At 47.3% G+C, this 144,179-nt stretch overlaps 2 protein-coding genes, 1 long non-coding RNA gene and 1 pseudogene across 3 annotated transcripts in view; 3 read left to right on the plus strand and 1 right to left on the minus strand.

Moving 5' to 3' along the window:
- Positions 1-43,577: 43,577 nt before the first annotated feature.
- LOC144139815 (uncharacterized) lies at positions 43,578-61,346 on the plus strand. Its single transcript, XM_077672067.1, has 8 exons — positions 43,578-43,698; positions 51,785-51,886; positions 54,862-55,002; positions 56,152-56,286; positions 56,482-56,549; positions 57,036-57,155; positions 59,076-59,204; positions 61,139-61,346. Exons 2-8 carry the CDS (start codon positions 51,803-51,805, stop codon positions 61,344-61,346), a joined length of 885 nt encoding a protein of 294 aa, XP_077528193.1. The 5' UTR covers positions 43,578-43,698; positions 51,785-51,802.
- On the plus strand, positions 45,143-47,191 carry LOC144138951 (uncharacterized; annotated as a pseudogene).
- Positions 61,347-61,995: 649 nt separating the features above from the next.
- LOC144139323 (multidrug resistance protein mrp-7-like) lies at positions 61,996-108,452 on the plus strand. Its single transcript, XM_077671706.1, has 18 exons — positions 61,996-62,240; positions 63,469-63,672; positions 64,214-64,360; positions 64,981-65,074; positions 66,431-66,648; positions 71,172-71,348; positions 73,620-73,787; positions 79,020-79,204; positions 80,614-80,689; positions 92,791-93,001; positions 99,302-99,612; positions 100,396-100,722; positions 100,833-100,934; positions 103,996-104,190; positions 105,578-105,736; positions 105,993-106,159; positions 107,642-107,836; positions 108,299-108,452. Exons 1-18 carry the CDS (start codon positions 62,133-62,135, stop codon positions 108,447-108,449), a joined length of 3,195 nt encoding a protein of 1,064 aa, XP_077527832.1. The 5' UTR covers positions 61,996-62,132; the 3' UTR covers positions 108,450-108,452.
- A 24,446-nt stretch (positions 108,453-132,898) lies between these two features.
- Positions 132,899-144,179, minus strand: part of LOC144139324 (uncharacterized) — a 13,594-nt gene continuing 2,313 nt past the window's right edge. Inside the window, exons 2-3 of the long non-coding RNA XR_013316151.1 lie at positions 136,830-136,949; positions 132,899-134,887 (exon numbers count right to left, since the gene is read on the minus strand). This is a non-coding gene — a long non-coding RNA (uncharacterized LOC144139324). The remainder of the gene's footprint in view (positions 134,888-136,829; positions 136,950-144,179) is intronic.

The following is a 144,179-nucleotide window of genomic DNA, read 5'->3' on the forward strand; positions in this document are numbered from 1 at the left end:
TATCAACAGCCTACCAACTTTTTGTCAACCATTGGCCACCGTGTTTGAACTGAAACGTTTCTGTAAACTTTCTACAGAAAGTTTTATGTAGACTTTATGCTCAATCTCCGTTGCTAACCGAAGCGTTTTTAACAGGATATTCGAAATGTGATGCACTGGGCAAAGCCGACTATTCGTAGACCGTGCTGTCAATACAGCTTAATTGAAGGTCGTCATTATTCCTCTCTAAAAGATCGTGTAGTGGCAGCAAAAATGAAAAAAAAAGTAAACAACAACAGCTTAGGTTAAAATGGGCTTTTCAAGGGATAGGCGTTCACATTTTTCGGAGACATACATTCACACGCGCACATTCTGAAATGCAACATAACAACACAACCCTACCACAGAAACATACTACAGCCGATAAACCACAAACGCCAACAAGCGCGACATCGTCACCGCACATTCGCTAAGAGTGAACTTCATGTATATATACCCGTCATCCGCGGGATGCCGATGCCGCGGTGAGGCGTGCCTCTCATTGCATGTTTACAAAACGGGGTGTTAATATTTCCAAAATAGAATACCGGAAAACACTCGGACGTAAACGATTGCACATATCTTCTTGTTTACTTTATAGTTGCAAGCTCTCACCAAACAAAACGGAAAACTGTAATGGGTTGGAAGAAAGCGTGGCGCCGGCACGCGACCCGCGTTTGGCTGCCTCGGGTGATTGACGCGTTTCTCCCGGAGGTACGCAAAGAGGGAGGGGCGCCGGTGGCGGTTGGTCGAGAGCGGCCAAAGCATCTGCGCCGGCCGGATTAGGTTAGCATAGCGGGCGATTTTCGATTGTCGCCGTTGTTAGAGACACGTCCTGCAGTCTGTCGCGAAATATTTATGCACATAATTCGTTCCTTTCAACCTTTCAACCATGTAGCACTTTGCTTGCGTAAATCAGAACATAGTGACGAGCGGCTGCGAGTAGTTGATGCCGCTGGCTGGCGCTTGTTCGGAACCGCTGATAAGCCATGTTTATCACCGTGAAGAGTGAAAGCGAGCGGGTCGGAAAGGACAATGGAGGGGAAGGACCAACCCGTGCGGCTGAGGGACGAACTGGTTGTTCAACTGCGCGCCTTGCGGCACGAACAGTGAAAGTTTCCCCTTAGCTATTTTTTTAGTGCACAAGTGTGAAGATACATGCCGAGAGAGAGGGAGAAAGAAAGATACGTGTGTGTGTGTGTGCGTGTGCTTGTGTGTGTCTGTGTGTCTGTCTGCATACGGCCGAGCGCGCGCGCGCGTGTGTGTGTGTGTGTGTTTAAAACCTGATTCAAACAAAGTAACGTAAGTAAGTATATAGTTTGTCCTGAAATATTGTGAACCTGTCCAGGTATTTAGAAAAAACCAATACGAATTAAAATTGAAGGAATCAGATGTTTGCGTCAAATTCAACTTGCGACAAAGCGCCTCAAAACACTTTCAATGGCCATACTACTCGTCAATAGACAAATGTCAACATAAATTAGATAGACTTTCTATATACAACCGTCAACAGACAAATGTCAACGTAACTTAAGTAGACTTTCTATATACAACAGACAAGTGTCAACATACATCAATAGACTTTTTACAGACAACTGTCAATAGAATGTAAGAGTATGTAGGATAGCAATAAAGTTGGTAGGATGTCAACAGAACGTCTACAGAATGTAAAGAAGCATTTTTGTAAGGGTAGCTAGCTAGCTACGTACGACTTGTCGCAGGACAGAGGGACGTTGTACACAACACCTTTCCTGCATCCCGTGTAGGCATTTGTATGCCTAACCTCACAGCGACCAAAACTTTTGTCACCGCTGTTCACCTTTCTGCAGAGCCGGGAAAGCTTGTTGGGGGCCGAGAACACCACTCTTACGTCATACTTTCTTCCCGTTTTCATCAGTTTGTGGGAAACACCATGCAGGTATGGAATGATGGCCGATCCTCCCTTTTCTCTAACGGGACTCGCCAGTTGTGTAAAAAACAGCAAGGCATTGACCCTCACGCCATTTTTCAGGGAAAAACGCACAAGATATAGTGCCCTTTCAGTGCCATAGTCACTGAGCGTGGAGCCTGGAAGCGGTGCTTGGGTGCGCACTTACAACGGTCCTTGTTGGTGCTCAAGGTTGATGATCCTTTTCTCTTTCGGAGCCCTGTTGAGGTGTGCGAGTACCTGAAAACGTTCGAGCCGGTAGGTGTGAGCGCGTTCTCAATTGACATTAAGGATTTATTGTACTCCCTGCCACATCCGGAAATACTCCAGGCCGTAGGCACCAGCATTGACCACTACGGATCTGTGAGGTTCCATAACCATTGCAGCAGAAGTGTTGGCCGATTGATGGAGCTACTTGCCTTCTACATTGACTCCTCACTTGTGAAATTTCAAGACAATTTGTGTGTGCAGAAGTCCGGCGTTTGCATTGGATCCTGCCTGGCTCCGTTGCTGATTGACCTCCTCCTGGCCCATTTTGACAGGAAGCTGAATGACGAGTTGTGCGCCACCCCAGTCACAAAGGTTTTTAGGTACGTCGGCGATTTCTTGGCCATGTACGAGTGTCCGGAAGGTGTGACGTCTGAGCCAAAGGGTGACCATATTTGCGGCATCTTCGAGTCGGCCTTGAGTGGGCTGGTATTAACGAGAGAACTTCCCGTCAACTCAGAGTTTCGTTTTTTGGACTTCAAGCTCCGCCTTAACGCACAACACGACTGTTGGCAGTACTCCCCCCATTCGCAGAAAAGCTTACTGCCGTTTTCGTCAGCACATTCAAAGGTGGTCAAGCGCAGAATTGCTCAAAGTGCCTTGCGGAATGCTCTCCAGAGAAGTTGCCACGGCCTTGTCCCAGAGAGCTTCAAAGAGCGAGAAACGCGACTGAAGACGGCGGGCTTCCCATACTGCCTACTCAAGAGCCTTTCGGGAATTTTTCTAAAGGAAATCCGCGAGGGTAGGCCGGAGGAAAACCCGAACACAGAAAAGGAAGGAATGGCCATCATTCCATACCTGCATGGTGTTTCCCACAAACTGATGAAAACGGGAAGAAAGTGTGGTGTAAGAGTGGTGTTCTCGGCCCCCAACAAGCTTTCCCGGCTCTGCAGAAAGGTGAACAGCGGTGACCCAAGTTTTGGTCGCTGTGAGGTTAGACATACAAATGCCTACACGGCATGCAGGAAAGGTGTTGTGTACAACGTCCCTCTGTTCTGCGACAAGTCGTACGTAGGGCAGACGTGGCGTTGTATTATTGACTGCCTGCGCGAGCATGCAAACTTGCTCAAGAAGTTTCAGGGCAGCAATCTGGCAATCCATTGCGGGAAGCATAAATACTGACTGAAGCTCTACCACACCTCCATAGTGAGCAGATACCCGGACCAGCGCTCACGTGCAATTTCGGAGGCGTTTACTATCAACAAAATGGGGGACTCTTGCGTCAGCATGCCATCACTCGCTCTGCATTGTAAAGAGATTAACTATTAAGGTGGTATTGGCGTGGGTGACACTACGAAACAGCAATCTTAGTTTTTCTTGTTTTCCACATGCATTGCATTTCCCTTTATATGTCTCTGTTTCTTTCATTAAACTTCAGTCGTCAGTCAGCGCCCGTCCCTGTCTGTTTTCACTCGTGTCCCCTCCTTTGCGCTGTTTTTATTAATGAATTATTACCGACTCGCCCAGCTTCGCACTCTCATTCAGGATGATCTTGCATTATTTCTTTTGTTTAGTTTTGTGAAAGGGGGACTCAGTAAAGCTTTGCCAATTTGACATTAACAAAGCGAAGTACTTACGTAATATTTGAGCTCTTCGAAGTTTTAAAAAGTCTTTCACTTACATTTTCCTTCTGCTTTTATTTTTTGCAGCTGTCTTTACCGACTTACCGGATACCAACATGGTGCCCTTTATTGGCCTGATGATTATAATTATGATAATAATGTTTAGGCTGCTGTTGCACCTTAATGGTAGTAGTAACGCAGTTAAACATTGAACTCGCCCTCAAAAACAAAAAATAAGAATAAAAAAGAAACTCTTTCTTTTTCTGTTGAATTTCAGTCCAACTTAGTATGCGCAGATTTCTTCCTCAGTAATCACATTTCGGATGCTTAACGCACCGAAAATAACCTGGGCTATAAGGCACGCCGTAATGAAGGTCTCCTAGATAAATTTGGCCGCCTAGGGATCTTTACCGCTCGCTGAAATTTCGTCACACGGGCGTTTCGCTTTTCGCCTGGATCAGAAATGCAGCGACCGCGATCAAACCCACGCGCTAGATCTCAGCCGCGCAGCGCCTTAGCTACTGCGCCACCGCGGCGGATCCTTTATAGCTTCCTTTCTTTTAGCCTTCTCCCAACTTTCTAACCTTGTTTTAATAACGTTTAGTGAATTGAAATTCACGTTTCTGCTAAAGCTTCAGCCCAGGGCTTCAGGGAGCTGGATGCCACCCTCACTGAGGACTGGTCGAATACCCTTGGACTCCGTTGCAATATGAGGCGTTTTTTTTTCAAAATTAGCCAGATCCAGAAACCGAAACTAACTCAGGTAAAACTGCACTGACAAGAAAAACTCTGCAACTATCCCCTGAAAAAGGAGGGGCAAAAATTAAGTGAAATAACGACCTGCAAACGTGTACAGAAGTTGAAGTTGGTATCGAAAATGACCCAGATCCTGCTGCTTCACGTAGCAAAGTGAGTGAAATCCATTTTCCCAATGGGAGTTTGCTTTGGGCTTGATTGTTCAGACTGTTTCGTGGGTGTTTCCAGAAGTGTTTTTAGATGCGAAGCAGCTGATGGTCGAGCCTGTTCCCTCCACCGTTGTGTGGGCGCCGTAGTGCGGCGTCCACACCCCCACTGCGCATGCCTGACCAGGCACCGCTGATGATGATTGTGGTAGGATGCCCCTAGGGATTGGCCAACCAAAGAATCCATCACGAGATAGCTTCGCGTTCAACCACCATCGTCATCTTCCCGTAGGGGAACCCTGAGTACCACACCCCCACTGCGCATGCCTGGCCAGGCACCGGTGATAATGATTGTGGCGGGATGCCCCTAGGGATCAGCCAACCACAGAATCCATAACGAGATAGCATCGCGTTCAACCCCCGCCGTCATCGCCATCTTCCCGTAGGGGAACCCTGAGTAGTATGCGAGGCATTCCTCCTCTCCTCTCCGACACTCCTCTCCTCTCCGGCATTCCTCCTCTCCTCTCCGAAGCTCCTCTCCTCTACGGGATTGCGCAGCGAATGGCAACACCTGCGCCTCCGCGCGCGATAATGCGAACCAGCTTAGGGTTAGAGACGCGACTGTAGCCGCTGCATACTCTGCTGGGGGCGCTACTGTAGCTCCGTGGTAGGAATAACGCACGTGCGCGCTCCGCTCCCCTCATTCTCCTTCCGCAACACCGCGATCGAATCGAAAACTATTGGGAACTTGAGTCGACCCCATGGCTGCTTCGCATACTACTCAGGGTTCCCCTACGGGAAGATGGTGAATTTTTTTTCTTTTCGGGGCTGGCTTATAATGAATTCAGACGGCAATCAGGAGATCGGCGAAATATTTTTCCCTGTATGTCAACGATGAAGTGAACGAAATGAAACTGAGAGACGTGAAACAATGAATTCATGTCGCCTCTTCCGTCCCTACGGAGTAACTCTGGTTATATTTATTTCTTTACAACGAGATTTACCATTTTAGTACTTAACTAAATAGTGCCACTTACACGCCCTTGCAAATCACCCCCCCTCCCCCCTCTGAGAGTACGAACCCCTTCATTGAGGTGAATAAGAATATATGAGCAGCCTTCCTGGGAACTGTTTTTGAAATTCATGGCGAGGCAATGAAGACCTTGCTTACTTTGTGAGGGCCTTCAGCCGTGCCTAGGAAAATTATCGTAGGGAAGAATTCAAAAAGAGCTGCTGATGGTGCCAAGATATTTCACCTGCTCTCGATGTATAGTTGTACTGTTTTTGAAGTCGTTTTGCGTAAGTTTAATGCCTTTTCCGTCAAAACTCAGTCGCACGATTTTTAAAATTCAATTTAAGCGAACCTTTCATACGAATGGCGTTATCAAATTGAGTACGTTTCAATTCAATATGAGCCAAATGCAAACTTATCACCCCGATATTGCTGATATTCACCGCATAATTTTTACTTTGTTGTGGCCATAAACTTCCCCTAGCTTACATGTAAAATATATCATATATTCGCTCTGATATCGTTGCATTTGGGTCCGGTAACAAACTGCCGCTTGTTTCTCAAATTTGCGTTAGGTGGGTCTGGCTCATTTCGGAGAAAAAACGCCTGATATGTGGTATGGCTTCCGGTCCTTTACCGCAACCTGCACACAAATCTTGTTCCTGCGCATGCTCGCAGATGAGTGTTTAAACGTGTTCGCTAGCAACCCGCCTAGGCGTGAAAAAAATCAAAGTCCCTTTCATTTAACGCTGAGAAGGATGGTTGAAAGCCGAAGATTTCTCTATGCCAAATTAAGTAAGTGGCCGTTCACGGTTGATTTGTCGGAATTACATTTATTTAGAAGTTTGAGTTTATTTATTCATTCGTTCAGTATTGATTTATTTAAAAATTCTACGCAACATGAGTTCAATGTCAGTTCAAAATTCAACCTGCCTCGACCGTGTCGGACAGGCGCAATCAGGGAGACGTCGGCTCCATAACGCAATGATCCAATGTTCGATTCCGACCACGGGAGGTGTTATTACTTTCTGAGGTGCCTGATGTGCCTTTGTGGAAGCCCATCGCCATATGTGCCCTCTCATTGTGTAGAGTTGGCATTGCTGCAGTGCGTTTTCGCGTACGGTCGCCATCAGTGAGGCAAAAAAATCTTCGCTATAAAACAGCCCCCTCCTGCTAGTATTATCAGTTAGCTGTTTGGTTGGGATCTTCCGCTTCCCTACGACATACCATGGCTTAACCTGGGGGTGACGTCACAGGTAGGGCCCCGGGTTATTTCGTCTGCCAGCTCATGGAGTTTCCTGCCCTTGTGCAACAACGTGTTCAGTGTTCTAGCCTTCACGAATGCTGAACACGTAACTTTTATGCACATGACACAAGAGAGCAGCCTAGTAATCTCGTAATACTATCTACTTCAGGAAAAAACAGTGGACCTCTTCCCACGGGGACACAGCGGAGTCGAAGTTGCTACAGTATGACCGCGACTTGAGCTGTGAACTCCGCTGTAGGCGATGACTGTGCTTTCGGGGAAGGCCAGCTGTTTATTCAGTACTCAGTTCTTTCGGAGCATGTGTGACAATGCGCGCGCAACTAATATCGGGAGGGGGGGGGGGGGGCTTTTTAAGCAAAAATGGAAGTGTGCTTCAGAAATGTGACCTTATCACGCCTTTTGCACACATGCAGTATGGGTAGGACTTAACACATGTGAGTGGTATCGAGCGGCCTGTGAAGCACACGTGCAGAGAATGGCTGGTAGAAAGTGAGATGTGCCCAGAACCGTTCAAATTCTGTTTTCCTTCCAATCACAGAGTAGTAAGCCATTAGTGTTGTTTTGCTCACTCATGAAGTTACCTGTACTTTTAGCCTCAGATCTAACTCGTCTTATGAGCACAGTAACTTTCATTGCCCTTGGATACTACAGAGACCATATGTTTTGGGGCAGCTAAGCCATGCGATATTAGATCTGGAAAGTGGGCTTTTTTCACATTTGCCGGTTTGCGAATAATTTGCATTTCTAGCGTTATCTAAGCGAAACAATAGTTAAAATTTGAGTACTTTCTTTTTCCACTCGTCGATGTGGGAGCTTATGGGCTTGCTTGTCCCGTTCCATTGTTGTACCCAATGATTTACGAAAAGTGCTTATTCCCTAACAGGCACACGCCAGCCGAGAGAACACTACCGGAAATAGTACAAAAGAGTGAAACGCAGCAAGGCAGATATAGCGCGCACAGGCCCTTTTATACACACCTTTAGCTACCAGTAATTTTATGCAACCTTTTCCCGGCCAGCACCCCCCCCCCCCAATCGTCTGTAATGCTTGAAACCGAATTTCGGAAGTTTATGTCAACTTGGGCTTCTCCAGCATCAACCAATCTATTCACAAGATATTACAAGACTTCACTGCTGAATCTGTGTAGGAAATGATACTCGTGTTTTGTGCAGCTAGGGGCAATGAAAGGGTAGCGAGGTCACTCTGGGTCATCATCATCATCATCATCAGGAGGAGGAGGAGGAGGAGCATATCTACGTCCACTGCAGGGCAAAGGCGTCTCCCAACAATCTCCAATTATCCAGGTCCTGTGCTAACTGCGACCAATTTATCCCCGCAAACTTCTTGATCTCATCTCCATATATAATTTTCTCCCGCCCCGTTCCACTCTTGCCTTCTCTTGGGATCCGCTCTGTTACCTTTAATGACCAATGGTTATCTTGCCTTCGCATTACATGCCCTGCCCATACGCATTTCCTCTTATTGATTTCTAATAATATGTCCTTAACACGCGTTTGTGCCCTGACACAATCCACTCTCTTCTTGCCTCTTAATGTTACACCTATCATTTTCAGTTCCATTGCTCGCTGAGTCGTCCTCAATTTAAGTTGAACCCTCGTAGTGAGCCTCCAAGTTTCTGCCCCACAGGTGAGTACCGGTAAGATGATGCTGTCATTCACTTTCTTCTTCACGGACAATGGTAGGCTGCATGGGCCACTTCTGGTATATTTATGCTAACTTCGGGTATCAAGAATCAAAGAAAAAATATTTCATGGCTGTGCCTACATTCTTTGGCGGCTTGAATAATAGTGGTGTACAATTGTGTTCCCTCTTGTGATCTATTAAATGCTCAATAAAGTAAATTAGTCTTACAGGGTCTGATTTGCGCATTTTCCATAGGTTTTTATATATTGTAAGGGGTACTCTGCATGAAATTAGATAAAACTGAGATGGCCGGCTCACGCTTCACACCACGAGAATGAACAGAAGAGTTCCAAGTGAAAGCACGGTCACAGCCGACTGTAGCCTTACCGTCGCCAACTTTAGCATGTCAACCCACCTATGATGTCAAAAAGATTGTAGCTATGTGAAAAGTATGGAAGGTATTACGTGGGTAAAGATTTGGTAGCATTAGTGATAGTCTCTAACCATGGAATGTCACAACAGTTCGGCTCTGAGGGGCTTCACTGTTTTTGTCCCCAAACAGACACTAATACTAAACAGACAGACTAAACTAAACAGACTAAAAAAACTAAACTAAACTAAACTAAACAGACTAAACACTAAACAGACACTAACAAACAGAACATTAATATGTTCTGGTTGGCGTGATCAGGACATTTCCAGCGCCAGTGCTGTGCTTGTGCAGCGTGACCCAGTTGCAAACTTTCGATCTTTCTGGCGCAACTGGCTGCGTGAACTTCCCAGGTGTAAAACTTTCCACTGTGAAATAGCGTAGACATTTTTTACCCCCTTCATACCCGGAGCACCTGCCTTGCTTGAATGAATCAATAGATGGTCCCTATTACGGGTGTGTGACGTTGGCGTCTCAAAAGAAGAGAAGGTAATCAAACGCGTGATATACTAGATTTTAAGTTCCAACAACAAGAAAAAGAAATTGGCGCAGCTTGGACTAGTGGTGCAACGCTTGAGCAACACCAGCGCTGGCGGTTGATCTAGCTTCTCCCCACACTGGCAACGGATCCCAGGCGAGAGGGCGCAGAAAGAGCAAGTCAATGCACGTTCCTCCTACGGCGAGCGGCAACCCACAACTATCACCCTCGACACTAACGGCCGTCAAGACGTCGTCGCCGTCGATCGAGTCAAGCCCGCTTACGTCGCCTCTCTCCGACCCACCCCGTCTCAACGACTCCACCCCGTCAATTCCCAAGCTCAAGTGACCGAAAACGTCACGTGGGCAGCACAACAGCCTCCGGCTCTACGGTGGCGCAGCCCTGTAGCGAAGGATGCACCACGGATCAACTAGGTCAAAGACGGACGAGGAGGACGAAGGCGGGAGCTCCGCATGTGGCGCAACTCCACGCGCAAGCCTGTACAACGCCGGGTGCTCCTCACGAGGCGCACTCTCACGTGTACTCGGTATTTCTATGGCCAAATCCCCTGCACGAAGGTGGTTTGGGGCACCACGCACAGGGGGAGTTTTAGATGCGAAGCATCTCATGCTCGGGGCTGTGTCCCTCCCTCCCTTGTCCTGCGCATGCACGTCTCTTCAGCACCGTCAGCGTTTGGGCTGACGTCAGCGCAGTGCACTATAAAAGAAATAGTTACGCTGCACCCGGTTTCGATCCCACGACCCTCTGGCCGCCACGTGAGGTACGTGGCGCTCTTCCCAATGCGCTACAAACCGAGACGGAAGCATGTGCTACGAACGCGCCTTATGTCCTTCACTCATTCAAACTACGTCAAGAAGATACTGATACATTGCAACGAAGGCACGCGAAGCAGAGCGTCAACGGAAACGACGAACTGAAAACTAATGGGAACTTCAGTCGACCCCACGGCTGCTTCGCATACTACTCAGGGTTCCCCTACGAGAAGATGGTGTAATTTTTTTCTGGGTAGTTTTTGCTGAATAATGATAGGAGTAACAATTAGGGACAGGAAACGAGCTTCCTGGAAAAGGGAACCAACTCGAGTAGACGATATCGGAGCTCAAGTAAAGAAAAGAAATTGACGTTGGCTCACCATGTAGTGAGAAGAACGGACAACCGGTGGACAATTAGGCTAACGGAGTGGATAGGAAGAAGTGGGTCTAGAAGAAGGGAAAGACCACTAACATGATGGAGGGATGAAATACGTGAATTCGGTGGCCAACACTCTGCTCGAGCAGCACAGGACAGGAGGGGTTGGAAGTCATTGGCAGAGGCCTTTGCCCTGCGGTGTACCTAAGTAGGCGGTTATTGTTGATGATGATGGTAATAATTTCGCTATCGCCAATACACCAAGCTCACCCTAAACAGCTCTGCTGTGAAAACACCAAGTAATACAAAACGGTTTGTTTTACAAAATAGTGAAACAGCCTTTATAAGTGCGTTCATTAGGTTAAAACAAAAGAAATATGACTCCAAGAGATATCCATGAAAGCATGGATCATAATCGTAGTCATTGACAGGGCCGCGAAGCGCATGACCTCGACATGGTACCCATAGTTATTAGAAGATGCGCGTCAAACTCTTCATTTATAGATGAAATTCAAACCACACAAGAGGGGTCGGTACAAGAGAGATGCGTCAGATCGTGCAAGCCCTAAAAGTATTTCGCATCGCATACAAAGTGACCTTCCAGTATGTCAGTCGAGGGAACAACGCTTCAATCCCCAGTCCGCTACACAAAGCACGACGAATTTCCGGGGTGTACTTCCTTGCTAAATTCGACTTAAAGCGCTCAAGAGCTCTATCCTCGCTAACGACTTGTCCGAAATTAGATACACTCATCGTGACAGCAAAGAAGTCCGAGTTCGCACAAGTGCGGTCGGCTATGACGCCTTTCATCGCCTATGCTAAACACTAGCTGTCTACCATTACTCCCGCGACGCACACCTCCATGGCAGCACAGTGCCATTAGGGACGATCAGCCACATTTCCGTTTCAATGGGACCATTCTTCAGCCTTAGCCACGGCGTGAGGGAAATGGGTCGTTTTTTGACGCAATGTCCTTCCCTTGCCTAGAAATGAAGGTGGTCATTCATTGCTTCTATTGGGTGGTTTTGCTGGTATTCCACTCTTCATTGGCTGTTATGAGGAGAACGCAGAATCGTTACCTGAGAGATGTCGGACTTGCTTCCCATGAGTGATAAGAAACCTGCCGCCTATTGCACTGAGCACCACGAGCGCTTTTCCAGGTCGGTGAGTGTGAATTATGGCACATGTTCTCGTGTGCTCGATTTCGATTTATTCCTATTTTTGCGGGGTAGGCAGGTGTAGCTGTGCACATGTCGATAAAGGGCGCCGTGGGCTTAAAACGTCATCTTCGGCCTTCGCAGCACGTGCAGCGGGTGTGCTTCGTTCGTTCTCTGCTCCGACTTTTTTTACCCTACAGGCTTTCATTACGAATCCCGACTTCACTTTTCGTGTGCTGTTTTGGCTGCAATTCAAGTGTGGCTCTTTGCGATCAAGTGTGGCTCTTTGCGCTGCGCAGTGTGGTGTGTCTTCTTTCTGCTCGTCATGCCCTTTTTAGCGCAATTTTTTTTCTATTACGTCAGACGAACTAGCCCATGAGATTGCTTTGATGGCTCTTTGAAGTTTAAGTGGTGCAAAGGGGATGCATGTGCGTTTCTGAGCTGTTCATATTCGTTGCCACAAAAATAGGAGTTTAATTGCGGGTGGTTTGTGTGTGTAATGTCAGGTGGTTCATTACCTGTGCTGTTGCGCTTTTGTTAGTTACCATGCAGAGTGATTTCTTGATGAGCGTGAATAGTACGTTGGGGGGGAAACAACAAAAATTGAAGCAGTTACACTCAACCTGAAAGCTGTGAAGTGCGGCGCAGTGAATCGCCAGAGGGGCTGTGGCACCGTTATTCGCTCATTGATACCATTCCTCACGTTCTTCTCCTCAATGTCTCGCTCCTCTCCTGATGAATTGAACAGAGGTTTGCCCAATGAAATTCTATTCTACTACCTTCGCAGTGCTCACGTGCCTGCGGCCTGGAACATCACGAGCGGTAGTTCTGTTCGTTTAAGTGCAGAGCACTTTAGGGGCACGGCTTGTCGTAGCTCGTCCAATGTCACGCTACCTAGCCACCGCAGTCACGTGGCGTCACGCACCCAAACACAGTCCCTAGACGTTACGCACCCAAACAGAGTGCCGAGGCGTCACGTACTCAAACAGAGGCTTCGAAAAGATACCCGTGTGTCCCTTGATTTACCCCTCTGGCCAAAAGGTAACAGCATACTTGAACGAGAGGTTGTATAAGCAGAAGCGTTGGAGACTACTGAAACCGCTGCCACTTGTCCAGGCCCGTAGTCAAAGGGGGTCCCCCCCCTCACCCCCTAAATTTTGGTGCGCGGGTGGGATTTTCCTGCTCAACTCCCCCTCGCCACTATTTTCCTGGCAGCGTACATAAGCGAGATCTAATGCTCGCTTCTGCAAAGTGTTCCTTGTGCTTTAACTTCCTCTCTCGAGTCAATTACGAAAAGCAGAGGATGCAGCTTTGGGTGACAAGCCGTTCTCGAAGTAGCGTCGTAGAGCTGGCATGCAGTGCACAATGGAAACACACAGTGCGAATTATAAGCAAGCCAGTCTCACGTGATAATTCCCGTAAAATGCTGAAACTACTGCGCTTTGCTCAAAAGTTAGTCAGCGACATTCTCTGGTTTAATAGCGCACTGAAACGAAGTTCACTCAGGTCTTCTCCAAGGGGTCGGCAGAAGTGCGTTGCAGTAGGCAGAAGTTGAGGAGTCGGTAGAAGTGCACTGATTGCAAGGGACACGACTGAGGTGGCTGGAAGAGTGGCGTAACTTTCTTGTGTTCTGTCTTATGCATCATGTAGCAGAAAAAATATTCTCCTTGACCATAAACTTCTGATCACGAAAAGTGGCGGGCTCCGTAGAAATTGGTGCGACGTCGCTGGACTCTCGTTATATGTCTAAACTTCCCAGCCCCAACTGCGCCGAAACTGCAGTTTAAACCTCATTTCATGGCTATATTCACCGGTTGCTTGAGTATTCGGAATATTTGACAAGGGTTCAAATACTTTGCGCTGTTTGCCCATGACTCCGCCGATACAGCTGACCATCGATGCTTGGGCTCCCTGATGGGAGACTTCGCAACTAACAAGAAAGTCAAGATACCTTGAAAGGTCATGCTATTCGCAGCCATATCTTTAAAATAATGCTTACAGTTGGAGAGTTATCTTATTTAATATAAGGCTTTTGATAAGCACATAGAATCAAACTACGGTCTCTTTAAAATCGACATACAACCAATAAAGCGTTTTTTTTAGATTAAAACTGATAGGGGCTCGATGTCCGTTTTTTGTTCAAATAACATCTAAAGTGGTTAAAACAGCTTTCTAGACCGCCACCGCAACCCGGCTATACGGAATATGCAGCTTCGGTGCACACTGCCCCAGGTTTAGAAATAGCAAAATGCCGTGAACTCCACAGTGTTCGGTTTAGATCGCGTGTCCTTATTATCCCAGCGGGACTCGTGTGGCGTAATGAAAGTATTGCCTACAGTCCTACGCCAAGCACCAGGGGAAGCCCTTGTGTGTGCCGCAATTAAACTAGTTTTTGTATTCTTGCTTTTTCGATTGTTAGCTCTTTTTACTTTTTTAACTACGTTTTACTTTGATTCATTACGCTGAGAACATCGTTCGCACAGAATATATGCTATTACTTAAATAATATATAAAACTGACATATATTAAGTTCACCAATTTTAACCAGAAGTATTGTCTGACATTAGGAGCCCTATTCAAATAGCTTGGTTTTCAGCAAGTGCCTCTCCTCCAAACCGAAAAATATTCCCGGCTACGGATCTGCACTTGTCATACATGTCCTGATTATTTAGAGCTGAGAAAACCCCAGGCACATCGCAGGCAAAATATGCGTACTAAACCGGCAGTGCCCGCGTCCATTTAGTTAGGAACGCTTATTGGGTTGGTTTTTACGATACTAAGCGAAAGAAATGGCCGACGAGGAGTAAACGATGCGGTTAGAATGACGCAGGAAGGCTCCAGCACGTGAGAGATGAAAGCAAACACACACACATAAAAACAGAAGTCCCACTCGTGTGCTTCCAGACACCACAAGAAACAACGAAAACAATATTGGCCGCGTATCTGCTCCTTTCATTGCAAATGTCGTCGAAAGACGATGGTCTTTGTCGACATTTGCCAAGAAGATGCCTCCCTTCGCCTTCCCGCTCACTTCTCATGCTGTTCCGCTTCCATCGCGCTCCTCCCAAGGTAAACACGCTAAGGGTTTGCTCAAGTCAATTTAAATTTTCCGCGTTCTCATGCTCCAGGCCGAGTGTCTCGATGCCAGCACTGCCGTACGGCGGAGACGCACGTAAACCGAAGCGCCCTACTGCATCGTTTACAGAAACACGTTGGTTGCCCTACTCAACGTGCGTTCCAAGCAGAACGTGGAACCTTTCTAGTGGAACCTTTTGTTGCCATTGCCATTGCCATTTTATTTCTTAAAATGCCGCCAGAAGCTACAGTGGTGCGGGCGACAGCAGGTGACGGAGCGAAGTGTTTTTTTACATTGGCTGCATTATTGCATTTCGCAAAAACCAAGCATCTGTGAATTTTTGATTAAAGGAACAGCGCAAATATCGCTCATGTATTAATTTTATCCCTTATATTGGCGTAATGTCTTGTTCCTGTTCAACAATGTTGACAAGTATGAACACTAAAACTGGACTTAGACCTTTAGATTTGGCTATGAATATATAAGACTACTGTGAAAATTACTTTCACTTTGGCCGGGCGGATGGCTCGAGTCACCGACAGACAGACAGACAGACCAAGCATTCTGGGTTTAAGTAGCCCAAGAAAGACTATCGTCTTTAAAAGGATGCGAGCTGTACCAGGAGAAGGCGCGAGCACCACGAAGGCTGAAAAAATAGAATTGTATTGAACGAACCTCTGTTCACTTCATCAAGAGAAGAGTGATACAGAAGGTAAGAGTGTGAAGGATGGTAGCGAATAGCGGCAAAGGGGGCACAGCCCCTCTGGTGAACCACTGCTCAGCAGTTTCGACAGCCTTCACGTTGATTAGAAATATTCTTAATTTTTTTGTGCTCGCTTTCAGCTAGCACTTGTTGGAGGCTCACTGCGCAATTTTGGGCGCGTAGATTATTTCATCCGCGCAGTTTTTTCCGCGTACTATCGTAAAAACTTACCCAACTATCCTTCCTAACTAGATCAGCGCGGGCACTGCCTTTAAAGTAGGCATTTCTTGCCTCGAATGTACCTGCAGTTTTGTTTGCGCTAGATAATTGGGACATCAATGACCAGTGCCATCGGTTCCAAGAGTTTTGAACACTTGTGCTTATAAAAACATTTTGTTTAAGTATTATCCTAACTTTTGGCCGGAAGACTGAATGGAGGGACAAGCGGGTATTCTTTCGAAGCTTCTGTTTGCGTGCGTAACGCCGCGTAAGGTTATGTTCTTACTACCGACGCAAAAGCCATATCGTGATCTATGGACGTAAATAAACGGCGTGTTACGCAGTTCGGTTGGCTGAGGCGTGAAATGACTTCATTATTTAAAGTTATTACGACAGTTGCGCAACAGTCTGAACACGGCGTAACACCGTGACCATGGACAAGCTACGGCGACAAGCCGGGCCCCGAAAGTGCTGCGCACTTAGAAAAACACTATTACAACTGAGCCTGAGCGTCAAGCCCAAAATAAACAAAAGGGCCCAAAAGATGGCGCGCTAACAGCGCAAACCACGGAATAACTGAAATGAGCAGACGTCTATTGGATATATCGTGGGAGGAGCGAGGCGAGGGGAAAAGCGTGAGTGGTTTGGAAGGCAGAGGGAAGGGGGTCTTACGCAATGAAGCCGATGTCTCGCCTTTCGACGACGCTTGCAGCGAAGCAAGCAGGTACGCGGCCAATATTTTTTGCATCAAACGTACTTTTCTTTGGGAAGTAGCATTTGGAATGTAAATGAAGGCTGCATGTTTGCTTTTGGGGGGATTTATGTCTAAGGTGAGATGTGTGGTAGCCTTTAAAAGTATGTCCCAGAATGTATCTGGCGAAATCAGTGGGGTTAAGTAGTCAGTATGCGGGTGTGTTTTTATATTCGGCCAGTTTGAGGCTTAAGTACAGTTTCTTTCGGCAATAGAAAATATAGAGTGCACCAATGGAGGCGAAGGGTTTGTTGAAGTGACCTCTGTTACTGATGGCGCAATACATGGGGCACATCGACGAAAATTCCCGTGTCGCTATGTCAAGAGAGCCGCGTCCCTGCGTAATTCGAGGGGGAGTCGCAGAATTAAGATGGAGAGAATATATGACCGGTAAAAAGCGCAAAGGCTCATGGGTACAATGTTTTCTCCCCCAGAGTGCCGCCACTTCCGGTTCGGGAGCTCTCCTGGCCTCCCATACGCTTTCGGCTTTCCCGCGGGTGTGCTTGTTGTTTATCGGTTTTTACCGGGTGAAAAACGCTCATGCATCGGGAATTCTATAATGAACTACGATTAACCCTACTAGGGGCTTATCTCACAGGTAAGCACCCTGTGACAAATAAACAATACACACGCGCTCACCTGAAAGCCACCGGCGTACGGGAGGGCAGGAGAAATGTCGAACCGGAAGTTTCGGGAGCAGACGACGTACCCGTGAGCCTTTGCGGTTTTTACCGGTCACCTATGCCCGGAGATAGCTACGTTCGACAGTGACAAGGGCGTCGTCGCCAAACAGGCGGGTTTCCTCCTTCTCTTTTTTGCCTTTCCCCATTCGGTAGCCTTCCCGCTGCTTACGGCTTGACCCCTTTCCGTGGGCGTGCCCCTACCGAAGGTAAGCCGTCGAATTAAGTGTCCTTGTAACCTCCACCTGTCACCATTGATTGCATACGACGAAATGGAGAACATGGCTACTGCAGGGCCTGGCAGTCGTCAGAAGAATGCTGAATGTGTTCGGCGGCGACGGCATGTCGAGGCAGCTGAAAAAGGGAAGGGGCGAGATGTTCAAGCATTGGTAGCAATCTACTACAGAATATTCCCCTCATGGTTCTGATGTCGCAATCCATGTGCTTTGCGGCGATATTAGTGTTGAGAAATTCGTACATCAAACTTACAGTTTCTGCAACTGTGTTTTGTAGGAGTAATGCAATAACCAATTTGCAGTCTCTGTCTGTAGATAGTCGCCTAAATAGCGTTTGAGCAGGTCCTCAGTGGTCCGTTGCAAGCTCACCAGCAGACTAATTTTTGTGGATTGAAGGTAAGGCATCCATGAGTACAGCATTTGCTGCAGACGGTAGTGCCGCGGTAGTAGCAGGTGATGGGTGTACAATAACAATTGTCAGATTTTTTTTTCAATGGAATTTGGTGGCTTCGGTCAGGTTTAATTGCCTACATGGTTGCTTAGCAAGATTGTCTCTGCGGGAATGGGTTGCGTTTTGGAGTATTTAATGGTATAAAAAAGATGTGTACCATGGTTCGGAAGGGCAGGTTGAGATGGAGGGTTGTGTGCATCTGAATACGGCAAGGCTGTTTAACTCTCTCGGGGAAATTTGCCTGCGAACAACTTTTGGGGTCGCGGTAGCTCCCGGAACGGAACCTTATCGAGCGCCTGCGGAAATGGCTTTGTAGGGGCCTGGTGGCAGCGCGTCCCTTCGTTGAGTGCTCTGGAACGGCGGCTGACTTCGCTGCTCGTCTTGCGTAATGACGCTGGGGTCGTCGCAGTTAGATTGTCCTTTAAAAGGTATTTCGGCTTGCCGCTTTGTTGGATGGCTTTGGTAGTTATTTTTATTCTTATTTTAACAACAGGGCTGCTGCAGCTGGCCGTAATGTGCTGCGCGTACCGCGTTAAAATACCCAAAAAAATGCCGAGCGCTGGTGAGCACCTGCCTCGCGGAGACCGCCGCGCGTCCGCGGCTCGCGCAGTGGCTTTAGCAAAAAAAAAGAAAAACAAACTGGCGAAAACCTCCACGAGTGCCTTGCGTTACCTATCAACAAAGAACCCCACAGCTGGCGCAACACCTTCTCCACGGAATCTCGATGCGCCTCCTGGACCGCCTCGCATGTGTCGTGCACGTACGCGCCGCCGCTGCACCCCAGCTGCCGCCTAGCGCTTGGCATGTGTTACACCACTTGATAATTAGGTAAAGGTTTTCTGTCGGACAGGGTGATCATTAACCTTTTTTAATAGGTTAATAGGTTGGTATATTGTGTCGTCACTGCCAAGTATTCGTATGTGGGACAATATCGATGCATATGACAATGACTACTACTATCACTGTGCAAGGCGACGACGAAACATGCAAACAAACAATTTCAAACTTGTACAAATGAGTGGGGGTGTGTCCTTTAGTGCTCACGTAGAAAGAAATCCTGCGGCTTTGCTATGGTTAAAGCCTTGCACGACCTAGTGCAAGCTTCGGGGGTTTTTATTTGAGAGTACCTTACTGGCCGTTGTGTGGGTATTGAGTAAGGGGAACAGACAAAAAAAGTGCTACTTTTACCGCAAGTTACACAAGTAAGGCGTAAGGGTGCGTATAAAATACTAACGATAAGAAAGAGCCCAGTACGACGTGATACATAACTCGGCATATTGCATCAAGGCCGAGAAAAATGCATATACTGCACGGAGCAATTAACAAATGGTACAGGATGTGTAACAAAAGTTGGCAAAAACTTTGAACAATATATTGAATATATCGTGAACAGGGATACTATAAAATATGGCATGTAGACAATACAACACAACTTTGAACAATATATTGAATATATCGTGAACAGAGATACTATAAAAAATGGCACGTAGACAATACAACACAAAAGCTAAATATAAAGAAAAACCCGAGTGCAAAATGGTTTTAAGACGTTCACGGCCTAATGCATTAATTGATTGATTGAGCGCCAAGCAAACGGAGACCGGAAGTAGCGGCACACGAAAGCCCATTTGAGGCCAAGCTTTAGGAAACCGATAGAAGCAATAAAAGCGGTTATTGGCCAAGCAAATGCCCAGTGCCTGGCGTGTGCAAACATGACGGTTAGCGTGGTGAACAGGCCATAATGCAGCAAAATGTAGTTACTTAAACAGCCACAGCCCCAGGTCATGGAACAGGGCCTACACAAACTAGAGCGTAGCTTCTTAAAAATCACGTGCACGTAGTGTTAAAAGTTTTCTAGGAATTGGTCATTTGTGTGTTTGTGAGGGAGCGAAAACCTTCTCGCAGGTTTTTTCTCCACGTATTCAGAGGCGACTGGGCCTGACAGTGGCGACTGGGCCTTGCCACAGTGTCAATAATTAGACGAGGACGTATGGAGAAGGAACAAAGAAACATATATTCTTAAGAAAGTACACGACACGTCAAACCACAAAAAAAAACACATCGGAACGCAAATCACACCTCCAAGTTAACACATACGTACGTAACCTTACGGCAAACGAAACCTAAAGAAAACATCCGATGAAAATTCTCACCCAACGTTCTGGACGATGAGGCGTTGTCCGCTGGGCGTCATGGCGCTGGTGACGATGCGAGGCAAGGCGTCGCGGGGCTACGATGACTAATGTCCCTAAAACTACTAAGGTAGCGCCCAACTGTTCCCTCCTTCTCCGCTGCCCTCCTCTTTTTTATTTCCCCTCACCCGCGGCGCCGCGGTCCCTTTAACTCCGTCGTGGTGCCGCCATTTTTGTTGGCTGCTTCAGAGCAGACGCCCTCGCAATGCTTCGGGTCGCTCGCTGCAGTTTTTCGTGCAGTTTGCTCTTGTTTTCGCGCCGCAAGCGCTCTTTGGTAGCATTTATAGGATTTCTAGTGCCCCGTTTTAGCAACACGCACTGAGTGAGGGTGTTTTGTTTTATATTTTTGTCTACAAGGGGATATTTGTGGGGCGGATGCCGCTGGCGCATATGCACAGCGCGGTTTTTGTTTACGTGTGCGGCATTCTGTAAAATCTCAGGATAGCTCGTGAATGCGAAAGGATCGAGCGTGGGCATTTCAAACTGCTCTGTTACGGTAGTTCCCTTCTTATATTCGCGAGACTGTGGTCGTGCAATCACTGCACAGAGGTCTTGCGCACGGTTCGCGGTGCTTCATTCGCAAATGCCATCGTTCGAGCGCTGCGCTGGCGTCTTTGCACTCGCCTTTCTTGCGATGGTTGTGAATCCTCAGCGGCGTTCACTCTGCGCCCGCTTTTACTAACGACCTACATCCTACCTTAATTCCGCGCAGTTTAGAGTGTTTTGCCGTTTTGTAGAAATGTTTCCTTCACCTTCACGTCGTTATAGGCTGCCGTGAATAGATTAAAAACATCCACATGCTGTTGTGCGTGTGTGCACGTACAGCGACGTGAAAAGTCCCTGCTTTTCCGACTTCGCAGCCGGATACACTAAACTGCACTCGCGGCCGCACGTTCATGTGCGAACCGAGTGAAAAACGCAGGCTTGTAATTCTGAGAATACCCACCAGAGAAGACTGCGATCAATCGATCGGGTAAACTTTAATTAGATTTGTGGCCTTTTATTTCTCATACGAACCAGAGATCGAGTCCCTCTAGGTACAAATTATGTAACTAGTTACTGCAGTTAGTTAATCATGCAATACGTTTTTTTACCGGGCCTGGTCGTTTACAGCCGTTATTAATGGAGGCGCCTGGACAGAATTGTTCTGTGCTGGGATATATTCTGGCAGATTTGAACAATGCACTAACACAGGAATACACCCGAAAGAAATTCGAAAGAGAACCAATGCCACGATGGTTATCAAGAGAAAACAATAAATCACAAAAATGAACTGGTTCCACCAAATAGATATTTTATTGGAACAAACGTCCGTAATGGCGTCGTGCCGGTGGCTTGTGCTGCTGACGTGGCTTCCTGTGAGAAAAAAATGTTGGGAGTGGCATTTGGGTTTAGTTTTTTTTTAACGCCAAGCTTCTCCAATATCCGTTGCTCAAATTGCTCCGTGAAATAATCCTATTGAGAAGGGAAAAATATGTCGCCACCGAGTTTGAGATGCGCCACAAACACTCCGCAAATATAGGCAATAATGCATTGCAGAAGAGAGTTAGTGACCGTTCTATCATAGCATGGTCAAATTCGTGTTCGCACATCTGCTCAGTGCCGCGTCCGCTCAACTCGCTTACACTAAACCCGTTTAGCAAGCGCTATGCTGGACAAAAATATGTCTGCTGAAAATAATATCGTCGCCCAGTGTGTTTTGCTTCAAATCGCAATGACTGGATACGCTGCGCCGTTGACTATTAGGATGAAGTAAGCGCGCACACTACAAATGTAAGGCATCACGTGTAATGGAAACGTAAGATGTAATCAACGTTCCTCTGTGCGTACACGGAAGAAAGGGCGTACAGCCGTTACGTTGCGAATATGCCTTTGAAGTGCCCATTCAAACGTGCGCGCATTTAACGAAGCGATAACAGAAATTGCGAATCAAACGTACGTCAACGGCGCGGTCACTATATTAGCTGGCCTTAAATTGTTTTATCTAGCCGCAATTTTTTTTTCTCGCAACAGCCTCAATTTGCGCCGCACCGACCAAGCCCATATTACGCCGCAAATCATTCCAATGTCATAATAACAGGATTATAATACCACCCGGGTCGCTAACACACAAAACATGACTTCACGCCAAAAAGAGCGTACACGCACTCGGAACGCACACGCTACATGGTCAGACGCAAGCTGCCGTCGGCCAAAACAAGCACAAATTCAGGTGAACAATTCTCGCGTCACGAAAACCTTACGACAACCGACAGACATGCTTCGCCGCTGATAACGATGCTGGAAGTTAAGCGCGCATGAAAAATACACGGCCTCTGATCCAAAGCAAAGCTTACTACGGGACGAACTTGGCGCTGCACGCAATGCCTACTCGGAACAAAGGGTGGACGACGGTCGCGGAGGGAAAACGCATTTCTTCGTTAGTGACCGCTCAAGCTCGCGCAGAATATAACAGAGCGAGAACAAGCATTCAGAAACTTACCTCGGAAAAGAGTGATGGCAGCGTCGGCCTGCAGTATGCCCGTTCAAATATATGCAACCAAACTTTTCTCCTTTCTTCGTCGCGTTTCCCGGACGGAATAACGAAGTCTTTTGCCCTCCCTGACGATATTCGCGCTGCCTGAGGCACAACACATCGGCACCGAGAAGCAACATAGACACCGGTGCGACATTTGTTCGGAACGAGCAGCTAATTCTTACTTTGCTAGTAGCTGGCGCCTACGATAAAGCCGGTACTGTAGCTCCGTGCCTCGGCAGCCAGCAATGGCGTCGCAGCGGCGGTGTTGCGCAATGTCCTAGCCGGCGAGGCATCGGCGAGGCGACCCGGCGACAGAGCAAAAAAATAAAAAAAACCACGTGACTTTTCTGTTGGCCAATGGCGCGCGGCGTTCGCCGGCGAAAAAGAAAATGGCAACAAACGAAGGAGGAAAGGAGCGCGGACAAGGGCGAAAGGCGGCGAGATCTAAAGATGGCGCTACCTTAGTAATTTTAGGGACCTTAAAGGAGCCATGAAGAGAAAATGCAAGTTGGTTTTATTCGAAAGATTTCGTGTTTTATAGTGCCCCCAGCGCTTGTCCGGATACAAACGGTGCTTTATTCACTGAGAAATTAAACAATTTAGGTTAAAATTTTGATTTTCCCGCTCAATCGTGCGTTTTCGTGGTCCCAAGTGACATCACGGGAACCGACCGCTCTGCAGCCTAGAGTACCTTCATTCACGCATCCGCCGTACAGGGTAGAAACACGTAACGCTGGCGCCGCCGTGTTCGGTTGCTCGCTCGCCGCCGAAGCAAGTCATTGTGTCAAAACCGCGCTAAAATTATCGCCGCAACGCGGTTTACTGAAGAAGTTTGAATCATATTTTCTGTTTCGCGTTGCTAGGTCTCGTGGGAAACGAAAAAAATAACGCGTTGAGCCCGTTGGCCCAATTGCGGCGGCATGGGACCGTTCAAAGGTTGCCTCCACCCTGTACAGCGGTGTTGGTTTGTTCCCGCGTTTCTTTACGTTCCGTAACCTAGATGGCGCCACCATACCGTGGCAAGCGTTTGGTTTGTTTTTGCCCGCATTTAAACCTGGCTTGTTTTTGTTCTGGGAGAAAATATTCGTTCCCTGAAACAGTGCTCGCTCGACAAATGGGGTCACGTAAGACGCTGTTGCTTGCGTCAATCGGCCAGTGTCGTCTGAGACAACCCCAAGCCCCGTAGTGCTGTGCAGCTAAACCAAAGCATGCTGTGCGCAGTACGAACAGCAGAACGCATCAGTACTTCTATGTTTACATGTGCTTTCGTAACTTTCACTGTTTGTCAGATCATTCTTATTGCTTTGTAAAGAATGTGCCCTAAATTTAAGCGCAAATCGCTCGTTCGTCTAGTTTGGAAGCTCTACCTAATTTGCGTCTGCTTCTGCCAGCCTCCGCCAATCGCAGAGCTTAGCCCATGTGACATCACAGGTTCTGTTGCGGGAAATGAGCTGGTGGGTCGCATGACCATTCCCGTTTTTCCTAATTATGTAGGTTATTTGAGCGAAGTTTACGTTAAAAGTGGTGTCAGTATGATTCTAACAACACAATCTTTTGAATGAACCAAACTTGTGTTTTCTCTTCATGGCTCCTTTAACGGTGACAGCGTTCCGCACGTCGAAACGTCGACGAGGTACACGCACCGTTGTTCCCGTAGACAGCGCTCTGCTCGGGACCCGCTTAAGGTCCCTAGGAGGCAACCGGCCACAGCTGGTCAACGACGGGCAGCATGCAGCGGGTCGTCCAAGAATGGAGCACGCCAACGTTGCGCGGCTTCACGAGTCAGGAGTTGCGACTCGGTCCCAGGATGCCGAGGCGCCAGGCAGACCCCTCTCGAGCTCGGGTCCCGAAAACCCGACGAGCTTCGAGTCTTCCACCCGAACGTAGCGTTCCTCGAACCGGCTCCGTCCACTCTTCCCGGCATTCTCCTCTGCTCCAGCCTGGCCTCCCCAGCTCCTCGGTTGTAGCCACCTCTCGTTGGTCCACGTGCTTCCCGCGTGTGGCTTGCCACTTCTTTCTTCTTTGGCGGAACCACCCTGAGGGTTATCCCCGCGGCCCGCATTCGCGCCACAAGCACTGCGAGGGCATGTTTCGGCCACGCTGTCTTTGTCTTCGTCGTCACACCGAGCTTTCCACTTCCCATACGCCCCCCTCCCCCACCCGCTCCCCCTTGAGAAAAGGTTTTTACGAAAAACTGCACACGGAGTTGAAAAAAAAACACTCGTGGACGATCATACTGCTGTATCTAGTTCCGAGCACCACCACACACGTGGAGCGCCATCTGGCACACTCACGGAACACAACAGATAGTCGCGAACCAGACGTCTTTCTTGAGTACCCCAAAAGAAAACACTGCGCGATTCGCGGTGCCATTGTATAGCCACTCAACACACAAACTTAATCATTAAATTAGAAAAGAAAAAGACGAGGATTCACGGTCCAGAAATCAACCAAAGGCCAGCCGGTTGGTAGTTTGTCCATTTTCCGACAATGGCTGCGGTGCAACCCTCTGCACCCTTTGTAAACACGTCTTTCGGAATAGGGACTAGATTTCCCGTTCACATTACAAGCGATGCGAACTGATGGGAACGCACTGGAACTCTGTCGGCACCGTGCGCGAGAGTTTACACTTCGCTGGGTAAAACCTTTCTGGGAACACCCAGTGGGCTTTAGCTTCCCACTCTTCGCCGTCCTCCCAATATTCTCCCTTCCATTCGATGCACCACTGTGTCGAACCTTTCGTCATCTGGAGACGCGCCTCGGTAGCTCCAGCAGCGGCATCTTACTCCTAGACAGCATCTGGGTTGAATTCTGGGGTCGCATAACCTCCCCGTCTCTGATAGGACTGTTTTTTGTAACAGAATGGCACTCCGGGGGCGGTATGTCCTCCAGACCCGTTTCAACGGCAACCTCAAGCTCAATGGAAGCGCGACCAGTGAAGTTGGATGTCGCCGCTGACGCTTTCCAAAAGCTTTGTCTCGGTCCGAATAAAGCAACGTCTGACGTTTCTCGGTTACGTCCGGTTCACCCAGCGGATTCGGGTCTCGTGCCTTTTAAAAAGGCTGCTGAATCTAGTCTTCGCTAGTGATCAGTGACGAGAAAGATAAGGCTTTATCATGGCTTTTTATATCACCCTCTAACTCCCGTGCCTTCCTTTGCGTCGCCACATGTTTCGCTAGCACCCACTCTGATAGCTCTTCTCCGCTTAATTCTAGGCATTTTCCAAGTTCTGTCAACTTGAGTCTGCAATTCTTCTTTTCCTTTTCTTCTAGCTGGAGTAGCACTTGTGAAGCCTCGCCCTCTGCAACTCTCTCTTCTTGCAACCATAGCGGGTACGAAGGCAGAGATGGGATCTAAAAACTTCTCCACTACGTCTCCGATTTAACATTCATCGAGGTTGTTGGCTTCACCACTTCGCTGCAAAGCTCCCCGACGGGCCTAAATGTGAACACGTTTGAAATGTCCGTATAGGATGTCTGCGTTGCGTCGCTATCATGTTGGGTGCATGTCATGGTTAGCAAGCGCAGCACAGCGCACGCCTGCCAGGTTTCCAACGAAATAAAGCACTCTGTATTTCGGGACCTCGAAGTTACTGTGCCGCCCTATAACAGGCCACCGTTCATCGCTCATCATTATTCAACATCGTTCAACATCATTCACTTCCCCATAAGCATTCACACAGCCGTGCCAGGAGTGACGCGAAGAGCAAATGTTCCCGCTCCAGCTCTTAAGTTTTACACTCTGCAACTTCTAGACAGCAAATACATCGGCCATAAACATATATACACTGATGGCTCAGTGACAGAAGGATCTTCCACGATTGGTGTTTGGATACCTGCGTCGGGCACTACGATAACCAAAAAACTCAGTCGCAGGACGTCATCAACAGTAACTGAGCTCGCCGCCATCCGTGCTGCTATTGAATATATCACCACGCAGTCACCCAGCCAATGGGCTATCTTTACGGATTCCCGCGCGGCCCTTCAATGCCTCCAATCTTTCCCTTCTGACCAGCTAGTCGGGGACATTCGGTTTTTACATCACCAAGCCGTGAATGCTTGCCATTTCGTCGAACTACAGTGGATACCGGCACATTGCGGGGTATCGGGTAATTCAACAGCAGACGCTGCAGCTTCCCAAGCTCACAACTGCCAAGTGCCTACTGCGGCAATACCGTTCTCTAGGAAGGATGCGGCCGCACTTGCGTGTCGTGTTGCGCGGCAGGTACAGCTTTCAATATGGGTGGATCCTTCACGTCGCTATACCCCGCTTTATTCTGTCGACCCAGAATGTACTTTCAAGTTACCCTCTAATCTCACGAAACACGACGCAGCCGTATTACATCGCATACGCCTGAACGTCGCCTATACTCGCCTTTTTCGTTTCAAGCTTCAGCAGAACAGCTCACCCTTCTGTCCGGACTGTAACTGTACCGAAGATATTTACCATGTCGTATGTGTGTGTAAACGATATGACGAACCAAGACGCTCCTTGACAGTGACTTTGGGCAGGCTACCCACATCGTGTCTTACGTTGAATGATGTGCTTGGCCCCTGGTCATGCGCAAAGATGGCTTCACGTGCGACGAGGGCCTTCCTAAGCTTCCTTCGCAGTTCAGGCCTAGTTCACAGACTTTAACAGTGCCGAGCATTGACTCGACATGTGCTACATAACCGTGACCGTCACCTTTGCGCTCTCAAGCTCTTAGTGGTGTCCCAGTGAACATTTCGGGGCTGTGATCACCGTGACTACTAGGTTGGCGGTCAAAGTGTTATGATTGCTCGTGGTCGCTCCGCAGTTTTCTGAACTGTGCTTAAATTCAAAGTGAACCTGCAGCCATTGCGTGTTTACCCCGTCTTTTATTTTTAACCTGACCTAGTGATCTCATGACCCCGTGTTGTCGCTCCGCGGTTGCCTGAACTCTGCTAAATTTGAAAGCGAACATTTCCCCAGTGCGCTAGAACAATTCTCTAGTGTATTTTAACACTTCTTTTACTTTTACTTCGTACTACTGAACTCTGTATACAGACCGCTTGTCGTTTTTTCTTTCTTTCTTTTTTTTTTTCATTTGTGTCATTATTCACCTGACGTAGCATGTTAGGCTATCTGCTGGACAGACCTCGTCAGTACCATTAAACTGCGTTCTCTCTCTCTCTCTCTTCTTGCACCTTTGCGGGAGCATTGCCAACTCACGTCCGGAAATCTGCATCGCGAAACGCGAGACGCTGCCCTGGGGCGATTAAATCCTGCACGTCCATTGTGAACTCACGCAAGGGAGCTACCGCGCCGTAACGTTCCGATAATCAAAGGCCGTCGTCCTGCAGTGGACGCCAATTAGTGAGGGAGGAAAAACCTCCTCGGAGGTTCTTCTTCCAAGTACTCAGTGGCGACTGGGCCTTGCCACAGTGCCAGTAATTAGACGAGGGCGTTCAGAGAAGGAACAAAGAAACATATATTCGTAAGAGAACAGTCCCTATAAAACCTTAAAGGAGCACACCCTGAAGCAAATCACACCTCAAAGTTAGAAGATACATAAATAACCCTACGGCAAACCACACCTAAAGATAATATCCAAAAAAAGTCCCCACCGAACGTTCTAGGTGATGAGGCGTTGTCCGCAGGGCGTCGTGGGTGTTGGTGACGATGCGAGGTAGGCTACGATGACGGGGTCACGCACGTCAGAACGTCGACGAGGAACACGCAGATGGCGGGCGCTCTGCTCGCGGCACCCGCTCACGATCGGGCGCCCTGTAGCAGCGGTAGGAGGGAACCGGCCACGGCCGGTCGATGACGGGCAGCAGGCAGGGGGTCGTCTAAGAGCGGAGTACGCCAACGTTGCGCGCCTCCACGATTCAGGAATCATGCCTCGGCCCCAGGATGCCAGGGCGCCAGGTAGACCCCTCTCGAGCTCGGGTCCCGAAAACACGACAAGCTGCGAGTCCTCCACTTGGACATCACGCTGCTCGAACCAGTTCCATACACTCCTCCCGGCGTTCTGCTCTGCTCCAGCCTGGCCACCCCAGCTCCTTGCATGTGACCACTTCCCATTGGTCCACGTCCGCCCCTCTTGTAGCTTGCCGCTTCTTTTAAATGCAGAGCATTTCAGTAACTCACGATGTCACCCGCGTTGGCTTCCGTGGTCCGCGTCCGCATCGCTCCCCCTACACTATATAAATACTTGCCGGCGCCAGGTTTCGATCCTACGACTCTGCGGGCGGAACGCAAGGTGCACGGTGCTCAACCAACTGAGCCACAAAGCCGACACAGAACGGAAGGTTACGAACGTGCCTTATATCCTTGACTCATTCAACCGTCGGCCAGAGGTGCGCCTTCTCCCCTGCGTCCTCCTCGCCTTCTCTCCGCTCGCAACGCCCTCTCTCGCCGCGTTCGGTTCGGGCGCACAACAGGTGGGGACGTGCGCAACACCCTCTCTCGCCGCGTTAGGTTCGCGCGCAAGAACAGGTGGGGCGCTCGCATCGCGCTCTCTCGCCGCGGTCGGTTCGCGCTTAAACCACATATGTCGTTCCCGCGCGCTGCGGTCGCTAACATCTGTGGCGTGATCGTGACGTCAGCATCACGCGTTCGCGTGGTGGCGATTTCGGCGCTATAACACTCTCTCGCGAGGGGCATTGGATTGGATTCGATTGGATTGGCTTAGATTGGCTTGGATTGGATTGGATTAAAGTGGATTGTGTTGGATTGTGTTGCGTCATAGCCGCGCCACGTTGCGTCATAGCCGCTCCACGTTGCGTCATAGCCGCGGCAGGGGGTTCACGGCACGTTTCACCATCGACTTCATCGACAATGTCTACGCTGGAAGACAGCAATTACAACAATAACAACCAATACGTAATCCATACGACTTGCAGGCGCGCCCCCCCGCAGAAATGCTCTGCATTTGATCGTGCCCCTCGCGAGGGGGATGTTTGAGAGGCCCTGACGTCACACCCAGCGCAGCCGGAAACGCCATTTCTGTAAGTCGAATGGCGGACTCTTTTTTCTTCGGCGCAACCACACTGAGAGCAATCCCCACAGCCCGCATTCGGCCACAAGCACGGTGGGGGCATGTTTTGGCCACGCTGTCTTCGTCGTCGTCGTCGTCACAACGAGCTTTCCACCTTTCCACCCCCCAGTGTCCAAACGCAACTGTGTCCGACGGACTACGTGCTGTTGTGCCCTGCGCGTTGCCTGTTCTCCGTGGTTGAGGAGGGGAACGGCGCGTCGCTGCGACGGCTCCGTGTCTTTTGTGACATTAAAACCGCCGTAGTACTCCTCTAGGTGTCTGTGAGGTGTGTTTTAGGGGCGGTTGCTGTGTTTGAACTTTACGTGACTGGAGGAATAACGCCCTTGGCCTTTTGCGGCTGGCCGCTGAAAACGTGAGTCACCATTTTATTTTTTAGTGCGCGGTACCTGAGTACTCGCGCTCGTTGCAGCCTAAAAATGAGCTGCCGTTAACAACCGTTGGCGCGATTGAGTTATACTTGATGTTGTTGGTACTTGCGAAGAATTATCCGAACACATATATGTGCTTCCATTTATTTGACGCCAGTTCTAGCTATGCTCTTTACCGCTTAGTGTTTTCCGAAGACGCCGCCGCGCTCCCACTGCAGGTTCACGGTCCGGCATGTGGTGAAATAAGACTCGTGCGCAGTGTGAGAGTTATGGATGTATTAAGCTGGCGTCATTAAACACTACCTAAAATGAAGCTTTCGTTTCATTATTTATGTGAGCTACGTAGAGATATTGCCGAGAGCCAACGTAATTACACTGTTGCTGGTTCCATGCGCTTCTGAAGCGTCTGATGAGGCAGAAGCGAGCCACAGCGACAGCAACACCAATCAGTTAGGTTCGCGCGTCGCTCGGAATTTTCGCTTTATTTGGTCAACCCTTAAAAATATAACGCATACAAATGTCCCGGGGCAAGAAAAATCTATGTCTAAGCTGGCAAAGATGTCTTTTGAAAAACGTGAAAGTTCGTGGGTTTCCAATCCATTGTGTAAAGCATTGCCCTCTGATCCCGAGTTATTTGAAAACAAAACTTACGCTAATAAAACGTTGACAGAACGTCATTTCTGTCTGTTGCGATTGTTTGTGTGACTACAGTAGGAATAACAAAATTTCACTACACCGCTGGTGTGTTGCTTTAGCTTAGACTTTCGGAAGCTGTTTTCAGGAAAATTCCGGTCTGTGTTCTTAAAACTGAGCCAATAACTGCTGTCGTAAAGCATACTATTGAAAAATAAATTGCAGTAAGTGCAGTGCGTTTTATGTTTGATAGCGAGTGTTGTCAAGCGAAAAGTTCAGTCTTAATATTTTCACTGGTGCATGCGTTAAGGAAGGTGCTAAGTACGGTATACTGTATTTAGCAATCAGCGTGCATCTATCATTGTAGTGAAGGATGTTTTTACGTATTTCAGGTGCTACAACGTAAAGATTTTCCCCATGGACAAATTGCGGATGCAGCCGAGAGAACAAGTCTTCCAAGCTGGACTATTCTCCAATAGTGATGTTGCACTACATATTGTGATCTTGACAGATCGGCGAATTACCGAGGAAGAGGGTCTTGTTTTCATTTACCTGAATACTTCTGTTTTGTAGGCATCTCCGTAAGCTAAACGAAGCAGGGATTGGTTCGCGCTTCATGAGCTTTTTCATGTTTTGTTTACTATTGTGTTTGTGCTTTGCTTGCGGGTTTAAGTTTTCAACAAACTTATTTAGCATTATTGCCACTGTTAAGTCGGGTTTGCCGTTGTAAGTGTGATGTGCATAATATAAAAGTAAGCAAAGAGGCTTGGTGTGTTATGTTGCTCAGGTGTCTTTGGAAAGTCACGTAATTGTGTCCCGAAGTTGATGCAGTTTGTTTATTGTGCCTTGCGGCTCACTATGCACACTCAATGGGCGGGGAACTACGGCATGATTAGTAATTATCTTCAAATTTTCATTATTCCTCTAAAGGCCCTACTGCAAAAGTTGTGCGCTCAGTTTAAGGCACACTTCGGTAGTATTTTATGTAGTGGTGTGCGAATATCAAATTTTTTGAATACGAATCAAATACGAATATCTAGCTGCAAATATCGAATCGAATATCGAATAATTAAGGCGGCGACGTGACTTTCCATATTAACTTTTTTATTTCTTTTAGAATTTTGATGAACATTATTTAGCACAGCAAATGGAAATGCTTGTGTGATAGCCCCATAAAATTTTCATCATACTATTTCCAAAAAAAATTTTATATAAAATTTTCTTTCTTTTCACCTTGTACCGAGATTGAGCGGCCTATAAAACATGATTGTTCAAAGTGCTTTGCATTTCCAAATGAATGAGCGAGGTCATGACAGTCCTAGAAACATATCTTTTTTTTTTAGTTTTCAGTTTTTAGAGGGGAATGATTAACGGGCATATAGACCATGAATGCCTATTTGTATACAAAATTCACAAAAAGTAAACCTGAAAATCCACGAGTGTCACGACCTGAACTGTTCATCAAAAAATGTAACCCAAAGAACGGAACCAAAAATAGACCCATCGGTCACAAAGAAATCACTGGAACAAGCGGCGTAGGTGGCAAAAAAAATATTTTGAGGAAACAGCTTCAAAGTGGCAACAGATTTCATTCATTAAAAGTCGCTAGGGTTGTAGCCTTTCCTGTCCTTTTGAACACTGGACTTCTGGAATGCCTTTCCGTGAAATTGGAGTGCCTTTTGCAGCCTTTTTGTTTCCATAAAACATCATTTTCAGCTCCTCTGTGAAGGGTACATAGCCCAGTTTGCGGTCCAAACGGGGCGGGGGGGGGGGGGGGGAGAGGGGAGAGAGATGGCTTTATTCATGAAGAAAGAAAAATATTAGGAGGGAGCATGACATCAGGCGGCCCAGCTTTGGCAAGCCAACCTCCCCTGACGCCGCATTCTCCTCTCCTCGGGCTCCTCCCGCGCAATGCATTATGGAAGTTGCACCCCTCTCAGGCCCGCGGTAGCATTTAGTGGCTCCGTCTGGCTGCCGGTGAAGAAGGAGGCGAGTGGCGTTGCCGAAGGCGCCGTACGAGATTTTTCGCCAGCGTTGCGCTCCCACCCTCGTATCGTGGAAGTACTGTCGCTGTTCAAAGCGACACGATACGTAGATCCCATGCTCAGGGAGCACCTTCACGAGCTGCGAGCCGAATTTGACGCTTACCGCTGGAACCACGACCGGATTTGCTCGAACGCGCCGCTGTAAACATTCACAAGCACGGAGCGGCCTACGGGCACGTGGTGCTTGGAAGGTGTGCTTTGACGATTGCGTTTCGAATTTTGCTGGGAGTTATCGCCCCACCTTCCCTTTACATCATAGCGCTGTAACGAGTGTCCCATCAGCTTAGAGCGTACATTCGCCTTATCGGTGCTCCGGCATGGTGGCACGTTGTACGTGCCACAATTGTCGTGACGGCGTCTGTTTTGCGTTGCTGTCTCCTTCAGTGCATTAGAAAAGAAAAGGTGCAGAACCACTGACGTTGGGTGCGGGCGCGGGAAGAACAAATCATTTTCCGCCTCGCGTCGCAGCCAGAACGCGGGCTGGTTGTCCGAGTACTGCTCAATCCTTGCGATAGGTATATGGGTAACGAACGCTAAATTACGCCTGGGAGGTGAAAAGATAAAATGACCAGAACCAAGGAAGTGAGGTGTGTTTTGTGAAATAAAATGTGAGGCAGGGATGTCGTACTCTGACATCTCCACTTTTGCACTGCGGCGGAACACGACACTTCGACTGCGGCGCACTTCGACGGATCCCAGAGCTCAATAAATAAAGATGTTTTCTGTCTCTCCCGTCCGAACAATTTGCCTGCACGATCAGCCCGCTGCGCGTTTAGGGTTGCAAGCAGCGCTGCGCGCAACGCCCGGACGGGGACTCGTCGCCGAAGCCCGAGTACCCGGACGGCCCGGTAAAAGTATTTTTTATGCCACTTTGCGACGGTTTTCGGCGGAAAAACGTCGCAAAAGCACAGGATAGAAAACATTGAAGCCGAATATGTGGCTTTCAAAAAAACGATGTTTTAGTCATTTTTTAAAAGTCGAAAGCCGCTTCCACCCCTTAAACTAATGAATACAAATGTTTGTTAATAGAAGATTATTCAAACCCTTTCGAATATTCGAAACATTTCCAATACATACTTTTAGAAGCGAATACAAATATACATTTAATATTCGAGTAATATTCGAAATTTTCGAATATTCGCACACCCCTAATTTTAAATTTTCTGAAGAGCGTGCAATACCCCGGTTTTTCTGCGGTCACACTTGCCCCACCCCCCGCTAGCTGATATCCCTGCTCATATACGACGAAAACACCAGTACTTCGCATCACACCTAAACCTTCACAAAACTGGAAACTTTCTTACGGCGGCAACAGACCAACTCCTTTCCCTACGACACCCGTCTTCGGGCTATCTACCCTGCCCTGTACTTTCTCTACTGCACACAGCGTCCATCCCCATGCAGTTCATACTACATGGCATAGAAGTGCCACCACACCCCAACGCTACACCCCTTACCAAACCTTAAAGGGGCCATGAAGACAAAACGCAAGTTTGGTTCATTCAAAAGATTGCCTCATTAGAATCATTATGACACCACTTTTAACGCAATCTTCACTTAAAGGAGACATATAATTAGAAAAAAGAGAATAGCCATGCGACCGATTAGCTGATTTCTCGCAACAGAACCTATGATGTCATACCAGCCAGCTCTGCGATTGGCGGAGGCCAGAAAAAGCAAACGCAAATTGGGCAGAACTTATAAGCTTGCCGAACGACCTATTTGCGCTTCAATATAGGACCCATTGTTTTTATATCAGTAAGAATGTTGGGACAGACAGTGAAAGTTACGAAAGCACACGCAAACATAGAAGTACCGATGCGTACTGCTGTTGGTACTGAGCGCACTATGCTTCGTTTTGATGCACAAAACTGCGGGGATTTGTGGTTATATCAGATGACCCTGGCCGATTTACTCAATCGACGGCGTTTTACGTGACCATATTTGTCGAGCGAGCACCATATTTCACGTAACGATTATTTTCTCCATTAACAAAAACAAGCCAGGTTTAAACACGGTCGCAAACAAACCAAAGGCAGAAAATGGCTTACAGCAGTGTGGTGGCGCCATCTAGGTTGACTAACAGTAAGAAAGTCTCCGCTCCACACCAAGTTTATCTGAAAGATCCGTTCTTATGACATCATTGCAAACGTCGTTCAAACGCACGTTTTGGCGCCAGAATCAAAACTTTAGCTCAAATTTAATTATTTCGCAGTGAATAAAGCATCATTTGCTTTCAGACAATCGCTCGGGGAACTATAGAACACGAAATCTTTCGAATAAAACAAACTTGTATTTTGCCTTTATGTCCTCATTAAGAACTGGGAAGGCCATATATCAAACGGTAATCTGCGTGATGAGCGCGAGCTGCGAGCATGGCGCAATTGCCGAACATTCCCAAAGCCTCCTGGAATGAGGATGTCCTCCGCAAGAGAAGAAGGGCGATATTGTCACCATCTCGTAACAAGTGTCACCTTCCGACATGGCGTTGGCTTCACCGACTGCGGGTAACAACTTTGAGGTTGGATGCCGTGGTGTAGCCTGGGGCCCGTCGCATCGTCCACTCCTTTGGTCAATGTTATTACGTGGTCAGCACGGGGACTTCTTGCATCATGTGCACCAACAGCTGGTGGGGATCTTGATGAAGGCATAAATAACGAGTGAGGTCACGTTACTCCACGATGGTCGTGTGCTGGCAAAAGGCACAACGAGGCATCCAGACGGGGGCGTAACTTACAAGTGGCGCCCCGGTATGTTTAGCAGGGCACAATAGTTTAGCAGGGCAGAGTTGTGATGAGTGGGTAAATGGCCCGTGTAGTAAATAACCGTTAAATAAGATGGAACATGAGCGGAAATCTGAAATTAAAAAAAAATATTTGTTTAGTCCTCAGTTATTCAGTTTCATTGAGCTCTTTTTTCATTGAGCCAATATGGAGAGTTGAAGCAGGCATTGTGGCCAGTTTCAAATTTAGCACGTTTTATACTCGGTTGTATATCCATAAAAACTATCCCATTGAAAAATATGCACAACGTTTGACAATAAATTACACAAAACCAAATCTGAGTCATTGAACCTTTTTTTTCGAGGATTCTCATCGAAGTCGACAAGTTGCTGCATCGGGGATATCACTTTCCTGCAGTGTTTTTTTAGGTTCCTGAGTGGTGGCAATTTTGGCCGAAAAAGCGGCGATAAACAAATGGAAACCAGAGAAAGCCAGTTTGTTTAGGGGCACGTTATTCGGTTGGTATAGCTGTTTCGGGCGTTTGCTGGGGCGTCCTTGTTTGCCAATCATGACCAATGTTCCTTTCGAAAGTGCTTCTAAGGGGAACACTTTTTCGCCATTTTCTTTTGTGACATATTTCGATGACCGAAGGCAACATCGCAGCAAGTCATGAGCGAGTGATGTTTCTATTCACAAACGTATAAAGTGGCAGCTGTTGAATCTTCGTGTCATAAAACAACTCGCGGGGGTCGATATCCTTTGCTCATTTCAGACCTCGCCTTCCCTTGGGCAGGGTACACTATACCAATTAAAGCGGAAAAGACACTAACACAACTATATGTTAGCGTCGACCAGTCGCGTGCTTCTGCTCTTCTTTCAGGCGCACAGCTTATTTTTGTCAACTGTTTTGCCGCCGGTAGAAACGCTTGCTCAGCCATCCCCAATCCAGGTGTATTCTGTACCGCTCAGTCCCTGTTTTTGAGAGGTTTTTGTTCTCTTTTGATTCTGCTTGGCTGCATTTTGAGATATCCGTTGTGCCATCACTTCGTGCTTCTAGCGGCGGAGCACAAGGGCGCTTTGTTACAAACAAGTCATGGATTACCCACTAGAGGTGAGAGGTATCCGGTGTCTTAACACGTTGTAACGTGACTTCAATTTTTACGAACTGAATACTGACACTTCTTAAAGCAGTGTTTTGTGAAACAGTGTCATTATATGAGGAAAGCTAGCTGCTAGTTCCGGCGGTATTTTTGAAATGGAGGTTGCACGAATTTATTGCTCTTGAAGGCTGCAAAAACGGGCCTACAAAATGCATTTCTTTTCAACTAAGCGAAAAAAAAAACGATGATACTTAAACTTCACTATGTGCCTGTCAATGCTGGACTACAACACGCTTCTTTATGCAAGTCTTCAGCGAATATTATTATGGTGAACTGAAGTCTCTGCTAAACCATGTGCTTCACGCAGCACACTTCGGACAACGAGACGATGGGTGCTACTTCGTCAACAACAGATTTCAGACTTGTTCCTTGAAAAACGTTCACATCGGATAGCTTCTTCTTTGGATGCGGCTGGAGACGCCATGCTGGTGACGGACGCCCGAATGTGAGCACGATGAATGAAATCTGAAACGACTGACGCGGGCACCGACAGACCCAAGGACCGCGCATACGTGTCTGCCCTGTCCTTCCGGCCAGTGCCTTCCACTCAGCCGTCCCGGCAAGAAATTTTCTCTCTGTTCCTCCATTCCGCTTTTGGCCCTAAAATGCTTGAACGCCGTAATGGTTTATACAAGTAAAACTTTTACAAACCACAAAATCTAAAACATACTTCGTACTTGTCAACATTGTTCATTCAAAGGAACACATTGGACATGTCTGAGGAAATGCGTAAGTACACAAGTACTATTCACCGTGTTCTTTTATGTAACATCTATTGCTGCTTGACTTTTGCCACAGGAGTTAAAAATACGTTTTGAAAACAATGCTTTGACCCAAAAATACAAAAAGCGCTCGCGTGATCCTGGACCTTGTGGCAGTGTTCGAAGATCAAGAGTAACAAATTGTTACAGCAGATGGCGCGAGCGGCCGGACGCGGGAAAATTGAATTTGCTTTACCAAACCTCCTCTTTGTCTGTCGAGGGAACACCGAAAGGGGGGGGGGGTAAGAGCATCAGAGGTGGGTGGGGTAGAGAAAGAAGAGAGGCATTTAGGTATCAGAGGCGGCAGAAAACTACAGTCTTTCGACGACACTTGCAGCAAAACGAGACAATACAGGGCCGAGTTTTTTAAAGGAGTCATGAAGAGACAACACAAGTTTGGTTCATTCAAAAGACTGCCTCGTTAGAATCATACTGACACCACTGTGAACGTAAAATTCGCTCAAATAAGCTACATAATTAGGAACCAAAATTCACCATCTTCCCGTAGGGGAACCCTGAGTAGTATGCGAAGCAGCCATGGGGTCGACTCAAGTCCCATTAGTTTTCAGTTCGATCGTGGCGTTGCGGGAGGAGAATGAGGCGAGCGGAGCGCGCACGTGCGTCATTGATACCACGGAGCTACAGTGGCGCCCCCAGCGGAGTATGCAGCGGCTACCGTTGCGTCTCTAACCCTAAGCTGGTTCGCATTATCGCGCGCGGAGCCGCAGGTGTTGCCATTCGCTGCGCAATCCCGTAGAGGAGAGGAGCTTCTTAGAGGAGAGGAGGAATGCCGGAGAAGAGAGGAGCGTCGGAGAGGAGAGGAAGAATGCCTCGCATACGACTCAGAGTTCCCCTACGAAAGATGACGACGGTGGTTGAACGCGAAGCTATCTCGTGATGGATTCTTTGGTTGGCCAATCCCTAGGGGCATCCTGCTATAACCATCATCAGCGGTGCCTATCAAGGCATGTGCAGTGGGGGTGTGGATGCCGCACAACGGCACCCACACAACGCTGGAGGGAACAGGCTCGACTAAAAGTTGCTTCGCGTCTAACAGGGAATGGCCATGCGACCCACTAGCTAATTTCCCGCAACAGAACCTATGACATCATACCAGACAGCTCTGCGATTGGCGGAGGGCGGCGAAAGCAAACGCTAATTCGGCGGAGCTCATAAGCTCGCCGAACGAGCTATTTACGCTTAAATTTAGAGCAAATTATTTTTATGTCCATAAGAATGGTGGGACAAACAGTGGAAGTTACGAAAGCACCCGTAAACATAGAAGTACCGATGCGTAATGCTGCAGGTACTGCGCGCACTATGCTTTGTTTAGCTGTACAGGACTGCGGGGCTTTGGGGTTGTCTCCGACTATACTGGCCGATTTACACAACCGACGGTGTCTTACGTTACCATATTTGTCGAGCGAGCACTATGTTTCGCGAAACAAAACCAGGCAGGTACAAGTACTTTCACAAACCAAAGGCACAAAACGGCTTTCCGCGGTGTGGTGGCGCCATCTAGGTTCACGAAAGGTAAGCAAGGCAATGTGATGCCATTGTAGACGACGAAAACGCATGATTTAGCGGGAAAATCAAAATTTTAACTTAAAGTGATTAATTTCACAGTGAATAAAGCATCGTTTGCATTCGGACAAACGCTGGTGGCACTATAAAGCACTAAATCTTCCGAATAACACAAACTTGTGTTTTGTCTTCATGGCTCCTTTAAAGTTTTACATTCAGCTAAAATCTATAAAACTAATCGCACCTTTTCTCAGTTCCAAGACAGCTAGACGCAGTTATTTACAGTAGTCGCCGTCGTTTAAGCTGGAGCTATGCTGATGTCCTCGCACCACTCCCCGGCATTCACATTTTCTCGATCTTGCACCTTTTACTTTCCCTACAACTCTCATGGATATTCTGAGCCAATGATAATCCACGGCCTCCCTTTTCCTCGATTTTATTCTCAAACATATCAACTTCCGTTACTCCATTTCTGGTCGACAGGATCAAAAAACCCGAGCAAAAAGTGCTTAAAAATATTTAAATGTAAATTTTAATTTGGAGAAAAATTACTGCATGACGTACGGAATAGAACGAAAAATGACAAGTTTTGCACAAGAATGTAAAATAAAATTCCATGATAAAATCGCAATTAACACACATTATTTTCACTCAGTTTAGAAGGATTTGGTGGTGGGTGAGTTTGGGTACCTTTAACTTAAATTAAAAACTGCGGGACTTAAGACGACCACCAAAAACATACTACACAAGGACGGACGCAATCTACGCCCGATTTCATGTACCTTCCTTTTTGTGGTCGTCGCACTTCCCGGAGTTTTAATTTACGGGAAATAAATTGCCCACCCGCTGAAATTTTTACGTACTTGGGTTAGAAACAAACCATGTTAAACTTCCCACGTCGAAACATGCTGGGTTGTAAATTGTCATGTGGCTGTATGAATGTTGTCACCGTGTTTTTGTACAGTTCAAAACATATGGAAGATACTTTATTTTAACCCATACCTTTATTCTTCGTTGCTGTGGCGTACTACTTCACTAAACGTGATTGGGAAGTGATCGGGGTTCATAATGGGGGTCAGAATGTGCGTCCAACTTCCCGTACCTGCGCTAGCTTTTTCTATCTGATAGGTGCTAGCTGCTCCAAAAGTGAACCTCTCTCACAGGTTGCAGCACTTTTACGCGTGATGGGGGACGTTCATGTCGCGGGTCAGCGTTTTTTCTGTTTACGGATGTTCAGAATGACAGCTGTCTGGCAGGATAGGAAAGACAGACGTCGGGAGCTAGCCATTAATGCGGTTTTTTGGTTTTGAGTTCTGCGGAGCAGATAATCACATACCTGATAAACCAGCGGAACAAAAAAACATAGTACCCGACCCCATGCCGGCATCGCACATGGCAGGCGCTGTTACGTCTCCCCCATGCATGCCGCACATTTTTGTGCAGCGTGGATAGCAGACGGCGTTAGAAATAGTTCAGCAAGTACAACTCGAGGATTATTGTATAACCGTTCGTTTAGGCTTTTTTTTTTGCGATGACCCACTTCTAAATTGTGCTTAGACGCACATGAGAAACGCGTTGCGTTATCCGATCTTCGCTTTCGTGCTTTTTACAAGCGATGCCAGGAATATTTTGCCACAAACAAATCATGGAAACCAACTTAAAGGTGAGAATGATTCGTGGCCCGACACACTGGGACACGCTTTTATTTCTTAGAAAAGATTCCTTATACCCTCGGTGAAGTACTTAACTGAACGAGGGGCATAAAAAGTGTGAGGCTGACTGCCCACTGTGGTGACTGCGGTGCAGAGGTGTCGCACACGTCTAGCGCTAATCATCGTGTTTAACTCTCTGTTTTGATTATGTATTGCAGCCTTCGAAATTAATGCTTCCTTTGGCAACAGCACCGCTCTGGGTGTATTAAATAAGTACCTGCTGTTGTAATTGCATAAGAAGTATTGAAAGCAGCAGGTGTTTGTCCAAAAGAATGCGTCAGAATTTACCAACACAAGTGCCGACTCCTAGTGCTACGTTTTGAGTAGAATCCAAGGTTTGTTATTGATAGTTGGTTGTTGAGTTGCTGTTTTAATGAAATGTAAAAAACCAAGTATCTGGCTTCGTCATTTCCGCAGTTACAAGGATACAGGCTGCACAAGTGTTTCTGTCGGCTAAATTCCCTCTGCACTAGGTGCGGAACCTGCACAGCCATGACAAAGTCACATCTCCGCGGGAAGAGCCGTGTCGTATGGGATTTCAGTTTGCCTTTCTGCGCCGTTGTTACGTGTGTGTCGGAGCACAACAACAATGCTGCCTGTTTCACATGCCGCAATTAACGAATTGTAAAATGCGGTGGCAGGAAGGCGCACTAACTACAAGCTAGCACCCACTAGATTTCATTTGTGGTTTCAACGTCCAGAAATCGTCTAGTGTTTTTGCCTCCGCTTTAAGACCACTTTGGGAGATTAGAAAGTGATATTATTATGTAGGGGAGTTGTGCATTAAAATCTAGAAATACAGGGGGGGGGAGACACAATAGTTCGAGATGTCTTTAGCAAAATCTGTACAATTTTGTACATGACTGAGTCCGTGTTTCAACACCTGCGAAAGCGATTTTCGTGCCTTTGTATCCGTTACCGGGACCAACCGGTGCGGCAGGCCACATTGCGATTGTGGTGGTAGTTCTATTAGGCATAGTTTGGGTTTTTGAAAAAATAAAGGTGGGTGGTACGCAGGTTTTTTTATTCGGCAATGCGTTGTATTTGTTTTGAAGACATTGTCTCATTCAGTTTCGAGCAGTTTGACAGTCGTTGTCGTGCTCCTGGAACGGGTACATGCTGGATGCTCTTGGCTTTTTTTAAACGTTTGATATTACTCGTATATCTTAGAGGATCAGTGAAAACATGACGCTAACGTAGATCCAATAAGGTTTACATTGAGATGTATTCTGGAAAACTGAGTTTGAAGAACTAGTTACCGTGACTTGTCCACCAAACATCTTAATCCGTAAAACAAACACTTCGCCATCCAATATGGGAGGGGTAGCTCCGAACACAATAAATTGGAGTTTATACAGCGCCCATTACAACCTAAGAAGAATGCAGTTTCTGTTGACGTGCTAAGCCACTCTTGTGAGCCTCGGCATGTTCTTGCCTCAATTTCTTCCTGTTTCTTTCGGCTTCAGTTTTTTTGTAGGAAAGTTTACCTGACAGGGATTTTACTATTACAAAAAAGTGGTTTGACCACAGGCTCTCGTAGAATAAGATGAATATATAGGTAAACGACTTACCATACCAAGGTTCCTTCGGAACCCCAAGATCGGAACGCGACAGCAGGAACTGTAAAAACGGTATTTGTGCAAAGGAAAATGACCGCCGCGGTTTCCAATTACAGTATACCGCACGCTCACTCCCGAAATCGTCTGAAATGAAAACCAGGACGTAGATCTAGACCTACGTATGCTATCAGAAGGTGAGAAGAATCAAGTGAACAGTCCTCGGGCCTTTAAGTCCGCTAGCGTGGTTTGAAAGCGAATGCCTAGGAATTATTGAAGTCTAATTTACTGCTGTGTCCTGTATTGGCCGTTGTCCTCACTTATTCGTATTTTGGAGCGACTTACTTCGACAGGCCGACAGGATGTGCATCATGCCACAGCTCCCTCAGAATCACCGCTCTCTGTGTCTGGCTGGCACCTGTTTTACGCACGTACCGCCACGCTCAACCGTCACATGGCATGCACCAGGCTAGCTCTTGGTTTCCCTCCACCAGAGTGACGATCGAGTTAGCGCACCAGCAACGGTCCCGCCTGAGGCTGTGTAGTTCCGCGTACCCATCACGCACGCACCCAAGAGTGACGACGACGGTCACTCTCCTCACTTGATCAGACGCATCCGGCTTTCGCCGTAAAACAGGAGAAGCAGAATGCCGTGTGCCTTGCGATGCCGGCCCAAGTGCTCGCACGCCATCTACTGGGACAGATAATTACGCTCTGAGGGGTTTCAGTGGGCGCCGCATGGTGGCGCCACGGAATTGCTTCTAACGATCAACGCCGCCGCTGACGCTGGCTTTTGTGGTGGCGGCATGCAATATTTTTGACTTACACCTTGACGCCACTCCCTTGGTCATGTCGATCCCGGCGCTACCACCGGTGACTGTGTTCAGCCGTTCGGGGCGTTTTTATGCCCGGTAAAGTGCATTCTGTTTGTCGCTAACCGCGGAAAACTAAAGAAGAAATTCTGAAAGTCAAGGTGGCATTCCAGCAGCCTTTTGCAATTGACAGCCACTCCCAAAGAGTGCACACTTTGCAAAGGATTCGGTCGCCTATCCCGCTTCAAAGTTTTCTCCTTAACGAGCGCGTTTTCATTCGCGTGGCCAAACGATATTCTGACGACAGTTAACTCTCGTGGAAAGAAACTCATATTTCTGAAGTTATCCTGACTTACTTTATCAAACAATCCAAAACACTAATCGCAGTGAGTAAATTTATTCATTTGAGTAAACATGCAATGTGCATCCCGTTTGCATCAGTAGGAAAGATCTCTTGCACCTTCATTTTTGCCAAATGCTAATGACACTGCTCAGGTTATTAGGCCCTTCCTAGTGATGTTGAATGTTTCGGCCAACAGGTTTAAGAGTGATCCCGCTCTCTAATTTCCCCGCCAAATGTCAACGCAGGGGTCTTCAGAACTCGAAGCCGAGGCATCTTCTCTGCTGAAATGGACATTCATCGGAGCGTCACTGCTGTCAGCTATCGAACTCACTCAAAAAGCTCAAAGGCAGAGCTCCGTCCGACCTGTCTGCATCACATTGTGTGACATTGTCTATCTGGTAAGTAGACCAAAAGTTACGGCTTCTCCTAGTATTCGGGTATTGCTGGTAGTTAACTACCCAAGTGATGAAAATATAGTGGTTTAAACGCGGTGGCATAGGCATGCTGACGGGCACGATAAATGTCACCACTCCTTAATTCACGTGGCGTATGCGGGTTAAGGAGTACATAAAAGTTACTTAATTTTTTGGTAGGGGGATGGGATGGTGTCTACACCTTGGATGCTGAGAAATATAGGCCAGATGTAGCATAAACAACTTTGCAGATTTCTGAAGCGTCCTTGTGAGGTCAAGAATGTGGCATATATTCGCCGTTTTACCGGTGTCTAGCACAGTGCTACACCTGCCATAGAAAAGGAGGGGGGGGGGAATCAAGTACAAAAAGTGCAAACAATTAGCTGACACTGAAATACTGCGCCTTCAAGCACGCAGCGCAACTGAGAAACATCGCCGTGCCTCGAAAACAATGTGACCTAATTATTTAAACCAGCAGAAGATACAGTTTGTTAATCCTTGAAGGCCTGAAGAAAAAAAAATGGCTCCAATCCACGCTGTGAAGGCGGTTGCAAAACAAAGCCTAAAACGACACCCACAACAATTGCCCGAGTGAAGTCCCTTGAATTCACACACGTGGCTCTACAGAGAGCGAAACCAAAGATTCGGCCAGCCGTTACCTGGAATTCGCGGTGGCGGAATCCCGAACGCAGTAGCAGCGTCGGCCACGGCCGGGCTACACGGGCGGACGCCGGTGGGGCGCTGCGAGCGCACGACGTGAGCAAACGTGTGGTGTATCGGCTCCGCCGATTTTCGGCTGGAGCCGCGGCCCAAATCATCCTATCCAGGCAAAACTGGCATCGAACGATCCGGAACATCGCGCGGAACAACTGGATACCAAAGTCGTCCAGGTGGGCCCATTTTCTACGAATTTACAGCCGTTTTAAGAGCGAATGCTCTTTATAAGCGACCCCAAACCATCCACCGCCGGCGGCGGCGTCCGCAGTGCTCCTCTATATTTAAGAAAGAAACAGCATCCGGCGCCAGGTTTCGATCCGAGGACTTTGCGGGCCGCAGCCTGACGCTCTACCGAATAAGCTACGGACGCGACGCTGATATCGATGTCAGAACGCGCCTTATATCTTTAACGCACTCAAACTACGTCGTCAGCGGCGTGCGTTGGCGACTCAGCGGCGTTATAGCGGCTTGATAACTGCGTGGTGTACACGTGATACTACAAACCCGATGGAAGAGATGGAAGAGAAGGCGGCGAGGTGGTGGGCTGCGGGGGCCGAGCGCAAGCGCCGCAAGCGGGCCGACAACCGTGCATTCGCACTTTCACATTCTCCCCCTCGGGGAAATGCGGGGGAATTTTTTTCGACCGACCACGTGGGAGCCGCCGCGGCGACGCCGACGCCCGGCCGGGCGAAATCGGCCTTCCTAGGACAAAATGGCAACTTCCGCGCTCCAAACACGCGGTTACGACTCTGAGACGATGGCGTGGACCTCGGTCTCCGCCACCGGTGACCAAAATTCGATGGGTTTTCCGAAAATTCGGAGTCAAGCTTTACTGCAAGCGGCTGAACGCCGCTTCCAGGACAAAGGCAAGATGACGGCGTCCGACGTCGCCCCGTCCATCGGCTCGTCGGTCGGAAAAGTGAACGCTCCCGCGACGCGCGCCACGGGAAGCAAGGGAAAGCTGTCCACGAAGTGGAAGCCGCGCCCAATGCCGAAACCCGCTCCCGAAGACTACGTTATAGTCATCAAGCCCAGGCAGCATGTTTCTCTTCACGAGGCGTTCACGGAAACCGGCTACGGCATCGCCTTCTCGGCGTACCTCGGGCCGGAACGGGCCCGCGCCATCTCCGTTCTGCCATCACGAGACCAAAACATCATAATCGTGCATACCCCGGACATCGAGGCGGCCGACCGGCTCATCGGGGACTTTGCTGTAAATACCGAGAAGGGATCGGTCCCGCTTTATGGTTACCTTAGGTAAGACGGCGGCAACACGTGCTGCGGAGTGATCGTGGTCCGTAACACGGATACTACGGAAACTCTTCAACATCGAGTGTGCTGGCGTGCCGACACCATCGTGGAAATCCGAAAATTCGGAACATCAAACAAGGCACGCATCACCTTCGCGGGTAAGGAGAAGCCCCGTTACGTGCATTATGACAACATGGTCGTCTCTGTGCAAACCTATTACAAAACTATCCCGGCCTGCATCCAGTGTGGGGTCGTCGGGCATCGAGTGGATGCATGTCCAAACCTGCAGCCGAACACGTGTGGACTCTGCGGACTCCAAGCTCCGCTAGTGGAGGGGGTGCGGGCCCCTCACAACTGTGTTCCCCGTTGTTGTGTGTGCGGTGGCGCCCATGTCACCAACTCTCGCGACTGTGTGGCAAAATTCCGCAAACCCAAGATAGCCGCCCAAACGGGCGGAAAAAAGAAAATGACGCCCAAGAAAAAAAGCCGCCATCTTGGGTCACCCCACGACCAGCCTCGCCGGGAAACCTCTAACATCAAAAAACCACCTACTGGAGGTGATGGAAAACGACTGTCGACGGTGTCACCACGACACGGCGGTCTGGAGAAACGAACGGCGGAGACGCATGGCGAGACCAGGCCCTGGGTCAACGCCGTCAAAAACGGACGCCAGGTGAGCGGTTCGGGTGGTGCTGCTTCCTCCTCCTCCCTTCTCACTCCCCTCCCAAGGGCGCGGAGCGCCGAGCAAGATCAAATAGCAGCACTCAGGGCCCAAAACGAGAGAGAGAGAGAGAGAGAGAGAGACAAAACTTTATTAAACTGAGCTTGTCTTTAGCGTGAGAAGTTGGTGGTCGTTGTTATCAGCCCAACGACGACCGAGGCGGCCCTTGCGATCAGGGAGGTCTGCACCTCCCTGTCGTGGGATGCCAGTGCTTCTCTCCACTGCTCAGCTGTGGTGATTCGGGGATAGGGGTTTTGGGGGCAGGCCCACAGAATGTGGGGTAGGGTGGCTGGGGCCCAAAACGAGATGCTGCTAAAGAAAATTAATGAATTAGAATCCAAAATCAACCAGTCTCCTTCTCTCACCTCCCCTCCCGCGGCTGAGGTGATGGAAAGTGAGCTCGTGGCGCCGAAAGCGGCAACAAGCGCGGAGGTTGCATTCGAGGCCCGTTTTGACGCCCAATTCCGGGACATAGACGCTCGATTCGCCGCCATGGCAAACCAAATCTCACTGATGGTCAACACCATCTCGAAATTGCAAGAGACAATCCCCGCGATGATTGCCCAACAAATTACGCATTCCTTGCGCCCCTCGCGCAGGACTGGCGGTCCCTATAAGGACGTATCCGGCCGCCCTGTCAAAGGTTCTAGACGCCTCACAGAGGCAGATGATGACGAAAGCTGCTCGCTCTCCGGTATAGAGGACACCCCCCTCACCGCGAGTGCTGGCTCCGGAACAGCGTCGCTACAATCCTGCCTCAACCTAACTGACCATGGCGAGCAACCCTAAGATCAGGCACTCCCGAAGAATCAATTCGACCACCCCTGTTTAAATTGTCCAGTGGAACTGTCGAGGCTTCCGCTCCCGCGCAAAGCGGGCGAATCTGCGACTTTTCCTTTCAACTTTCGACTCGCTTCCGGCGGTGGTTGCCCTCCAGGAGCCAGGGAGCGGCGCCACCCTTACAGACTACATAACCTTCCAACAGGACCCCTCTTCCTGCGTATGTGTGTATAAAAATTATGCAGCTAATTTAGTCGACTTGGAACTTCAAACTGAATATTCGTATGTGATGGTGACACTTCTTCCGTTTAAGAAACAAGATTTACCACTTCACATACTCAACGTCTACTGTCCCCCCCGACTAAAAAATGTAACGTTCGCAGGACGTTTTAGCCGCGCTCTAAAGGCTGCGGGGAGGGAGCCCCTGGTGATTGTGGGCGATTTCAACGCCCACAGCACTGTCCGGGGGTACGTGCGTGAGGAGAAGCGGGGACGCAAGCTAGCGGAACTTGCGTCCACGCTGGGCCTGACTCTCCACACCGACCCTGCATATCCAACGCGGGTGGGTAACTCCGTGACCCGGGATACGTGTCCGGATCTTACCTTTACCAAAAATATTACACACGCAGAATGGGCCAACACCGAGGAAACCCTCGTTAGTGACCACTGCCTTATCAATACCACCATAAGGACTAAACCATTGTCACGGCCCCACGCACAAGCTCGGCTCCCCGACTGGAATAAGTTCCGGCAAAGTTACATCAATTCGGCCTCTATTCACGAACAAGGGTACCACACATGGGCACAAGGATTGGTTACACACCTTCGTTCGGTGGAAACTAAAATACAGCTCTCAGAGGCAACGCCGGAGGTGGACACCCACCTTCTGCATATCTGGGAGGCGCGGCACAGCCTCTCCCGCAGATGGCGCCGCCAAAAACACAACAGAAAGCTTAAAATTCGTGCCGCAGAGCTCACCCAGCGAGCGGCAGAGTACGCGGCCCAACTCGCCGACTCGAAATAGCTGGACCGCTGTAACACGGCGGCCAGACAAATGTCTAGCCGGAGCACGTGGCGCCTCTTCCGCGCCCTAATTGACCCGGCTCAAACCCGCGCTGAGAAACAAAAACATCTCCTACGAGCTATTCATAGCTTCGATGGAGATACCTCAAAATTAGCGTGCAAGCTACGCGACCAGTATCTTTGCACTCAGCAGGACCCCCGAGGGCCCGCGTACTCGTATGCAGGTTCCGAGAACGCGGAGCTGGATCAGCCGTTCCAGCTGCATGACCTGAAGGCGTCCCTAGCTAAAATGAAACGAGGAACGGCACCGGGCCGGGACAAGATAACTGTGAAACTGCTTGCCAATCTTCCCGACCCCGCCTATGAGACCCTCCTCGCTTTCATCAACTCGATCTGGCTTGGTGAGGCACCCCTCCCAATCGAATGGAAGACCGCCCTGGTAACTTTCATTCCGAAAGCCGGCAAAGCCATAAACACAGACAACCTCCGCCCCATCTCCCTCACGTCTTGTGCGGGAAAGCTGATGCAGACCATGGCGCGGGACAGGCTGTCTCTGTTTCTGGAAAACCAAAATGCATTCGCAGACACCATGTTCGGTTTCCGCCCGCACCGGTCCGCGCAGGATGTTCTGCTTCAACTCGACCGAGAAATTCTCAACCCTGTCGAATACCCCCTCAACGATAAGGCAATACTCGCCCTAGACTTGAAGGGGGCTTTCGAAAACGTCACACACGAAATTATCCTGCAACATCTCTCCCAGACCGACTGTGGACATAACACCTTTCGGTATATCACGCAATTTCTCTCGGATCGTCAATCTTTCATCCGAATACAAGACGAAGAACACGGCCCCTATCAACTGGGAACGAGAGGAACCCCACAGGGCGCGGTCCTCTCGCCGTTACTTTTCAATCTGGCTATGATGAAACCTCCGGCTCAGCTGGCGAAGGTCGAAGGCGTCCAGCATGCGCTGTACGCCGACGACATTACCATCTGGGCCAAACACGGATCGGTTGGAGACATTGAGGCCAACCTGCAGCAAGCGGCGGAAATTGTGGACGCCTACGCCCGCCGCTGCGGCCTTCAATGCTCCCCGTCCAAATCCGCATTTGTGTACATTCGCCCGTCGCCTAAGTGCACCACCACAATGAAACTCTCCCTGGCCAGCGGCCCGATACCCGAACACGATGAGATTAGAGTACTTGGCCTCTTTATCCACAAACATCGACGGGTAGATACAACAATAGCCAAACTGCGTAAGGTGGGGGACCAGGTGGGCCGGATGGTCCGCCGGGTTTCTAACCAACGCGGGGGATTACGGTGCAAAGATGCCTTGCGGCTGGCGCATGCATTCGTGATCAGTCGAGTCATCTACTCGACTCCTTACCTCCACCTGCGCAAGTTTGACGAGAACGCCCTCGAAGTGATTCTCAGAAAGATGTACAAGCGTGCCCTCGACCTCCCGATAAACACGTCAAACCAGCGCCTCATGGACCTGGGGATGGTAAACACTTTCGCGGAGCTCCGGGAGGCACACTTGACTAATCAATATACAAGACTTTCAAAGACGCCGTCGGGACGCCGCCTATTAGCCCGGCTACACATCCACCCCACAACACTAACGGAAGAGTGCGTACGCATCCCCGAAGTCTGGAGATACGCCCTGCACGTGCGCCCTCTTCCGGCCAACATGACACGTGACGACCACAGTGGCAGGCGCCTGGCGCGGGCCGAGGCACTGGCCCGCCACTATGGGAACAAGCACGGAATCTTTTACGTGGACGCCTCCGGCCCTCACCATGGGGGGTGGTACACGGCCACAGTCGTCCACCAAAACGTCGCGGTAAATGGCCTAACATTCAGAGCTCAACACAAACACATGCGGAGGAAGTCGCCATCGCGCTAGCAGCCGCAGACCAGGAGTCGCGAGTCATCATCACCGATTCGAGAGGGTCCTGCAGAAACATTGAACAGGGGTACATTCCTCACTTCGCGTATCGTATCCTTCAAAATAGCGACTATCTCGGGGCCCCCGCGTCTCGAACGATCGTATCGGCTCCTGCTCACATGGGCCTCGAAGGCAACGAAACGGCAGACGCCGCAGCCCGCGCGCTCACTCTCCGGGCAATGTCTTCAGACCCTTCCGAAATGGATCCCGAACCCAAACCGGCCCTCACTTTTCGAGAAATTACTGAATGATACCTATTCGGCCACGCAATTTATCCTAAGCCCTGTAAGGGCCTTACAAAGGCAGAGGAACGCACCCTCCTCCGTCTTTACACCAAAACACTGCTGTGCCCGGCAGTTTTAAAACACTTTGATCCTGCCTATACAGGACAATGCCCGTACTGTGCGGAGAAGTCTTCGGACATCTTCCACATGGTGTGGGCATGCCAATCAACTCCGAACCTCGCCCCAAAACCCAACCCCACCCGGGAGGACTGGGAGGCAGCCCTGCTCGGCTGCTCCGACTTAGTGAGCGAGAAGGCCCTGGTCGACCGAGCCCGAGCCGCGGCGATCGCCAATGGGCTTCTGTAATGAGGAGCCCACCTAGTGATTGTGAGAGGTGGCGCCCTCCGGGCCACCTCAAACATCTTCCCTGTATATACCAGCATTAAAGTTTTTCAGACAGACAGACAGGGCGGACGCCGCCGCTGTAGGAGAGAGGAAACGGAGAGAAGCGTCATTCGAAGGGTTAGACAGCGGAACCTAGCCGCCCTGATGTGCTAGCTTGCGGCTACACCATCGCGCTCCATAAGCGCAGACACCGAAACAATTCGGCATGTGAGCCTAATGATTCCCATTTATGCCGATTTAATCTAGTTAGATTAGTAAGTTTGAGAATTGCGAGAAAGGTGAGGGAACTATTTTAATCGCTATTTGTCAGAACCAGTTGCTACTTTCATCCTTTGTAATACCTCTTTAAACACAACCGAACTGGTATTCACCAATTTAGAAAACGTAGTCCCATTTGTGGCAAGCAGTGTTCAAAAGGAAGCGTTTCTCTAGCGGCCAGATGTCTGCATGTGGTTTGTACATTTTGTTTTCCCACCCTGCAAACCAATCATTAACGTATGTGTGCGGTACGACCACTTAATTCCGTCGGGTGCGGGGTTACGCTGGAGGTGCTGTCGAACAAGTTATTCAAGCCATGCGAAGTCAGCGCGCCATGGACGCGAAGCGCCAAAACAGGGCCAAAACAACAATCTCTAAAGCAGACGACAAAGCCGCACCGCCGACGCCACCGGCGGCGAGCAGGCACTTCCACGCGGGGAGCGCTAGGTTAATTCGCCGCTCCATAAACAGTGTGCTCCATGAATTTGAACCCTCCGCCGCCCTCTCCCCCCGCCGCCACCTCTGCCGCGTTGGGAGCTTGTTGTCCCGCACGCCACGAATGAACCGTTGGCTGGTAGAGCTTGAAAGCTTTGCTTTAAAAAGTGTGTCTGCGCCCGTACATTCGCACATCACGGCATGCTCGACATAATCGCTAAACATCCTAAAAGTGGGATAGCGGTCCCTGGAAAAGCTTATGTGCCCTACACATTGCCTTTCCTAATTTCTTTTTATCTTTTTTGCCAGGTTTGCAACTTGCTCACAATGGCGCTCTATATATGTGCAACCTCTGCGTCATTCATACCCGGCGGGATAACGACGACAGACGTGGTCTCCGCTGTGGCGGTAGTGAGTATATAATCCCTCGACAACACATCTTCGCTTAAAGGATATTTCATCGTAGCTTCCCCTCACGCCAGCCTAGCGTTAGCTTTAGCTATTTTTGCGGAGCCTAAAGGCCTGTTTGCAGAAAAGCCGGCGTCATCGCCGGAGTTGGCGCGGAGCAAAATAACTGCATAGCGCCCCTTTGCGACACCCACTGACACCGCTGAGATCATGAGGCGCGGCTCCAAAAAACGACGCGTGAGAAACAGCGCATACTTCACACCGCTCGCAACCGTTGCAATTAGTGCGACGATGAGAGCGATAGGGCAGAATGCACCGCAGGCAGCGCACGCTGAAGAGGGTACGATGGATGCGCTGTCATATATCTGTTCCGGGCGCACTGCATAGTCTTTCTCATTTTAGAGCACGATGACAAGGACAAGATAACAACGTTAGTAATTTCAAAAGAAGTAGCCTTTGGAAACTCACTCATTCTCGTTTCATTCATGGAACACGCGTTTTTAAGCGATAAAAGGAAAGCAATATTGAAAACCTTTAAACCTTAGCGCTTTACTGCCGTGATATTGGAAGCGTAATATGGTCAGCACTAAGAACATAATTATCAGACTATTACCTGCACGTCAGTACTCAAGTGATAAGCTCAAATTGAACTCGAGGCCCTACTACAATCGTTCGTTTTTTGACGGTGCCTTTCGTCGGCGGCCGTCGATCGCAAAAACAAGATTCTGCGTGGACATGAAGAAACTGCCAGAAATCGGCTTTGTGCCAGAAATTTGCGCCGGAAATCCATACATCGCGCAGGTTTTGTGGGCGCCGAATTGGTTTCCACCTTTTGTAGTATGCACATAATGTTGTAAATCCTTTACATTTTGTTCATGTCTTGGACATGAGTCGGTGTTTCTGTATAAACGTGTCGCATGAACCCACTATGCTAGACGACTTGCTAAGGGCCCAGGTGTTTGTGACACCAATGTTTTCTCGGCTCAAATACGTGAAAAAATAATTGCGTAATTGAATTATCAAGAAAATCCGCATCTGGTTTTCTTTCTATATAGCATATTTTTTCGACGTTCGTGATAAAAGTTGTACCATTATTATCGAGGCAAAACAGTCGTCTTTTCGAACAAACTTTATATTTTGCCTTCATTGCCACTGCAAAGGTGAGGATGCAATGACCTCGAATTTTCGTGCGCGCTCCTCATGCGCCATCGTTTATCACAGCGGATAGCTGTCACAAGATTTGTGCAGCGCCAGTTTTTATAAAGTGCCAATAAAGATGAGCGAGTCGAGGGAACACACATGTTATGTATGATAGTTTCCAACTCAAACCCTTACACCTCATGTGTATATGCCCCATCGGCTGCAAATACGCGTGGCTCAGCCACTGCACATCCATGCTGAACTCCGCAGCAATTGTTGACGATCGTAAAGGGAGTGATGTACAACCGGTTATCTCTAACCAGTGTTCATGTGTCCTGACAGCCGAGGAATGCCTGCTTGGCTATCCAAATTTCGGACTAGTATTGATCTGAAGAATACCGCTAAATAGGTCGCAAAGGTCGCAAAGAAATTTCTGGTGTCATTTTTTTTTGGTGAGGAGAAATAGTTTGTATATTTAAAAATGTCCTTTGGTGAATAATAAATAATTAAATAAATTTTCTTTCCATAGGTACATTTCATTAAATAGTACATTTGTACCAGTTTCCACATGCGCTGCATCGTATGAATGATTATATGTATCCTCCACAAGTCGTATCTAACAAATAATTACGGCGTAATTAAACTTACAAGGTACCATCTCTCATTTGGCTCAGCCGTTATGTATCGGCTGGACAACGCTATGGCTCCGACCAAAAGCTTTACTTTGATAAAAGTGACAATTCGAATATGCTTGTTCGTGTGTGTGTGTGTGTGTGTGTGTGTGTGTGTGTGTGTGTGTGTGTGTGTGTGTGTGTGTGTGTGTGTGTGTGTGTGTGTGTGTGTGTGTGTATGCGTGTGTCTGCGCCTGCGTGCGTGCGTGCGCGTGCGTGTGTGTGCGTGTGTGTTTTACGCAGTTAGACAAGATAACTAAGGAGGCACGCACTCTTTGCACCCCCAGGTGAGAAACGCCTTGCTTTTTTTCGCGAACTTCTGAGAGGACACAAACCTTCGTGACTGATGGTTATTTGCAGCGAATAGTTAAATTAAAATGTGCCAATCGGGCGGAGCAATTGCACGCACGCCTCGAAAAGCTGCGTCTTCCCGTTCTAAACTAACTAACTAACTCACTCACTCACTCACTCACTCACTCACTCACTCACTCACTCACTCACTCACTCACTCACTCACTCACTCACTCACTCACTCACTCACTCACTCACTCACTCACTCACTCACTCACTCACTCACTCACTCACTCACTCACTCACTCACTCACTCACTCACTCACTCACTCACTCACTCACTCACTCACTCACTCACTCACTCACTCACTCACTCACTCACTCACTCACTCACTCACTCACTCACTCACTCACTCACTCACTCACTCACTCACTCACTCACTCACTCACTCACTCACTCACTCACTCACTCACTCACTCACTCACTCACTCACTCACTCACTCACTCACTCACTCACTCACTCACTCACTCACTCACTCACTCACTCACTCACTCACTCACTCACTCACTCACTCACTCACTCACTCACTCACTCACTCACTCACTCACTCACTCACTCACTCACTCACTCACTCACTCACTCACTCACTCACTCACTCACTCACTCACTCAGTACAGATGGAAATGTTGGCTGCACATCAACAGAGGGAGTAAAGACACAATGTTCAATGGAAGGTTTGGACCCAGGGAAATTCAATCCGGCGATGAGAGACCGCATTGATCTAGAAAACTTCCGCTGCAGTCAGGTGTTACCGGATAGTATATAATTTTCTTATTTTAGCAAACCTCGGTACAAACCCCCAATGTTCCACCAGGGCTGGATCACAATAAGCGTGGTATGGCAGCGCTTGCGAGGCTTCTGCGCATCAAACTTGCCGCCCTTGATTCATGCCTGTTGCTTCGTTGCTGCTTTCACCGATCTCCTGCTGCAGAAGGAACAGCTAGTATCAAACCCGGTAAGAACTTTATATTTCCTTAACTGTAATCCACTAACTATGACTGCTGACGCGACATGCCTTACCCATAATTTTGTCTTTTGTGGTTGTTACTAGAGGTATTCCTAAGGAACCCATTATGGATTTCTTGTCCGCGTCATTGTCTGGCTCTTTTATAGCATACACGTGTTATCTTTCTAACATTCCTGGCTGGATTTGCACTTCCTGGATTCTTCTACCCGCGAACGCCATTGGGCTATATGTAGGAGTAATCGCTGCAAGGAAGGGCCTTTATCGTGCAGAACGGCCCCCAGCTGATCCCTTGATAAGTTTGTGATTACATCTATAGTTGTGTACCGGTACGCCCATATTGAGTGCTGCTCCTTTGCCCTCTTCTGGCGGTGCGGTTAAGTGGAAAAGTATAGCCGGGCGTACCAGGGTATATTTCGGAGATTAACAGCGCGAAAGAACGGTACAACAGAGGAGTAGACTACCACAGCGCTGCCGCTAAATCAGTCCAGTTTTTTCGCGCTGTTATTCTCAGAAATATGTACCAACTGGCCCGCCTACAATCCGTGTACCAGGGTATAATTCCGCTAGTGTGGAAACTGTGTCTGCCTGTAGCCTCTTCAAACTGTATTCTCATTTAGTGAGGCTTTTGTCCGGATGTGGATGTGTTCTTAGCCAGAGCATCAATATGATTAAATTTTGGGCAAACATTACGGTAGCCATGTACCTGGAAGAAGGGTGGCACAGGGTTACCGGGATTAAAATATCTAGGTTTTGGCAGTAATGCACTAGGTCCCCGGTGTCCTTGTGCTTCATAGGCGTCCATATGACGAGTGGATTCTTTGGTTCGTCTGTAAAATGTATTTGGCGATGCGTTTATTGACGGAATCTTCCATATTTTGTTTAGAGTATTGTAGCAACTTTGGTAAATAAATTTTCCGGGCTTGGGAAGCGATGGATTGGTACTCGCAAATAGAATGGCATTGGGACACTCATACTTCCATAGGCTTGAAATATATCATTCTGCCACAGAGGTTTTCAATTATATGTATTTTTTTGTTCACTTATCAGAGTAGACATGGAAATGCGCATAAGCCGACAAAATCAAGCTGCATTGAAACCACTTCACAACGCGATTTCATCGGCGTTTGTTTTTTGCAGATGGGTCATTGCAAACCCGATAATCAAGGTAATGTGAAGACTATCTTGCTGTCATTGGTGACATTTGCAGCCCTCGGAAGCTTTTTGTGCGCCTGCTTTCGAAGCAGCCCCGTGCTCGAAAGAGCCACGTCTAAGGTGAGAAATTTTCCGTGTGCAAAGACGATGAATTATGTATGCGGGAAAGCGTCGGAATTATCAAATTATTACATCCCCGCCGACGTTTCGTGTAATGCGGACTGCATTAAATTGGTCGTGGACGTGGAACCGCATCGCTTTCTGTTGGAAGTGTTTTAAAGTGTGCCTTTAAATGAATCGTTTTTTTTTCTAAAGGTAAACGAGGCTACAGACGAAGAAGCGTTTAGTCCATGTGGTAGACTGGTGGGAATGACTGCGATTAGGTAAGTGCCGTTCTACCTTGGTCCTGTTTGCGGTTATTCTTGATATGTTCCGGTTTCTACAGTAAGGGGATAAAAATTGAACACATGCGCATATGAGGATGAAAATACACAAATTATGTTCGATAAGAAGAATTGGAAATAGTCCGTTTAGTGTAATATTAGTAGTTCACTTCATCGTCTGAGCTGTTCGAATTACGAATTCCACGACATTCGTCTTGCTATCTACGTTGTTTCGTAAAAACAATACGCATCTGCAGGAATTTTCAACGCGTTGACGACATTTAAGGCAGTTTGTAAAAAATACTATCACCTATGATGCACAGAGCAGTGTGCGTTTGCCCTTTAGAGGGTGTTATACTGGAGATTGCAGAAGCTTCAACATTTGTGTTTACGGACGCTATATTTATTGGCTCACGCTAATTGGTTAAATCGCACTTACCGCATTTTTTTTGTTGTAATGTACCATTGTTGTTTATTTTTCTCAAGTCACATTATCAAGGCAGCGCGTCGATCAAATATCATCGAAGATGATATTCGTCCCACCATAAGGCGGCTGAAGTGCCGCTACCTCGTCAATCGCCTGTATACGTATCTTCAACCGAAATGGTAAGACCGACGAGTTCATTTGTTCTTGCTAAGATAACATGTCTGCGGTTGTCGAAGTGTTCTTTATGGCCTGCACACACAACAGAAGTAGATTTGGGAGACTTTTACGGAAACCAAAGCCCTTCTTGGTTTTTAAAAAACACTTACTATAAAGAATAGGGAAAATAGCATTCGGCAATACCAACGATGGGCACGAGCAAAATTGGCACTACATTTGGTAAAGTAGACATTATCAAAAAGGAGAGGAGTGAGAGAGTGTGGAAGGAGTTCTTATAGATATTTGGTTCGAGGTGGGTCGAGAGCTCTGGGCCGCAACGAAGAACGGGATGGTAACTTAGGCTTTGGAGAACGATAAAAGTTGCAGGTAGTGTAGCAACAGGTGTCACAGTAGCGCCAACTAATAGTTCCGGGAAGGGGTAATTGTACGGGTATGCCATACGCAAAACGTTTATTGAGACAAAATGAACAAAAAAAGAGAAAAAAAAATGTGGTTGATGTCTTCTTCATAGGAATCGGTAAAACATGAAAGTGAGATGTGCCTTCACAGAATCAGTTGACTGTTTATTCTGCATCGATATGAACTTGCACATCGCTATTTATATTTTGTCGAATTGCCACCGTCACACTTATTAACATTAAACACTGGATTGCACGCGCCGGAGTTATGAGTAAACTCGAATGAAATCACAGCCGCTCGCAAACAATGCGAACGAAACCGAACGGGTTGCCAGCGAATCGTTTTGTGAACTCATAGAGTTTCTTGGTAAGAGAGAGAGAGAATGGTTTAATGATACTGACGAGGTTTGTCCAGCAAAGAGCCTGATGTGCTACGTCACGTGAGAAACGAAATGAGTGAGAAAAGAAAGAAAAACAAGAAAAGAAAGATAAAAGCAAGAAGGAAGATAGAAAGAAGGAAAATAAGAAAAAGAAAAAGTATGGTGAGAATTGGAGTTGCAAGCAAGTTCAGTAGTTCGGTATAAAAGGAAATGTTGAAGCACACTCGCGGAAATGTTCGCTTCAAGTTGAACAGAGTTCTGAGACCACGGAGTAGCCTAACGGGAGCGCGGCCCATTCAGCGTTACCATAGCAGCCATGCTGAACACACACATGTGCGGCTAGTAAGTGTATATAGTAAGAAACTGTATGGGTAAACTCACGGTCCGCTGCAGCGAAAGAGCATGATTTGCGGGGCTGTCTTGTGGGTGTGCATGGCGAGTGGCAACCTGCTGGCGCGTCGCTTTCGCAAATGTACGTGCGACTACTGCGTCCCTGATCCGTGAAGTGTACGGCAGACGGATGCGTTACGAGGAGCTCAGCTAGCGCCAACTGTCGGCTCTCATTAGCATCTTGATGCACTTCTTCGCTTCCCTTCTATTAGACGGCAGCACCATCAAACTAGAGGAGGCTGTAAGAAAGGTACATGGCGCGTTCATGCGACGGTCTGCGCTTCAGCTCGTAGCGGAGTCGGTTATGCGCCTGGCACCTCCCGTTGCGGCGGTGGAGCAGCCGGCTTGAAACCTGGCGCGACCACATTTTTCTGGTGGTGTCAATTCCGTGACGTATATGATGTCAGTCGGATCTTGATGGATCCCGTCTTAAAACATTTTTCTGTTAAATTGGCTGCGTGTCCTCTTGCTTCTGTGCAATTGCTGTCGGAGACCAGAGTCGGCGCAAGTGCCACCGCTCTTGCCTCTCACACTGTTCCCCTCCCGTCTCGGAGCTTTTAGTGTCTAGCGGCTGCGCTGATTTTTAGTACGGCCAGACCTGTTATTGGCCCGCCATTTTTTGAGTTGAATTATCTCAGCTCTTTGCGCTGAATGCTTTTGTTTGTTCTCTTAACTATTTCTTGCTCCCTTATGATTAAGTTTATTAAAGAGAGGAACAGTAAAGCAGTGGCAGTGACCACTGATATTGTTTCAGGACTGCCGGAAGTGCAAGAGGACGCGTCACGTGCGCCTTCGTACGCGTTTTGTGGTGCGAGGGTCTCTGGGTGGCGCTGACGGGATTTGCTTATTATGCTACTATGATGGTTCGCGTGCCACTTCTCGAGTGAGTTTCCCACCAACGATTGTTGTCAAGCATGTTCCCTGGCAACGAGTGTTCTTTTTTGCTGTTGTGATACCCGAATATTGCGCTACAAAACGGAGAATGTGTTTTTACAGCGACAGCGCTCTTCTACAAGGCTACATGTTTCAAGGTCATAATGGCGTTGATAGTTTCACCCGCCAAGACGCCGTCTGTGCCATTCTTTCTTATTCTTTCGCTCAATAGATGCTCGCCGCTGCAGTAACGCATAATTAGGCGAGGGCTAAACGGTTGCTTCGCGTGTTGGATTGCTCAGCGCCGGCTGCGCTGTCTCTGCATGCGCTTCAGAGGAAGGGAACGACGTTACTAGGTGAGGGTTTATTGGTAGCTTATCCGGCGATAGGTACGGAATTTGTTATTCAGAGAACGTACTTTGCACCCGTTGTAACTCGACCGTCATACCAGCAGCGCTCCCGATGACGCTCAGCGTTGTGTACAGTCTTTCTGTGGCAGATCGAAGACCTGTTGAACGTACAGGCGCCGTCAGAAGTAATTTGAGCACGGGAGCTATGGCCGAACTAGACTTCCGGTATATAGCTCTCCTAGGGGAGCACAATATACAGGAACTCAGGGACGAACCGCAAAGGAGTGCCGTGTAACTGCACCGGCGGTAAATGAGTGGAGCCGAACACGCATGCACGCCTGCCGACGGTGATAGCCCATCTATAGTTCTCAACCCGCTTCTTCAATTGCGGCTTCGAGCAAATCATTCGCAGCATACTGGTCTCAGCGATGGCGCTGATAGCATACCCACGTAAAAGTATTGGAAAATTAAAATTGTCACTTCATATCCTTTCCGATTACGACACCTCTCCATCAGCTTGCGTGGGCTGAACGTGTGTGAGCGACGCTGCCAGATAGCGCCTGTGCTATAAGCACCATCACTGATACCAGTATCCTGTGAATAATTTGCTCGAAGCTGCGTAAAAGAAATTGGTTGAGAAGTACAGATGTGCTGTTCCCGTCGGCAGGCACGCATGCGTGTTCGGCTCCAGTTATTTACCACCGGTGCTGTAACACGGCGCTCCTATGCGGTTAGACGACAGGTCCCGTGGTCCAATTACTTCTGAGTTCCCCTCTACAACTCAAAAGCATACGGACGCCGACATGCCTCAACGTGAATGTTGGGAATTAAAAGTTAATGAGTGGAAATAGGAAACAATCAATTTCTGTAGTCGCAAACACTTCCACGCAGATGAGAAACTAAAAATATAAATTTGCCCGTATTATAGATTTCTATTCTTTTTTTTAACTGGTAAAGTTATATAGTTTTCTGTGCAACTCCTCCCACCCTGCAACAATCTACACCTCACATATTTTTTTATTGGTCTGTGAACTCAAACTAATCAGGATTTACCCTGAAACGACTAACTTTAAACTGATTCAGTAGATACCGGCCAATAAACAAATCACAATGACCTAAATTTTCGGCCACACAACGTCCTCATAGGCAGCATTCGGTACACATAAAAAACAAGGTGCTAGTGGGCTATTTACGGCTAGAGCCGATACCCGGCGATCAAGCGGAACCATATGAGTTACTACAATCGCACACGCAAGTGTATTGGCGCTTGTTTGTATGCGTTGCCACTAATTTCACAAAACCGCCCATATGTGGCTTTTTGAAATTAGCGTGTGAACGCGCCTGGCAGATCGCCCATGCTTTCCGCATTTTCCGATGGTCTAGCTATACTGGTGGAACTGTGGGGAAAAGTGGCAATATTGTTATTACAGCATGGAATTTTCTAAATGAGCAAAAGTTCTATTTTAACTTTATGATCTCTTCAAAACAGAGGGCCCTTTAAAAATCGCTATCAATTATTTGTGATCGCAGCAGATGTAAAGGGTTTATCAGCAAGCTAATTTATGGAATTTAAACTTTGGCACCTCCCATTCAGAGCATTAATTGAAGACGTCGCTAAACAAGAAGTCAGTGCCGTGATGATGCTTTTCGTGGCTGCCTGCATGGCAGAAGTCTGTCTGGCAGGCTTTCTGGAGTACCTGGCACGTCGACTATCTCTTCAAATAAAATTCCTCATGTACGGGGCACTGTTCTCAAAGGCGAGTATGGAAATCACTTTTCAGAATGCACAAAACTTTGCTTAGTAGTGTAAAAGAACACAAGCGAATTTCCGGAAGTTTAATTTGCGATTATATATTGTGCATCGAAAGGCAACTATTTTATAATTTGACAGTCTACGCAGCGTGTGGGACGAAAAGGTACGCGCTTGGCTGTGCCATACGGCATTCAAAGTCTCTCTAGGATCATTTTTCTACTATTTCCATTTCACAGGTGCATTGTAAGAGGCTGCTGGAATGGCTTAGGAAATATATGTTGTTTCTATTACAACTTCCCCTGATGGTTATTTTTAAAGCCTGATTAGGTGAAGCTTCCAATGGTCGTGTACTTGTACAGTGTTCGTTTCACTAGTACAGTGTAAGAAGCTGCTAGAATGGCGTAGGAAATAGGTGGTATTTCTAAAACATTTACTCAGAGTAATCCGTAAAACCTGCTTAGGTAAATAATCCACGGTTGTGTACTCGTCTGAGCTACACGGGAGTTTACTACTTGTTTCGGGGTAGATCTCAAAACACAAGTTACAACCATTCTCTGTAATCATACTCCACCCGTAGCAGCCTATGTGTTGACTGCAAAGAGAATTCCTTGTCGTTTGCAACGTCACGGTTAACTAATTATAACATGCATAACGTGACACTGTTATTTATCTATTTTCTGTGAAGATGACACGCATGAGCGCCAGCGCACTGTCCGAGACTCCAGCAGGATTCCTTGTGTCGGTGGTAGCGGTTGATGTAGAGAAGCTGAGCGTCGCAGCCGTCCTCATCGGGCGAGACACCCTGGGCATCCTTAGTCTCCCTGTCCTTTTGTGGATGCTGGCCAGCCGAGTGGGAGTCTTGCCGGTCACAGGCTGTGTGGCATGGCAGCTGGTCAGCATCATCCTTTACGTTGTAGCCTCGAAGCTGCAGGCATACTTCTGGGTGAGTAGGTTCATTACTTGATGTATTACTTGGTTTGCACCCTAAAACCCTCCTCATGTTGGCTTCGCTATAACGCTCCACAAAGGTCAATCAGCTTGATCGATGCGGAAGTTTGGCGAATGACAAAGCAAAAGTGCAATTAGAGCACATGAAGGAATCGGCGCATGAACAATCGCGCACATCCACGCCCTGAGTCGCCACAAAGATTCCATTTATAAAGCTTTAATCACATGGTCAACCCTCTATTTGCCAAATTCGCACATTGGGTTACGCTAATTGGCCTCTCGGGAGCGTTGGCTGAAGCCAACTTCGGACGATTTCTTGGAGGACATCCGCGAAGTGGTGGCTGCTGGGGCGGGTGGCGCGGAACAGTTGAGGAGAAAGCATGAAATGTACAAGTACCCCAAAAAGTAAACGGAACAAGGGTCGGAGATTTTGAGGGAATTTCTCCGCCATGTGCCTAGCCAGCCACCTCTAAGTAACTTTTCAAGAAATTCATTCTAAAATAAAACCGGGCCGCTCATAAAAATTATTCTCATTTCACGAAGTCGTGCTCCGTTTTCTTTTTGGGGCACCTTGTACTTCGCCTAGTAGCGGGCACACGAAGTGCAGACTTTATAAAATAATAAAAATGCCCTACGGATGAGTGTTCACGGAATAAGATCAGCAAATCTCTAGCAGAATATGAACGCAAGGGGGCGTGAGTGTATCTGAGCTTTAAAACAGCTTTATTATCCATGAGCCGATGGTGTGAATCAGGGTATTAAAACAAGCGTCAGCGTGCCATGAGCGCGTTGACAGCGTGGGCATTGGGGTTTGCAAAAATTCATGATTATGCACTGGGACTTTTACGACAAAATGAAAAAGAAGAGGATTCAATTTCTGCACTACCTCATACCATCTTATTTGCACCTAATCTATATGCACATTGTAGCTGTAGCCGCTTTCGTAGGCATGGAGGTTTGTCTGTAAAATTAACCATAACATTTCCTATGGTGCACGACGTAAAAACGGAATATCTGCAGCCGAGCTGAAATCATTCCTGGACGTAATTTGAAATTCATGGAAATAACGGTGTACTGGCCCCAAAATACAAGTTTGTTTTATCCAATGCAATAATGATCACTCGTGACAGGTGCATGCACGAATCATTGTAAGATTCTTTCCGTTCTTTCAAAAACCACAGGATGTATTTATTAGTATGTTTTTTTTATCTTTCAATCAACAGAGACACATCAACCACTACCGCGATGAGCGCTTGAGAAAATTGGCCGATGTCTTATCGTGTGTGCGGCTGGTGAAATTTTACGCATGGGAAGAGGCTGCGACCGATACTGTTACCAAATACCGGAAGAAAGAGGCCTTTTATATATTTCTCAACAACCTGTCTGATGGCTTTCTTGACTCGCTGCAGTGCTCGTCCAGCTCCGTGGTGAGTATATGATTACTTACCGTTACGCATAATTACTTTCGTTAGCTATAGGATAACCGTCAATAAATAACTGCTGTTCGCCGTGTTGTTTCATTAAATGTAGATGTTGGATTCATTTTCGCAAGAGAAAATTAAAACCATGGCCGCGTATTTGCTCCCTTTGTTGCAAATGTCGACGAAAGACGATGGTCGACTGGCGCCCCTGCCTTGTAAACGCCTCCTTTCTTTTTCCCGCTGACCTCTTATGCTGTTGCTATCCAGTCTCGTTCCTCCCAAAATAACACGCTAGAGGTTTGCTCAAGTCAATTTAAATTTTCCGCGTTCTACTGCTCCAGGCGGGGTGCCTCGATGCCAGCGCTGCCGTATGGTGGAGACGCGCGTGATTTGAATTACACTACAACAATGTTTATAGAACCACGTTGTCCTTTATTTCTTTCTGCTCCTGATTCCGGTTTCCTTTCGCTGCAGTTTTCTCAGTGTCAGTGTAAATTAACTGGCTCTAACTAAAGTAACCGTATTTCTAAACCTCATTTGTTTGCAGATGACAATTATACTTTTTGGAACGCTTGTGGCCGTGAACGGCTCCGCGAGCTTGACCCCTGCCCATTCATTTTCATCCCTCTATATGCTCTCCATTTCGGAAGTCATGCTTATAAGCATGGCTATTAATCTACGCTACAGGAGTATGGTACGTCTGCAGATCGTGGTTGTGTAAGGTTGCCAACATTTGCGGTCGAGGTTGGTTCCAAAGCAGAGATTTAGGAATAGTTTTCTATCTACATAATCATGTACGTTTTGCACCATTAGGGAAGCAACAGCATTCGTGCTGTTACCCCAGATAACGGGAACCGCTTGCACTGAAAACACACGCCTTCACAATTAAAGTACTTCATACAGGAAGCCTAAATTCTCTCATGTGTTCAAGGAGTAATTTATTTATTTTATAAAAGTTTGCGCTTTAACCAACTCATCCATACTACTGTTATTGATGTTTTACCTGTGAATACCTTTTTTGTTTTAAATCATTGGTTATTTTTGCTGCAATAACGTCAAATGCTCTTAAGCATAGGCTGACACTGGCAAAAGAGATGCCGATAAAAGGCTTCGTGATCCCAGTTTCCGGACTAATAGCATTATCCTAGCCCGTCCTTTTCACGGGACGGAATTAAGCTCATTTACACAAACATTGATGACACATTAGAGTTACTTTTATGAACGTGTTTTAAGAGGATCTCTGCAGAGCATGCTATTGAGCTGAACCGCACGGCAATTTTTTACATTTAAGACATCTTATCTTGCTGCCTGTAGGCATGGCAGGGATTGAAGAGGCTTGCAAAAGCTATCACGGCCGAGGAACGAAGTACTGATCTGAGTGCTAAAAGTGGTGCAAATTTTATTCCAGGTAAGTGTACTACATTAGTTACACAATAAAACGTGTTTTGAATATCTTCTAATAAACAACACTCTCTTAGTTAGGATGCAACTACCGTATGGTCCATATAAGAACACTAATATTTTAGTACTACGCATAGGTGTTGCTATTGTGTTTTGTTCTCCGAGGTACCCCTCGGATTATTTGTTACTAGGACAACGACAGTTTACACTGGAATAAGTATTCGAAGCCTTTTCGCATCCGGGCTCTATGCAAAATATAATGCGATATCTACAGCTATCTTTTTCGGATACATGGGTTGCGCTTTTGTTCTTTTCAACCCCGTAAAAGAACGAGTTACCATTTTTGCGGTCAGGATGTGAACGTTTCTGAAAGTGTGATGCGCTTAACCTGGCCCGTGATTGTATCCTCTGCCACTCTGTAACAAGAAAATACCTTGCACTGATCACATGATCTGCAAAAGTAGAGTGGCCCTGGAAAAAAAATGCCAGATTGGTTAAAAAAGACCGCTTTCCCCCGAGAACAATGATACCAGTTTTATCGCAAGCTTCAAAAGAATAATCGAGATAATATAGAAAGCAGAACAAAGGTGACTCTGCAGCCAATTTCGGGCAATCTCTCTATGATATCACAGAATAATGTTTGTGCGATTGGCGGATGCCGGCCTAGGCTACCGGCAAGAAGCATGACTGGGCTATTGTAGTGAGGCTTCTAGTTTCGTTTCATCGTATCACTTCTGCGCTTGCGTGCTGTTAAGGCGCCGCAAAATATGTCTTTAGTGGTGTCCCAAGTTATGTCATTCTTGTCCATATTACCTCACTGTAGCGGGAAAAAAGAAAGTTTGGAAACATTTCTTCATTTTTTTTTGTTTCAAAGAGCGCCTTTAGTTGATGGAACGAGCAGAGCTATTTACCCAGTTCTCTCAAATTTAACATTGTTTTATTAGGGGCGAAGCCCCTCCGGGGCTCGGGCTGTTGGCGTCTCCTGTCGTCGTCGTCGTAATTGTCGTCTCATGTAGTCACGGTACTAAAACACAGGAAACTCGTTTACACCTCACGCTAGAACGTAACTCGTACTGTAAAAAACACCAGGGCATTTGTTTACGCCTCGCGCTAGGGAGCTTCGTGCTTCAAAGACCAGAGACTTTTACAGCAAAGCTGTATACCTCTACCCCCGAACGGTTTCATCTCCTTTGGCAAAACCTCCAAAGCGCCAGGAATACACTTACACAGTGCATACTTCGCCCCTCCCCAGGTTTCACTTTAGTGGAGATGGTGCAGGATGTTTTTGTGTTCATGTACCTTTTAAGGAAAGATGCTTGTACCATAGAGAGTGGACAAAGAACATCTGTTTTTTTGTCCAAAGGTACTGTATTAATGAAGAAATGCACGTTTGCCTGGACCGGCCGACAGGAAAGTTACGAAAACCCTGCTCAAGGAGAGGTCGCGCTTTCGGACGTGAACCTCGACATCCCGCCGGGGACATTGGTTGGCGTGGTCGGAGTTGTTGGAAGTGGGAAGACTGCTCTGCTTGAGGCCATGCTCGGTGAACTGCGATGTCTCGGAGGAACTGTGCACATTACAGTAAGCACACTGAAATGTCAATGCTATGCAGAAGTTCGCCAAGTTTGTGCTATGTAGCCAGCTTTGAATGCACATTGTGAAAAGGTACTCATTTGCAAAATTCCGCCGCTGACGATTTAACTCGGCTATACAGTAATAGTGAAAGTTTAATTTATTCCCTATTTTTATGCACTTTTTTTATACCATTTTATCGCACTGTTTGAAGAGGATTTAGCTAAGTTTAAGAGTCGTTTGTTTTAATGCATTAGTTTCTGGTGCACATGGTAGTGAGGGGCGCATTTGTAACGCATATGGGTTTACAGATAATGTCGTGAGTCACAGATAAAGTAACTCTTAGTCAGTGCTGCCTCATTCCTATGCACCGTAATATACCTGCACCGTTTCCAGACAGAAATTCATAGCAGAAATCCCAAATCTTCACTTTGCAGCTAAAGAAAGGCGCTGAGATCTTCTGCTCTTTCAATGCAAAATGGCAATCAAGCAAGCAGAAAGGTGGTCAAATGACACGCACAGCACAGGGGCGGCAAGTGTTTTATGTTAACGTGTCCGACAATTATAAAGCAGAGTTTTTAAGACTAAGTATAGTTACACTTTATTTTAGGTGCGTAGCCCCTTAGGGCCATGCAATGTCTGTCGGCGTCCGTGCGCATAGCATTTACAATCGCAAAAAAAAAAATCACACTGGCACCGCCAGGACTCCAGCCTGTATCTTGCAGACCAGACCGAGTCAGTGTCAGCTGTCATTCCCATTGGGCTACCACCGTGATTTAAAACCCGAGATTCAAACGGCTTACTTCCTCGCCTGTGATGTTGCGGAGTACCTTACGACCTCCCAGTGTCCGTCCGCGTCCATCCGTGCACACACCACCGTCAAGCGAAAGTCAAGCGAAATTCTATTTGAGCCGTGAGTAGCCGTTTTGTTTAGGGAATAACCGTGGTGCAACTCACGGCTCAAATGAATTGACGGTCTGGGCGCAAATCGGATGTCACTCAGGGCACAACTTGGATGTCATTTCGAGTCCCCGTACTCGGCACCCTCGCCATCATCCACGGAGTGGAGATGCTGCCATTTTTTAATGACAATTCACATTTCGACAATTATAAAGCAGAAATTTCGAGAATATGTATAGTTAAACTTTATTTTTATTGACAATTGACCTTTAAAAAATTAGCAAAAATGTGTCTGCAAATGGCACGGCTTTGTTGTGGTTGTTTTGCAGTCTAAGATTCAAAAATAAATTTTACCCTTTCAAAATGTTGTTACGTTTTTGGATCGCGGCACTGCGGAATTTCGCCAGCACCAGCCCCTTATGTTATTGCGCAGCGTTATATAGGGTTATGATGTGCCTTGCAACTCACTATTGTCAGAGATCAAACACTTGGCTCAGATCCAATACTGCCATCTATCACATTAACGAGATATTTGTCCAGCATTCTTGTTTTTCTGCTCGTTTTTGTACTCTTGCGTGGCTTTCAGCAGCGCCAGCATCGGGCTTAGAAACGAAGATAGATTGCGAGTAAGTATGTGTAAAAATCTGAGCCATTTAATCCTGAGTAAGGCGACGTTGTAGCAACAAAAGTTTCTAGGCGTGCGCCAAGAACTCCGCTTATCTTCAATCTTTATTATTTCGGGAAACATAGGCTCAATTAAGACAGGCGACATTCTGGGGATCTGCAACCCGAGGACTCAATTCGTGCGTTTTGAATAATACAGAAGTCAGCATCAGGATTCAAAACTATTTTTGTTGTGTCAACAACGACGGACGTTTTCTGAAGTGTCATTTAACTCGCATCGAAACATATCCCAAATCTGATAAACCAAATAATTGTACAGTTGTCTTTATTTTGTTGCTTTTTTAGCTTACTACAACTGCGTGGGCTATAGGTAAAGGAAGAAGTGCTGCGGAACGGTTTTTAGGAGTCCCCTCGATGTATTTTTCTCGAATTACGAAAGCAATACGAAAGGAGGAGGAGGAGAAAAGCGAAAGGAAAGGCCGAGAGGTTATCCAGGTTTAGAGCGCGGATTGCTACTTGGCACTGGGGAAGGGGTGTTCAGGAGATAAAAGAGATGGCAGGCGAAAAAGGGGGGATAGGAGCGGGGTCGCGCACACGCTTTAGTCCCTTCGTGGGCACTAGAGTCTCTCAGCTAAACCTGTGTCCTTCATAAAACGCAGAAGGGTTTTTGTTGCCTTCTGCGAAGTCGATTGTAGGGGTCTTTGTCCTAGAATAGTCTCTAGCTTGAACTGTTGATTGTCCAATCTTCTGAGCTCGGCTGCCAAAACGCGTCTTTCCGATGAATACTCGGGGCAACAACAAAGCACATGGTCGATTGTCTCTTCAACCTCGCAGGCGTCGCAGTGAGCACTACTGGCCATCCCGATGAGGAAGGAGTAGGCTTTCGTGAAGGCCACTCCCAACCAAAGCCTACAAAGTAAAGTAGACTGTAATCGAGTCAGCCCACACGGAAGACGACGCTGGAGTAGAGGGTCCTGGTTGTGGAGGCGCGGGTGCACAGGTCCTCCGCGTGAACTGACGAAGCAGCCTAGCGGCATCAGTCCTTGCAATACGAAAGCATTGCTTAATAGCTAGGCGGAAATCTAGCACCCCTGGGTGACAAAAATAGCCGATGGGTGGTCCAGAAAATGACCGAAGGCTCAAAAAATAAACATAGAGGGTAACCGAGTTGGAGAGAATACCTGAGTAGGATTCAAAGCGGGGGCAGAGGAATTACGAGTCTCTTCCAGCACCCTTACAGCACCGCAGCCTAATACTCAGCGGCTGCGTCTGTGTAAAGGTAACTTAGCGGTTTTGATGTGGCCTTTCAGCTTAAAACATGTGTTGGAGACATTTACTGAGGTTTACACCAGTAATTTCAGCATTATCATTGCAGAGGAAGGAATATCACTGGCCCCAAAAGTAAGAATCGCTAAATGTCATCTTTGTGTGGCAATGGCAGCAGGTACGTGGCCAGTCATAATTTGACACGGAAGAAAAACACGCAAAGGGAAAGGGGTTAACGTGTACCTAGTGAATGGGTGGGACCTTTAGTTAAAAGTGTGCATTTTGATATGTGCTAATCCCTATGTGAACAATATGAGCATGCCAATTACAGAAGCAATTACTCGAAGGCAAACAGCGTTCAAGCTAAATGCGCTTTCTTTGGTAAGGCAAGATGTGGTTATGTAGAAATTAACAGTAGGCAACAGGCGAGCAACAGCCCGCCAGACAAAAAGTACTTTGATTATAATCAGCGGAAAAATTCCAAAATTTTACGGTGATGCTTTCGTAATCACTCGATCATGAGACGTGATTAGGCACCCTCGAAATTTTAAAAAGTAAATATTCCCCTTCTTTCCTTCCATGGACAAAATCAGTCCTCTGGTGTACAGAATGTTTTGTCAACGAAATAATTCTTTCATTCATGCATTCATTGAATAATTTAATAATCATCTCAACTCGAAACAGGTTATTGATACGTAGCCTAAACGAGTTAAAACAGTCATATAATAAGATACAAATTTACGCCAATGTAACATAAAGTACCATATTTACTCGTATAATGATCGCACTCGCTTGATGATCGCACTCTCGAAGTTTGTCGTCAAAATTTGATTTTTTTAACTTCCCGCGCAATGAACGAACGCACTCTGTACTTGCCGCAGCAGTATGTCATATGTGTGCCAAGTCTAGTTGATGACGATCGTGCTTACCTCAGTTTCCTTCCCTTTCAAAGCAGACATGGCTGCGTTATTGCCACAGACTTTGATATTAGCGATATCGGCAAGCATGCGTTCAGTATTGATGAGGAAGAAATTCTCACTTACTCATATTTCTGTGGGGTCAAAGGGAGTCTGCAACACTTCCGATACACGCTTTCACCTCTTGTTTTGGGTGTGCAAGCACTTTTAAGGTCATAGTTATCGCCAGCAGAAATCGGCACGGCGTGTGTTGCTCGTCGCCACAGAACCGGCTCCCGTTTCTGCTCTGCTTTTGTGGCGTTTTTTTTAAAAGTGGCTACCGAATACTTTTATTGCTGCAACTGAAAGAAAGCTGTGCTATAGGCACTACATCGCTCTAATGACGTAATTCAAACGCTAGGAGAGCGCCAATACCGGGAAATAGAGAAAATTGTAATGTTTAGAGAAAGGTTAGGAAAAGTGTTGCAAGGTCCCTTTAATGCTCTGAGCAAATAACTACTCCCTTTTCGCGCGAGCAACTAACGAAATAAAATAGAAAAATTCCGGGTGCAGTTAAAGTTTCAGAAAACTTACTAAACTTGTGTAAAAAAAAAACCTGTTTCTTACAACATGCAGAACGTTCGAAAAAACTGAATCCGAGTTTTCGCATGGAACAGCACTAATTCGTTATAACATCGCGAAACTTAAAAAAAAATTGTTGTTTAGGAGCCCTTCTTAAAATCCTGGTTGGGGTTTTTGGTTCCCGCGTGCCTGGCTATTTCGCGAATGTTGGTCTTAAATGTTACGGCCTTCCAATTGCTTCAGCATGTGCCTTGCGCTTCCCAGGGGCGAGTGGCGTACGTTCCCCAGGCTGCCTGCATTTTCAACATGTCCATACGAGACAACGTCCTGTTTGGAAAACCAATGAAACCTTTCCGCTACAACCAAGTTTTGAAGGCGTGCGAGCTTATCAGCGACCTCGCAGTGCTGCCGGCCGGCGACCTCACAGAAGTGGGAGAAAGGGTGACCATAATCATTGACTAGCTTGCTAGCGTTGAATTATTAAGCCCAAAGCATCATACGACTCATTGGACGGTTGGCCTCGAATGACCTGGTGTAGTCACGAATCACATAAAAACCGAACTGAAGCAAGGAAGCGCAGAAGCGAACCAAACAACGTCTGCCGTGCTTGAGAGATGACTAAAGATTACCCAAGTTGATTACTATTCTTGTAGTGATTTGTAGCAATAATTAGTAAGATGGGAGTAAAGTAAATTAAGGTACATTAAGGTCGACCAGGGTTGGATGAAGGTGGATAGAGCGAATCAGATGGAATTACGATTGGTGAGCAATTAATAGTAACAAGTATTCAGTAGCGATCTATGCGGAATGAGACGCAATATGGCGGATTAGGATTAATTAAGGCGGACGATGGTGCGTTGCGATCGCTTAGCGTGATTGATGTTGGATTAGGATGAATTAAATCAATGATGCTGAGAATCAAGTAGATTATGGTTGGAATAAAGTAAATAAGATGGATTACAGTGCAATAGAATGAACCAACATGTATAAATGTGGATTAAGATACGAAAAAGCAAATGAGGACAGGATATTGTGGATGAAGTTATCATGAGAGCGCTCAAGATGGATTAGGTAGGATAAGGCGGATTTAGATGGATAAACGTGGATTAAAATGGAAAAAGGACAATAAAAAGGTTCGCTGCTGTGTCGTTGTATCGACGTGGGCCTTAAAGATACCTGTCAGAAAAGCACGCAAGAAGACCTAATTTTCACGAGATATTTGCGTGTGCATATCTCCGACATTGCTCTGTTAAAGTTCCGTCTCTCTGTAGTAAGGCATTAAGTGTTCGTTGTCAGTAAATTGCAGTTTGCAGCTGCTATCCAATTGACGCAAGTAAAAAAAATCTGGAAAGGACATGCAAGTTCCTATGCACTCGGGCATTGTTGAATGATTACTAGCAAGGATTGAATCCGGCTATGACAACACGTTACGACACTGCCGACGTTAGTGATCGGCATGGGGTTCTAAGAACAATACAATTTTAAAGACGACGGAATGCTTTCAGCTCGTAAAGTTGTTCCACAGGGAATTTGGACTGCACGCACTGTGATTGATCTCAAGTTTTACATGTGGGATCTCGGTTATGGCCATAGGGCTTGCATTAAAAATATTCTGCAAACTTCAGGCCCCCCAAGCGTATTACTCGTGCACCAGAAATGTCGTAGGCAAGGTTTTTTACCACCTTTGTATATCAAAGCCAGCGTAATCGGTTATCACAAGGGCAACTAAGGTGGTAAGTTGGGCGAGTTGGTTACTGACTAAGGAAATCATCATACTAGCGAACACTTAACACACACACATAACTTATCACAAGGGCACTTTCGGGTCTAAAAAAGTGACGTTGTAGAAGGCATTTTCTTCTGGAGCTGTCTTGCCCTATATACCTTTTTTGTTTGGGTAATCCCGCGCAATATACAACAAAACGGATGCTGCTGGCGTTTTTCAAGAACGTGGAATGATGGTAAAAGATGCAGAATTACGTTACCAGATTCGCTTCTGATAGGCAAGCAATGTTTTCGAATTTTATGTTGAGTGGCACGAATTTGTTTCACGAAAAACATGCGTTAAAGTACATAATTTTTCTTGCATCATCCTCACCGTCGATTTGCTGACGGAATGTATCCCCACACAAGCGCATTTTTGTGGAGCAACGTTTGCGGATTTGATTTGATTGATTGATTGTGGGGTTTAACGCGCCGACGCAACGCAGGCGATGAGGCGCGCCGTAGTGGAGGGCTCCGGATTAATTTTGTCCACCGGGGGATCTTTATCGTGCGCCGAAATGTCGAACACATGGGCGTTTTAGCTTTTCGTCTCCATCAGAAAAGCGGCCGCCGCGGCCGGGAATCGAACCCGTGACCTCGTGCTCAGCAGCGCAACGCCTTAGCCACTGAGCCACCGCGACGGGTGTTTGCGGATTTGGACCATGCTAACCGTCATTGTAGTTGTTGTTAGGGAAGCCTAAGAGGTCTTGCTGATCCACCCCATCCGCTACTGTGCGGATCATTGTGCAGGTTTAGCTTTTCAGGACCAGATGCGACAGGCAAGCGGTCACCAGTAGTCCCTTCGAAAAAATGCACGCCAACAATAAGAACGAAACTCAAGACAAAGACAAAGATACTTTTTCCCCATCAAAGCATACAAGGGAAACTTTTGGGCCCAGAGGAACTGTTTTTTGGGGGAACCTCCACGACTGTACGAACTTGGCCCAGGGGGAGACACTGAGTGGAGGCCAGAAGCAGAGGGTGGCGCTGGCTCGCGCTGCCTACAGCAACAGCGACGTCTACCTTATAGACGACACTCTGAGTGGTCTGGACGTGCACGTGGCAGCCAAGGTATTCACACAGGTCATCGGCCCCGAAGGCTTGCTCAAAGACAAGGTAAGAGAACCTTCATCATTGCTTAAGTTTCTAGGCACGTATTCACAGGTAGTGACTATCTAGTCCCTGACTTAGTATCCCGGACTGTATCCACACGGACAATGCAAGTCTGCGTTCACTAGGTTCCGACAAAGTTAAACCGCATTAAAGTCACCAACCAGGTGCGCTTACTAGTACCAAAACGGAAGTCAAGACTTGAGCGCATTCAGGGAACTGCACATCCCCCAATAGAAATTTACCCCCAGCATTGGAATAGCGGCTGTGGAGAGAGGCAAATATACACCTTCGAATTCAGCGTCTCTGGTTTCGTTCGGTTTTGTCTCCTGCGCCGGCGTCTTCTCCACTCACGCTCGAAACGGTGCGCTTTCCTGCCTGCGGGTGTGCGTTTCCCATCCAGCATTGAAGGGCTTGCGGAGCGACACTTAGGCCGGTGTCTTTCCTGTCCAAGCACGCGCAGCACATCACCGGTTGCTGGTTATGAGTTCACAGGTGGAGGGAAGCATGCATGTGCCGCCAGGCTTTATGCACTCACTGATGGCACGCCCGTAGTGCTGGTGGTACATTTCAACGCGGAAACCTCATTGCCCGAAGTGGCCTGACTGCTGTGCTCCCTGGTCGAGGGCTTTGGGTCGGTCTGTTACACACAGTGAGATTCCCACGTCCCGGGAGGGGAACAGACAGTGCCATGTTTATCCACAACAAAAAGCTCCTCCCACCAAGTTTCATTCAGCTAATTAGATTGGACGTATGCTAACTCAGAAATTACAAACTCGATTCGTTTCGTGCACTGCTTGCACTGCTTGCACTCCGTCGCAAACTCTCCTCTCTCAAAACTCTCCTTTCATCACAAACGCCTCAGCCGGACTTGATTCTTCTTCAAGAAGCTTTCTACCTCCCCCAAATTCCTGGCTACGATACCTATCACACAGGCGTTGCTGACAATCCCACCACCCTCAATCTCATCACCCTTATTACAAAAAGCCTCATCTACACCCCCGTGGACCTCACTTCCTACACTAGCCCACATTTCCATGCAAATGGCATCCTCATTAAACCAGATCCAAATTCGGCCCTTACCATCAAAATAATCAACGTCTATCCTCGCCCAAACAAACCACTACCCTCTCTTTCACCCTATTTTGCCCACTCCCCTCCCAAGGATCAGGTTACGCTGGTGTTGGGGGACTTCAATTGCCCACACCCCCTTTGGGGGTACACTAAGGCCAGCCCAACGGGCCGAACTTTGGCCACTGCAATCAGTCCGGGCCGTTTTTGTCTCCTGAACGATCCCGCCTCCCAACCCACCTCGGCAACTCAGTCTAACGCGACACCTCCCCAGACTTGTCGTTCTTCCAGGGCACAGGCAGCCCTTCGTGGTCACACATACACGAAAGCCTCGGAAGCGACCATTCCATTATTGAAATCCGTTTACCGTTCATGCGGACCCAACCTCGTCCGGGATCACGCGTGGCTCTCACCGACTGGCATCATTTCCGCCTGTCGGATCTCCCCACAATTGACCCATTTAATCCTGACGCTTGGCTTCGTGCTCTCATGCGCAATCATGATCGGCACACGAAATATGTTGCCCCGACAGCCGATGCCCCTTTCATAGACCCACATCTCGTGCACCTTTGGGACGCGCGCCGCTCACTAATTCGCCGCTGGCGCCGGAACAAAGCCAACCGTCTCCTGCGCCGTTGAATTAACATCCTCACACAAGAAGCCCAGACCTACGCGGATCAATTAGCTCGCTTGAACTGGTGGAATTTCTGTGACTCTCTCAATCCAGCAATGAACACCAAGCGGGCTTGGTCCCTCCTCCGCTCGCTCATTCAACCTTCCTCACCGGTCCACCCTGTTCCCCGCATCCTCCTCTCGACAAAGCAACATCCTAACACACTAGCAGAGGACCTTCGCTTACTCATATACCCTACTAGTACACACATTCCTGCTTCTGCGCTTCCACGCCGAGACTTCCCACCGTCCCCCCTTGACCAGCCTTTTACAGTAACAGAACTGCACCGGGCGCTCAACACCCTTCGTCGCAATACGACGCCAGGGGAAGATCGAATAACTTATAAACTACTTCGCAACCTTCCCGACAGCGCACTTTCAGAAATCCTGGCTCTCTTTAACCACATCTGGCTCAGTGGCGAACTGTTGGCGTCTTGGAAACATTCCAAAATTATTTTGATCCCGAAACCAGGCAAACCACACACTCTTCCAAATCTTCGCCCTATCTCGCTTACGTCTTGTGTTGGTAAATTGCTTGGGCGTATGGCATTGACGCGCCTTGAATGGCACCTTTCTCACAACTCTGCCCTCCCTTTCACCCAAACTGGATTCCGCCACTACATATCCACTCAGGATACCCTCCTCCGTATTTCCCATGACGTCTACGGCTTTCGTAGCTCCTCTCAGCTCCGTGGCATCCTTGCTCTCGACATTCATAAGGCCTTCGCTAATGTTCAGCACACTGCCATTCTCGAAAACTTAGCCAAAACTAACTGCGGATCTCGCATGTATACCTACATCCGTTCGTTCCTCTCTAACCGTACCGCTTCTTTCTCTATCCCGGGCTCTACTTCGCCCCCGTTCTATCTATTAGCTGGTACCCCCCAAGGCTCTACCCTGTCACCCACCCTTTTTAACATCGCTTTAGCTTCGCTTCCTCCACTATTAGATGTCATCCCCCTTCTCTCCTACTCTATATACGCGGATGACATCACGCTCTGGTCAACCAAGGGCAGTCCCGGCCAACTGGAGGACACTCTTCAGCAAGCGTGTGACGTCATCCAAGGCTATGTCACGTCTGTCGGCCTCTCTATTTCGCCTTCAAAATCCGCTCTACTCGTAGTCAGTAACAAGCGTGGAGTAGCACCGGACCGCCTTCTTCCTCAGGTACAAATTTTTGGCAGCCTTATACCGCATGTTGACACCCTTCGGATTCTCGGTCTCACCGTACATTATGCGGGCACCTCTTTACCGCCTCTGCGCACACTTCACAATCAGATCACTCAGCTATCCCATCTCCTCCGCCGGGTCGCCAACCGAAGAGCTGGACTGCACGAGCATCACCTGCTCCGCATCATCGATGCTTTTGTTATGTCCCGTATACTATACACAATTCCGTCCCCAGCGCCACCCTTCTGGAACTAGGGATATATAATACTCTTGAAGAACGCATTGCGTGCCATCGCCAGGCCCAATTCGAACGCCTGTAGACTCCTGCCCAAGGTCGTGCCATTCTCAATACACTTAACTACCCCACTTCGAAACTACGCCCCATACCACCGGATCACCCTCCTTGGGCGACTTTCACTAATTTATGGGTTGAGCCTTTGCCCCGCAACATGAACCCTGATCGACACCCTGCTCGTCGTGCACTGCGCGTTCTGGCCCTCTCCAGACGAATTAATTTTCTACTCTCCCATGGTTCCATTGTTTACTTTACTGACGCCAGCGACATCCCCTCAAACTCGACGGGCACGGCTTCATGTCTCCAACTCCCTTCTTTAGACTGCCACGCTTTCCTTTCTTTCCCCACCGGGTTTGACCTCTCTCGAAGAATACGCCATTGCCCTTGCAATAGAGCACGCCACTCTTACTGTTCCTACCAGCACGCCAGTATATATCTTCTCCGACTGTCAGTCAGCCCTTCGTAATTTCGCTCTCCATGAGACTCACCCACACACTACTGAATTTGTCACTCCGATACTTGCATCGAATCCTCGGCCCCGCTCCACACTGGTTTGGGTTCCTGGCCACGCTGGCATGTGCGGAAACGCCATAGCAAACGCGCTCACCCGAGTACCTTTCCCGGGTCCGCCCATGTCCTGGCCAACCTTGTACCACCCGTCGACGGTTCGTACTCAACACCGCGCTTCCCGCCGTTACCAATTACACGCCCAACGCCTATCACGTACCCTGTACCCACCCCCCAGTTCCCGTCGAACTCGTGAGGCTGCGTGCCTCATTCGGCAGGCTCAAACCTCTTCACTCCCCTCCCATCACATTCTTCACCGCATCTATCGGTGCCCTGGTCATCCTTCCTGTCCCACCTGTTCTTCGTACTCATACATCCCTCATTCCTATTGGGACTGCACCTTGCCATCACTTGACTCATCTCTCGCCTCCATCACCTCCTGGGAGCTCTTGTCTCCACCGCCGACAGTAAACATCCAGGCTGCCCAGGAAGCTCTCTACAAACACGTGCACCGGATCAGCACGGACATTCTGGAGTACTACGTGGATCCCGTGAATTGAACTTTGAAATTAGGACCTGGACTTAGGTCCTGCGGAAAATAAAGTTTGTTCTCTCTCTCTCTCCCTCATTTTTAAGCGTGAGACGGTTTCAGGCTGCTCGATCACGATTCTTGGTTGAGGTAAGGCTAACGTTTAACGTTCGTGCGTGTGCGCGTGTGCGCGTGTGTGTGAGCCTTTTTGTGCGACTATTGGAAGCAGCCTTCAGATTTCGTGGTGGTGGCGGGGGTGAAGTACTACAAATGCAGGGAAAGTCAGTGGCATGAGTGCACCGAAGCAATAGAAACGAATTTGAATGACGGGTAAAACAATAACGCAGAACAAGCGCCTGTTATTCTAGACATTTATAAAACACTTTGGAAGCGCGTAGAGTTATGCTTGGTTACGGTTGGTACAGAGGCCGCAGATAGAAAGATGCCAGTGGTACAGAAGTTGAATTTGAAAAGGAGAATAATGCACTAGGCTTCATAAAAGCTTAGGTCATAACAACACCAACAAGAATAGCCATTGCGCACCAGAACGCGAACCGACAGACAGCAAACTGACACAATCCATAGCGTGACGTTTCCTGCCTCAGCGGCCTAGCAATCACAGCGGCCTAGCAATTTGAGCAAATATATTCAATTCAGCTTCGGAGCAACCATGTAATGAATTCTATGGTGAACCAACAACGTGCACATTACGGAAGGTGCGGACAAACTTTTATTTGCGCAAGTCAAGCTAACGCCAGGCCAGAAGCCGACGGAGCACTTCCGATATTTATTTTGGCCAGTATATGTGACTTTCAAAATGTTCATTACTACAACTTTATGAACAGTGGAATAAATTAATTGTGCGATTATCGCATGAAAGTGTTGCTATCTATTTGGCTTGTGCCGCTCTCCTTTATGATGCTGTGCACTTCTGAATAAGAATAATTCCTTTTTGCCGAAAACGATCTCCGCTTTCGTGTTTCTGTCAATGCAGACTCGTATCGTCGTCTCCAACCAGGGTTCATTTTTGGTGCGCATGGCAAGGTTGGTGCTTTTGTGGGAGAAAAGTATAATACCATTCGATTCCCTGTCTGCGTTGACGGCGGACTCAAGGGCTCCGAAGACCCTGCTGGTTGGAAGGAAGCCGAAGATATCAGCTTCGAAGGATCGGGAAAACGGGTGAATACAAAAAAAATAAACTTCTTGTTCAAAATGCCCGTTAAGTCCCGTTAAGCGCTGCTCAAATATTACTTCTTACGTAGAAGACTGTTGCTGTGACAGGAGCAGGAGCAGACCGGGTGGGTCCCATTTTTTTGCATTTTCCGTTTGAGAGGGTACCTAAGCCATCTTTGCAAGTAAAAAAAAACGCGTAAAATACATTGGGCACCTAAATCCGCGTTGATATGCTTATTTAATATAGCAATGCTTGTTGATAAGGTCTGTTGATAATGGTTGATAATGTTGTTGATATCAATGCTTGCTGTTGATATGGTTTTTGATAAGGTACCGCGTTGATATGCTTATTTTTACTGTAATTCGTTACCCAGTGCCCTGCACTTCTTTGCAAGTTGCAGTATATTTCTGTTCCTTCAAACATACTGCCCTGGTAACTTAGGACGCCATTTTTTGTAGTACTCCATAGAGGTAGCTAACTCCCTCACAAAGAACAGTCAACCTTAACAAGTGTTACCTATTATGAGAATCAGGCTTTGTTGATCGGTTTTGTTAAATTTCCACTCTGGTAATGAAAAGAATATGAAGAAAAATGAAAAAAAAAAATCGTTGGGTAAAATCAAGACTCATTAAAATGGGTTATTCGTTTGTTTTGAACGCACTAAAGGACGACTGCAATAAAAATAATAAATTGATATTGCATTAGGATGATTCAACTCAAAATGCACTGAATTGATCAAAATGATTTTAAGGCGTATGCTGCTGTGTGCATCAGAAAGGAGTCCACCGGGTCACACTATCCACATAGGCGGGGAGGGAAGGTTTGAATGAAAGAGAAAAAGAAGAGAATTGAGATAGGGTAGCCTTGCGGTTGAAGGGACGAAGAAGATGTGAATGATGGCAATCAAATTTGGGTTTTGCAAAAATGCGATACATACAATTGCGTTCAAAATTTTTTTTCTGCTTCAGGTCGTTTGAATTGCTGAATGGTGCTAATTATTGGGTAATTAGGATTTAATTCATAACAAAGTTTTCTTTTACAGCCTCTTCCCGGAAATAATTTCGTATTTTGAAGTCCCCGCGTATTTTACAAACGATTTAGCCCTGGCTAATCCCCTCTGTGGGTACATGCAAAAATCTTTGAGGACATCATCATCATCATCATCACCCCCACCATCATCATCATCATCATCAAAAGAGTAGATGGAGAACCAGCAAGAGGCGTCGTAGTATAGTGGAGAATTGTGTTAGGTGGCAGGAGTAGCGGGAAAGCTTGAGAGGTTCAAACTATTTTGAGCAAAGCAAGCAGCTACTGCGGCAATCTTGTTCCTCGACCTCTTTTTTTTGTGGAAGAAACCAACTATGCGAATTTCTTGACAGAGTCTTACACATTTATTTACCTGTTTTCTGCGCAGCTATGGCACTCATAAAATGGATGAAGACGCCACCTTCGGGAGAATGACAAGTGATGAAGTTCGAGACCAAAACTTGGTAAGAACCCCAGATTCAGTCAACGGCATTATTTTGCACAGTCCATTTGTAGGTTCACCCTTTCGTTTTGGCGTCACATAGCGTTACCGCTGTCATCGAGCCTCTTTAATTGAAAAACGCTTTATTGCCCATTCGGCAGCATAGCAGGTGCCATACTAGGTATTTACAGAATCCTTGCTTGTAAGCCATCCTACGGCCATGTAGGCTCCAGAACAAAACATTTCAAGCCGGCTAGGCTTTTTAAGACAGCAACTTAGTTGCCTAAGTTAACATCCGATTCCTTGAAAGAATCCGTGTGACGCTAACGTATCCTTCACATCTGATAATATAAGTAAACTTCACTCAATGGTAAACGTTTACTTAAAACAAATATAAAATTGGTTATTAGATAACAAATTACAGCTTACATGATATTTAGGCCGTACAGTGAAAATGTCAAGAAAGAAATCCCGATTATGTTCAACGAAAGCAAGTTAAACCGCGTGACAGAACAGAAGTTCTTAGGTGTTTGGGTTCAAGAACAACTTTCGTGGAATACGCATATCTCTCACCTGTCCACCGAACTCTCACAGAGTATACGCTTCATATACAGAATCGGCCATTTGATATTACTATGGTAGAAACAAAATTTACACAACGCGAGACAAGACAATAAGAAAGGTACAGGACGGGCGCAGTTCTGTCTTATTGTCTTGTCTCTCCCGCGCAGTTTTTCCACCCTTAAAAATGCAATGGGGCCAAATGTCCCTGCCATAAAATCGACCATCACGGATTTGCTCAGTAAAAATTCTCGGTCATCCTCACATGGCCCACAATGCTCCCTGACAGTGTTTTTGTCCAAAAAAATTTCTGTTGTTTTTCTAGCGGCTCTTTTACGTCCAGGGTTTAGAGCGAACTTACGTCTGTGAAAACATTAATGAAAAAGCTACTTCTCTTACAATGGCCACCCATTTTTTGCGAACATCATGTTGGCACCCTGGGCTGCTCTATGCCGCATTTTTAAAATATTTTTCCTTTTTTGCTGTGATGACGTCACTGAGAAAATACACGATGTCGAGCATTTTCAAACATTTTTAACAAATACGAGCACAAGCTCTCAGCCAACGAAGCATTTGTACCTGTATCTCACCACTGTGGAAAATTTGTAAAAACTATATTTACACTGAAAAAAGGTGGTATGTGCGAGAAAACATTTGTCAAACTTGGAAGAATCTCCTTTCTGCTCCATATTTATCTTGAAATAGCGCATTGTTGTGCTCGTAGTAAAATATCAAATATAAGCCATTCACTAGTACAAATGATCGCAGTTTATTTCAGAAAGTTTAATCAGAAAAGTTTTTGTTTTAGCAGAGAAAAAAAACATTTTCAATTTATACAGCGACACTACTTCACCCCGTTGTTCCACAGAGCGTCTTCTCTTCACGGCATGCGCCTGCCTGCATAAAAGAGGCGCGAGCCCGCGGGTTGGCGCTACAAGAACACCATTCGCCGCAATGGTATTTAGCGTCAGTACAGGAAAGAGGAATAATTCGCGTGTTAGTGGAAAAAGTACAACGTGGAGCTAGCGGTGTGCGCCCACTCCATGATTACGGGCAACTCAATGGCAGGCTGGACGTGGACGTGCATTTAAAGAAGCAGGGTATGTTATACGTGGTATATTTTAAGCATGCCGAAAATTACGAAATAAACAGCGGCGGAGTCATCGAGTTAAATGGATTTATTTGTATGCGTTAGCAAGAATTGCATCTGATGTCCAGCCGTTGAGTTACCTGTACTCATGGAATGGGCGCACCACCGCTAGCTCCACGTAGTACGTTTCCCACTAACACGCGAATTATTCCTCTTTCCTGTACTGACGCTACAAATACCATTGCGGCGAAAGGTATTCCTGTAGCGCGAACCCGCTGGCTCGCGCCTCTTTCATGCAGGCAGGTCCATGCCGTGCAGAGAAGACGCTCTGTGGAACAACGGGGTGAAGTAGTGTCGCTGTATAAATTAAAAATTTGTTTTCTCTGCTAAAACAAAAACTGTTCTGATTAAACTTTCTGCAATAAACTGCGATCATTTGTGCTAGTGAATGGCTTGTATTTGATATTTTTACTACGAGCACAACAATGCGCAATTTCAAGGTGAATATGGGCCAGAAAGGATATTTTTCCAAGTTTGACAAACGTTTTCTCATACATTTCACCCTTTTTCAGTGTAAATATAGTTTTTACAAATTTTCCACAATGATGAGATACAGGTACAAATGCTTTATTGGCTGAGAGAATGCGCCTATATTTGCTAAAAATGTTTGAAAATACTGGAAATTGTGTATTTTCTGAGTGGCGTAATCACAGCAAAAAAAAGAAAAATATTTTAAAAATGCGGCATAGAGCAGCCCAGGGCGTCAACATGATGTTCGCAAAAAATGGTGGCCATTGTAAGAGAAGTAGCTTTTTCGTGAATTTTTTCACAGTCGTAAGTTTGCTTTAAACCCTGGAGGAAAAAAGGCCGCTACAAAAAGAACAAAAAATTTTTTGGACAAAAACACTTTCGGGGAGCACTGTGGGCCATGCGAGGATGACCGAGAATTTTTACTGAGCAAATCCGTGATGGTCAATTTTACGGCTGGGACGTTTGGCATGGAACTAGCCCAACAACGCGCTGTATGTTACAATATTTTGGTGTGGGGGACCACAACTAAGGCAAATTATAATACACTGATTTTATTACAAGACGAATTTTGCGCATATATTTAGAATATCGGGGCTATTACGCTAATTTGAGGAGAAGGCCTTTATTTACTGAATATTCAGTGCTTCGAGCTGACCAAAACTATTGCATTCAGGTTCGGCATACTATTTATAACAAAAGACCCACAATCAAGCTAACATTAAATCTTTTGGCTACCATCTCAGGCATACAATACCGCACACTCCTCAAGTAAGAATGAACTACAGTGAGCAGTCTTTCCTGTACCAGTCAACTGAAATAACAAATAAATTAGAAGAAAAATTAAATTTTGACGCCAGTGAACCCACGATTGAAAATCAGGTTAAAGAAATGTTACTTAAGGAAAACGACTGATATACTGATGTATAATGACGTTTTGAAGTATATGTCGACATGTTCCCCTAAAGGAAGAAATCAAGTACATTTACAAATTAAAATAAATTATTCCATAATTGAGACGTAGCTGTGTAATTGTTGAAAGGTAATGCGTACGAAGCACTGCGCATGTATGTACACGTTGATCCTTCTGTGCATTTTAGACCTATGCTTCGTTTAGTAGACAGGAAATGTATCAATGACTGTGCTTTTGCGCCATTTTTCTATTACGATTGTGCTGTTTTGTTTAAATTTGTGAACAGCACTTTTATTACGTGCACTGAATCGGGTGGGTGAGGATGCCCTATCATGGATCACATTCATGTCGTCAACCAGGTGATAGAAGCATAGAAAAATACGCACAGTACACTAAACCCTTTTACGCGGCATTTATAGATTATAAGGAAACGTTTCTTTGCTCCGTCCCCACAGCCGTGCTAGAGGCACTAAAAGACCAGAAAATAGAGGAAACCTACACAAGACTTCTCGAATACATATATAAGGAATGCACGGGCCGGAAAATCCTGCACAAGCAAAGCGATAAAATTCCGATCCGAAAGGGAGTAAGACCGGAAGATACCACCTCGCGAAAACTATTCACAGCATCTCTGGAATAGGTATTTAGAAAGCTTAAATGGGAAAACATAGGATTAGAGATAAACGGAGAATGTTTGAGCCAATTGAGGTTTGCGAACAACATAGTCTTTCTGAATGTGACTGCAGAACACCTGCAAACAATGCTTCATGAACTGCATTCATAAAGCACGGCCATGGGGTAAAAATGAATGTGAATAAATTTAAAACAATGATGAATAGGCATGCCGAAAGCACCTTGCTCAGATTAGAAAATGAAACGCTAGAAAAAGCAAAAGAATATATCTACCTCGGACAGGTTGTTAGTGGTGTCCCGAATAACGAGAGAGAAATGCGGCGCAGAATAGGTATGGGCGGGGAACACTAGGCAAGCGCTCCAAAATTATGAAAAGTACGCTACCGTTGTCACCCTAAAGAAAAAATCTACGACATATGCACACTGCCGGTGATAACATGCGGAGCTGAAACTTGGAGCCTTACAAAACAACTAGAAAGTAAAGCCAGGTCGGCTCAGCGGGTCATGGAACGAATAAAGTTAGAGATAACGCTCAGGGGCAGTGAACGAGCTACCTGGGAATGAGAACAAACTAGCGTAGAAGATATTTTTCACATACAGAAAAGGAAATGGACTCGGGCAGGCCATGTAGTTAGACGAACCGACAACTCCTAGACAACTGTGGTAACAGAGTGGATACCAAAGATTGGGTCTGTTAGAAGTGGAAGGCCATTATTCTGATGGAGGGATGAAATAAAGAAATTCTGGGGTAAACTGTAGATTCGAGCAGCCCAGCACAGGAGTGGTTGGAGGTTCGTGGGAGAGGCCTTCATCCTGCAGTGGACCTACATAGGCTGACGACGAGGATGAACGATTAAATGTAATATTATCACCAATTATTCATTTTTTCGAAACGGAGGGGCGACGCGGTTGGCTCATTTTCATTATTTTGTCGTTCGTATTTCTAACGTTCCTTGCCCCACTTTTCTAGTTTAATCTTCATTTTAGAGGAGATGTATTCGATGCATATGTTCTTATTTCGGCACTTCACTTTTGTAAAATATGTGTTTCCTTATTTTGGTTGTTTCTGGGTCTTCAAAATTCTACTCGACCAACTCTCTCCACAAAAGTTAGTATAAAGATTAAGTGAGCTACTTCAGAAAATTATTTATTTTGGTGTAAATGCAGGCCGTTACATGATGCTGGCTCTGGGCATACTCTGCAAAAAATGTAAGCAGTAGAAATATACACACCTATCGCACGATGAGCGGTTGAGGTCAGGGTATGCTTTCGGTGTAACATGGCCTCAACCGCATATTCTACCATGTGCTTGAACCCCATATTCAACCCCATATTCTTCACTGCAAATGGGTTCGTGAATCTCGGATTATGAGCTCCGCATATTTATTCAATTCCTGAATGTACTCAATTCGTGAGGTTTCGGTGAGTGCGAGAACAACCCAAATAAACTGCACATCCTGACGTTCTGGTAGCTGTAGGGTCCAGTCAGTGTTCGGTTCCGACTGTTCCGCGGTTTTCGCCTTGCCACGAAAGCCCCTCGCTTAAATAACACTACAATTATCAAGAGACTCATTTCTCACAAATCACTTATTTGAAAGCTGATATGAACGTTCAGCCGTTGTGAAAGGTGCGGTGTTTTTTCGTTGGTTCTCCTGGAATAGTTTGTCGGAACAGAAAATACGCAGAAAAAAAATATTTGAAAAGATGCTGTTTTATCGTGTCCGTTAGTGACTGCAGCAACCATCTTGAATCCATCCGTTTCGCAACCAGCAACCATCCGTTTCGCACCGAACGGGAATTCGGTGCCCTCATTCGGATAAAATAGACTTACCAAGACAATGTTCTCGGGTATATAGTCGGGCTTTCACTTCACCTGACAGATTTCTCTGAAAGAAAAAAATTGCCATTTTCCTGCGAATATACTGTGTTGTATGTTGTATCGATTATCAACTTATCGGCTTGCAGGATTCAAAATTATAGTGAAATGTTTCGTACAAACCAGATGGCATTTTCGTGCTTTCATAGCTAGCAACACCGCCTATTTAAAATTACGAAGCCTATTCTGGTCTTCAATTTCATCAGTTCCTTTAAAGCTCAATGCCGTATGGAGGGTCTGATTATAGTCGTTGTTAGCCAAGCAAAGATCGTGCTTTGACGTTTCCGTTGATTTAAGATAGGAAACGCCTGCAATAAAGCTGCATTCGTTTGACACTTCAGTGAGGGATACTTTGGCAGACTTTTCTTTTGTACTCTACTCATGCCGTGAAGTTATTGATCAGATCTTAAATAGAAACTATACTTTCAAACTTAAAATTTGCAGTGTTTTCAATGTGGTCTCTCACGGGTCCAAGCTCCACAGACGTAAATGTACCCCCTAAAAGACGCACCCAGAATAATTAAAAAAAATGGCTGGGGCTTAGCTCTGCTAACATTGAATATGCTAAGCAAAAGCTTGGCTTAGTCTAGTTGAGTCTTGGTTTCGCTTGGTTAACCTTTGATTTAGCTGTATTGCCGACCACGTCTCCAAGCCGTTCGGTTCCGTGCAACGCTAACAGAAGGAGGCCAAGCGAACGCTGCGTTCGCCGGGGTGAACGCTGCGTTCATTCATGGCAAACGCACCGTTTCTCTTCGCCGGCCGCGACGAGACACTTTGCCCGAAACGACCCAGTGCTCATGCGTGGGAGGCTGCGAAGGTGGTTGTCTGCCTCGGCCGCTGCGGTGGTGGCGACCGCTCTCCTCACCCGCAGGCGCCAAAAGCGGGCCCGGCTAATCACGCAATGCGCTTCGAGGGGTGTGTCGCGGGGTGTGTGTCTCCGGTCGAAAGGTCATTTGCGCATCCGCCACGAAATTGCTGTACGAAAATAGCAAAGCTTTGCTTTAAAACCTTGGGGTCTTTTACGTGAGGCAGAGTCCTTCCCTGCATTTCTGTTCACGAAACCCCGGTGAAAGTTTTATTCATTGACAAAGCTGGCCGCTGGAGGCACCCCTGTCAACCTGGAGGCTGCGCCGGAATTCAGCAAGGCTTGCTGGCTGGCTGTTTTTTCACAGGAAAGAAGCTTAAAATATTCTGCTCTTCATTTCCACCAGTAAAAACGCGAGCAAACTCGGCGTATCTTTGTGTCAGTTATTGTCGCGTAGCGCAGTTGCGAGAGAGAGGCAAGACCACGCGTGCTACAAAGGCATGTTCCAATGTTCGCGAGTTGCTACAGGCGCGGCTAATTTTTCGCTTTGGGAGAGCGGGCATTTGGCGTTTTGGGTTTTTGACTAGCCTTGATTTGTTGCTTACATGATACGAGCTAACTAGCGCCGAAATTAAAGCGGTACACACCCATGGGGGACCTGCTGCGCTTAGCAAGTTGGTATTCGAGCCCGGCCTCTTAGTACGTTTGTTTAGTACTGCATCTGCGTCATTTTATAGCGAGGCAGTAATATAACAATAGTAATATAAATGTACAGTTGGACAGCGAGCATGGGCCGAAGAAAAAAAAGCTGAGGAATTGGAAGCGGCATAATGGGAGCGCGGAGGGGGGGGGGTGTAAACATTGCCTTTTGTGACTGCTAGACATAGCACATAGGTAGGATGCCTAACATAAAAAAAAACTCGCACGCAGAGCGCCTCCCACACACCCACACAAGAGCAAGTTTAAAGAAAAAACACGCAGGCACAAGTGGCCATGCGTGGCCTTTCAGATCACGAAAACACTGAATGGATTAATAAAATGTAGCCACTTCTGATTTCCGGTGCGCAACACCGATGACAGGAAGCTGTGATCTCTGGCTGGCCGTAGCAGTAAGCTGCCGGGCACCTTCACAAAAGATTACACAAGCTCACCACGGCCGTGCATTACAATTGTTTATTTACATAAGCTTGTGGCAATGGCGGGATGAGTGTATGGAAGCGAGAAGAATCCCAAAATATCATAGAACACCTCATACATACAGCACCTGCCGTTTGCTCGTTTTTACGCGGCGTCAACCTACGTCGCTGTGTAGGGGGGTTTAATTTTTCGGACCGTGAGCGTGTCTCGACTTCGTAAGATACACCGGCAAGTTTTGGAATATCAGGGGTATGGCACCGACGCGTTTGGGCTTCTCGCGATGCAGACACAGGTTGGCCTCTTATTACGAACCCATCAGCTCTAATAACGTCTCTGAAGTCAAAATTGTTCTCGCACAAGCGCACGTGCCTCGACTCGAACCTGAAAGCGCCTGTCTCTGGTCTTGGAATGGCTCTTCTCCACCTATCACCGTTCGTGGTCGCTAAAGACGTATTTCCGACCACCGACTCATCTCGTTTTGTTGGTATTCTTTCGAGCATGGCAGTGTCGAGGACCATCCAGTCAAACATGTCAAAAATTTTGACCGCGCTGATGACGCTTCTATCATTGATCATTTAGAGTTGCAATTTGATTACCAGATGAACAACGATGTGCACAGGTTGTGGATGCATTTCAAGGAAACAGTAAAATACTGCATTGAGCATTTTGTACCATTCAGAAAGGTTAGAAGTAAAAAATACAATGAATGGATTACCCGAGATATAATTCAGACCAAGCGCAAAATAAAACGTCTTAGGAGAAAGAGGAGTCCAAGTGAGCAACATCTGCAAAGCCTCAAGCAGTCCTTGGAATGTAAGGTGAAATCAGCCAAGGCTCACTATTTTAACGTATTACTTCCTGAGTTTATCAAAAACGACCCTTCCAAGTTCTGGCGCTTTTTGGGTAAAAAAAAACATTGCCTGAATGAAATAGCTGTAAATGGTAAAATTGTGACCGATTTTAAAGAAATAGCCCAATCATTCAATCACTACTTTCAATCAGTTTTTTCACCAGGTGGCGTGATTCCAAAACGCCTAACACGTGATTCAAGTATACCTGTTATATCGGATCTTGGAGTTCTGGCAATGTTACGTAAGCTCGATTCGAGAAAAAGCCCCGGCCCCGATTGTCTTCCAAATGGATTCTTAAAACGGTATGCTGACCAGTTATCAGTATTCTTAGCTAGGATTTTTCAGACCTCCCTGGCATCGGGTGAAGTCCCGTATGATTTTCTGGTTGGTAGGGTCAAACCACTCTTTAAAAGTGGAGATAAACTTGCAATCTCGAATTACAGACCCATTTCTATTACAAGTAGCTGCTGTAAAATGTTAGAACATGTTATTGCGGGATTCATTCATGAATTTCTTGCTGAAATAAACATTTTGTCGCCTTATCAGCATGGCTTTAGGAAAAAAATGTCTACTGTTACGCAATTGGTCACAACAGTGCATCACTTCTCTGCAGCTTTGGATGAGTCCGGACAAGTCGATGTGGTGTTCCTAGATTTTAGTAAGGCCTTTGACAAAGTGCCGGACGATAAGCTTTTGTATAAACTTGAATTTCTTGGCCTTCCCGATTGTATTTTGAACTGGATTAGAGCCTATTTATCAAACAGAAAACAGTATGTTGATATTAATGGTTGTTTCTCTCATTCTCTTGCTGTCACGTCTGGTGTACCCCAGGGCAGTGTACTGGGGCCACTGTTGTTCCTTCTTTATATAAATGATTTGGTGTCTGTAATTCCTGAAGCGGTCTCTGTGAGGCTGTTTGCCGACGATTGTATTGTTTTTAGAGAAATTAGATCACCTGACGACTGTGTGTGTTGCAAGAATCCCTAGTACAAATAGAGAGGTGGTGTGAGGAGTGGGGAATGATGCTTAATGCCGCAAAATGTGCTTTTTTAATAATAACACGAAGAAAAGTTTTCTTTCGTTCTCAGTATTTTCTCCAGAACACTGCAATCACAGACGTTGCAGAGTATAAATACCTCGGAATCACTCTAAACTCTACTTTAACTTGGTCGTCCCATGTATCACGCATTTGTTCAGCTGCATTTACGAAGTTGTGTTTTTTGAGGCGCAAATTAAGACATGCCCCAAGTCACGTCAAGCTTTTAGCCTACAATACTTTTGTTATAGCCAAACTGGAATATGCCTCCGTGGTTTGGGATCCGCCCTTTAAAAAGAATATTTACATGCTAGAGCTCGTCCAAAGAAAAGCAGTACGGTTTATTTTTTGCAAATATGGGCGTTATGAGTCTCCTTCGAAGCTCATGTCTGACAATGGCATTCAATCCCTAGAATCTCGAAGACGCTTGGCCCGGTTATCATTCTTGCACAATATTGTTACGTCTAAAGTGCAAATAACTCCATCGACTTTAGTTCAACCCTTAAGCACAAGAAGGACACGACACACGCATACTCAATCCCTTCAGCCTATTTTCGCAAAAACAAACCAGTTCAAGCTTAGTTTTTTCCCCCGTACCATTACCGAACGGAATGCACTTCCGGAAACAGTTGTTCAAGCCAGACATTTTTCCGAAGCGCTCCATGCGAGTATTTGTCACTGAGTATGTGCATTGCATGGTGTGCCATGCTTTTACCGATGTGCCTTATTTTTTTGTTTGTTGGTTTTCTTACTTAAAATAAAAGTTTGATCCTTGTATAAATGATTGTGTATTGCCAGTTGCCCCTCCTGCTTGGGCCAGAAAATCTGGCTCGCAGTATTCGCAATAAATAAATAAATAAATAAAGGACATCAAAGATTTTAATACCAGAGCTGTCTAAGCACTTAACTCCGCCATCGAGCCTTACGAGAAAAAATAAGCAGTGGCTTAGCTCGGCTATGCCAGGATATACGTAGCGTGAGCTATGGTTGAGCTGGTTATTCTTATGTTTTCTGGTTTTCTATGATTAGCTGATTACCATGCTTACTGATGCTAAAACGATTTCCAATCAAACCCAATCCAACCCAACCCAATTTAATCCAATCCAATCAAATCCAATCAAATCCAATCCAGTCGTGGCGGCGGGGGCTCTGGTGCACCAGCTGTGCGTCGTGAGCCGTCACTGCTCCTCGCGCATGCGCAGCGCGGCTCTCCACGAGCCACGCGAAACTGCTCAACTTCGGGCAGTGTAGCTCGCGCTACAAAAACCGAAAAAAAAAATAGTGAGCGCACGTAAGCATGTGCCTTGTGAGAAGCGCCTGCCATTGTCCAGGACTGAGCTTGGGCTTTAGCCACGGGAGGATGTCGGAAAAAAATAAAAAAAAAGTATCCAGCGCACGTGAGCGCGCGCCCCGTGACGAGCGCCCGGCGTCAGCCAGCTCGATCTTCGAGAAAAGTCTGCGCTGCGTTTATGGCGTGATCACTCTCCTGCTGTTGTTCTCGCCAGTTCACGTGCGTTCACCCCTAACAAGGGGAGCACAGACGCGGTGTACGCGCTACCGACACCGAATTCGCGAAACCGTTTGCCGCGCATTCTAGCGCATGCTATTGCGATCCGCTTTGGGAGAGATGTGAAAGCCTGCGGACAAAACGGTCGGAGTGTGCCAGTCATGGAAAACTTTCAGGAGCAAGTTCTGAAACCCATGTGAGTGCAACAGCCGGGTCTTCGGCGAAGAAAGTAAGGTCGCCAGCTCGGATTTTTCTTCATTCTTGCACCACTAGTGGGAGCTTCCCCATTTTTTTTATGTACTTGGATAGCCAGAGCGGCAGCCAGGCACACAGCGCATCTGAGGCATCCTAGTTTACATGGTTAGTCCTTGGCGACGTGTGAACAATGCTATAACACAGCAAACGACCCACGAAGATGGCTGCCTAATGAACTGGCAATGCGGCCGCAGCCGTCCCAGCCGCCTGCAGCGGACTCGCAGCTCTAGCGCGCGGGAGCTTTGGTCAACATATGAAACTCTTCCGTAGCCTTACGGAAAGATATTGTGACCAGGAAAGCACTGAAGGTGAATGCGTGAGCTAAAACATCTCAGAAATGTTTTTGACAGCAATCTTACATATAACGCGGAGGTGTAAATTCGAACGTGCGTACTTCTGCCGCGTAGCAGCATCATTACTACGTGCACTACGACACTGCTCGATGTGCTGCTGAGCACGAGTACGCGGGTTCGAATCCCGGGCGTGGGGGCCGCTTTTTTCGTGGAGGCGAAAAGCAAAAACGCCCGTGTGTAAGAAAACTGGCGTTAAAGATCTCCAGGTGATCAAACTTAATCCGCAGCCCTCTACTACGGCGCACCTCGGCACTTGCGTTGCGTCAGCGCGTTAGACCCTACAATCAATCAATCAATCAATCAATCAATCAATCAATCAATCAATCAATCAATCAATCAACACTGCTCGAATCTTTCAACTTGATACTACATGAGGTAGTTTCTTTGCAGGGTGCCAGTTTCTTGCACCGTCGTTAATTTAGCCCCGATAACAGTTCCTTTTATTTAAGCGGCCGACAAAATAATCACTTTTTATCGGTATATATGCCGGTCGTTACCAGAGGCCAAACGCTCCCGTGTGTACCAACATCCTATGAATGAAATGCATATAACGTCACCACGCGAACCTCGTGCCCCAGGGAGCCATGGTCCTGCTTCGGTCTCTGACAACGATGTCCGGCCCCTGTCTTCCCCTGGCTATACTCAGCCTGATCGCCCGGGCGGCAGTCGTCGGGTTTTTCCTCTACTGGATAAAGCTTTGGACCGACACGATCGCGTCTGCATACCAGGACGACCAGACCACCGACGCTATCTGGATAGTGGTGCTTGGAATCCTGTGCCTTTGCGACGGTAAGCATTCCGCGACTATACCAAATGCTAGTTTTTTGCATAAACCGGGCTCTCATTCGTTTTTAGAGCCCTTTTATTTCGAACCAAAGCAGGTTCTTTCGGGGCAGAGCTGAAATTATAACCCTCAGGGAACTGTGCGAACAAAGATTATGGTGTGACACTCCGGCTGCCAATAAGCAAGCAGTACACTTATGGGAAAAAAAAAATTAGTGACCAGTTCACTTACAGCATGTGCAGTTTACCTGGAATGAAGGAAAAAAAGAGTTGGAGGGAAAATATTTTGCGCTGGATAAACATACTGATGATACGCGTTGTATAATTAAAGTTCACTTACTCAACCAAGCAGATAAGAATAAGGCAATAACCAGAAGGCGAGCAGAGGAAAGAATGATTGAAAACAGGCTGGATTGGGTGCATGCACGGGAGAGCACTTATGGGTTCTTTCATTGACACCTTGAACGCACAAAAAAGAAACGGCCGAAAAGTTTATATAGCCGCTTCTATACAGACGAGTGCAATCATGTGAGTTTACCTGAAGAGGAACTTGGCCCACTTGTGCTGTAATCAGCTGCCGAGACACTACGTTACAAACAGGCGTAGGAATACACCTTCAACTGTAGCTAATGAACAAGGTTTCTATGTTCGTATTGTACAAGCAGCTAAAAGCCGACGAACTTGGAAAACGAGGGTGACAGTAAGCGCGCGTATTGTGTTCCCCCTTTAAAGCGAGGTTTTTTACCTCTACCCCCAATGCTTTGGTGCGACCGTTGGTGTCAACAAAAAACTTTTGCGAACATATAAAAGAAGTTAGGGGCATGGTCAGGAATCAAACCTGGAACGAACAGAGATGATGATTTCTTTTGGTTTCCCCTTTGTAGTGGGGTAATGACATGCCATCTTACCAAAAAGAACTAGTATGCCCACATTTTATACTCTTGGATTAATACTAGCGCTGCTTAGGGCAGGCACAAAAAGCTTATTAGGCACAAAATACTGTTTTTTCCTGTTGCAGGTGGTAACTGTCCTAAGAAATTGTCCCCTCTCTGATTTTCGTCCAGCAGCATTCTAATCTTCTTTTCGTCCCCTCGACAGCCTTGAAGATAAATTCCTCTGTGATACCCTTAAGTCGTACGGCTTCTAGAAACCCAATAATCCCTTCATCTAGGTTTGAATGGATACCCTCACATTGTAACACTATGTGCCGCATAGTTTCTGTTGCTTTTCCGCAAACCACGCATACCCCATCATTTTGTGAATACTTCCCCACAAAACTCTTAGTTCGGAGGCAACCTGCTCTAGCCTCAAAAAGCAAAGCACTGCCCTTGGAATCATCGTGGAAATTTTACTTTCTGATGTTCAATTTTTTAGCCCTGTACATATCTGACGACGTTTTAGCTTCCATTTTTTCCCTCCATTTATTCGTTTCAATCTGCCTTGCCTCTTTTTTGGTTACCTTGGCTGTTTTGATTCTCCACTGTTCTTTCCGTATTTCATCGTTAGCTTTCTTGTCTTTCTTACCCACTGCGTGTCCACGCTTTTCAAGTATAGGTACCTAAAAACCTTAGTTGCCCACCTTCGTTGATTCATTGCCCTCAACCTCATCTCAAAGCATATTTTACTCTGTGCTTCTCTAACTTCAAACGAAGCCCAGCCCATATATCCCTGAACTGCTTCGTTAGTTGTTTTTCCATGTGTGCCTAAGGCCAAACGTCCTACCGTTCTCTGGTTTACTTCAAGGCGTGATAGAACGTCTGATTTTAAGCAGAGTACAGCATTCGTAAACGTGAGACCCATAACCATTAGTCCTTGCCACATTCCTCTTACTACTTCATATTTGTTATACTCCCACAGATATCTATGCTTCATTATAGCTGCATTTCGCTTTCCCTTACCTTTACGTTGCTAAACCCTAATTGACTTTCTTCCAGTTTTTTTTCTAACCCTGCCATGCAAAGCATGAATAGTATTCGGCTCAAAGAGCATCTATGTTTCAGTCCCCGATGGATGTTGACCTGCTGGGCGCATTTCTGTCTTTCCCACGTGAGGTGCATTATATTGTCTGTATAGATCGCCATAAAGAACTGTATTAACTCGTCATATAATCCCTGGAGTTTTAGCATTCTCCACAGCCATTCTCTGTTTACGTTGTCATATGCTCATTAAATTTACAAGAACGTGATCCATAATGGTATATTCTGTGCTTTCGCAATTTCAATGCATTGCGTCATCACGAACAAATTGTCATCCAGTCGCCTGCCTTGGCTAAATCTATTCTGCAGTTCCCCAAGTATTTTATTTTCTTTCATCCTTGCTTGAATTTCTGATTTTATTGCCTGCATTATTACGAATCTATACACCACTGACGTTACTGTGAGTGGTCTGTATGAATTTAATACTGGATTTGTTTCCTCTGCCTTTATATATTAAATTCATGCTACTTTCTAGCCAGTCATCTGGTATTTGGAACAGAGCGTGAGCCCATTCTCTTGCCGATTTAGCTACAAGCCCACCCGTAGACGGGGGAGACATACGGTGCCCTAACTGAGGACATCTTCGAATTCAGCCCCGGCGTTCTCACTGAATGCCACGTGATTGCGTCACACGACCTCTCGCGCCGCTGTGCACTCCACCCAAGGCACGTGGAGCGGCCGTGTGCGTGCCTTGAGCATGCCCAAATAGTTAAAGAAAGCTCACCATTAGAAAAATCGCACACCAATGCACGGCATCTCACTTCTCGGTCTGTGCCACCGATCTCGTCGCCTGCGTCGGAGGCGGCAGAAACGGAGCAGTGGGAGCACTATCCGCTCGTGCAACTAGGCCCGCGCAGTGAGCCTTAGAGTAATGCTTCGTCGCCCTCTTCCGGCCGCTGGCTGACATGCTCAAGGGAAACAAACCAAGAGCATCTTCACTGACTTGGTCTCCAGAAGCACTAACCGCTTTTTAGAACGTCAACACCAAGCTGTCCCAGGCAACCTTTCCTGTCCATCCGAGACCGGGAGTTCCGCGTTGCGTAATGACTGGTGCATCTGAATCTCCATTCGGAGCTTTCGTGCAACAGTTTGTGGACAATGCCAGGCAACCCCTTGCTTTCTTTTCCCGCAAGTTGGCACCCATGTAGTCACGCTACAGCACTTTCGGAAGAGAACTCCTTACAATGTACTTGGCTTTACGTCTTTTCCGGCACTTCTTAGAGGGTCGAGAGTTCCATATCTAAACAGAACACAAACCTCTCACCTTCACCATCCGGTGGAACTCCACCAAATTTTCACCTCGTCAAACCCGGTATCTGTCTTGCTTCGCGGAATTCACAACCGGCATACGACACGTGCAAGGGCGGGACAACGATGCCACTGATGTGCGCTCACGTGTCGCCGCTTCAATCTCAAGTTCCCACAACTCGGCTGACATCGATTTCACCGCACTCGCATCAGCGCAGCAAGATGACGCCGACATAATAGCGCTTCGCCAAAATCCCGGCGCGCTACAGCTTTCTGAAGTACCCATTCCATCGTGTGCTGTCCCTGTGCTTTGTGATGTGTCTACGCCCACCCCCGTTCACTCGTCCTGGCGAATTTCCGGCGCATTGCTTTCGATGCCTTCTATAGACTATCGCACCCTGGAATACGAGCCACGCAACACCTGCTGACACAGCGTTTCGTTTGGCCGGGCATCAACAAGGACGTACGCGAGTGGACGCGCTGATGTCTCGCATGGCAGCAGTCAAAGGTTAACCGGCACACCAAGGCCCCTTTCGGCTCGTTTACGGCAGCATTTCAGCGCTTCGACAAGGGGTCGAAGCGCTAAACTGATTGATTGATTGATTGATTGATTTGATTGTAGGGTTTAACGCGCCGACGCAACGCAGGCAATGAGGCGCGCCATAGTGGAGGGCTCCGGTTTAATTCTGACCACCTGGAGATCTTTAACGTGCGCCGAAATCTCGCACACACGGGCGTTTTTGCTTTTCGCCTCCATTAAAAAAGCGACCACGGCGGCCGGGAATCAAACCCGCGACCTCGTGCTCAGCAGCGCAACGCCTTAGCCACTGAGCCACCGCGACAAGGGGCACGTAGACATTTTGGGGCCAGGGCCTCCTTCAAAAGGGAACACATACCTACTAACTTGCGTACACCGTTTCAAGTGTTGGCCCGAGGCGTTTCCTCTTCCCGACATCCGTAGTGAAACCATCGCCAATGCATTCGTTGCGGGCTGGGTTTCCCGCTATGGTGTCCCATCAACTATCACCACCGACCGAGGTCACCTGTTTGAGTCTGCACTCTTCAATAACTGCGGACCCTTCTTGACACTTCCCGCATCCGCACCCCAGCCTGCCTACGCATTGCCAACGAGCTCGTTGAGCGTTTTCAGCGCTCTCTTCAGACCGCACTTAGGGCAGAGCCGGGCGCTACCCATCGGTCCACCTGCCTTTCGTTGGTTCTGCTGAGTCTTTGGGCTACTTTGAAGGAGGATCTGCACTGCATGCACGCCCGCAGAGATGGTCTTTGGTGCTCCTCTACGCCTGCTAGGAGAGTTTCTTACTGCTTCGAAGCCATCACCATGCACTGATCCCCCCGACTCCGTGACCAAACTACGAGGTTCGCTTCGCTCAATTCGTGCGCCTGCACCACGCTGGCAGCAGTGTGCGGATGCCCATGTGCCCATCGAGATGGGGACGTCCCTCTACATTTTTGGTTGCCGTGCCGCGGTGCGGAAACCACTTCAGCGCCCTTTCGACAGACCCTAGCGCTTCATTCATCGTGCTGGTAAGCATGTCACTGTGGATTTGGATGGCAGGCAAGACACTATTTCTGTTGATGCCCTCAAGCCAGCCTTCATTGAGGAACAGCTCTCTGTACAACCAGACCGATGTCGAATACTAATTGCGGATCACCCTACTCAACCGCCCCCGTCGCAACAGACAACAAAACCGACTAGGCAGCATCCACAAGTATCCTTCCGGCTTGCCCCACGGCTCCGCCACTGGAGGGGGGGCCTCCTGTAGCAGCATTGACGAGGACGAAGACGACGAAGCACCACTCTGGGGCTCACGGCGCAAGCCTCGTGGCGCGAGCGGTCAGTGCTCCCAGGAACTCCGAGCGTTCGGCCAGGCAAAGCTGCCGCTGGCCCGTCTACTGCTGCCTTGTGTATTAAATATATGTGTGTTCCTGTGGCTCGGCGTTTTCATTGCATCGTGCTGCCACACATTGATTTCACCTTAGCAAAGAATATCTCTTTGAGCGTGTTGATTGTAGGGTTTAACGCGCCGACGCAATGCAGGTGATGAGGCATGCCGTAGTGGAGGGCTACGGATTAATTTTGACCACCTGGCGATCTTTAACGTGCGCCGAAATCTCGTACACACGGGCGTTTTTGCTTTTCGCCTCCATCAGAAAAGCGGCCGCTGCGGTTGGGAATCGAACCCGCGACCTTGTGCTCAGTAGCGCAACGCCTTAGCCACTCAGCCACCACGGTGGGTATCTCTTTGGAGCAAAAAAGGGTGTGATTAGGTGAATTACACTTGTCTCTGGTTTCACTTTTTGTAGAGCCACGTGCGTCAATTCGAGTGACGTCAAACGAGCAATCAATCGTTGTGGGTGTCGTCTACAGCTTTGCTTTCCCATCAACTTCACAGGGTTGATTGGCGCACACTATTTCCAAGTCCTCCAAATTTTCGCTGTTTCCACAATAGGAACCAGTACCAACTTTTCCAATTGTCAGTCCTTATGAGGTTTCCTAAATCTATCGTCCTTGTACTATTTGCAAAATAACAATTCGTACCAGCTCACCCGTTTGAAAGTCCTTCTGAAGTTTTGTATGTTCCCCGTCCTTGCACTCTTTTTACAATAAGAACACGTACCAACTTCCCCCATTAACAGACCTTGTGAACTTTCCTGTCCATCGTCCCTGCGCTATTTGTATAATAGAGCTCGTACTAACTTTTGCAATTGACAGTCCTTCTGAATTCATTGTCATTGCGTTCTTCGTACAAGGTATACCAGTACCAACTTGCCCATTTGACACTTCTTCTGGAGTTTTTCAAGTACACCATCCTTGCGCTGTTTGCACAATAAGAACCAGTGCCAACTTGCGGTATTGGCAGCCCTGAAGTTCTTAACTGTATCGTCTTTGCGCTATCTGCACAATATGAACCAGTAACCACTTGCGCTATTGACAGTCCATCTGAGGGTTCCTTTGCTCTCGTTATGAACGAAACCTGGAACAATGTACGTGGTATTGTAATTCACTCCGTGCTTTTAGAATATACTGAGTTGTGACGTCAACATGCGCGATTCCATGCAGTTGTTCTGGGCACAGTTGGCGGCTGCTTATTAGCAGTGTCCTGTCGACGTCTTTCTTTGCGCCTGCATGCTACAATGCTGCGCCGACTACTGTCTTGCGGTGTGTCCTTCTTCGAAGCGACGCCACGAGGTCGAATTCTGAACCGCTTCTCGGCTGACCTGGACCTCGTGGACTCCCAGTTCTACCTGACCGTTAAAGAGGTTCTGCAGACGGTGAGCCTGACGTTCGCCAGGCTCGCTGTCGTAGCAACGCAGGCGCCTGTGGCATGCGGCATCGGTGTCGTCGCCATCATCATGTATCTCTTTGTAGTGGTGAGTGCACACCGATCTGAATTTACTGAGATAACATACCAAAATGTACGGAGACAATCAGCATACTAAAAGCCTGGCCTGCTGGGGTGACGCTTCAGAAAAATTTAAAGAACAATTACAATAACGATAACACTATTTCTTTATACGACAGATTGATCACTTTATAGATGCAGCTGCGTTTTTATTTAGGAAGAACAAGCACTCAAAAGAAAATGTTTTCAGATCGCAAAAGAGCTTTATATGTTACCAGAAATTGGAGTAAAGTACTTGAAGGAGTCGCAAATCACGGGCTGTAGGCAAGAGCCTACAGGCATCAATGTAGAGGCATCAAGCAAGCTGGCATTGAGCAACACACTTGTCGTGCCTCCAGAGAGCTCAATCTAGATATGTGAAATAAAATTATCAGCAGTAGAATTTCCTAAAACGATGGCAGGTCTATAAACGAAACGGGTTAGTCGTGCAAATTTACGTATTTCTTGATTCTAGAGTCCAGCGGATGGCATAAGAACTGTAGAAAACACAGAGAATGTCCCGTATTATGGAATTCTCCGAAGCCAAAATAACGTTCGCAAAACAACGCAAGCGTCCTTTTTCACCTACGGAAAGAGTTAATCTTGATGGCCTACAAAATATTGAAGAAATGTGTATGGGATATCTGCGGGAATGCCTACAAGAGTACAGTCACCAAAATCCGCTGTTCACAGATTGGCCCGTCAGACATCTACCGCTCGGGAACCTCGAAGAACCATCTATAAACCTGATATCTATTTCGCTTACTCGTAGGCACTCTCCGTTCGGGCAGCAAAAGCACTTCGATTCTTTGAGAGCGCCCAGCTGTCAAGGGTTCTTCAGCACCTGACCGAGACGAGGGATTCCATGAGCACCGTAAACTGCTTCGGCGTCGTGGAGCTGTTCCAGAAGTGGTTCTACCGTCTCGTGGATGATGTCTCACGGGCAAACTGGGCCATGACTGCATGCGTCCGGGTCACAAGGGTCTCCGCAGCCGTCGCTGGCCTCTGCGCCATCCTGGCCACTGTGGCTAGCTTGGCTTTCTCCAAACTGCCACCGTCCCAGAGCGGAGTGGGCCTGGCCTTAGGCTCCGCACTGTCCGTGAGTACATGCACTGGGACTTGTAAAGATTGTGTTGTAATAATCAAATCATATGCACTACTAAAAACGGCAAAGTTTAAATTGAGTCCTTTCGTACCTATCTTCCTTAGGCCCCTATGATGTTGGCGAGCGTCAATGGGCCCTTATTTTTTGCCATCCTTGCAGCGATTGCTCTTGAGCGGACGTTGGAGTACACCCGACTGGTTCCGGAGGTGGGATACCTATCTTTGCTCTGTTTTAAATATTTCTACAAAAATACTGTGTCTCTTAGGTGTGTTTTCATGCGTTGAATAATAAAACAGTATGTCTTCTTCCGGCGATACTTACCGCAGACTTCGTTAATGTTCCATGAGGGCTTCGTCTATTTGTTTGTTTCCGTTCCAACGTTTTCGTTGTTTACAAGACCAGATACAATTTGCAACGTCGTGCTGAGTAGCTACTTGTGTTTATTTTGCAGCTTCATCGAAGCAGCACTCTACTAACGCGGTTTAGAAATAAAATATCGCCAAGAGTATATCTAACGCTATCGCCTTGAAAGAACGCAAACAGACATAGTTCTCCAATGGGAAGCTTGAAAAACCATAGTCTTTCTTGGGCTACTCTAATACAAAAGGTTTGGTCTGTCTGTCTGTCTGTCTGTCTGTCTGTCTGTCTGTCTGTCTGTCTGTCTGTCTGTCTGTCAGTCAGTCAGTCAGTCAGTCAGTCAGTTAGTAAGTCAGTCAGTCAGTGAGTGAGTCAGTCAGTCCCCTCCATTCGTTCCTCCACCTGTCCTTCTGTTCCTCTCTCTGTTCCTAGATTCAGTGTTCTGGCCAAAAGATGAAACAATTCGTTAAAAAGAAATATATCCAGTCAGAACGATTCGAAAAAAACAACAAAAACTGCTGAAATAAGGGACGCATGGCTCCGTTTCTTAGCGCAAAGAAAACCTACTTGAAACTTAGCGCAAAAAACTACATGTCAGGAAGTGATCATGAGATCAATGAACGCACGGCGGCGCGCACTACTCTGCGATTATCTCGCAGCGCTTCGCACCCTCCGAGTATGTGCCTGCAAATTGTCTTTGAAACTCCGGCTAAATCTCACTTGGTTCGGGGAGCCACAAACGGAGGAGCAGCGTCTAGCTGAAGTGTGAGGGGGTAAGCGATCCTGGGCCGTGACGCATGGCGAAAGTGTGAGGGGGAGGCAGTGAGACATAATGAGCTGTGGTGAGGCACTGGGAGATGGCAGCTTAGCAGCGTATGCCTCCTCCCCCTTGTCAGCCGCTGTTCCTTCGTTTTCTTTCGGCCTGGGGTGCCTCGGTCACTCGCTCGCTTACGCGGACACCGCCACCGCCACCGTGAAACGTCTGTACCGGGCGCCTAAAGGCTGCGCGTTAAAAGAACAGCACTTTCGCTGGTGCTGTTCCAGGAAGCGTGCTTTACAAACCTGGCCCCATTGACGCAACACCCCCTACTAGCGGCATCACCTGGTTTGCCTTGGGTGACTCGTTCTAATCGTATGAGGAACTCCTAATGCGGGATTCATATTGTCTCTCGTTGGTCCAGGGGCAGAGTCGTAGGTTTTTACGCTAACGGTCCGTGTTCGAGACCCAGTGCTTCTGCGTCGTTTCCGCAAGACCAGTAACGTTTTTTACTGATGCATGCTTTCTTATGTAATTTGAACGCATTATTTGTAACAGCGGAGCTATTCTAGCGCTGGCATTTACGACAACCTCGGCTTTTCTTGTGTTACGTTTTTTGTAAAACAGATTTTTCCGCCGCGCATAACACGGTTCCCAGTACAGAAATAATTTACAAAAAATAACGGAGGTCATAAGGCCTTCATAGTTGGATGTGAGAGCTCATATTTTCCCTAAAAAATCTCTTCCCCGCAAAAAATTTGTGCTGAGAGGTGAAACCTATTTTATTCAGCTTAATGTAGGCTTGCTATGTGTAAGTTGGCTTTCTCACATTGCCTTTCTCATCTACGGAGGGAGTATGAATAGAGAAAGTGTCCTTTACTCTGGTGTTATCTAAAGTATCCCGAAACAAATTACCAGACAGTCAGCCCCTTATGTGACTGTGTACACCATTATTCCAAGTTTCCTATAATTTTCATATCAAGTTATGTCACGATGAAGTTGTAAATGTTACATAATTAGTGTCTGCTGTCAATACATGACCGCAGCTGCATCTACGCTGGGAATAAGGTGGAATAAAACAGCTGTAACGGTTCTTCTACTGGAGCTGTCTGAAAAAAATATAAGACACTCATCCCAAAAGGTGACTCCGAGACTACGCACAAGAAAAACGGCGGATGTAAATGGAATCTTTGTATTAAACGATCCACAGTTCCGCCCTTGCAACAGATTTCACACTGGCTAAAACTGGATTTACGTTCTGCAAATAGAGGCCTTTGGTATATTTCGGGTCTGTTTAGACTGGTTGCGCGTTGATTAGTTCTGCGATTCTTGAGTACGACCTAAAAAAGGCGCACCTGAGGTGCGTCTAGGCGAACAAAATTTGCCAAATACGCTTCCAGGCAAAAGAAGAATCAAAAGATGAAGGTTTTCACTTGCCAAGCAGACTGCGTTTGAGCAGTGCGAAGGCGGCGAAATTAAATTGCGTTGAACAAACTTTATTAAAATCATCACGAGAGGGGCGAGAGGGGTGGGAAGAGCGTGTGGGGTGCGAGCAAGAGCGGAGACGGAGTTTCGTGGCAGGGGCTGCAAACGACTGTCGTCTTTCGCAGACATGTGAAGTCAAGCAAGCAGACATGCGGTTAATTTTACCGGCGACATCTTTTAGCTCATTTAACGTACAGGAGCAACGTCTCCGAAGTGTTGCCACCGTAGAGGAAGAACTTGTACGTCACCGCGCGCAAGTGGGTTCGATATCTGCCCCTGCAACGTTCGTTTAATGATGCAATTTCTGCGCTGTAGGTGCTAGCACCGAAGTCACTTCCAGTGCGACAGGCCGCAGGCTTAGCGTTTGCAGAAACCGGCAGGGTGCTCGTTTTCGCCAACCTAGCCATGGAATGCTCGTACGATAAAATGCTCACAGCTGGATGTTTCAGACAAAGGGTGCTTCATCAGAGTATTTACTCGTTTCCTTTGTCGACAGCCTTCTTTAACAAACACTGCACTCCTGGGCATCTCAGAAGAAATTCTACGGAAAATGGGAGATAAAAGAACACGTTTCTTCCGAATTGCATTTTTTTTCTTCTAGACGTATTATCCACTGACTGCTTAATGCTGCACTTCTGATTTCTAATTACTTAGCATTTTGGTTTCAGGATGACTGCTGGAATGACGAGACTGAAAGCCCCAAACCAGCGTCGACCCCTGGCCTTGTGCCAATCTCTACAATCCGAGATGCATGGCCTGCTCAAGGACAAATAGTATTCGATAACTTTACGGCGTCTTATAAGCCAGGCGTCCTGCAACCGGTTCTCAACAAGATTTCTTTCGTCATAAACGCTAAAGAGAAGGTGAGCTCAAATGTTGGAATATAACACTTGTTTGGCACGCTTGACAACAGTCGGGAAATTCATGTTGCCAAAATCGTCGTTCATAGGTGAAGTAGGAAAAGCGGTGCAATTCTTTGCAGAAATACACTGCAAGGAAACACAGCAGAGACGAGTAACCCGTCCGCTCACGACAGATATGTTAAGCACAGGACGCACTAGCTAGAGTTTCTGAGTTCACTTGTAACGTACTTTTGAGCAACATGCCTGCGTCACCGAGTGTCATTAGATGCAGCCGATCGACATAACTATCGCCACGAGCCCTTAATACAACCAACGTGCCTACACATATATCACACTCGAAGGTGTTTTGGGCTAGCCGCTACCACCCAAACCCCATCCGTTCCGCCTTCTTGAAGTAGCGTGAGTGCGAGCTGACCAGCTGCTTGCCAGAGGCGTAGGTTACCCTTGTTTTTCAAGAAAGAGCGGCTCCAAGTGCCGGCGGTTTTGCGGAGTAGGAATTGGCCCCCCACAACACCATTTTCCGCTCCAATAAGTGTCTATTGACAACAACAATACTAAAAATCTTTGTGCAAAGCCAACTTTATAGCGAAGCCAGAAATTCTTACAGATGTAGGTTATACCGACACAGCCTTTTTTTGTCACCTTGGTCCCGAGACACTGCCTACGGCGGAGTACCACGAGAACGGCTGAGAGGAAAGCGCAGTTTGCGTGACCGCTGATGATATGCGACATTGAGAGCTCGCTTCCCACAGCCGGGGCCGAGTCGGGTGTTAGGCCCCACCTCCCAGAACGCTCGATAGCAAAGTTGAAGCAAAAGAGCTGGCCAATCATGGGTTTACATTCCACTGGGCAGATGGGTCCACCTAGGAAAACGCCTCAGCAAGTGGCTACTGTCTCACGTATCACAGCTACGCCATCTCTTCGCGTAAGGTCCCGTCGTCACCGCAAGCGCGTTTTCAAGCGAGCCCTCGATAACTATCCCGTTCTGACCATTTCTTGACTTTTTTTTCTTCTTCCTGTCAATGTTAGGTGGTCCCTTAACAAGCATTCCCGCAGTCATTCAACTTATTTCCGCATTTTATGCCCTCGTTGTTTTTTTTGTGAGACGTTCAAGAGCTCGGTATTTTATTTGCAGCAACAGCACGCGTCACGACATTGCTCAAAGTAAACTCGCGTTTAGCAAAGTGCCGTTTTAGGGCTACCTCATAGCATGTGAACATTAGATGGTACTGCGTCAATCGCAAACAGCGATAATCAATGGAGCAAATCACGATCCTCTTCTTTTTGCAATTTTGTTCTGCTTCCTTACGTATAAGTCATTGATTGTTTAACGTATGCTACAACATCTAACTTTGCGTCCAACGGCCATGAACTATCTTTTTTTCAGGTTGGAGTGATTGGCCGGACGGGGGCGGGCAAGTCATCCCTCTTACTCGCCTTGCTGAGGGTCCTGAAGCCATCCTGTGGACGCATAGTAATGGACAACGTGGATATCTCTTCCGTTTCTCTGAGAAAGCTGCGGTCTGTCATCACTATAATTCCTCAGGTGAAACACACTGCAAGATCTTTGCGGGTCTAAGGCGCACGCACTTGTGCAGTGGCGTGTCCTTGCACTTTGAAACCCCTAAGGAAATAGTCCACTCTATTGCGTTGCCCTTACACTTTTCTGTTGCCTATCAACCTTGTTCTGTGATCTTTTCTACAGAAGGTGTCAGTCGTTCTATGCGCAGCTGTGAGGCCACATAGCAGTTGTATCATAACTTTTTGCCGACCCTACTTCTTCGATCGCTTTGTCTTTACAGGAACCTTACCTCATGAAGGGCACCTTACGGGAAAACCTGGACGCCATGAATTGCCACTCAGACGAGCAGATTTGGGAAGCTCTTAGAAAGGCGCACATGGCAGATTTTGTATCTAACCAAACAGATGGTCTACTTCTGCCGATTGACGACGGCGCAGAGAATCTCAGGTACATGAAAGTTTGCTCTTGACGCTATTAATCATTTTTTTATAATCACAGTGCTGGAGCAGATGATGGTTATAGTAGCCCATAGAAATAGCATAAATCTTCCCAATGCAGCAATTCATGCTTTCAGCATAAACGGGGCTTACCCTGCTTAACAAAAGAAAAATGCGTCACTCGATCTCTCCTGACCCTAACCTACAGCTACCGTTCGTAGTAGTTTCATTGTTCTGTGTTTTCCAGCTGCTTGAGACAATTTTCTGTACTAATCGCTTTACGACATGCCCAGGAGGTTGGCTGCATGATGGAGTGCTTACTGCGCAGGCGCGGTTAAAGGTTGAGTGGTTTTATCCACATCCCCTAACGGTTTTGTGCGTGTACCCTGCCTTCGATTCTACAGCAGCCAGTTCCAAGCCGCCGCTAGAACGAACTTCGCGTTCCTTCCATGTTTCTAACAAGCCTTTACTGAAAACGCAGCTTGGAGGCGATGGTGCTGTTGCGTGGCATGTACGGGCTAATAACCTGGGTTTTGATCACGCGGCCGCCTACGCTTGTCACTGATCACTTGGTGAACATTCATCAATGCTGGCTACCCTTGTAATTGTTTGCTTTGATCACACATCAAATACTTTTCGTGAGCCTCACTTGCGACTAGGTTTTGTGGCCGTCAACATGTCTGCCCTCAGCTTCATGGAATATCAGCCATCCAACCCTGCCGCTCCCCTACCGGATTTGCGCCTTCCTCACGCTGTCGATACAAACCGACTCAATATGCCCCAAAATTGCCCGAGATTTGGATTTTCTGTGGGACGCCATGGCTTTCTTTAAATGTATCGGTGACTTGTCTTTCTTTCGTTACTGCCGTCCTCTCTCACCCTAGCTAAGACTTATCTGGACCGCCTTAAGATGAACGAGTCAAACGAAGCTCTCGTGTAAGTTAAAAATGGAGGTGCCAACTTGATGTTTTCAGTCGTGCTGTTAAACTCGTCAATAAATTTTTGCCAATATTTTCAGGAATGGCTGGTACTTGCCTATCGTACCTTTTACCTGTATTACCTGGAAAACATTAGTTGTCGTGTGTACTTGCTGGTATTGCTATTTTCTGCCATCAAAATACCGGAATAAAAGACATAGCAAGAAGAACAAAACCTCTCTGTTTATTCAATATAGAGGTTATAACCTCTGCTTCTTGTGCCGTTCACTCAATACCTCCTCAATTTTTGCCTAGAGAACAAGAAGACATGCCGAGTGCTTATCAAACTTAAATACCCTGGACAAAATCTGCAGTGCTTCAAACAAGACATCAGGCATGGTGTATAATGTATTCAGCCAGCGTAAATAAAACTACCATCCCAGTGCCTCAAGGTTCCGGATTGGCAGTTGTAACGCGAAGGTCTTCCTTCAATGTGGTGCGAGGGCCTGCCGCTTCTGCCAATTTGACGCTGTGAATTAGCATAACGCTCGTGTGCATGCTTTTCCCGTACGCAGTGCTGGTCAGCGTCAGCTTCTCTGCTTAGCGCGGGCTCTCCTCCGAAATCCCGGAGTGCTGCTGCTTGACGAAGCGACCTCACGTATGGATGGAGACACGGATCGACTCATCCAGCAGACACTAAAGGAGGGCTTCTCTGCGTGTACCGTACTTACTGTAGCTCACCGTTTGCATACAGTACTACACTGCGATAGGTGCGTACAAACAGTGGAATTTAGGACCCAAAAACCGTCAGGTTCAACGCCAAGTACAGCGTCGGCAATCCTTTGCATGCACGTAACCTTTTGCGTACATGTGTGCTCATTCAACGAACTTTTTGACTGTGCTGGTGTGCAGTGGTACCGGTTGCTTAACTTAAAAGACTTGTGGCTTACAGCGAGACAGGTCGTGTACGGTAGCCGGCACATCTCGTGTGCCTGCCTCCATTTACCGAACCAGTTTTTGTGATTATAGAGTGCAGTACCATTTACAGTACTCAACTTGTTTCTTTGGTACAAACAGCATCTAACCGGTGCGACTAAGCATGAACGTAGAGCTTAAATCATCGTAAACTTGCGAAGGGGCACCCACAAAGCCACATCTCTTAATCACAGCTGCCTACCTGGTTGTTTTTCTCTGTCGACTGAGTGATTTATTTGCTCTTGGCCTATTTGCAGGGTACTCGTCATGAAAGAAGGCCGGGTAGAAGAATTTGGTTCCGTAAGCGAACTAGCAGCTAACCCTACCTCGATGTTCCGCGCGATGGCACATGCTGCAGGGATCTACCTTTCCAACGTTGAAGAAGACGCTCATTTCGTACATTTGTAATAAATAATCAATTTTTGTGAAACGACAATCTTAGAAAATGTCACAATCAGTTTTTGAAATTTAAAAACGGTGGATTTTAATGCTGAGAGAATGAGGGTTGGTTTGTACTTCATAGCAGATCTGGTGGCCAACGCTACTCTGGAGAGGTCGTATCGGCCAATAATTCTCTCCCATTATGGTCCCGGGCAGTTATTTTGGCAGACGCCTTACATAGGGGTTGATCATTGTGTGTACCTTAAAATCTATCAAACAAATTGACCGACTGAACTCCTTAAAAGGGTCGTGAAATTTACAGATTTGTTTCTGTCAGCGCTGAAAAAGTATGCTGCTGACCGCACCCCACGCTCATTTCAACCCTGCACCAGCAATGCTAAAGGGGGGTCGTGAATGACAGCAAGCAAACAAAACAAAACAAAGGCTCACAAAATTTTTATGATCCACGTCATAACATTTTCACAGTATGAATGATAGGACTCACAATCGCCGCTGGAACACGTCTCCTAAGCAAGATGTAGCTACCTGTGGTACCCCAGCAAGGGCAACACTGAATTTGGTACCAATTTTGGCCTGGTAGGTTAACGAACCAAGATATTCCCAAGCTGGACCCCGGTGCTGCACATAATTTGGTACCACCATTCAGGCGCCGGAAACCAAGCATCACTGCACTCCGATGTGGTCCTACTGTGTTGGTAACCTCACGGCTGCAGACAACAATTGCGAACACTAAAAGAATTGGCGCAGGTTCCACTAGTGGTGCTAGGCTGGCGGAAGAACAGAGCTGGCGGTCCCTCTCGCTTAGTCGGGCACCTGGCTGTTGCACCTCACATGGATTTTCAAACTTGCTGCAGCAAGTTCTGCATGACTGGCAGGCCCGGATTGTTTTGTCCGTAGCCTTTCACGTTCTCCCATTAGCAAAAGCGCTAGAATCCGCGGCAACCGGCTTCGCGAACTCGTCGACTGTTCCCCACATCAGGAAGGAATGCACGTGAACTGGCGAGAGGAACAGCACGCGAGAGATCAGGCTACCAACGACTCGGCAGAGTGTCCTCGAAGGTCGAGCTGTATACCGGTGCTGGCGATGACGTAATAGCTAGGCGAGGCTTGGCCTACCTGGCTGGGAGGAGGTCGACTGCGCCTCACGGTGGAGGAGGTTTTTTGGATTTTTTCTTTTGCAAGCGCCTACGAACCAAGCTCAAGCTTCAAAACCTTTGCAGTAAAATCAGTATAGAAAGCAACACTTCAATGACCTCATTAAACAGTCCAGCTGACATAAACTAAGCGTTACGTCAGCCGCCCAGCACAGTCAGTCACCAAGCTGTGGGAGAACCTGGTGACCAGCAGCCATCTGGACGTACAGCACCTCCTGGCATCCACACCGAAGGCTCTATGTTCACCTCATAGATTCCCGGACTACGGAACCACTCCCACTTCAGAAAGCTCAAATAAACGTTCCTCTCTCTATCTCTCTCTTTCATATACACTCTTACAGAGGACACGCTACCAGTCGCTCCAGAGGAAGTTGTTTCTGCAGGCATTCAAGAGTGCTCGGCTTCTGGATGGTCAGCACAATCAGTCCGATAGGGTCCACAGGGACGGAAAGAAAGAGAACCATTTATTGAGTGATAGCGGACAGGAAAGCATGGTGGCCGCCTGCTTGATATTGGCGGCGACAATGGCAGCACGTTTAACCAAGGCGGCCTGAACACCCGGGCTGAAGCTACTCAGCGCACCTTCCCATTGCTCGTCACGAATGATTAAAAGTTAAAAGGAAGGGATTGAAAGGACAGCCTCAAATTGAGTTCGGAAGTGTGGTGCGCCACCCACACGTGGGGCAATGAGGTGAGGGGCAGAGGGAGGGGTGAATAGTGATGGAGCTCAGCCCTGCAGGGTCAGGAGTGAACCTCAAGAAGGTGCCAGGTTCGAGCTTGCTCGTGGCTGAGCTGCGGATTCGCCGGGGGGTATTTCAGAATCAGAAAAAGAGTTTATTTGTTCGTTGATTCTGTATACATAAGTGACAATACAGAAGGAGGTCCCAGAGCCAAGAGCTGAAAGGGGACCTCCTGTGAGTAAGCGCATAGTCAATGGTACATGAAATATTGGCAGTAGATCAAATAATTCAACAAAATTAACACATAGTCAAGGGTAACAGAAGACAGGTAGTTGCATATTAACAATTACAAGAGACAATGTGGTTACGGCTGTAGAAAAAATTCAAGAAGACCTCTTTTAAATAAATGCAACGACGAAGAGAGTTTAACGTTAGTTGGCAGGGAATTCCAAAACACGAACGCGGCAAAATTGGCAGTTTGTTTTCCATAATTAGAGTGTACATTAGGTAACAGCAAATTATGATTAGAGGCAAACCTAGTGGAATTTACGTTAACAAGGCTTGACCGGGTGAAAACATTCAGAGGTACCATGTTATGTAATGACTTAAACAACAGGATTGCTAGGTTATATTTGAATAATTCATTGATAGATAATATACTCAACTGCTGCAGTGCAGAAGCATGGGAGCGGAATGGACTGAAAGTTAAAATGCGAATGGCCTGATTTTGGATATATTGCAATGGCATCAAATGAGTGGGGTACGTGTTACCCCATGAAGATAAGCAGTAGGTAAAATGGCTATGAATAAAAGCATAGTAAAGAGAAAGTAAAGTTGACACACTAAAGAAATGGCGTGCTTTGAGTAATATCCTGATGCCATGAGCAGCTTTTGTCCTTAAATATGAAATGTGCTGAGTATATTTTAAATGACTGTCAAGAACAACCCCAAAAAACATGCATTGGTTAACTGCTTGAATGGCATGATTGTTAATACTTAAAATTGGTTCATGTGTAAGGTGACGCTGACTCGAATGGAAGATCATGAACTTTGTTTTAGATGCGTTGATATGCAAACAGTTTTGGCGGCACCACAGCAAAATATTGTTAATGTCAGAGGTAAGTTTTTCTGTCAGAGAATGAAGGCATTTGTCAGTAGCTAATATTGTAGTATCGTCTGCGTATAAGAAGGGTTCAGAGTTGTAAACACAATTAGGCAGATCATTGATGTATATTAAGAAGAGAAGAGGACCCAGTATTGAGCCCTGGGGCACGCCTTTGTTTGTGGTTTTAAAGTTTGAAAGATTTTGGGAAACACAGACTGCTTGTCTTCTATCCGATAAGTAGCTTTGAATCAGTGACAGAGCAGGTCCTACAACGCCTATTGCAGTTAGTTTATGAAAGAGAATGTTGTGAATTATCGAATCAAAAGCTGTTGTTAGATCAATGAAGAGGGCTCCAGCCTAATTTCCCGAATCAATTGCATATTTAATTTTGTCAGTGAAAGATAGTAAAGCAAGATTGGTGGAGTGACCGGCGCGGAAGCCGAACTGGTGCTTCGATAGGGTATTGAATTTGGATAAGTACTTGTTTAAACGCCGAACAATGCATTTTTCGATTACTTTGCTAAAGAACGGGAGAATGGAAATGGGTCTGTAATTGGATATTAAAGTTCGGTCTCCTTTTTTAAGTACCGGTGTGATTTTGGCCCTTTTTAGTTGTGTAGGAAATACACCCGTTTTGAAAACAAGATTAATAATGTTAGCAAGTGGTTCAGCTATCTGGTGAACTACCCATTTAATGTTGCAAGGGTTAATTTGGTCGAGGCCGGCACTGGTAATTTTAGGCGCTTTTATGGTCTTGATAACTTCATCCGGGCTAGTTGGAAACATAAAAAATGAGTGTAAGGAACGTTGGTGGTGCTGCTCAAGAATTACTGGTGAGCATGGTATATTAGAACAAAAAAATTCATTAAGCGCGTTGGCGATATCTAATGGGTGATAGAATACAGACCCTGATGACTGAAGCTCAGAGATAGGTGCCTCATGCTTATGATTTAGAAATGAGTTATTCACTTTCCATTGTTTACTTACATCAGAACCAGCTTGCTCAATTTTCGCTTCGTAATGCTTTCGTTTTGCTTCTTTTAACAGTTTGTTTAGTACATTGCAATATTTGTTGTAGCGGGCTTTGAGTTTGATATTATACGGTTGCTTTTTACTCTTTTTATACAAATTATCTTTTTTGCGCATGCTTTTAAGTAAACCAGTCGTTAGCCATGGATTATGGGGAGCAGGGAACTTTTTCTGGCACTTTGTAGTAACAGTAGACTCGTTTAGGCATTTATTAATTACCAACGCAAACTGATCATAAGCATCATTGGCGTCATTCGACGCTAAAATAGTGGACCAATTTACGTTACTTACGCGGGTAATGAACTGATCCTTATCAGTTCTCACGGTGTTAAATGATCTATCGAAGCTGGGTAGGTGACATGGATAAGCGAAGAAAATTGGATAGTGATCAGTGATTTGAACATCTACGACGCCAGAGTGTTGAGGTGACATGAAGTTCGAAAATATATGATCAATTAAAGTACCCGCATGACCAGTGACGCAACTAGTGGGGAGAGTGATTAAGGATTCGTAGCCAAATCCAAAAAAGTAATTGGTGTAATCAATGCACGTGTGATTTTCCTCGTCTAAGATATTAATATTAATATCACCCATTATAACTACTTTTTGCTTTTCAGATGAAATGGTGCTGAGAAGGTCGTTAAGGGCGGTACAGAAGTCCGACACCGAAGATGACGGGGAACGATATATGCAACCTAGGATAACTTTGCTAGAATGAGATGATAAAAGGCAATCTTCAAGTTCTATCCACAGCGATTCGCAATTTATCACGGGCAGTTCCAAATCAAGTCGTCTTTTGTGTTTTATGGAAGGTGAAACGAAAATAGCCGCGCCCCCGTGATTGCTGTTCGAGCGATAGCAGTATTCTGATGAGTAGGATAGAGGGCTGTGTAAATTTTTATCATCAGGTGAAAGCCAGGTTTCTGTCATGCAAATACAAGAAAAATTGCGCTCTAATGTTGAAAGGAAAGCATAAATTTCGTCACAGTGCTTGTTCAAACTTCGGGCATTAAAGTGTATTGCTGATAAAGAAGGGTTACGAAGAAGAGCCTTAAGTGTATCTTGTGAATAGTAAGTGGCCATGATGAAAGGGAATTGATAGTATTATCGCGTTGTCTGCACGGTGATCCCAGCTAGCCAAACACCGAGAAATCTGTCTCGGATGCAATTCGGAATACCCGACTGTCATTGGTCTGTCTTGCTTTAATGTGGCCATTGTCGGTCCACAAGTGAAGCCACCCTTTCTCTTTTTTGATTGCCAGAGCCTTTGCAAACAGCCTCTTGTTATCAGGGGTGAGATGGTCGTTAATGTAGACGGGGTAGATATCTGGTCCGGGGAAATCAAGGTCCTTTGTGTTAAGGCGGGCCTTCCGCGCTTTACTTACGAATTCCTGTTTTTTGGAGCGGGAACAGAAACGGGCAATTATGTTTTGGCTTGTTCCAGCCTTCGTAGGCACGCGGTGAATGACGTCTATGTCAGTGTCTGAAATGGTACAGCTAACCTTTGTGCCAATGGCCTTAACAATTGCTGTGCAGTCCTCTCCTTGGGTACACGGAATTCCCTTCAGCTCTACATTGTTGATCCGAGAGTACTGTTCCATCTCAGCGACTCTGTTTGTGAGTGCATTATTCTGAGCAGTCAATGCCTTGTTAGCAGCAAGTAGAGTTTTGTTTTCAGCACGGGCTTCTTCGACAAGAGAGTTGAGATGCGAAACACTAGCTACCAGACCATCGAGCTCAACCTTCATCGACGCGAGATCCGGTGCTGAAGCGTCAGCATCGCTTTTGATCTTCGCGTAACGGTGGGAGATTTACGGTGGGAGATGCGGTAGTGCATGAGTATCTCATGATAAGTATTTAGGCAGTGTCTGACTCATCAGGCCCCGTTGTAAGGAACTAGGATGGCTCCAACCCAGATCGTGACTCCTCGAACCACATCATGGCCCCCGTTCCCCGCGAGGACCGAATGTGCCGGGGTGCATATCAGTTCTACCGGAGAAGTTGTGGTATGCTGAGTGATACTTTTGAGCGGCAGTGGGGAGGTCAGACCAGACGCGAAATTTTGAACGGTCGTCTTCGAATAAGAAATATCATCTTTAAGCTGAACACATTTGGCGTGAAAGTTATAGATTTTCTTGACCAGAAGCATGCAGTATCAGGAATACTGCTTACCTTCAGACGTCATAGCGCCCGAACCCAATAGAAACACTTTATCTGCCATTCACATAAATGCCCGCTCTCTCTCTCCTAAACAAGACCAAATAAAAATATTTTTTTGCGAATTCAAATTTAATTTCAATGTAATCATGTTCTCTGAAACTTGGTACCACAGTGACAGCGACATGGTGTCCCTAAATGATTATAATCACTACTTTCTAAATCGCACTGGGGTACGCGGGGGGGGGGGGGGGGGGGGAGTCGCAATGCATGTTACGCGACGCATGTCCTCTGAACTGCTGCCCGAGTTCACGCAGATCACTGCAGATTACGAATGCCTATCCGTCCTTAGTGACAGTAATATGTTTTCTGTTATCTATCGTCCACCATCTGGCAACATTAGTGCATGCCTTGACTTCGTAGAAAAACTATTGGACCATGCTTCGCTTCACGGCTATCGTATTTTACTTGGGGGTGACTTGAACATTAATATGGCCCAAAATACTGGTAATTCTCTCCAATTAAGTACTGTAATCGATGCCGCCGGCTTGTGCAATGTCATCGACACACCCACTCGCGTAACGTGTGAGAGCCACTCCATTCTAGATTTATTCATCGTTAGTAGGGATAATATCGTGAAAACAGCTGGAACGATATCGTACGATATCAGTGACCATTGCCCAGTGTTTGTCACTTATGTGGCATCTACATCATACAAAGGAAACCAACAAACCGGCTCAATCTACAGGCGAATAACATGTGCAGACATGGATTCATTTCGATCACGCATCTTAAACCAAGACTGGTCTTCAGTCTATGCCAAGAATAATCCCACTGATGCTTATAATGAATTTCTCCTGATCTTTCTTCATCACTATAATGCCTGTTTTCCTTATAAACAAGCAAAAACCAGTAAAAATATTCGAAAGCCGTGGGTGACACAAGAGCACATAAAAATGATCCGAAAAAAAAGCAAGCTGTTTAAAAAATTCCTACGTTCAAAAGATCCAACTGTGCTAACGGCTTTTAAGAAATTCAGAAATAACCTGAACGCTGAATTAAAAAAAGCAAAGACGTCGTATTTCGAAAACATTTTCTCCCATGCATACAGACAGCGCCCTGATAAAGTCTGGAAAATTAACCAAACGTTAAAGAAAGAAGCGCACTCTGGCGGTTTGGAACTTCGCATAGGCAACAAAAACATTTCTGGTCTTTCGTTAGCCGAAAGTTTTAACACACATTTTGTGAACATGGTGAAACCTTTCGATAAACCTTGCGAGGTTCCGCTTAGCAATAAATGTGATGAGTGTATTTTTCTTCGACCTACAGAAGAAGCAGAAATATGCCAGACATTCAACAGCCTGAAAAACAGTTCTTCCACAGACATTGATAGCATCCAAATTAAACCTGTTAAATATGTCATTGATCTTATTGCTCCTTGCCTCGCACTCATATTTAACCTTGTTCTGGAGTCGGGATGTTTTCCAGATGCCATGAAAATAGCGAAGGTTTCTGTAATTTATAAGGGAGGGGACAAAAATGAAATGAATAACTACCGGCCGCTTTCCATACTTTCAGTGTTTTCCAAGGGGTTAGAGAAAGTAATTTTATTCCGCATCAATAATTTTTTTAGTAAACACTCTATACTCGCAGAAAGCCAACACGGATTCCGTCAGGGAAAGTCCACTCAGACGGCCCTTTTAACAATGAAAGAACTGATCATAAAAAATATTGAACGCAACAAGATCACGCTTAGTATATTCATAGACTACAGTAAAGCTTCTGACTACCTAAATCATAACATATTGCTTCATAAGTTGGATGCGTATGGTGTTCGCGGTGTTGCACATGCTCTGTTTCAATCATACCTTTGTAATCGGATGCAGTGTGTTGCAATTGAAAACTTTGTTTCTTCGCAGAGCAAAATATGTTCCGGTGTACCACAGGGGAGTGTTTTAGGTCCCTTTCTTTTTAATGTTTACGTCAACGACATTGTTAAACTTGACCCAAGTGTTGACTTTATACTTTATGCAGATGACACAAGCCTCTTTATTTCAGGGCCAGATGCAAGTGACGTAGCAACTAGGGCAGAAAAATGTCTGTCAGAACTAACCAGATGGTCTAACTCAAATGGTATAAAAATAAATACGCAGAAAACAAAAGCTATAATGTTCAGGGCCAGGAACAAACAGGCAATGTTAAATAAGCAGCTGACACTTGCGTCTGCCCCTATAGAAATTTTCAGCAGACACAAGATTCTTGGGGTAACTTTTTCTAATGATATGACGTGGACATGCCATGTGCAGTCTGTAGCGAAATCTTTATCATCTGCATCGGGAGCGCTAGCTAGATGTCGTCATTTTTTCCCAACAAAAGCCAAGCTGCAAATTTATCATGCCCTATTCGCTTCCCATGTCAATTACTGCACACTTGTTTGGTGCACGACTACAGATAAAAACATAAACGCAATTCACCTTTTGCAAAAGAAAGCACTGCGTAGTATTGCCAATGTCCCCTTTGCGCACACGACTAAGCCGCTGTTTACAGGTTATAAGATAATACCCCTTCCGCGAACATACGAGTTTCGTCTGCTTTATTCTTTTTTGTTCTCAAACCAGAGCTTCAAATCATTTTTGCACTCAGTATCTGGGTTATCCAAAAATGTTACTGATGTACGCACTAGATGCAATGACAACTGGCTTGTACCACGTCGACGCACTGACTATGTACTGCAATCACTCGCATACTCATTACCTGTTCTGCTTAATACGTGTGAAAAAAAAGGTGTTGAAATTGGAAGTGTTACCCGGAAACAACTGGTGGAATACTTTGTAGATGACACGCTGTGAAAAAATAATTTGTAGACATGTTTTTTCCTGGTTGAGTGCAGATTTTTAGGTATGAGCATACGATTTTATGCTACTTTTTTATCGCAAGTACTTTAGGTTGTAAATAGGCCATTTTACGCAGTACTTTTTATTGTGAACATTCTGTTGTCCAAGGGTCGTCAGGCACCCTCAAGCAGTATGCAACTGCTTTTCGCCTGATGTAACCCCAACCTTGTGTTCAAACAAATAAACCTTTGAAATCTTATTGTCCTTTTTGAAAGGACGAGTGAATTGCCGCCGCCTCCGCCGTGGCCGGGCAAGGAAACATAGGGGAATCATCAGCTGGTTAGCGATGGCAAGAGCATAAGCATCGTGGACACGGTAATATGCCCCGTCCACCTATAAAATATGTGCCTCTACTGGTAGACGCTGCTCTAGGGCCTTCGTTACATTGTGCGACCCGCGTGATGCACAGGTTCATGTTCCGCGGCTCAGGGCGGACTCACTAGTTGAGCGTGAATTTCCCGAAGAACAGAAGACTTTCTGAGCGCTAATAGAAGGGGCACGAATCCAGAGTCGGTCTAGGATGTGCAGACTGCTTGAGGTAGTGGATGAGCGAAGCCATTTGAGAGCTGTGCCCGCATATACTCCTCGAAATTATTATACATTCCCACACAGTCTGTTACAGTAGTGGACGAGCACAGGGGCATTTGCAGTGCCACTTTGTACTTTTTTCCTGAAGCCACAGACAAACCGACCATTTACAACCAAACAGCCTGGCAATTTTCAGGTATTTCCTTCACCTGGGCTTTCCAATAGAAACAACCCTAATTCCCTCTTTCTCGCCTCTTCGTGTTGTGGGGATCATGGCGCCCGAGCCATTGCGTGATCGCTAGGTTTGTGCCCTTGCGCGGCGCTCTTCCCCTCTCTCCCCGAAATGCCGGTTCGTCTCGGCGCCACTGTGTACAGCCGAGGAGTCCTCTCAAACTCCTGCCTGAGGTGAAGGCTCCAGCGACCGTTGCTGCGATAAAACACTGTCACGCAGCGGGCGCTCCGCCCTGGTAGCGGAGCTAACCTCACCTCATTGGTCCGTTTGAAGGATGCCCGAACCCGACTCTCGCCGGGACGCGAACGCGCGCCCTGCGCGGGGGTCCGTTCGGAGAGACGCTTCCAGGACGCCGAAGGCTTTGGCCGAAGGTACGTGACGCTTTCTTTACCAGCCGGCTGCAACTCTGTTGCGCCAGCGAAAGCCAACCAGCCCTTCCGGCTGCCGGCCCGTGCCTTAAGGCTGCTCCTGTTGTCCCTACGCTTGCATATAGTAAGGCCGTACCTACCACTCGACGATCACGCCGTGCGGTACGCGCCTGTGAGCGAATGGGCCCCGTCTCCCTCGTTTCTGCGAGCCGATCTGGCCGGCACGGCGATGCACGCGCGCACAACGTGCGCGCACCCTGGAATTTGCCCTGACCGAAGAGCCCACTGGCTTTGCGCCGACGACGCGCACACTTGCGCGTGGCGCCCCATCGCCTCTTTCACCTCAAGGGAAGTGCGTACTTGTACTGGAAATTATGTAATTGGGACTGTAAAATATGTGACTAGACCGTTAGTATAAAATAAACGTCTTCCCTCCGTACCCTGGGCATATTTCTTTGTCGCCCCCTTCTCCACCTGCCCAACAGAGGCGGTGTTAAGTTGGCGCGACGGCGTTTCAGTATCGTGAGCGTGCTCAAATAGCTCGAACCCGCGGTGGTTCCTCGCAGTGTGCATGAGTGCATGCCTTGTGCAATGCTAGGGATATGCATATTGTGAGGTAGAGAGACCACAAACTGGCGCCCAACGTGGGGCCACTGGCTCATTAGCCTTTGGCCGCTAATTAAGCTGAGTACGCACCGGAATCAGTCTTAATGCTTATGCACCGCTGCGCCGCTGGACCACCGTCCGCTAGCGGTAGCTGCTACGGGGACGAGGCGACTGCCCTTCCGCACGCGAGTGTGCGTGCCCCCCTCGTTAACGCAGACCCACGGGGGAGTGCGACGGTGCAACCGCGCCCCACTGGAGCGGCGGTATACGTATTCGGGGCGAAAGGCCACAGCCGCCACTCGGAGTAGTGCACGCGATATATGCTTGTTGCCGTCCCCTGAGAGTAGAGCACGAACGTGGTAGTTGACGCGCTATCTCGTGCTTCGTAATCTATCGAGATTCATTGTCCAAGTGTGACTTTAGCCGGCGGCGCAAAAGCGTGTGCCCGTAAAGGAGGCGAAATTGACAGCCGTTGAGTGGAGGAAGAGGGCCCAGAGTTGAGAAAAGCCGTGCGGACACCCCGCGGAGAGGGGCAGGCGCTTTTCGCGAACTCCATGCCGCCGGAAAGCGGACGGGCCTCGGCTGGAAACCAGGGGGAAGAAACGCCCCGTCGCACGGAGGTCGTATTCAGCCGAAAAGAGCTAGTAGCCGGCCAGCAGAATGTCCCGTTTTGTCGCCGGATTTGCGACGGTCTCTTGGAGACAATTTTTTTAGTTTGATTTTTTTAGACGCCGAGACGCAGCTTGTCCTGCTGCGGGCGTGCGCCGAGATACTACTTGTCTTGTAGCAGGCGCGGGAGGGGGGCTGAAGTCAGCGTGTGTCGCCAACGCCCCGGGGGACTCATTTCTGCTGGTCGGTGAAAGACTCGTGCTGAAGTACGTAGCCGCCGATAATGAGGCAATTGGCCCATTCAGTATGGTAACCCCCAAAGTTTGTGGTGCGCACTGCTGCGCTACGCTCATGGCCAACCATTGGCCGATTATTTAGGCCGCTCCAAAGTTTTCGATGAACTGAGTCGCTCCGTGACCTGGCCCGGCACGAAGCGAGATAATTTCGCTGTTGCCGGTCCTGCCATGTCTGTCAAACGGTGAGGGCGCGCGGTGAGAAGCCGCCTGGAATTGTGAAGCCATTTGACAGTATGCGTCCTTGGCAGGTAGTTGCTTGCGACTTGAAGGTACCTTTGCCGAGCAGCAAGCAGAGCTATTACTTATACGGTGTCACGGGCTGACTATTTGGTGCTAGAGCATAGTGGCTCTGCGCGGTGATGACAAGGCACCCAGGCTTATCCAGGCTTCTCTCGGCCAGCTCATCAATATAACGTCACGAAGAGGTCACCTCAGTAATCATAGCACACTAAAGGGCAGGTACTTCAGCCGCCCGTGCTGGCCACTTCTTTCAGTCTGTCAGCGCGGCCGCCCTGGCCGCCCCAGCCCATTGTGTGTGGTCAGTTTCCGCTACCCTCCAGCAAGTTGTAAGCAAATGCTCCTCTTTTTGTTCGGTTTGTAAAAGTGTGCATGTTGCGGGGCTGTGTTTGTATTATCGTGTTCCATTTTATGCCTGCTGAGGGCGAATGGTGTATTTAGTACCCATTTGTTTGGGTGAATATTTTGTGTGCTCGCTTTAGCGCACTGCACTGCAGCATGGAGTTGTGTTGACCATTTTAAGTGCGAATGCCCTTCTTAAGCGAGCCTGAAGCGTCCGCCACCGTCCGCATTCCGCCGCCGTCCGCATAGCAACAGCAGCGGGTGCACGCGCTCCTCGTCTTCCTTGGCAACGGGGGGAGATGGGCGCGCGCTGCCTGGCCGCTGACATGGCACATACCCACGTGGGGGATTGGCCAGGAATCTCCTCGTCTTCCTTGGCAACGGGGGGAGATGGGCGCGCGCTGCCTGGCCGCTGACATGGCACATACCCACGTTGGGGATTGGCCAGGAATCGGGCGTGAGAAGGGCTAATGCACCCGCTTAAAGGAATACTGACACGAACTTTCAAAGCTGAGATCCGCTCTAGCAATCAAGTACAACGACAACACAAATAGGTGTCTGTGCATGGCACATACCCACGTGGGGGATTGGCCAGGAATCGGGCGTGAGGAGGGCTAATGCACCCGCTTAAAGGAGTACTGACACGAAATTTCAAAGCTGAGATCCGCTCTAGCAATCAAGTACAACGACAACACAAATAGGTGTCTGTGAATAAATGCATCTTTCTTTCTTTGTAGTTGTGTGTGTGTGTGTGTGATCTCTCTTTCGCGAACATTAGCGAACCGCGCAAATTCAACTCGTGCATTCGCACTTTCACATTCTTCCCCTCGGGGAAATGCGGGGAATTTTTACCCTAGCGTGTAGCGTGAAGGCATGTTTTTTTTTGTTACATGGTTCTGTATGGTCCGAGTGTTTGGCCTTGCTGAAGGCGTTAAGTGTTACTTTTTTTTTGCACGATGTGAAGTAGTGTCTCATTAATGCGTTTTTTTAGTTATTTGTTTGGGTACAGGAACAATCCTTAGTCTGTGCATGTAGGACGAAGTATGTTCTATGGTTCGTTCTATTTACTCCTAAGAAGTGATAAGGGCTAGCTTTCTTTTGGAGTTGCTCCTTCGGAGGCGTACGGTGTTGGCTGGAGAGCGAGGGTGAGGGGGTGGAAGCTCGGTCGCTCTTCGAGGACATCCCCCTGCTCTTCGCGCGCGGGGTTCGAGAAGTAATATCTTGTTTTGAAAGTGTCCGATTTCGGCCGTCCGCGGCCCCGGTGTTCGGGCGAGCAGCGCGTATTGGAGGCTGTTGCGTGAACTGTGCGAAGTTGGGAGAACGGGCCAGACCTTCGGGGACCGTATATTCAATGTCAACAGGAAAGTGGTGTTTTCCTGGAAAACGCGGGCGGGGCGGACGCTACGAGTGGGGCGCACCGCGTTGTGGCGAAGGAACTTGGCCCCGGTGGCACAAACGCTGTGACGCGCATGTTGTGAGGGTGTTCGTGAGTGCGTGTGGTGTGTGCTTCTGCCGGCTTCAGCGAACCCAACGGTGCTATTTCGAGTGGTGTCTGCTTCATCCCGTCGCCCGCGGTCACGTGGTGCCTCGTCGGTGTGGTGAAGGGTCCGTGGGCAGAGACACCGACGGATGGGGAGGGGGTTTCCTGCGCCGTGAACATGACCGGGCCCTGAACAGCTGTGCTGACTCGGGGGTCAACGACATGTACCCCCTGCGCACCGCCTTCAGCAGGCGAACGTGGCCGGGCTGCCCTGCACCGACGAGGGCGGGACTGACGGCCAGTTGCGAGTTGCGGCATAGGTGCCCTCTCCAGATGCGGACAATATGGAGGTGTCATCGGAACCGCACCATACGTCATGGGCACCAGGGCTCAACAACTGTCGTCCGGCTGCTGCCTCGCTCACGCAGAGCAGCGGCGACCACCAGCGCAGGTCGCTCCTTGGCGGGGCACCCATCGAGTGCCCCGCGAGGCCCACACCTGAGCAGCGCCATCGTGGTCATCATTACCTGCCGGCGTACTGTTCAAGGCACGTCCCCTGCTGCCCGGTACCCCCCTCGTCACAATTCGTCACTGGCCTGAGAAGGTGGGCGCTGTCGCCCTGCCGTCGGGACGCGGGTTCACACAAGCCTGCTTGCCCCTGTGTCGGTACGGGCCCGCTGCTTTGTCGACATAGGGGTGAGCTTGTTCCGGCACTCCGAACCATTATCTCGCCTTCTGGACGTTTCTCCGAGAACCTTTTGCGCTCCCAATTGCCGGACATTGGCGAGACCCGCTAAACGGACTCGTCGGCATTTTTGCACATAATGTAATTTTCGTAGTAGTTTAGCGTATTTTGTAGCATGCCTGTGTCTTCTGACTTGCCGTAATTCATTTCCAGTTGTAGTGTTGGCTCCTTTCTTTTTGTAACCATATGTACCATATTATCGCACTGCATGCATATATTATTACCGTCATTATTCTTTTAATAGTGTCGCGTTCATTGTAATTGTATATTTTAATAGCTTCATTGTGTGCATGCATGTGGAACCAATTACTATGTATAATGTATCTCAGTGTCGCGTGTAGTTCCCTGTGTGTATCATTCGTGCTGGAGGGGGGTAGTGTTGGTAGTGTAGTTCGTAAATATTTTGTATGGGCTGGGGACTGAGACTGCCCTGTGCATGCATACTTTTCTATTCTTCGCCGTCTTTTGCATGCCTGGGCGATGGCCCGTCAACTCTTCTCAAACCGGCGAGGGCATTTAAGGAGAGGGAAGTGTGGGGATCCTGGCGCCCGAGCCATTGCGTGATCGCTAGGTTTGTGCCCTTGCGCGGCGCTCTTCCCGTCTCTCCCCGAAATGCCGGCTGGTCTCGGCGCCACTGTGTACAGCCGAGCAGTCCTCTCAAACTCCTGCCTGAGGTGAAGGCTCCAGCGACCGTTGCTGCGATAAAACACTGTCACGCAGCGGGCGCTCCGCCCTGGTAGCGGAGCTAACCTCACCTCATTGGTCCGTTTGAACGATGCCCGAACCCGACTCTTGCCGGGACGCGAACGCGCGCCCTGCGCGGAGGTCCGTTCGGAGAGACGCTTCCAGGACGCCGAAGACGTTGGCCGAAGGTATGTGACGCTTTCTTTACCAGCCGGCTGCAACTCTGTTGCGCCGGCGAAAGCCCACCAGCCCTTCCGGCTGCCGGCCCGTGCCTTAAGGCTGCTCCTGTTGTCCCTACGTGCGGTACGCGCCTGTGAGTGAATGGGCCCCGTCCCCCTCGCTGCTGCGAGCCGATCTGGCCAGCACGGCGATGCACGCGCGCACAACGTGCGCGCACCCTGGAATTTTCCCTGACCGAAGAGCCCACTGGATTTGCGCCGACGACGCGCACACTTGCGCGTGGCACCCCATCGCCTCTTTCACCTCAAAGGAAGTGCGTACTTGTACTGTAAATTATGTAATTGGGACTGTAAAATATGTGACTAGAACGTTAGTAGAAATAAACGTCTTCCCTCCGTACCCTGGGCATATTCCTTTGTCGCCCCCTTCTCCACCTGCCCAACAGAGGCGGTGTTCAGTTGGCGCGACGGCGTTTCAGTATCGTGAGCGTGCTCAAATAGCTCGAACCCGCGGTGGTTCCTCGCAGTGTGCATGAGTGCATGCCTTGTGCAATGCTAGGGTTATGCATATTGTGAGGTAGAGAGACCACAGTGTAGAACGAAGTACAAAACCCTCGCACAATATTTCCAGCAGCTCGTATTTTGAGCTTCCTCAGTCCATTCTTTGTCGCCAAATTTTCCCAACAGCTTACTGTCTGAGCGGGTACCGAAGCCACGCGATCACCTGACTTCACCAGCACGGTGAATTTTCGGGAACCGATATCTGTCGTAGGTACACTTCTCTCACTTTTGCAGGATTTGTTCATACGAACCAATAAAACTCACACGCAGCTTATACCTCCTCCAAAGCTATACGATATAATGAAAGCTCTCGAGTAGCACATTCAAAAGGAATTCCATGGGGCAGAGCCTTCGGAAGTGTTTTGAACGCTCGGGGGCTCAAGACAATCTGTGACGATGAAGGTAATACTAATAATATTTTTCTGTTTTGACTACCCGGAAGGTGTTCTGTTCGGCGCATTTTTCGCAAATGTCGCCCATGGGTTTTCCCACTGAATATGTCATCAAACTTAAGCTATTTGATTTACGTAAAAGGTTTTAATCCCCTTCAAGCATCCCAAGTAATGTAATAACTCCGGTTCTTGTATTGTAAAGGAATAGCTATCGTACACCCTGCGCCACAGACGAACTGCTCTTTCAAGGGCCTTGGGCCGCAATACAATCGACATTGCCAATAAAATTTCGGGAAGGAAATCATTTATTCCTGCTTACAGTAACAGAAAAACTGCAACAATAGTAACGTTTCAGTAACAAGTTACAGGCGCGAAAGAAACAAGGCGGATTTGGAATTAATTAACGATTAGCCTTGGCAAACGAATGGAACGTTCTGACAACATAACACATACGTTCTGAGCATCGTGCGTTGTACAACTCCAGGCGTATTTTGTTGTTGTTTTAGAGCCATGATTTGTCTAGTCGAGCTATGACCAGGAGGGGCTCAGCCCATTTTTGAGAAGCGGAGGCGCTCGAGGTTGGCCCTGATCCCCTTTCTGGAGCACCCTGCCACAGGGACGATCTGTGAATACCTAAAGAAGGTTACCAAGATCAGCAAGCGCGTCTACATTACCAAAAACACAGTTTTCTCCCCTGTACTGCGAGGATCCCGGAACGCCGACCTCTGACTACGTCTTCATGAGGCATTGACAGACCACTGCGCTCTCAAGTGAAACCAAGGTGACTGTGGATATTCACGAGGTGGCGTACGTGGACACGGCTTGTGATACATCCGTCTATAGCTTACATGCCTTGAAAGCTCGGCAGGATTCTTCTATGCCGAAGCAAGTCGAGGACGACGCAACGGTCCCCTTGGGGAACGAGTAAGTACGCTCAACTGTTCACTGAAATATTATTGCGTCGTTGTTCGTGCATGGCCAGATCATTTATATCTGTAAAGACCGCGTGAGCACGATTCAAAAGAATGTGGCAGATGCGAACCCGTACTGCTTAATGTGACCGGTGGTCCGGACGTGAACAAGCGTGACGAGCGGGCGCCATCGCTAGTTCCAAGGTGCTGGCCGGACCCCTCTGGAAGTTGACGTCCCCTACCAAAGTTTTCGCCTCCAATCCACGTAACGTAGGAGGCTTCTAGTGACACGCACCTTTAAACGAACCCGGTGCGTAGATAACTTACCCCTGTCCGTAACTGGACAGCTTCAATGAACGTGCCTGTCGACCACGGAGACTTTCTGTAAGACATATCTGGTGCAAGAATCGTCGTTCCGGAGCCACGGTTGTGGTTCCTATAATGCCGATCGTGGAGAGTACACCAAGTTTGGAGTTCCACCAAAATGAGGGTCGCTTAAGACCTCCTAATGACGATGCTGCCTCGTGGCGGAAACGCGCGAGGCTGCCTGGTGCGTATGACTGAGCTTGTTGGTCCAAGACGGCGGCCATGAGCACGGCAAGTTATCCTAAGATCCCGTCGTACACGTCATCATGAGGACTGATGAGCACCGAGATCATATTTCGAACCAACGCAGTACTTTCGACACCTGGGTGCTGCGCGTGAGTGCCATCAAGCTTAATAAAGCTTCCAAACAGGCAAAAGACGAGCTGCAGCGGGTTCCTGGCGACGCCGCCGGTGGATAATACAAGGCAACCACAGGGTGTGATCGAGGCGCCGAAAGATGTCCCCTTTGCCCATTACGACCAGGTGCTAAGAGAAAAAAAAACTCCCCCCACCTCCCCGAAGGGGATCGTGCGGAAATGCGAGTGCATTGGGTGCACCGATGAGTGCTGTGCGGCAAGCAGTAACGGAGAGAGGCGTGCGCTCCACTGCATTTATATACATTTTCCGAGCGCACCGAGCGGAGAGAGGGTACGCGGAGAGGAGAGAGAGACCCGCGCAACACGCCCGCCCCGCGCGCGAGCTCTCTCTCCCACCGAGCTCGCGATGCGAGCGCCCTCACACGCCCGAGCGCGCTCCTCTTCTCCCCTTGCCCTCCGCTACTCCCGCCCGAGCTACCACCTGCTCCGGTTGCTAGGCGCGCCACAGCTGTTGCTAGGGGCGAGTAGGAGCGCGGAGAGATAACACCTGCGGGCGCACGCTGGCGGAGCACGACAACCCCCGACTAAGGAATGCATTCGCATTTACGACGAGGACGACGACGAAGGCAGAACTACGAGGCACGCGCTCACGTGCGCTCGCGCTGGAGGAATGCAGGCGCACGCCGACGGAGCACGACAACCCCCAACTAGGAAATGCATTTGCATTTAAAACCGACACGCTGCTCCATACCGCCCAATACATTAATTTTCGTTCTCAGCTGCGGTGCAGCCTGTCGTGAAGGTGCCATGCTCAGAACGCTACTAGTGGCCGCAGAGCTAAGCGATGGAGATATCGAAGCGACGGTTAATGTACAATATGTGCAAGCACGTTACAGGGCTCGCACAAAGGCGAGAGCCCGTGTCAGCTCGGTGACGCCGTCGACTGCCGCACTCACCGTCCGTCCTTGGGATTTTATATCGGTTCAGCCATGATCAGTTCAAATTCCCCTAATTAAGACTCTCCGCTGCCCGCTGTCTGAATGGGATGAATGGAGGCGACGACGATGACGAATGCGACGATGACGAATGGTGGGTTGTATCAGACGATGCGCGGAAGAGGGGAGGGGGGGGGCGACTCCTCGGGGCTGATTCGGGGCATGTCGGTGCACGTTTGCCGCTGTCGGTTGAACAGCAGGGCGAAGGTGAGCCCAGCCGTTCGGCGCGTCGTCCGGCCAAGCAAGCTTTTGTCGGGCGCTCTGGCACAACGAGCCACTGGACACGCCATGTTGCTGGCCAGCAAGCGCTGCTTCATCCTGGATGCTGGTACGTTTTATGCTGGAGGCGGGTACTGGCTCTCTCTCTCTCTAGAATTATGACTCTCCTTACCTCGCAAACGATTCTTAACGCCCCTGGGAATTTTATCTATATGAAGTTTGAGCTCCTTGCCCGAATATTATTAGCACTTTGCCTCCTCCCTAACCCATTGCGGTTCAGGTCTATCCCCCCTAATTAGTGCTTCCCTCCCTTCCTGGCACAACGAACACGATGATCGTTTGGTAAGGGGGCTGTGAGCGTGCCGAAAGCAAGAAGTCGGTGCGGTGTATGCGTACAACCGAAGGTCTTTGAATACTCGACCTTGAACACAGCCCAGGACGCCAAAGTGCCTTCGGGGTTCTCGAACCACAAACGAGTCCAGTCTTCAAGGTAAAAAAAAAACACACCGCTGGGTAAAAAAACAGCCCACGGTTATACATGTCTGCACCCGTTTAACTAGCTCCAAACATTCCTCAGGATCTTCCGAAGGTTATATGATTGTCTTCCGAAGTCCGTGGAGTACGACGGGTGAGGAACTCGCAGCGTTAGCATTAGTGGCAGCGTTCATCGTGTCAGGGAGTAGCTCTACGGTCATCAAGCTGCAATGCGGGAGGTGAAAGTTGGGGGGGGGGGGGGGGCCCGCTTGGCGTACGGGGCATAAAGTGCATGTACCCTGCCCTTTAGGTAGGGTAAGGTAAGGTAAAGCAAGGTGAGGTTTAAGTTTATAAGAGCGAACATCGTTGTAAGAACGAACATCGTAAGAGCGAACGCCGTTTGTAAAAGCGAACATTCATTGCTTCGCAATGAACTAGAAAAAACACGAACGTCGAAGGAGCAGTTAAAAAGAGACGCGCACAGTTGTGAATGAAGGATTGGAATTCTGCGGGATTTGCTCTCCATGCATTTATCTTGAAAAACATTCCTTTCCAAAAACAGCCAATCAGATTGAGGACATGTTTGGCCAACGTAAAGCAATAGAGAGCAGTGACGAATGGGTAAATCATAGGTGGCAGTTAATGTTGCCGAGTGCCGCATAACATCAACTTCAGCAAACCTTCCCCTTCAAACGAAAATAAGATAGCTGGGCGCGATAGCGCGCGGGTAACAAAGCAAACAAAAAATTTCACCTTCTTCGCGTCGGGGAACCCTGAGTAGTATGCGAAGCAGCCATGGGGTCGACTGAAGTTCCCATTATTTTTCAGTTCTATCGCGGCGTTGCGGGAGGAGAATGAGTGGAGCGGAGCGCGCGCGCGCGTCATTTATACCGCGGAGCTACAGTGACGCCCCCACCGGAGTATGCAGCTGCTACCGTCGCGTCTCTAACCCTAAGCTGCTTCGCATTATCGCGCGCGGAGCTGCAGGTGTTGCCATTCGTTGCGCAATCCCGGAGAGGAGAGGATCTTCGGAAAGCAGAGGAGGAATGCCGGAGAGGAGAGGAGCATCGGAGAGGAGAGGAGGAATGCCTCGCATACTGCTCAGGGTTCCCCTACGGGGAGATGACGACGGTGGTTGAACGCGAAGCTATCTCGTGCTGGATTCTTTGGTTGGCCAATCCCTAGAGGCATCTTGCCACAATCATCAACAGCGATGCCTGGCCAGACATGCGCAGTGGGGGTGTGGACGCCGCACAACGGCGCCAACACAATGGCGGAGGGAACAGGCTCGACCATAAGGTGCTTCGCATCTAATAAATCCAAAGCCATCGTTCGCAGCAATATGTCTTATGGCGCTTTGCGAACGAGAGATGGCCACTGAACGGGCTGCTCCTGCACACGGCGATGTACCTCACTGCGTCGACATCGCTTGGGAAGTCCATCCCATGCGTCTGAAACGTGAAAGGGATGCTGCCTTAGTGGTTTTACTAATCCGACTGCCACCTGCTCGTGGTCCCCCACTGCCAGCTGGCTGGGCGAAGGCGGTTTCGGCTGCCTAGCTTTGGTCAGTTGCAACGGCAGCGGTGGGTGGGTGCCAGGTCCCACCCGGGGATGCAAAACCCCAAGGGAGTGGCAGCGACTCCCTGGAACTGTATGGGCCAGTTCCTTGCCCCAGAGCCGATGCTGGACGCGGAGGCAGACCCGGACAGCCTGGGTGGCTACCGAGGTTGGCTCTGGGAACTTGGCTTAAAAGCGGTTAAAAATTTCCTATATATGGGAACGCCGCAGTCACCCCACGCGGGCACGACTGCTCGCTGCCGACACGAAGGTTCCTGGACAACAGGATCCAAGGCCTTCATTAGGTGCTTATGGTGGCCAAATTCTCTGGCCCTTAGTAGCGAAAGGTCTAGTATGCGCGCACTAGCTTGAACCGACGAAAGAGGGGATTAGTACGCATTCCTCGCCGAAAATCCTCGTTCTTAGTATTGGAAGTAGGGCGCCGGGTACTTTCCACTCGGGTTCGCCTAATTACTGCTGCCCGTACGGGGTTCTGGAGGTCTTTCCTGGTGGGTAGCAGTTGGCACCGAGGAAACATAAGACGTTCGTCAAAACCTGAGATACCTCGTAAAATACCGAAGGTTCTTCCTTTGGTATAGTATCCAGGTGTACATAGTAATCGACAGTCTAAAAGGTTTCTCACACCATTCTGTCGGACAAGACTACCGGCTCCCGAAACCGAGAACAGGCAAGGACTAGTACCCGGGGTCAGCCGAACGTCTTCTTTAGTACTCGGGGGATCCGGCGGGTGTTCGTCGAGCGGCTTAGTACCGAAACGGGCTGGAGGATAGTGTCGCCACTCCTATGAGGGTTCTCCCTGCTGCTTCGCTGATCGGAGCCCAGCTAGTACGGAACCTATTGTGGGGTCCGCCAAATTCCAATTGGCAGTATGATGCCCATCCTGAGCAATCAGGCCTTTTATAGGAGTCAGACCTCGAAGGATCAGAACTAAAATCTCGCTGTCGCCATTCCCACCCAACCTCCCATAACCCATTCCTATATTCCAACTTCCCTTTTCCTCCATCCCAACCCCTACCGCTACCTTCCTAGGGGAGATCAGGGGAGTCTCCCCAGGCCCGCTCTCCTGGCTTTGGTGTCGCTTGGTAGCTTTTCCCTTTTTATTTCTTTCCACTTCGGTGGTCAAAAACATCTTTTGCCTTTAGGCCAATTTTTTTATTTAATATTGGTTTAAGCCTGGTATACCTAGTGGCACAGGCTGAGGCACTTAAATATTTTATGTTCTTTTTTTAACTTGCCTCACAATAACCATGTACTGCTCAGCCTTTGTGCAAGTGCTCTCTGGTGCGAGTATGCAGGTCCCCATCAATACATGCTGGGTTGCGGTGGGGTGAGTTCGGTGCGGTGTTGCGTACGTTAATTGTCCCAGTCCTGGGGCGGTATTCTCGTAACTGTCCTTTATGAAAACGTCTCTTTTGAGTCCCTTTCATCGTGACGTACTTCCGGTTACACAGTGGGCGTTGGCAGTAGGTTTGTTGCGCTTGCGGTACGTCAGTTCCCGTTGTTTGCTTTTAGCCAATCAGGGCTCGCCAAAAGGGACACTTTTGAAAGGGACGCAAAAGGGACAAAACTCGAGAATACCGCCCCTGTAGGGGCTGTTCACGTTCGCGTCGCAGGAAACTATTTTCTTAAATTGCGTATCTGATCACGTGTTTCATTTATGTTGTTCCCTGCAGTGTGCAGTGCTCGGTTGTTGACCGTGAGACCTAGAGTGATGTCGCGCTCTTCAGTCTCACCATGCCTCGAAGGAGATTTGGATTTCTTACGCGTGTGTTGTGTGTTAAAAATGTGTCTAAGACCATTCTGGTAGCTGCTGTAAGCGTGTGTGCTCATACAGTGTCACCAGCATTAAAATATCAACCCAGAAGACTTCTGAAGTATGTAAGGAGGCACGTTGCACAGGGGCCATAAAGACAAAAAAAATCCCGTGCCATCTTCATTAACCGGAAACCTGGAGAAGGGCGAAGCATGCAGTGTATAAGTGTATTCTTGGCGCCTTGGCGTTTTTGCCAATGGAGATGAAACAGTTGGGGGTAGAGGTATACAGCTGTGCTGTAAAAGTCTCTTGTCTTTGAAGCACGAAGCTCTCTAGCACGAGCCGTAAACGAGTCTCGCGGTGTTTCAGTACCGAGACTACAAGAGAAGACGATTTCAACGGCGATTGCGACGACGACGACGACGGGAGACACACAGGGCTTCGCCCCTAACACAACATTGAAGCACTGAAGTAACACAAAGTTACACAACTTTGAAGCAGTAGTTAGGCTCGGGCTGTCGGCGTCTCGTATCGTCATCGGCGTTTAATCCGAAAAAAAAAAACTAAAGGCTTCAGCACTAACGGCGCTCTATTAAACCATAAAAGGCTTTTTTTGTATCCGGAAGAACGCAAGAAGAATTCTAAAGCTTTCTAAAGCTTTCAATTCTAAGAATTCTAAAGCTTTCAGATTTCGTTATTGGTATCCTATAGGTCAGCTATAAAAACATTTTTATTTCTGTGTTAACTGCACCTTAGCATTCTGTTGATGCGACCAAACGGAACTAGTGGCCGCTGCAATTCCCCAGTCATGTGTCTTGGCGGTGATTTAGGTCGACGGCCACCAGTCACACAAACAAGGTTATGTGACGTTATAGAAAAGTTTCCGGACAGTGGCTGTGGAGGCGCCACTGTTTCACATGTTTGCTTAAGTATCTCCATTACTTCTTTCTAATTTGCGATAAAGTTGATACCATTGTTACCCGGTCAAAAACAGTCTTTTTAATGGACGAAACGTATTTGGTCTTCATACTTTTGAGCAAGGAAAGGAGTTATTCGTCGTTTGGGTGTCGGGAGCTACTGGTGAAGGCGCAATTGGTGGGCGCATTTGATGTAATCTTGCTGCTTACATTGCTTGCTTGCAGGCTGAGACAGTTGCCTGTATCTTAAACAATGTCCCCCAAAATAATCGTATCGAATCATCGCGGCTAGGGAGTCAGTATACTTGTATTTATATACGCTCCATCAGTTTGATGTCAGGGCTCCCTTCTTTGAGCACAAAATTATTTAGAGAGGATTTGTGTGGAGCAGGAATCCACCCATGCATTGCCATTCTGTTGGCGAAACCTCTGCAGTTATATTTCATGTTTCCATGTTTCCGGGATGAGTCTGCGACAATATTGCTCTTGGTGAGTTCGTATAGATGAATGCTACTGCCGCACGTTATGGACCTGCGCTGTTGGCGCAATGGCGTACATTTCTCTGGTGAGCGTGGGATTATAGACGTTTATACAGGACAGATTTAAGGCCCCAAAGAGATGTTTCAGGCCTTCTAGGGGGCAAATAATTTGGGCTAAGATGAGTTAAGTTTACTCTTCCAAATGAAAGCATACATGAGCATTGTCCACTCAGCATAAGCCCTTAGGCTTATGCTGGCTGAAAAACACATTTTCGTTCGCGTATTTTGATTAGTCGTAACGGGGTCGTATACTAGTTGTTGAGAGAAGGTGCTTATTGTCACCCCTTTTAAAAAATGTTCACGTTCGTGTTAGGCACAATTTCCTTTGTCGAAGTGTAGCTCATAATATCCCTGTGCGATTGTACTGTTCATCTTGCTTTAAGGTTGTTAAGAGGGAATTTAGATTGCTTAGGGTGGGAAGACGCAGGTGGTTGGCTTACCAGAAAAGGTCAGGATTTTCGGTTGTCCGGGTTGGCCTGCAAAACTGAGATATCAACTAGCCGAAATTTTGAGGGGCGAAGCCTCTTCGGGGTTCGGGCTGTGGGTGTCTCCTGTCGTCGTCTGATGTCGTCACAGTACGTCAATTTGCCAAACGATGGTTAAAAAACGAGTGTGTAATGAATAAAACCTGTTTAAAGTAAACTAAAATGCTGCAAACTAATTAGGATACAGGAATAATAAGAATTCAATTGCAGTAATAACAGAAATGGGTAAAATTCCGTGTAGAAATTGGTTTGAAATGTTAAGTTTTTTCCTTTAAAGCATACGTCTTAGCATGCTGTGGCGTGTGACACAAAGACAACTAACGGCCAGTCTGTCTCTCATTTAATTGCTTAGATCCGGTTCATCGCAAGAGAGGGCCCCACCACCTCAGCAAGCGCGCGATTGCTCCTCCCCCCGGGGCTTCTCCTGCGCCCTATCTGCGCGCGCCGTGTGGCAAGCGAGATACTTACAATCTTCGAATACACATATACCCTCCAAGCTTCGCCCCTCCACGGGCTTTACATTAGTGCAGATGGCCCGGTTTACCTTGGTCATTTCAGTTGCATTGGTCTGTGGTGCTTATCTTAAGCTTCTGACGCTCTGGAAGCAAACCGCTCTCGAGGGCTTGCGCGAACTACCACGCGTGGTGCTTGGAGTACACCCCTTTAAACGAGTCATAAATGCCGACTGGATTCGAATTCGCTTGGTCTGTTAACATTGTCCAATGGGCGTACTACTACCTTGTCTTATTTTAGGAGTTCACAGTGTTCGTCTGTAGCGCTGATGTTACCACCATGGTTGGCGCATATACCATTGCTTTTGCACTGAATCGGGGGCGGGTAGGGCCTCTGCACAGCCTCTGCAACACGGTTGTGCCGAATGAAGCATGTGTCTACTCCATAGCCTATGCGGATTCACGTAGTGCGGAATTCTGCTTTTGCTTTGTTAGGGAAGCACCGGTAGGGACCTTCCGGGTACATGACGAGGGCTTTGGAGTGGGAATAAAGTGTTGGCGGTTTTTTCTATTATTCATGTGATAGAGTGGTGTTGACTGAAGCAAACAAATTCTTTAAGAGTGTTCAAGGGAGGTTGTCAGCCTTCGTGTACTGCACAACACTTATTCGAGCATTGGTAGTAAAGCAAAGACGAGGGGACGTAGAGTGCGATTTACAGGTACGCAACTCACTTTCTTTAAGTTGCGAGGGGCGAACGTGTACAAAACCACGAGCCCTGACCTAGACAATTTCTATTCTAGAATCAGGATGTGTGCGGTGACCAATCATCATATGAGCGTATGTGTTGACACGCGCTTCCATGGAGCATGATAGAAAGAGCGATTGGCCTATGCGACGTTAGCTTAAGCGCATTCGCCAGCTTGCATTAAAACACCAAGTGCTGGCGGCCACATTCGACGCCTCCAGCCTGTCTTCCCGAGGTTGCCAATCCGACTGCTACATTTCGGAAACTTGCAGATGTACAGAGAAGGAGTCTCCAAAGTTCGAAAGGTCGATCCCTGCAGCACGTGCCATATTTTGGAAGATTGAGGTATGCTTAGCGACCTGCTCCCCCACGGTGCCGAATTCGGCAACGCTGCCTTCTTTCATGACCAGGATTCTGAAACGAATGCCAATAACATGTCTGTCAAGGCACACGAAAAACACTGACAGGCCACCAGCTACAACACACATGAGTAGCAGGGTGAACAGTACTCCGCATTCCGGCGAACGTTTAGATGCTTCTCGGCATGCGAAGCCACGTCGGTTAGGCTTCTTAACTGACGAAAACTGGTTCAAGCCTTTGAACGACACTGAACGTGAGCTCATGCAAAAAAAAGCACGAAGTTGTAGGCACTGCCAAAGGTGCAGCGGCTGTGCCGGTCACCGTACACTACCAATTTCCCAGTCTGTCAGGAATAGCTTGTGAAGTACGCAAGTGGTACCGCTATTCCTCCGCGTGGAATAGTGAAACATTTGCACATGTACAAAAGACCGTAGAGTGGTACCCATTCAAACCATAGTACCGACGGACGGAGGGCCTGTTGCCAAACCCATTCTGGATTCTCGGTCTCCCACATCTTGTTTTAAAGCAAAAACTTTCGTAGTAGGATCGATGGTGCCCAGTGAAAAAATAAGTGCATTTCGGCACAGACCGCTTGGCCGAGTAAAAATCTCGGATAAGACCTATGGAGTCGGTTACAGGGTAAACAAATACAGAGGAGATGCAAGCGAACTCGACAGAACAACGCACTGACACCGAAGGACATTCAGAAAAATCATCCAGAAAAACTCACTCAAGTAGTGGCACATGAACCAGCATACTGGCATAGTAAGCGAATACGAGCAGTAGCACCCAGAGTCCCTCGTACCACAACACACGCAGGAAGGCGCGCGTAACGCGTGTTTCGGCACTTGGGCCGGTCATAAAATCAAATTGGGAGTCACTGGCTAGGCTGCACTGTTTCATTTGGAAATATTGATAGTCTTTCTTGGGCTACTTAAACGGAGAATTTTTGGTCTCTCTGTCTGTTTGTCTGTCCGTCCGTCCGTCCGTCCGTCTGTCCATCCGTCTGTCTGTCCGTCTGTCTGTCTGTCTGTCTGTCTGTCTGTCTGTCTGTCTGTCTGTCTGTCTGTCCCTCGACTCCGCTGCCTGCAAACATGTGAAAAATTCTTCAAGGAGACATTTACTTAGAAAAAATATTTCGAAACTACTAAAGCTAATGACAACGCTCATACTTGTCAACATTGTTGAGCAAGAAGCAAACATTGGGATATTTAGGGCAGGACATCATTACAGAAGTGGTATTTACAGTGTTCTTTTATTAGAAATACATGGTTTATTTATTTCTCGGATACAAAATGAAAGAAATACGACATGAAAAATGTTTCTACTCATATTACAAAAAGGGCTGTCGATTGTTCGCGAGCATCAATCTACAATAAGATGATGGCGCGTGTGCGGCGGAACGCGGTAAGATTAAATTCATTTATGCAACCTCCACCGTGTCTGGCGTGGGAGGAGATAGGCGAAAGGGGAAGAGCAGGCGAGGTGGGCGGGAAAGAAAACCGAGAAATTTACTTGGCAGGGGCAGCAGAAGATTATCGTCTTTCGATGACATTTGCAGCGAAGCGGGCAGATACGCGGCCAATGCTATTACTTGCTGCCATGTATTAAACAAAGAAAGCGTGATAGCAATACAGTGACTGTATAAATGTGAGATACTTGAAATAAGAAAATATAGCGGACCTATATCTGAACTGATCAATCGAAACTTCAGCCCGCTTGCAGCCTTATTCGGAGACTTTGCAACGTTTTCGATGCACCACTATTCTGTGCGGGCAAAAACATCCTTTTCGTGCTTTCTACGCGAATTTATTACGTGCTTCCTTCCACCACTGTCGCATTACACATGATTTCTTCGACAAGAAATAAGCGTTTTTTGTGTTTCTTTAACAAAACTTCTTCGATGCACGTATTTTATTTTTACAGGCAGCGAAATACTTTACAACACAAGAGTTGTGGCATCGTTCGCAAGAGCAAAATCACATGTGGGGCTTACCATTTGAGCTTCATGGAGGTGTACAAGCGCTTGGCAAGTAGGCGACACTTGATCCGCTTTATAGTTGGGCGGATATCAGCTTGATTGATTTCCGACTGACGCGCTTGGTTGATGATTTGCCTGAAGAAAAAGGAAGGGAACAAGATTGTTGTCCCAAGAAAATTCAACAATAAGCATGGAAGAATAGGTATAGACTAAGTATTTACATATTCAAGCTAGTGCCATAACCTTTACGACATTGTCTGGAAAAGAAACGCAAGTTCTGGACGTTTAATTGAACTTTTTGTAATTCGTAGGTGACAATTATCTGCAGCCGTCTGCAAATCACTCCTTCAACATATTGCAAAGGTCAGCAACTTCGTATTGCTTAACTGGCAGATTGTAGATAACAGTATAAAATGCCTAGAGAACCCGTCGTTTCCCAGAGCTCAAATTATGATGCCAATCGCTTATGTTATTGTTGCAATGTTAATAGTAATAATGTTAACGTCATTAATATTCCTGCACGAGTGTCGGCAGTATCTCGACATTGATTGTTTTATGTTTCACGAATTACGAACCAAGCAGTTTCCAAAAAGGTGTAATAATTTCAGATGTTTGTGGTCATATGCCAATCTTCATTTTTTCCACACAATTTAAAGTCGACACAAACAAACTGCAACGAATACACCCACTATGCAAACAATAAAAAATGATAATAATATTACGATATTTCAGAGAATATGGCAGTGACCGAGTAGAACCCAGTTTTGCTTGCAACTAATCCTGAAGATGCCTACAAAGTGTTCGCAGGTGAAATTCGTTACAATTATAACTTAGCATTTCCTAATGTAGAGTTAAAAAGAAACAAAACAATAAAGAAAACATGGAGTGACTGTAGTCTCTATAAGAGAATCAAAGAAAAAAATTAACTCGTTGCTTCGTTTATAAAGAGTATAAATCATGAAGTTTTTAATCAGTTTAAAGTGGGGAGGAACAAATTAAATTCTGATATTAAAAGCGCGCGTAATGCCTACTTTGAAAATAAATTTGCAGGTATTTATAACGACCCCCCAAAAATATGGAACAGTATTAATAACCTCATGGCGAAAGGCGAGAGACGAGTTATTTTTGAGATCGTTATTATTGACAAAAAACAGTGCAGGGGAAGTTTGCTTGCGGATAAGTTTAACAATCAGTTTTTACAATTGTGTGCTGCTACGGTCACACGCATAGCTAATTCCAGTAAAAAACATTGTATTCCATCTAGTACTGGAGGCTCAATATTTTTGTTTCCCTTTACTGAATCAGAATCTCTGAGCATAACTAAACAACAGCTGGCCATGTGGGGTTGATGAATTTAAAATACAGCCGATAAAAGCAGTCGCACAATATATATGTCAGCCACCACTTCACATATATGCAACATGATACTACATTCTGGCGATTTTTCTGGTGTTTTTGAAAATTCCCAAAGTTTCCGTAATTTTCAAAAATTGTGGCTCCAGATGACATGAAGAATTACCGACTGATTTCAGTTCTGCCCATTTTTTTAAAGGAATAAAATAGGTAATCAATACTCCAATCTTAAGCTTCTGTAAAACTAACCACATCATCGCCGAACAACAGTATGGCTTCCAAAAACAAAAATCAACTGAAATGGCAATAGTAAATATAAAAGATATAATTAGTGATAACTTCGAACAAAAATTGTTCACTATTGGAGTGTTTCTCGATTTGAAAAAGGCTTTCGAATCTATCAAACACAATAATTTGTTTCAGAAACTTGAGAAATACGTAATCAGGGGAACCAGTACCAGTATATTCAAGAGTTACTTAAGTAATCGCCTTCAATACACCGACATCGATCGCGCCAGGTCCCGCTTTGGACAAATTAAGTATGGTGTTCCACAAGGATCTATTCTCGCCCTGCTATTATTTTTATTATGTATAAATGACATTAACTACCTTTTTACCCCGGAGATATTATTGTATGCAGATGATACAAAGGTCTTTTTTTCTGGCAGAGATCTGACTCTGCTGGAAAAACAAATTAATTTATGGATTGAAAATTTGTCGATTTGGCTTGGTACAAATAAACTGATTTTAAACAGAAGAAAAACAATATATAGGATTTTTTGAGCTTGCAACAAACGTTCAGGGCAACAAGTTTTCCTCAATCTTCGAGGCAGACGGATGTATTGCAAGTTAGTTCACACAAATTCCTTGGTATTGTGTTCAATGAAAATTTAAGTTGGTCTCTTCATATTGACAAACTTCGAACGGATATATCCCAGTACATTGGTATTATTTATAGGATGAAATATTTACTCCCAGCTTGGTTAAAAAAACAGCTGTACGGCAGTCTAGTCCATTCTCGCCCTAAATACTGCCATATAATGTGGGGTACAACAGGAAAAACAAACTTCGAAAACCTATACCTGCTCCAAAAAAAGTCTTACGCATAATTGAAAACGCACCCTCCATCAGTTACAGTTCCCCATTTAAGAAACATCAGGTATTGACAATTCTGAATATTATCATGAAAAAACTCTATTTATCACCAAATAAGGACTGAACTTTATGACTTTTACAGAAAGTACACGCCAAGAAAACATGAATACGAGTTTAGGGAGATATTATACACACAACCAAAAACTCGCATAAACTACGGTCACCAGAAATTGAGCTCCCAGAATCCCAACTTTTTAAACAGTCACCCCGCAATTCCAACCATGGCACAAGATACTAAATCTAAACAAAGACTTAAAAAGAAATTAGACATGTACGTTTTTAGAACTACCGTGAAAACGTGTATTGTAACTCCTGTTTCTTTCTGAAAACTTGGAGGTAGTTTCTTTCGCTCAATAAAATCTTGTAGTGTAAATATTGTTTCTTTCTGAAAAATTAGAACTTTTTCCTTATTTCTTACTGTGAAATCTTGAATTCTACTTATAGTTTCCTGAAATCTCAGAGCTGATGCGTGTTTTTTTTTCTACTGAAATTTTAGTTGTTTTTATTGTTTCTTTCTGAAAACTGAAAGCTTATTTTCTGTGTGTTAATTGTGTGCATTCTTCTGTCATTTTGTATTGCCACAAAGGACGTACCATTTCCCGCAGAGTCGTGCCAAAACGGGAAGGGGGGAGCGGGACATCACCTTATCAGGCTTTTTTTTTTTGTAGCTTTCTGACCATCCCCCTCGACAACTGTATAGCCATTCCTGTACATGTTGTCGCAATGAACTTTCAACTTTCAACATGAGCTTCGCACAAATTTTTCCTACTTGTTCTGCGCGCACGCAGTCGGAGCAGACGACCGTCTCCAACCTGAAGCCGCACACATCGCTCTGGACAAATCCTTTTTCAAAAAGACCATTCTTGTGGACTGTGTTTCCAAATCTCTCCATTTTGTGAATTAAGCTACGCAATCTTCACCCAACCCCGAACCGCTATCGCACCAATAATTGTCTTCACTCGACGAATCTCTCATGATTACCATGTTAAAAAGTAGCGCGACACAGTATTCCTTGCAGAGGGGGACTTGACAAGTTAAATAATATTGCCGCGAACCATGTACGGGTTTGTTTATTTCTTGTTTGTTTTTAATGCCCGGCCGCGCCCGGCTCTATTATCTGTGTCCCATGCGAAGCGCGTGTTCAATTCTTTATTTTTATGCCGCATGGGATATCTCAGTCAGATAAGCAGACTGTTTCACCCTAACTTCGCTAGCCCCGAATAATCTTCTCTGATCTACAATGTTCTGGATGTGAATCGACGGTTTCAGAAACACTCGCGCCGAAAGATAAAAGCCTGCAGAGCAGACGCCGCGGGATTCGGTTCGACAACACTCGCCTGCGCAAGTCACTTTGTTGACCGCTGCTTCGCCGCCTCTGTATTCTTTTTGAGTTGTTAGGGGGCACAAGTTCGCTCCAATAAACTTGGTTCTCCTGCAAGACAACTGCGTCGTCATTGGGTTCGTGACGTCTGGTGGAGGGGCTGGGTACATGAACCCTACGCCCTCATCAAGCCAACAAGCAAGTCCCACTCGTGCCAGCCGCCGACAACAAGGTCTTCAGCCGGAGTTTGTACTGCTTCCGGATAAAGTGAAGAAAGAAGAAGTCGTGATCACCACCATGATCAACGCAGGCACCATGACCATTGCTCCCAGTCCTGCCCTCGTTCTTCAGCAACCCAGGGAGCCCCCATCATTTCATGGGTCACCTTCGGAGGACCCCGAAGACTGGTTGGAGCAAGTCCAACGGGTCAGGCTGTTCAATCGATGGGACGACGCGGATACACTGAGGCAAGTGTTCTTCTACCTTGAAGACTCAGCAGGGATCTGGTTCCAAAACCATGATAGCTCCCCAGATTCTTGGAACGATTTCCTAACGCTACCGCTTGCAAACGTTACCGCTTCCAAACACTCGTTCTTTTAACGGCCCCATGTACGTTGGAATTGTTTCGTACTCATTTACCGTCTTAGCGACCATGCTGCTCAGTAATTCGCACCGTGTGTATTATCTTTCATAGAAGCCTAAGGGACGCGATTAGAGCTCGCAACAGGGATTGTGGGGATATCCCTATCTACAAACGTGATTTGTGATTACGAGTCCTGCATTATAACTTTTAACATCACCTTCAAATGCGGATCATGACTGCTTTCCCTCCGCATGGTACAGAAATGACCTAACATGACTGAAACCAGTTCCGCCTTCTCCCTGTGTTCCAGGTATTTGTGAAGGTACAGTGAAGCGTAGACAAATAATTTGTTGCTAAATTTAGGATAATTTCTATACTTTGAATCTGTCAGCATAAATCTGCAAATGAACAAAAGACTGGGAAAGTTGGTAAGCACTTACTTAGCTAGAAACAAGACAAACCGACGTAGTACACAGAAGAATCAGGCATAGTACCCGGCGCCTACAAACAACTAAGTTTATTTTTAGACGGGAAAACAGACATTCTATACTCAGAAATGTCATCTGCGCAATGTTTGTCTGCTACATGCTCCGGAAACACCACAAATGTTTCTGTGGTACATGCCTGGTATGGCCATTTTGTGTACAAAATGTCTGTTTTTGGTATAATAAATTTAGTTGTTTGTAAGCGCCATCTTCTGTGCCTTCTTCTTTGAATTACGTCAATATGCTCTGTTTACAGGAGGAAGCAAAACCGTATTGTGTGATGGCTGATTCTAGTTTGCAAGGGCTTCACAAAAAGTTACCTAAAGTCTGCTGGCTTGGCACGAGGTAGATAAACTCTTTTAAATTCGCCAACCCGTGCTTCGTTTGCACCTACATGTGCAAACTACATGCACCTACATTGCAACTTAGTGCACATTGCTGAACGAAGGGTTCAGAAATGTGCAATGTGCAAAGGGTTCAGCAATTTCGCATGGGACCCGTTTTCCGCCGGCCGGCGCCTCTGTCTGGCTGCTCGGTTTCCTTTGCCCTGAGTAAACCTGGCTCAGCCCAACTGTTGTGACGTAAATCCGTTGTGAAAAGCGATGCGGCGCCGCAAGTGTGCACAGAATAAATAGAACTGAGTGAAGGGAAAACACCTCTGGGACATCTGCTCAGGCAAGCCGTCATTGGGCCACGCATGTGTATTCACGACAGCAACAACAACGGCAACATCTGTGGTCGCAATGTCGTCGGGTATGGCCGGCGCAGCAATTATACAAATGTATAGGACCACTGTAACTAGGTTACAAAGCTGAAAAACGAGAGAAAGAAGACATTATAAGGGTAGTCCGCAACTCGATATATTCTGTAATTCAAGAATGCACTAGCTGCTCCACCTCCCTTAAAAAATACTTTAAGCGATTATTCAGTAAACACGGGTCCTAAACTATCCTTATTACTGGGCCCTCGGGGTATAAATCTCGATTCGATGTAAGCGCTACTTTGGTAAAAACGGAGATTGTTTAATCTCAATCCGCTGTACTTGGGAAGAGAAAACAGGGTAATCTTAGGTTTTTGGGAACGGATGGCCAACGAATCTCTTTTGCACACGAAACACACGCTGCCCAGAAATTTGAACACAGGGACAAACTCTTTCACGGTGGACTGTAATGATGACAAAAAAAAAAAACTCGTCGTTGTGATACAGCCGTCCTAGCGCCAATTTGCATGTTGTATTTCGTGGAAACGTTTTAATAACACCAAGAAATAGCTGTTTCTCTAAACGTACTTCCCCAGTAGATCCCCGTGTACAGTAGAAGCCCGCTGGTAAGTTCACCAGTGCTGCGTTTTTCCGGCTGCTAGGTTGTTTTTGTCGAGTCCCGCTTCAGCTCACGCAGAGTACCATGTATTAAAATCATCACTGTTACGTCGTGGCTCAGAGTACGTTCCTGGATCATTCGTAGCAATCTCACACTCCGAATCCGCCCGGGCAACATGCGTGTGCCGCTATATTGAAGTTTCGCGAGAATCGGCCAGCACGAAGCCGCACGCGGGTGTGATTCGTAACCAATAGGTAGTCCTATGTCACTCTTTGCTATCACCATCATCCCTGCGATATTACAACGGAAGTTTACCTTAGGGCTGCCGGAAATGCGTGCTTGCCATAAAAGCACCACCACAAGACTAGCATGCACTCTCGTCGTCATCGTGCGCTTCAAGCTTTGATACCCCGTTGAACTTGCCACCGCGAACTTTGTCGTGTCTTGATGGCGTCGCGAAAACAGGAGGCGCTTTTCCTTCACGAAAAGCTTGACGTACGAAACGCAGTATACAAGCAGCCAGCGCGGAAGAGAGTCAACGTCGTAAAGGACCTTGCATTGCCGCGCGTGGTGTTTTCCAGCGATGGCAAAAAGCGGCAATCCTACAGTCTCGAGTTTTTCAAGGTTCGAAAGCCAAAGTTGCAGAAATACATGGTTGCACGCCAAAGCTACACTGTTTTCGTTTATTTTCGAAGGTTTCCTCACTGCTGCGTTTTCATGGTTGTTAGGTTTTGTTTTCCCGGTAAAGTGAAAAATATATGAACGAGGTTCCACTGGATTTCCGTTTCCTTTCCCAATTTCCGTTGCCTTCCGGAAACCGGAATTCTGTAACTTTCACAACTTCACTGTGAAATAACTAATTTTGACAAGTAAATGCGACTCGGTATGATAATTGTCTTCTAGGTGACAATTGTCAGGCAATTTGTTTTACAGAAAATACTGATAAAACACGATTTACAGCCATTTTTCGCAGCCTTACGCCTCCCGAAGATGCGGCTTTACTGACAGGAGAAGGAAATTCTGTAACGCTTGCAACTTCAGCCACAACCGACAAACTACATCACGTAAATAAACTGGCAACATTGACAGCGCCGTATTATCGGACAATCGTCATGTAAATGTTTCTGGAGACAATGATAAAACAATAGT

Source organism: Haemaphysalis longicornis, unplaced genomic scaffold, assembly GCF_048455015.1.
Source record: "Haemaphysalis longicornis isolate Haplotype H1 unplaced genomic scaffold, Haemaphysalis longicornis Haplotype H1 scaffold_5, whole genome shotgun sequence".
NCBI classification, from domain to species: domain Eukaryota; kingdom Metazoa; phylum Arthropoda; class Arachnida; order Ixodida; family Ixodidae; genus Haemaphysalis; species Haemaphysalis longicornis.

What these genes read in the sequence shown, in the direction of transcription:
- LOC144139323 (XM_077671706.1), top strand. Translation starts at nt 62,133, where the DNA reads ATGCTGGCCAGCCGAGTGGGAGTCTTGCCGGTCACAGGCTGTGTGGCA. An exon ending in AGTGCTCGTCCAGCTCCGTG is followed by an intron (nt 63,673 to 64,213) that starts GTGAGTATATGA and finishes ATTTGTTTGCAG; the next exon opens with ATGACAATTATACTTTTTGG. An exon ending in GACGGCGCAGAGAATCTCAG is followed by an intron (nt 106,160 to 107,641) that starts GTACATGAAAGT and finishes TCCCGTACGCAG; the next exon opens with TGCTGGTCAGCGTCAGCTTC.
- LOC144139815 (XM_077672067.1), top strand. Translation starts at nt 51,803, where the DNA reads ATGGCGCTCTATATATGTGCAACCTCTGCGTCATTCATACCCGGCGGG. An exon ending in TCGAAAGAGCCACGTCTAAG is followed by an intron (nt 56,287 to 56,481) that starts GTGAGAAATTTT and finishes TTTTTTCTAAAG; the next exon opens with GTAAACGAGGCTACAGACGA. An exon ending in GTGGGAATGACTGCGATTAG is followed by an intron (nt 56,550 to 57,035) that starts GTAAGTGCCGTT and finishes ATTTTTCTCAAG; the next exon opens with TCACATTATCAAGGCAGCGC.